The sequence below is a fragment of the Hydra vulgaris genome, chromosome 10 (genome assembly GCF_038396675.1).
Source record: "Hydra vulgaris chromosome 10, alternate assembly HydraT2T_AEP".
In the NCBI taxonomy this organism is placed as follows: Eukaryota; Metazoa; Cnidaria; class Hydrozoa; order Anthoathecata; family Hydridae; genus Hydra; species Hydra vulgaris.
In genome coordinates, this window is record NC_088929.1 from 50868407 (window position 1) to 51012585 (window position 144179).

Consider the following 144179-nt stretch of genomic DNA (forward strand, 5'->3'; position numbering starts at 1 on the left):
CAAATCCAAACATTTTTGGATTGTTGACATTTTTGGATTGTTGACAGATTTATTACAACAATATCCTACTATAACTTAACACTATATTTTCTTACAATTGGAAAATGATCGGTCGTGGTGGCCTCATAGTAATATTTTTTTATTAAAAGTAGAACATAATTTATTGTTTTAGCCAACTCAGTTAATTTTTAAATTAATATCAAATCAAAATATAATATAAATCCAAACATATTAGCAAAATGTTTTAATATATAACTTGTTTTATTATTATGTATATCAATAGAGTGCATATTAGAGAAGTTTTATTATGAGAAAGCTCCAATCCATGCAAGCATGGAAACAGGGATCCTAAACCAATGATGACAATATCACACTATTATAATATGTTAACAGTACATTGGAATCTCTTTAAAATTTTTTTGTAAAAAATGATGGGCAAATCAAGTTGCAGTTGACGACTAATATTAGCTAAATGATTACTTTCCCTTCTTGGCATTTAACTAAAAAGTACCTTAATCAATACTGACTTTTTAAAATATTTAGAAGTAATGACAATATATATTAAAATAATATTTATTTGTAAGTCGTGTAACATTAAAAATGCAAACAATCTCACGTTGTATACAATATTGATCATGTAGTCAAAATGTTTATAAACAAATGTATTACCAATATTTCAATAAGTTCAACAAAACATTTAGAAGCTGCAATCATTGCATCACTAATTTGTATATGCTACAAAAAAAGTTCGTTCAGGAATAATTTACTTTTAAGACTAAAAACTTTAACCAATTTGATACAACAGCCACACAACTACGTATCACGTCGGTTATCTTTGATGTATAAAAAATTTTGCTATTAGCCACCCACAAGGTTGGAATAACATCAATCGTTTCCTTCTTTTTTTCAATCCACACAGCTGCTACAAAGCAATCCATTTGTTCTACAAAGTAAAAGTTTGGATTTTACGAGATTTCATATTTAAAAAAGACTCAATTTTTTTTTAATTATAGAAATAGCTTTGATAAATTTTCAACCAATCTACTAACATTCAATATTCGTGTCAAGTGAAAGCAATGTTGTAAATTTTATATGGTAAGACATATATAATTTTCTAATAGACATGCTGTTCAAAACAAAGCAACGTCGTTTTCGTTGAATTGCAGCAAAGTTGCGACAATACAAAATGTTAAAATCTTTACTTTCTGTAGGCTGTTCAAAAAAGCTTTGTAAACAATTTCCTTTTATTACGTCACAATATTTTATTTGGTTTTCCTTGTTTAACTTCGCACACTTAATCATCAATGATAAAGAATCTGTCCCGTCTTCTGGAAGACAATTGAGGAAAACCATCTTCATCTGGTTTCTTTACAAAAAACAGTCTTTTCTCTATTTTTCTTTATATAAGCAGTTTCATTAAGATTTTCATGTGCATCTCGAATTTTTGAAAGAAAAATAGCTGACTTTAATGAGCATGAGAAATGTTCATAGTCATCTGGTAAATGAATAATTTTGTGGTCATTATATGATATAAATAAATTACCAAATAGAAAAATTGCGTTTCGAACAAATGCTTTTAAAAGATCTCTAGCATAACTTAATAAGTCAATCCTTAATTCACATTCTGAGCATAAAACTGAAATACTTAGAATACGTAGTGCAACAACACCGGTATAAATAAGAAATAATGGAAGGCAACAGAAAAAAGTCTGTTTTCTGTTGCCTTCCATCTGTTCAGTTCAGACAAAGAACAAGTTTTTATGAAAAATTTAGATTGAGTGGAACTTGCATAATTAAGTAATCTATCAGAAAAAGGCTACGTCGTGCAAGACTAATTTTAGCCCTGCCAGACATAATAAGAAAATGTAAAAAGCGTCGTTCAAGTCTTAAATACACTAGATGCATATTAGGGTCGTTCATTTTTCAACAATTTTTTTCTTTTTGATATGTCTGCAAGCTAAAAAGTTGGTCAGTTTAAAGTGATTTCAGGATATAATTTTAATTTTTTGAAAAAATAATTTTTTCACCCTGCGCAAGTAGACGACATTTTTTATAAATTTTAAAATTTTTACAGATTGCCAAATATTTAAAGACCTGAGTGTAATATGCACATGCATATGACATATTTTATATTTGAACATGTATAGATGGTGTCTAGAAAAAATCAAGCTCCAAGCTCTATTGCTTCATATTGCGCCAAACTATTTTTTTAAAGTTACGCGAGAAAACAGTGGTCAATTAATCACTAAAACCATACAGATTTTGGTGCAACATGATACAACAGTCACAGCAACCTAAAATAAGGATATAGATGTTAGATTTAAATTATACATCTGTGTATCTTAGGGCAAATCCGCCCCCCTCCCCATTGGGGGCTTTGCCCCAACTTCACTTTAGTACTAATAGAGCTATCAACTCAATAATAGTCCTATGCACAATTAAAATCCATATTTTTTTGTTACAATTACAATCTTTCATTTTGGGAGGGGGTGGGGATTACACATCCTCTGAACACCTCTCCCCCCCCCCTCTTCCATGTCCACCCAATAATTTATGCATTGTTGGATACTATTCTATTTAAACTTTAGCCGGCTATGATCTAAAAAATTTATCCATAAATGAAGTGTACACAATAACCTTTAAATATCAGAAGTTATAAACATTTGTACTCAACTTTCTAATATTAACATGTTTTATCTAACCAATCAGTTTTGATTTGTTCAATCTTTTTTTATATCTCAATTATTTCGAGTATTAATCATAATTTATAAACCCAATTTGTTTAAGAAATTAAAATTTAAAAATTCTTTTTAGAAATGAAAACCTGAAACAAAGGCGAAATTCCTTTCAAAAATGAAAATGTGAAAATTTTTAAACATTCAAGGAAAAGGAGAAAAAGTAGTAGTACAAAGGGATACTTCTTAAATGGGTAAATCAGTCAAGATGTCATCAGTTAGACTGCCAATAAGCGCTGACGTTATCAAGCACTTCCTCTATCTGATGGAGAAGAATGGTCCAACTTCGGAGACAAAGCGATTTGTTTCCTGTCCTTTAAGTAATCGCTTCAGGTAACTTTTTATAAAAAACCTAACTCAAATATAGTATAATTTTTTAACTTTTTTTTTATAGTAAGCAAATATTGCAAATAGTTTTCTTGATTGCTATTCATTAAAAAATTGTAAAGGCAGTTTTATTTTATTTTTGGAATGCAACTGAGGAAAGATTTATAAAAAATTATTTTTGCTTTAGTATGCAGTGTACCTCTGTGGGTCCTCTTTGCAATGAAAAATGTATTCTAGGCTCAGTATGGTTTCCATGGTTAATATCAGTTTTTCCCATGATTGGACCTGTTACCCTTCGAAGAAATATATTAAAATATATTGACAGATATTTGAACCTAAAGAAGAGCCAGCATAAGACTCAGAGAAGAAGTCAGAGAGAAAAGTCAGAGTTCAATCACGTGTGCAGTTTGTGAGATCATTGAGAGGTTGTTAATCAATCTTTTTTCAAATAATATTTTTTTATTTATTACAAACTATTGTTTTCTAGTTATGTTTAAATATTTCAAAAATCAAAATCTAATTTTCTTGATACGTTTTAAAATGATTTTTTTATGATTTGAACTGTTTTGGTTGAGTGATACAAAGAAAAGTCTGATAAAAGCTATCAAAGCAGGCAAGGATACACTTCCATCTGGCAATTATGAGGATATACTTTTTCTGAAGGGTCAGATGGGAGAGAGGAAAATGACTCTAGCATCTATTGACAAGCGAAAAAAAGAGATCGAATTGAGGAGAATGGAGCGTGCAAAGAAATCAATTGCTGTTATTGGATCTACAGAAGATGAGCCTAGTACCTATTACTTCAGGAGTTGCAAAACATTGATTGTTAGTATTCTCTTCAGAATCAAGTTCTGAATCCAACTCAGAGAATGAATTCACACCTGTTTTGAAAAACAAAAGACAGAATCAGACCATTACTGTTACAAAAGGTTATTGACAAAACCATGAGAACTGCTCTGGGTTTGGATATAAAATGACTGCAACATTAATTAAGCTGATTACAGAAGCAGGAGTAGATCCCAATGAACTTTCACTTTCCCAAAGCTCAGCTTTTTGAAAAAAAAAAATATTAACCAAGATACAGATAATATAAAGATTCTCATACAAAATGAGATTAAATATGATAATCAAAAGGTTCAGTTACACTTTGATGGAAAGCTCATCAAGGTTAATAAATGTGTTACCAAAAAAATAAGCAAATTGAACTAGTATTTTTTAATAACCTACCTTACAATATTTCCAGAAGTTGATAAAGGCTCGCGATGATAAGGCAGTTAACAGAATCTACATTATTTTAAGAGCAGGGGGAGCTGATCATCTGCTTGGTGCTCCAGAAATTTCTTCTGGAACAGGACTAAATCAGCTTATTGCTATCAAGTCGATTCTGACAGAGTTTGATGTTGTTAACTCTAATAAGTCTGTCTCCAATGACATGAAGGAAAAGTTGGTAAGGAAGCAATCGGAGTGCCCTAGAACAAAGGCCTATGACTTTGATAGAAGAAATAGTTCTAAATTTATTAAAAAAAGGAGAAGTTTGTCCAGTTTAGTGAGCCACTTACTCTTGCTGATTATGTAAGTCCTGAATCTTGTCTAGTCTTTGAATCCAACTTCTTGGCTTTCCAAGCTTTTGTCAAAAAACTTGGCACTAGTAAATGATGTTGCAGAGAGAGCTGTAAAGGCAGTTCAGGAGGCAGTTGAATTAACTTACCAGGAGAAGTAGCTCCAGAAAATTCTCTTGTGAAGAGTAAATTTAATAAAGTTAGTATAAATGAGTAAAAGACAAACCCTTTTCCAGAACTAAAGCTGCTTACAAGAAGGCTGCTAAGCAACTGACTCCAGCAAAAAAGCTTAGTCTCATATATGAGGAAAAGGCTTTTAGGAAACAGAAGTTTTCCTTTCCAGCAACAGTGAACTTGACAGCAGTATTAATATTGTAGGAAAGAATAATGTTTTAGAGGCTCTGTGGGCAAAGAATGAGCCCCTAAATAATGCTAAAACCTAATATGTTTTTTTCACTCAATATATTATTTTTAAATAAAAGTTTCATATTTATGCTGAAATTAGATGGAAGGACAAAAGAAGAATATAAAATGCCTCCCCTTTCTGGATAAATAAGAATGGGAAAGTCTACAGCCCCCTTTCTCCTCCTCCAACATCAAAAATTTTGTGAATTTTCCTAAGCATTTAACATTTCATTACTAAATTCCAGTAGGTTAAGTATGTTATCACTACTATTGAGAGTAATTATGGTATAGTAGGTTAAGCACGATATTACTACAGTTAAGAATTATTATTGAGTGGAGGTGTCCAAAACCCCTTAGGGGAAGGGGGGGAGGGGAGGGTCTCAGGGTTAGAAAAATAGTTATCAGATAAGCGTGGCGAACGAACGTATTTATTTTTATTCGTTAAATTATGGCTAATAAAATTACAATCGCGCTTTTCAAAGAAATTAAGGATACACATGAAAACACAATAATGAAAACATTTAACGACAAAATTGATAAAATTGAAATCAAAATTTTAAGTATGCAAGAAGAGAATAAATATTTAAAAAATGTAGTATGTGATCTATAAAAATCTGTTGAATTTGTCAGTGATAAATATGAAAACTTATTATCAGAAATATCAACTACTAAAAAGACATCAACTCATCAACTGATCGAAAACAAAAAAATAGAAAATGAAAACGTTATTCAAGATAAAGTGGCTGAACTTGAAGATAGAAGTCGCAGAAATAACTTACGAATTAATGGATTAGAAGAAAGTGAAAATGAAACCTGGGACGACACTGAAAGTAAGGTAAAAGACTTTTTTATATCTAAACTAGGAGTATTTGACAATATTTAAATCGAGAGAGCTCATAGGGTTTGAGGAAAAGATTTGGGTAAAAAAAAATAAATAAAAACAGAACTATCGTAGTAAAATTTTTAAACTATAAAGACAAAAGTGCGATTTTGGAAAAGTTTAGTAAGGCAAAACTCTGGATTGAAAAATTGTTTGTCAACGAGGATTTCAGTACACGTACAATGGAAATAAGGCGAAAGTTATTTACAGAAGCAAAAGAGCTACGAGGCAAAGGAAACTATGCTAAAGTTGTTTACAATAAACTAATCACACGATTTTTAAGCATATTTTATTTTTATTATTTTCATTTTTTTTTAACTATTAAAATCTGAAAATTTTAATAGTCAAAAAAATGAAAAACCAAATAATTAATTTTGAATCAAGTTCATTTAACTTTTTTCAAACTAATGATTTTATACTTGAAAATAATTCCGATTCTGACTTAAATTATTTTAGCGAAGCAGGTGCTCTTCAAAACTGCTCATATTTTATATAAATGAAATGAAAGATTTTCTCCAGTGGGATTTTTTTAAAGTTATTCATTTTAATATCACAAGCTTGAAAAAAAATTTCGAAAATTTGTATGTTAACATAAGAAAGCATTACATATTAATAGCATTATATGCATCACAGAGACTTGGTGTAGCTCTGAAGATGTAAAAAGTTCAAATCTCCACCTTCCAGGTTTTAATAAAATTTCTTTAGCGCGTAAAACTAAAAAGCAAGGTGGTGGTGTTCTTTTTTACATTATTGAATCCTTGCGGTTCATTAATAGGCCTGATTTGACAGTTTCTGATGACGATAAAGAGGTTTTGACTATTGAAATTATAACCCAAATTCCTAAAAATATAATTTTAAGTTGTTGTTATTGCCCACCATCTGGCGTAATAGAAAATTTTAATGAATTTCTGCAAAATGATATAATTATAAAAGGTATACATGAAATGAAGTTCAACTACATAATTGGTGATTTTAATTTTAATTGCTACGATTACCACGCTAACAACAACATTAAAAAATTTTATAATAATATTTTTGAAAATGGAGCAATACCGTTAATAAACAAACCTATTAGAATTACATCATCATCAGCCTCATTATTAGACATAATTAGTACAGATCTTTTTAACTTATCTTTAAAAAAAGGCATAAACAAAAGTGACGTCTCAGATCACTTTCCAATTTTTTTTTTCTATAAACGTAGAAAACTTAAAACTGCTTCATCAAAATAAACTTCTTATTAAAATACTTTTTACAGAAACAAACTGTATCGCATTCAAGGAACAATTATCTTTACTTCATTGGAGTCACATTAATGATTCTGATGAGGCTAATTTAGTCTATAATTCGTTTTTTAAAACATTTTTTGAAGTATATGATATTAATTTTCCGAAATATGAAATATTAAAAAAAAAGAAAGATATAACGTTGCCATGGATTACGAAAGATTTCAAAAAATGTTCTAAAATCAAGCAAAAATTGTATATCAAATATTAAAAAACAAAATCATTCGAAAATAAAACAATTTACAAGACTTATGTTAAAAAATTTGAAGTCCAAAGAAAAATGTTAGAAAAGAATTATTACATAAATTTATTAGAAAAACATAAACAAAATTCAAAACACACATGGGAACTTTTAAGAGAAATTACAGGCAGTAAGAAATCTAAAACAGACTCTTTACTAAATGCCATCAAAATTAATGATGAAATTTTTTATGATCCGAGAGTGATAGCTGACAAAATGAATACATTTTTTATTTCAGTTGGAAAAAATTTAGCTAAAAATATTTAAACCGAAACAAAAAAAATTAATAATTTTAATTTCCCTTGGTGTCTTGTCTAGATTCTTTGAATTATCTTTACATAAGTTTGATAAAGCATTTAAAATGCTCAAGTCAAACAAAGCAATAAATCATGCTGATATTAGCGGAAACGTGGTTATTAACTCATATGAAATCATAAAAAATGTTTTGTATAAAGTATTTAAATGTTCAATTGGTCAAGGAATATTTCCTGATCAGTTGAAAATAGCGAAAGTTACACCAATATTTAAAGGAGGAGAGCTGTTGAATGTCAATAATTACCGTCTTATCTCTGTTCTCTCTGTTTTTTCTAAAATTTTAGAGAGAATTCTTTATAACAAAATTTTCCAACATCTGTCTCAAAATAATATATTATATAAAAATCAATATGGGTTTAAGAAAAATAACTCAATATATTACAGATTCATAACTGAGCACACTATACTAAAAATAACTCAATATATTACAGATTCATTTGGAAAAAAAAAGAGTCCAAATTTACTTTAGGCATTTTTGTTGACTTATCAAAAGCGTTTGATATGATTGACCATAAAATCCTTTTTAAAAAACTAAAATATTATGGAATCACAGGAAATTTTCTTAAGCTAATAAAAAGTTATTCACAGAATAGAAAACAATTTGTTCATTTTGACCAATTATTGCGATCTCAATTTTTAGAAATAACTTGTGGAGTTTCTCAAGGATCTGCACTAGGACCTCTTCTTTTTCTCATTTACATAAACGACCTCTATGAAGCATCCAATTTGATGAAAGTTATGTTTGCTGATGACAAAAATTCTTTTTAGCTTTTAGCGACATAATGACACTATTTTCTTGTATGGGCAATGAATTAATGAAAGTTTCTCAATGCTTTAATTCAAATAAACTTTCTCTAAATATTGAAAAAAAAAAAGGTCTTTTTTTCATTCTAACTCTAAAAAACGTCTACTTCCAATCGAGCTTCCTACTCTTCTTATTGATGGCGTTCTAATTAAGAGAGCAACATATACAAAATTTTTAGGGGTTTCAACTGATGAAAATCTCACATGGAAAAACATTTCGAAAACATTACCTGCAAAATTTCGAAAAGTATAGCTATATTATATAAAGCAAGAAGCATGTTAAATAAACATATTTTAAGCCAACTATACCACTCATTCATTCATTGCCACATAAACTATGCGAATGCGGTTTGGGGTAGTGTTAATAAAAGTAAATTAGAACCTCTTCATCACCAACAGAAATATGCTGCACGTCTTATTAATTTTAAAGACCGTTTTTCGCATGCTTAGCCTCTTTTTATTGAAATGAATATTTTAAACATATTTCAACTAAATATTTTTAATGTACTGTGTTTTATGTTTAAATGTAAAACCCGTACAGCTCCGGTTTCTTTTCACAATTTATATTCCTTAAAAGAAAAAAATAAATATAATTTAAGAAATGATTTTAAAAAATAAATATAATTTAAGAAATTTCCTTTTCAACCAGTTTTCAAAACCAATTTAGGCAAGTTTTGTATTTCTTTTCGAGGGGCGTTTTTACGGAGCAATATAGTTTTGAAACATTTTGATTTTTCTCACGACTGGAACTTTTTCGCATTTAAAAGGAAACTAAAAAGTTTTGTTAATTTTATTTTTGTGTATCATGTTAATATAATTTACACATTTTATACCTATCAAGTCTTGTATTTTAAGTATTTATATAAAACGTTAATTTTTACTTCAAACTTTCGTTTTATAAACTTTATTTGACTGCCTTATTTATTTTATACACATTATAAAATTGTTTCACCACGTAACGATTGTAAGCGGTTCTTGATGACTTCTGCAAGTCTCCGCGTTCTTATCTTATATGCAACAAAATTTGTAATTTTTTATTTATAAGCATTTTCTTTTATTTATTTTATTGTAATAGTTATTGTGAAGAAATAAAAGAACAAAAAAAATAAAAATAAAGAAAAAATAAATGCGAAGAAAAAAAGAGAGCAGACAACAAAAGAAGTTAAACAAATTTGATTTCAATACACATAAATATGTATTTTTTATTTTTTAGAGTTTTCATTGTATCTTTTCGGTGCAAAGTTAGTTTATACGCTAATTTTAAGATTTTTGGATTAATAGAAATTATCTTTTTAATTATAATTACTACAACTATTATCATTAACTTCTTGTTTGTTTATTTTTTATTATTATCGTCAAAGTATGATTTTTCAATGTTTACTTTGTTCAAGTTCTATGTGTGTATGCTTATTATTAATCGTATTAAAAACTGGTGTCACACCTTTGATCAAAAATCTATTTGTCTATTAAAGAAATACAATTAAAGAGTGCTCAACGTGTATAAACTTGGAGTATAAACTTATACTTGTTGAGCACTCTTTAATTGTATTTTACGTAACCTAAACATGGAAACTAACAATTTTACTTACTCTCTCAAAAATATCCCGATCTCAGACAAAAAAAATTATACTTTTTCTTTAATAGACAAAGTAGAACACTTTATTAAAAGAATTCGTTGGAAAGCCCATTTTTTCTTAGAATCTGAAAAAAATAAAAACCCTTTAATTGAAAAAAAACAGAATGAAAATTATGAATTCAAAACACAAAAACGCCCCACCATTTACTTCTGACCTGGAAAATTTTGAAAATGATTTATTACACTTAATTAAAACTATAAAATTTCAAAACATAAATAATGAATTCCAAAAACAATTAAAACTAGACATTAATAATATAAAATTGAACCCTAATATTTTAGTTTTTGCTGACAAAACAAGCAACATTTACCAAATTACCCCCAGAAACTCACCAAAAAATACTGCGCGATAATATTTCTAATAATTATGTAGAAGCACCAAAAAACTTGAAAAACGCCATTAATTTAGAAGCTCAAAACATTGCCAAAAAAATTAATTTAGATGCGAGAATTGAATCAGTTGCACCAGCGCAAGCGTTTGTTTCATTAAAAGATCTCAAACCAAATTTTCAAAATAAACTCCCTTGTAGGCTGCTTGTACTTTCAAAAAGTGAACTAGGGCACGTTAGTAAAATAAAACTAGACAAAATTAACAACTCTATTCGGAAAAAAATAGGTTTACATCAGTGGAAAAATGCCACTGATTTTTTAGATTGGTTTTCTACAATTTGATATTATTGATTCTTACCCATTAATAACAGCAGAAATTTTAGATAAAACAGTAGAATTTGGAAAATCCCATTTAGAAATTACTGAGGACACTATCCGTATATTTAAGCACTGCAGAAAAACTTTACTCTATTTTAATAAGGAAACATGGAAGAAAAAAACCACGCGCGAATGCTTTGATGTAACAATGGGAAGTTACGACGGAGCAGAAATTTGCGAATTTGTAGGTTTATGTATTTTAAATACCCTAGCTAAAATAATCCAAATTAATCAATTAGGTCTTTATCGCGACGACGGTTTAATAATAATGTATAAAAAATCAGGGCCACAACTCGATAAAATTTGAAAAGATTTTATTAAAGTTTTTAAAAACATTGGCTTCCAAATTGAAATAAACATATATTTAAAAATAGTGAATTTTCTTGATGTCACATTTAACCTCTCAGAAAGTTCCAATAAGCCCTACAAAAAGCCTAATGACGAATTATTGTATATTAATGTGAATTCGAACCATCCCCCTCAAATTCTAAAACAAATTTCAATTTCAATTAACAATAGGCTGAACCAAAACTCTTCTAATGAAAATATGTTTAACTCCTCTAAACGCGTTTATGAAGATGCCCTTAAAAAAAGTGGCTTTCAAAATTTCGAGCTAAAATTTGAAAAGAAAATTGCAAAAAAGCGTAATAGAAATAGAAACATAATTTGGTTCAACAACCAGCAAAAATGTTTCAACAAATATAGGTAAAATTTTTCTAAAATTAGTAAACGAACATTTTACTCCCTCCAATAAATTACATAATATTTTTAACAGAAATACTATTAAAGTAAGTTATAGTTGTACAAAAACTTTAGAAAGAATTATAAGAGGCCACAACTACGCGTTAATTAATAAAAATGAACATATAAAAGAAAAAAACACTGATTATTGTAATTGTAAACAAAAAATAGATTGCCCTCTTAATGGAAAATGCCTTTCGAAAAATGTAATTTACAAGTGCATTGTTTCCTCACTAAATAACCCTGATGAACAATATATTGGCTCAACCGAGGGGAAATGGAAAAAACGTTATGCAACCACAAACAATCGTTTAAACACAAAAAATATTCAAAAGAGACTATGCTGTCAAAATATATTCGGGATTTAAAAGAAAAAAATAAAAATTTTAATTTACATTGCCTATGATAACATTTCTAAAAAATGTATGCTATGTTTGCAAGAAAAATTTGAAATAATTACTCATTTAAATCAGGAATATGTATTAAATAAAAAATCTGAATTAATTTCTAAATGTAGGCACGAAAAAAAATACCTCTTAAAAAATTATAAAAATAAATGACCAAAATAAACTATCCCCATTCCAAAGAAATTTATTTAATAATTACTTTCTGTAACTTCCCGTTAACCAAAAAAATATAGTAATTAAAAAATTTTTTTATAACGATTTATAACTTCCTGTAAAATATTTTTTTCTTTAAATTGAATTTTTTTTTGAGATTTAGTAACTCTTCCTAATGATCCAGCAATGGTGAAACTTCAAGTTGAAGAAAAAAGTTAGATAAGTGTTTTTTACTAATTTATATATATATGTATATATATATATATATATATATATATATATATATATGTATATATATATATATATATATATATATATATATATATATATATATATATATATATATATATATATATATATATATATATATATATATATATATATATATATAAATTTCATTAATTAATTATTTCTACTTACTAGAATCAATAGGATTATGATTTTTTTTTAATTATTATTATATTTATTGCTATTATAACTATTGTATGATTTAAAAAGGAGAATAAATATCTTCTTGTTGTTATTGTTGTTGTTATTGTTGTTGTTGTTGTTGCTGTTGTTGTTGTTGTTGCTGTTCTTGTTGCTGTTGTTTGTTGTTTTCAATAACCGAAGGTGTTTATATGAAAAAGGACTGAGTTATGGTAACTTGAACTAAATGAACACTCAACAGAAGTACTTCTTAATTGGGAAATAATACTTGCACAAAAATATTATTTTTTCGAGTGGGCTCCAGTAAATTTTGGTGCATTCCAAGACTGTTAATTAATGTTAAAAAACAATTAAGACATTTTTTATTTGAGGAAACGTATTTAAGCCATTCAATTTTCGACAAGTTGAAATCTCCAACAATGGCAATATAATAGACAATGAAATAGATTAATCGAGAATTCTAATTATCGATATCATTGATTCAAAATAGATATAATCATCAATAGAATAGGGTGGTGGACGGTAACAAGTAATTAGGCGGAGTTTACTAGACCCAAAAATTAAATCAACACAAATATGTCAAAGTTTGTTGATAAGGAGTCTGCAAATATGTCAAAGTTTGTTGATAAGGAGTCTGCAAAAGAAGCTTTGAGCAATAAAAGTAATAAAAAGGTGCAAATGTTTAAAAAATTTTTTGTACTGATATGTACAAGAGCAACGGATGTGCAAATACAATAATGTAGAATACAAACGGAAGACATGTGTGACGATAGCAGTTGACATTTAGATTACGCAATTTAACTATATAGTCCATTATTAAATGCTAACTTGTGAGCATGTTACTTTTAACATCTATGTGAGCTAACAACACCGGGGAGTTGGGGGAGTGCTTTCCCTTCTTTCCCCCACTTCTTTTCTAAAGGACCTTTTTTTTAAGGAAATTATAGATAGAGAAGACTTTTTTTGAAATTAGACGATTGTGCCTCTCCACTTCGAAATCCGTGTTGTCTGCCCTGCCTATGTCCAAAATTTAGAAAGTTTTTAAATCTAAGAATGAAATCTTATAATATTTGAAGCATTTCATTAAATAAATTTCAATAAATTCATTTATATTACAAGGTTAATTGACTTAATACTGTCAGTTAATTATTTTCCGGGGGTCTATTCTTCTTTTGAATAATCATTGTAAATTGTAAATAATAATTTGATTTTTATGTAATAATTTTTTTATGTTTATACAATAAAATTTTATATATATGTTCTAACTCAATAATTTAAACTTTGTTTTATTTATGGAAAATGTGTTATCTAGTAGTAATTTCTTGAAATGAGCCCCGGTTTAGTAAAAAACGTTGAGCCCTGTATCTCATGAAGAAAAAATTTTTAACAAGTGTTTATTATATGATTTATTACGTCATTTTACGTCATATCATATGACACAAAACAAAAAAATTTCACACCCTTTTCATACAAGGATCTTATTTCAACAAAAAGTTTGCTTGTAACACGCATGTGCACACAAAGGGTTTCTTTTGAAACATAACAACCTGCACTATAAATTTGGATGCAATATCTTAAACAATAAATGTTTTAAATGAGTTATAAAACCTCCTTTAAGACAAAAATTTTTAGTGGTTTCTAGTGACAAAAATATTTTTTGATTCAACTTTTTGAGTTTTATCTTTTGAGATTTGCCGAAAAATGAAAAAAATTTATTGCAGTTTTAGAATATAGTTATATCTAAAAATGTATGTTAGCATTTTGATTTCAGAAATTTTTTTTCAAACAATATTTTTTGTTATTGTTGTTGTTGTAATTCACCTTCCCAAGGCCGAGAAGGCCATTACAGATGAAGTGACTACTTGTGGTTATAACCCTCTCTCAACTCAATAACTCCAAAACACGAACCAAGACGAACAAGGCCGCTGCGCGAAGAAACAAGTTGAGCGCGGTACTACCAGGGACGTGGTGGGAATCGAACTCAGAACCTTTTGCTTATGAAGCGAGCACTCTACCACTACACCACTACCGCATATGGAAAATACTGTTACATAGTAAGGATTTGCTTTGTGTGCCACGACACTTATTCGGCGGTTTCTGTGTTTCACAGTAAATCAAGTATGAAACCGATTAAGCTTTATTGTTTATTTAATAAGTACCGTAGCGTAATTATTAAATAAACAATAAAACTAAAACGGTTTTTTAATTTTTATTGTCTAACTCTGCTATCATTGACTCATAAAGCCGTAGACGTGTACGTTATTCAATTAAAATTTAAGTCAGTTCCAATAACAAAGTAAGTCAATTTAAAAAGTCAATTCCAATTTATGTTAAATTGGAACAGCTGCAGTTGAGTGTGTTAGGCTAGGTGTGCAATCATTTCTTGGAGTCGTGGCATTTTTTTAATCAAAAGAAAAGATTTTCTATATTTGAAACTTGAAAAAAAGCAAAAGCGTTACAAAGCCGAATACTTGAACCCCGTTCTGCCCACGTCTTTCCTGTAACAAATCATTACAAAATTTATAAGCCTTACCCTCCCTTCTCTTCTCCCTTTCTCCTTTAGGCCATCCTTTAGTGACGTATTTTTTTTAAAAACAAGTTTAAAAATGCATTAATTCACATTAGCAAGCATTAGTCAAGTTGTAAAAAAAAATATATATATATATATATATATATATATATATATATATATATATATATATATATATATATATATATATATATAAATGACGGAAGCGTTTATTTAACGGTTAAAGATTAAGGAAAAACGAAAGAAAAAATTTTAAACGAAGGTTAAACTTTATTATGACATTTAATGTAGTTAGTAAATTTTGTATTGAGTCTATTGATGTTGAAAATTAGGTTGTTGTTCCCACATCGAATTATTTATTTATTATAGCACTATTTTACGTCTGATAACAATCTATTTTATTATGATATAATTATTATTCTATTAATATCTAAATACAACAAAAAAATATTAAAAAGAAATAGGCTGCAGTTAATTATGTCTTATTTGAAATAACTTTAAAAAAAAATTTTAATCAAGTTATCTTGATTTCTTAATTTCCCATACAAAAGGTTCGAGTTAACCAAAGTAACTGGAAGGAAACAAAACTCCTGTAATGAGAAGAAAAAATGATCTCTTCACGGTATAAAAAAAAATTATACTATACAGTTGATTGTAATTGATTCAATTAGAAATGAATGTAAAAGTTATAAAAATTATATTGTTATAACGATATATTATAAAAATTATATAGTTATAACATATTAAGGATTTTTGACTCTAAGATATTTAATATAGTAACTAGATTCATTTTTGTTTTACCTAATCTTCTTATTAAGTTTTTGTTTGAAGAGATTTAAATATAATAATTTTAGCTACTTAAGAGTTAAGGGATAATTTATTGGAGCTAACCCATTGAACAAAAGTAGCACCACGTTTCGTTACCGTGCTCGAGAAAAGAGCTGGATTGACTTCTAACTTTTAACTTTGAATCTTAAATCAATCACATTCTACTTTCTTTCCCTCAAAAAAAATATCTGAGTGCAATCTATGGAACATGAAGTCATTCAATTTTTAAAGTGCAAGTAACGTCAGGGTCTCGCATATTTAATAAAATCAAAATTCCATAAAAAAACGAAAAATAAATGCCTTTAATTTCAATTCTTAAAGCTACAAATACGTTTTTTTATTTTTGGAATTGAATTTTCAAACAAATTAGTTATTAACTTTTACCGCAAAGCAGAATTTATAGAAGGAGTAACCAACATAGATATATACATTTTTTTTAGATCAAAAAGTTCAACCGATCAGTTAGAGCAAAGTGATGAGGACCTTTTTCCGAAAGACTTTACTATCTAAGACATGTTAACGACAATGATGTTTTGGTTATGAGAAGAAAAATGATTGATGAAAAAATTCTTTAAGCTATTATTGGGGTAGTTAAGAAAAAATTCCAAGAAAAAGTAAAAAAAAAATTGTGAACTAATAAAGTGTTGACAAAACCAACGGCTAAAGAAATTCGTATGACCTTTCATCACATCGACAAATTTTTGAAAATCACTCATAGCGACGAAGTTGAAAGAGTAATTTACGGTGTATGATACGGTGGGTTCTCTTACTGAATTCCGTTTTAATGGTTTCCTTTACATTCGCTAACATAAATTAAATAGTCTTTTCAGTTTTAAGACTACCTACCAAAACCCACAGTCGATGAATGTACTTACTATACTTGAATGTACTTAAAAACTTACTACACATGAATGTACACTTACTTACTCCCAAAACAGGGGCGAGTCCAGCAGTAATTGATATTTGAACAAACTAACTTTCAGACACAGAACAAACTCCAAACACACACACATATATATATATATATATATATATATATATATATATATATATATATATATATATATATATATATATATATATATATATAAATATATATATATATATATATATATATATATTAGGGATATGACTTTTTAATTTTTTTTCAAATAAAATGTTTCCTGTATCATAAATCGATGAACTTTTACCTAAAATTATGAAAAAAGGCCCAAATAGCTTTCTGCAACAAAAAAAGGTCACCCCCAAAATAAAAATTTGATTTACCATTTTTATACATTCATTTTTGACCGATGTTTTAATCTTAAGCTTAATTCTCAGTTTAATTCTATTTATTTCATTATTTTGTTATGAATTTATAAATATAACGCCACACGTTACCATGGCAACGAAACGGCCGTGTGCCGGCAAATACTTGGAATTATTTTGTGATGACGTCATTGTGTTACCACGGTGATATAGACGACTGTAACAGACTGTAGAAGATTATAGAACTTAGTAGAACATTCTGGAAGCTCTTAATAATTATTTAAGCGAGCTGCTGTCAGAGCTCAGTGTTGATAATGTGAATAGTTCTATGAAGTACTCTGCGTGTAACTGAGCTAATAAGGAACTACTGTAGCGAACTAAAGACGCTGTAAGTGTACGAAGTATAAGTAGTTGTAGCATTATCGTTAGGATACGGACTGGATTATCGAACTGTTATCAACATTGACTGGATTATCGAACTATAATTGGATTACTATACAGTTAAAGTATTTTATTAATTAAACGACTTTATTAAACGGATATTTACGCTCAGCTATCCGTAAAGTCGTAACTATATTATATGATGTCTCACAAGAAAAGTCATACCACAGTAACAAAGAACAAGAAGACTTGGACTAAAAATTTGGTGAGATTTCAAGAGTCACACAGAAGAAGAGGAAGCGTGGCTGTAGAAGAACATTCACTCGATGAAAAATCCAGAATACCACTTCAATTGCAGATCGTAGGAAGATACCAGTTTCTCGGAGCATATGTTAAAGGAAGAAAAGAACGAATAGACCAAATTTCTAAGGAAATTACAAAATTGTGGGACAATAAACTGAATTTTCCACGTGTGTCTGATCAAGTGATAAGAGCAAAGCTTATGAAGGTGCTGAAGGTCTATGATGAATGTGTCAAGCCTGGAAAATATGATGTTCTCAATGCATTATTTGACATCACGAAAGTGAATGGCCAGTGGTTATCCTCGGAAGATAAACGTCTATACCACCTACAAAAAGAAAGTAAAGGACAGGTGGGGTACTCAACAGGACAAGTGGCAAGTAAAGAAACCATTCACCCTTCCAAGAGAAGGAAAGTCCAGTCTGGAACAGCAATACCTTCCACATCACAAGTCCTGTCTACCACAGACAGTGGTACTGAATCTGAAAACTGCAAAAGTAAGAGTGAAGATGATGAAGACGACGACGGTGATAAAGACGATGATGAGGACACTCAGAAAAAAACTAGAAAGCACTACAAAAGTAAATTTGCTGTAAGTATGGTTACATCAAGTGGAGTTTCCACAAAGAAAGCTGCTAAAATATGCAATGTATTATCACAACAAGGTATTGATATTCCAACTCCAAGTCAATCAGCAATTTACAAGTCCATATTCAAAGAGGCAGGTAAATTAAAAAAAGAAATGATACAACAACTTAAAATGGAACAGTGGTCCTTACACTTTGACGGCAAACGAATAGATGATAAGGAATATCAGGTAGTTGTACTTCAGAATGAAAGAACTGACGTGAAACTTGATGCACTGCGTTTAAAAGATGGCAAAGCTGAAACTGTTGCTGAAAAAATTGCCAAACTTATTGATGAATACAATTTGTGGAATTCAATTAAGATGATCATTACTGATACAACAAACGTCAATACTGGGAAGAGAAATGGAGTTGTTGTGAAGTTGCAACGTATGTTTAAATTAAAGGGTGTCACAATACCACAATTTATCGGTTGTCAGCATCACGTACTAGACAGGATTCTCCGTCTGGTGATGGACGAAGAACTTGGGGGTGATACCAAATCTCCAAACATTGAATACCCATTTGTGTCTGAACTGTTGAATAAGTATGATGAACTGAAGGATAAGTTTGTGAATGGAACTGTAGAAATTCTTGATAAATCAGGGTGGAGAGACGATATGAAGTTTTTGTACCATTTAACAAGAGTGTTTAGGTTCTATGAAGAACAAAGAAACTTCCCTCTGATTCACTTTCAGAACATTCCTAATATGAGCAATGCCAGATGGAACTCAAGAGCCATTCTCGCCATTCTGGCGTTGATTCTTATGCCTGAAGCGAGAAAGAATTTGGAGAAGGTTTGCAGGTTCATTTCATATGAGTGGGCAGAACATTGGTTTAGTAGTCAAAAGTACAATGACAATGACTTCAAGAATTTATCTGATGTATTGAAGCCTTACAAAAAGGAATTGCAGTCATTCAAAAATCACTGGAAGAAAGAGCCATCCGTCATCGACGGATGGCTCGTTCTTCCAGTGATTTTTGAACATCCGTCAACCACGAAGTAATCAGATAGCTGAACGTGCAATCAAGGTGATGCAAGACCTGTATGCTTCCTGCAGAAAGAAAGACAAACTGCAACTTCGATTCATTCTAAGTAATAAGCGCTAGACTCTTTATGAGACGTGAGCATCATGTGACCCATGTACTAAACACAGTAGGCCTATAGACACAGACAGTTATGTATATTGTTGTACTAGACGCTTTGATACTGTTAATTTTGTAATACTTGTATAATTATATATCACATAATGTTTTTTGTTATATCACAGTACATGTTGCATAAATAAATAAAATAACAACAGGAGTATGACTCTTACAACATCTTCAGCCTTTAATATTCATTTACTGTACAAAAGTGTACCTATTAAAAATTCGACTTTTTGGTTTTGGGGTGACCTTATTTCAAAATATGTCAAAATGAAACATCTATTCGTTCTTTTTACATAAAAGTTCATTGAATTACGATACAGGCCTAGTAGGTTGCAAAAAAGTCATATCCCTAATATATATATATATATATATATATATATATATATATATATATATATATATATATATATATATATATATATATATATATATATATATATATATATATATATAGATATATATATATATATATATATATAGATATATATATATAGATATATATATATATATATGTTTATACTTGGTCAAATAAGAATGCTTTACAAAAATTGCGATAATTGGAATAAAACATTTTTTTACTACTCTCAATTGAGCAGCCGTGGCGCAGTGGTAGCACGCTTGCCTCAGAAACAAAGGATCCGTGGTTCAAACCCCACCTCTGGGCAAGTTTTCGACATCGGTTTGGAAGGAGGCATGAACTTTCAATAAATGCTTATCCGCGGTGCTCTGTGATAAGACCGTATGGAATTCTTGGGGCACCGAAATAAAAATAAAAAAATAAAAAAAAGATTATACACATCGATAAATTCTAAACTCTATACAATATTCTCTAAGTGTTAAAAAATTATGACCTTAAAAATTTTAGGCGCCTCAAATTGAGGGGGCTTCACTGTATTATAACTAAATAAAGTTTGAAATAAGTTTTTTAAAAATAAATATAAATAAAAAATTTAAAATAAATAATTTTAATTATTCTTTTAGTTATTCTAAATAAGATATAACTTTTGAACGCTACTAGTTTGTTGTATGAAATTAAAATTTTTATGATGAATATAAATTTATTTAAGAATAGTAAAAAAAATGTTTCATCAACCTTTTGCCCTTACGTTTGGAGCAGTTGTGGCCAAAATTTTACAGGTTTTTTGTTCCCAGACTCCAAATACCGTAATTATCTACCAGGCATCCTTATTCGACTCAAGTATAAACAAATAAATGTTTGAAGTTTGCTTTTTATGTCTTGAAGTTAGTTTAAATCACCAAAAAATGCTGGAACCAGTTCCGAAATATTAGTTAGTCGATGCTAGACACTTTGTCAAACACTGCAATATTAGACAGTCGGCAGCGCTTATCACATATATTCCATATCGTCGTTGCGCAGGCAATACCGGCTTTGTGACGATTGTTTCGATACTGAGATATGCACACAGAGTTTTTCGTCTCTAACTGACGCATCTGTTGGTATCATCATAACTTTAAATATAGCCACGAGAGGCGCTGTAATCGAAGTAACTTAGGACCGACTATGTGAAGATTTGCGTGCGACGATGCCTATCTGAGCAGCATGTGTCTTTTCTATTTACTTTATTTTTAAACTGAATAATTGTGTCGCGCTTTAACGAGTTTTGTAATGCTTCATTGACCATATTCTATTGAAATTAATTGTTTTATAGACTTTATCCTAAAGTCGCAAAACAAAGCTGCGTTTAAATTGTAAAAAATATGTTTTTTTTTAAAAAATTTATAAATAATGTGAAACTATTATTTAAGCTGTTTTTATCATTTGTTTTATCATTGATTATCATAGAATTATATAACTTTAAGTAAATCTGATTTTTAGAAGTCTAGTTAACAGATTATTATTCTTAAAAGACTTGTTAGTTTTCCAAAAAACGTTACAACCTATTTTTGCAAGTAAAAACTGAAATAATTTTTCAGCGTATGTACCATAGGGATCATGAAGTATTTACTTATGACTTACTAACTTAGTTTGAAAGTACCTAATGATAGTTTTTCTCTTATGTTGCATGAAATTATCAACATAATTATGCCGGATTCCATTTATGAAAAAAGGAGCAATGCTCAAGCAATGCCTGAAGCTGAAATTGTTTCAACACTCAGTAGTGACAACAACTTTGATACAGTGTTCGATAATAAACTTCAAACTTCTGACAAATCACAGAGTAGTTTAAATTTAAGTGACTTAAGTGTTTGTGAGGTGCTAAATGTAGACCATACATTTTGTTCTGTTCCAATCCCGTACAACTCAAATCAAGAAATTGCGATGAGCACGTCTAACGTAGCCGATGATTCAATTGCAGAGAGTTCAATTGGCAATCCAGACTTGAATTGTGAGTATTAATCCTGATGCTGAGATTATTAACGAGGTGGAAATCCATCAAAATAAAGACCCTAATCAGAATGATAAGGAACAACCTCTAAGAAAGGTAAAACTATCACCATTAGATTGGAAAAGAGAAAGAAAAAAAAAGACTAAGAATGGAGGGCTTGCCATATTAAGGACTCTCGAAACCGAAAGGAGAAAATAATAGGCATCATACACCCCGTGATGGAAGGAAAATAGGAGTGGCTTGCACATCACGAAAGTGTGCTCAGGTGAAAAATTGGGATTGTGAAAATTTTATAGAAGAAGATAGAAAAGAAATATTTTCCAAATTCTGGACTGAAATGAATTGGGATCAACGGAAAGTGTTTGACGCAAACTTGGCACAAAATGTAGATAAGAAAAGAAAAAAGACAAAAGAAGAAGTTTCTAGAAGGAAAGTAAGCAGAGAGTTTCACCTTTTCCTTAGAAACGAAAGGGTCGAATCTGTAGGACTATGTTTTTAAATACTTTAGGAATCAAAGCTTGGACAGTGAGGCAGTGGCTCGCTAATTCAAGTGGAAATGGTATCCACAAATGCAAGGAGGTTCTAAATAAAAGCAGGTGAAAAATCCTCAAAGGAGGAAACCTTCAAAAAACTTGGCACACGAGTTCTTGCAGTCCTTGCTAATTCTCCCCTCTCACTATTACCGAAGTTCATCAACTAAAACGTACTTAGAACAATATCAAACTTCTCATTCTGGACTGTACCAGGTATACAAGGAGTTTAGTGATGAAAAAAATATCAAACCAGTAGAAAGAACACTATTCATAAAAATTTTTCAGGAACTGAACCTTGCTTTGTAACGGGTGATGCGGAAGTTATCGGGCAAATCCTAGTTTCATTATTTGAGCATAATAATTAGTTTTTTGGTTTTATGCGTAGGCATAAACGTTCTATAAAATATAAACTTTATTATTTGAAACACAATTATTTAAAATGAGGTTAAATGCAGCTGAACGAGAATCTTTTCGAAAGCGACTAAAAATGTTTTTTGTAAATAAACCTAATATAAAAAAAAAAAAAATCGTAAATCATTTTGAAAAGGAAGGATTTGCTCGAAGTACAATATATGATAACCTAAAAAGACTTGAAACTGTTCAATCGTTTTCTGATAGAAAGCACCCTGGTCGTCTGACATCCTGGACTAGAGAAAAGAAAGCCGAATTAACGAGACTTGTCAACAATCGAAAAGGGGTCAGTCAGAGAAAAATAGATATTAAATTCGGTGTAAATCAATCGACAATTGGTCGTCAGTTAAAAAAAATGAATATTAAATATAGAAAACGTGAAAAGACTCCAAAATACACTATAGAACAACAAATAAAGGCAAAGAAAAGAAGCAGGAAACTAGTTAACCAACTCCAAAACACAAAATCGCTTCTAGTCATCGATGACGAAAAATACTTTTGTTTTGAAGGGGACAACATGCCTGGAAATTCTGGATACTACACAAACAAAAAAAAGACATGCCCAGAAAGTGTTCGTTTTATAGGAAAAGAGAAATTTCCAAAAAATTATTAATGTGGACAGCCATATCTGGCCGTGGTATGTCCGAGCCATTGTTTCGCACTTCCAAGGCTGTAGCGATCGATTCATCAATCTATATTAATGAATGTTTAGAAAAACGACTTCTTCCATTTATTCACAAGTATCATGGAGACTTTAACTATTTATTTTGGCCAGATTTAGCAAGTTCTTATTATTCTAAAGATTCTCTAAATTGGATGGACCAATATGTCTATTACGTTGATAAAGAATCCAATCCCCCAAATGTGCCTCAAGCACGACCAATTGAAAATTTTTGGGGACATTTGGCACAGAAGGTTTACGATGGAGATTTGCAAGCTTCAACAGAGCAAGTCTTGATTGATCGCATTAAACTAAAACTACAAGAAATTGATTTAAACTTTTTACAGTCGATATGAAAGGCTTCAGAGCAAAATTGAGATCATTTGCAGATGGTGGTGTTTTTTCATATAAAAATAATAATATATTTTTATTAAAAGATAAATGCTTTATTTAAAAAAAATATAATAGTAGTTTGTTTTTTTATTTATAAATAAGTTATTGACGTTTTTATTTTGTCCGATAACTTCCGCATCACCCGTTATGCACCTAAAAAGGACAAATGCGATGTCTGTTGCTCGTTTGAAGTGAATCAAATTGGCAAAGAAATTTAAGACAGCCACATTTTAAAAAGAACCAAGCTATAGAAGAAAAAAATAATGACTTAGACAACAGAAATAAAGATAAGACAGTAAAGGAGGTTAGACATCATGTGTTTACTATGGACTTTCAGCTCTTGCCTCTACGCCAGTGCCCAATACTACAAAACCAAGTTGAACTGCCACAATTTCACTGTTTACAATCTTTTCACTCATGATGGCACTTGTTACTGGTTTAACGAATCAGAAGCTGGTTTGTCTGCTGACACGTTTGCGAGTTGCGCCGGTCACGCCATAAGTGAAGTAACAAAAAAGAAAAAACCTCAAATAATTTTATATGCAGGTGGATGTACGTATCAGAACCGCAACAGCTTTACGTCAAATGCCCTGAATCATTTGAGTATAGAGTTAAATGTTGACATCTACCAAAAATTCTTGGAAAAGGGACACACCCAAATGGAGTGCGATTCAGTGCATAGCCTAATTGAACAGAGGTTAAAAAAGAAAAAATTTTCCGAGCAATTACATTAAATGCACAAGAGATGCCCGAACAAAACTTTCATCATACAATGTATTTGAAGCGGATTACACTTATGTAAAGAAGTATTCTGAAACATCGACAATGGTATCTCATTAATATGTTCTGGACTTTCTGCCGGCGATCCAACGGTGACAAACCTTCGATGTCTATGGTACAAGCCCGATGAAAAAATGTTCTACAAACTGGACTTTAACGACGATTAGAAACTTTTGCCAAGAAGACCAAAGGAAATTAACTTTTTGATCACTTTCAACCTTCTCCATCAAGACAGGCTAAAAAAAGCCGAAGAAATATCAGCATCTTTAAGAGCTCAAAGACGTTCTGCGGTATTTTCCATTCACAAAGCATACATGTCAATAAAACAAATTTGTAATTAATGGTCAAAATTTTTTTTATTGTTTTTGCTCTAAAGAATATAAAAATTAGAAACTAAACCATTGATAAACAAATTGATTTATCTTGTTTTTTCGAAGCATAAATTTAAACGTTATTCAAAACATTTATTTCTTGCAGTCTATTTTACTCCTTTTTTTTTTTTTTTTTTAAACATCTTCGCTTCCAAATTTGTGGCTGCAAGCAACCACAAATTTGGAAGTTACTGGAAAAGAAATGATGAAGATTGTAGAGCAAGATAACGATTGACGGACGACTTAAAGGATTGCAAATTATATGAATCAGGAAAGCAAGATATTCCAAAGAGCTGATGTTCGAGGAAATAAACTAGACGAATAAGCGTTTTTGGAGCACTTAGGAACAGTCGCAGAAAAAGGATGACACCTAATTGAATGATAAGTAAAACGAGAATGAATTTTAGTAGATGGCCCAAGAGACACTAGCTCTTTAGAGCAGTGCCCATTATAGTATTTGTAGAAAAGAGAAAGAGAAGTAACATTACGACGATTTTATAATGATTGGAGGTTGGCTGCAAGAGTAAGTCCAACTATGTTTACAATGCGTTTTTGAACCTTGTCTAAAAGAAAAAGGACATCATTAGAAGATCCCCTCCAGATATGGGAACAGTATTCCATACAAGGCCGGATTATAAATTTATGGAGATAGAGAATAGAATCCGAAGTAAGAAAGTGTCGAGCTCGATAAAGAGATGCAACCTTAGCAGATGCTAATTTTGCAATAAATTTGATACATGGTTTCCAAGAAAGATTGGAAGTAAGAGTTAATCCTAGAAGATAAAGAGTAGATGACTCATCGATTACATCACCATTCATAAATATAGGAAGATATAAATTATTGCGATAACGATTGGATAAAAAAAGTTGAGTCTTATCTGTATTAAAGTTCATCAGCCACTGTGAGCCCCATGCTGTAGCAGAAGTGAGATCCTTTTCAAGCTCAAATGCTCCCTCCAAGCAATCAGAGAGCGTTGGTTTCTTATCACGACAAGATTAAATGGTAGTACCATCAGCAAACATTTCCACCTTATATGTGAGAAAATCTGAAAGATCGTTAATGTAAATTAAAAAGAGTATAGGGCCAAGGATAAAACCTTGAGGAACCACTGAAGTTTCAGAATAAGAAGAAGAGTGCTGTCCATCGAGGACAACTTTTATACTGCGATTGGAAAGGAAGGATTCAATAATCTTAAAGATGTTGCCAGATACACCATAAAAAGAAAGCTTATGGAGAGGACCAGCATGCCAAACTTTATCAAAAGCTTTTGAAATGTCAAGAGCGATGACCTCAACCTCTCTACCTTTATCTAATGCACGATAAAACCTATCAGTTATTGATGTTAGCAAATCAGCTGTAAAACAAGAAGATCTAAATCCATATTGATGGTCAGAAAGTAAGTTATTAGATTCCAGATGAGAAATTTAGTGTTTGTTAATTAAAGATTCAAAAATCTTGCTTATGATACGAAGAAGACTAACGGAATGGTAGTTAGACGAATCAGATCGCTCTCCAGAATTTTTGAAGATAGGGATAACAGATGCCGCTTTCCAGCAGGCTCGAAAACAAGACTCTGATAAGCACTTGTTGAATCGTTTTAAGACAATATACTTATAAATATTACAGTTTTGACAGAAAATAGGCCTACATATCCTTGAAGTTCGTTGGAAATAGTTTGCTTTGTTATTAGTAGTAGCAGTTAATTTATTTTCAAATCTAGAAAAGTAATTTATATAGAAATTTAATCCAAGACAGTAACACCTGTGTGATATAAAAAGAAGGCAGTATCGCCCAAGTGACACAATTTAACAAAAAATTCACTTTCTTAAATTTATTTTGCATAATAGTGTTATAATACATATTTCACATATAAGTAAGCAGCTTATATGCCTTTGGAATGAAAAATGCGTCTGTGATTCAGTTTTTTTTCCTCCTGTAAACTTTGGAATTGATCTCATGGGCGGTATTGCGTGCGCAACGACGATGTCGTTTATCAGAGTTGGCGGATGTGTAGGACACTTAGGGTGGAATGCAAGAAGCGAACTTAAGTCAAGTTCGACTTGAACTTTACTTTGTAACCAATAGCGGCAGAGTATTTTTGTATGGGAAAACCCACACTCTGCCGCTATTGGTTAAAATGTAAAGTTCAAGTCGAACTTGACTCAAGTTCGCTTCTTGCATTCCACCCTTAAAGTTAAATAATTGGATTTACTAATGCGCCTTTCGAAACTGTAATAAACCAGTCAAAAATACTTAATGAATTTTTATGCTTTAGTCAATTTGACTAAAATTGATATGACAACATTATCTTAATACTTCATATTGACCGAACGTAACCATGCTTACTTTAAATGGCGAATAAATAGAAATGATAATAAAAGTTTGTAAAAGTTTTAACGAGAAAAATTTTAATTTCAAAATCTTGCAACGATTTTTCTCGAGGTTTCTTTTAATTTTATTAAAATTGCATCTGTTTTTCAAAATTATTCTTTTTTATTTTAAAGTTATTTAAAAGATTTGAATAGCTTTTTATTACTGCTATTATTATAATTTTTTAAGTTTTAATTTGTTGTCATAAATTTATGTAAAGAATGAATGGCATTTTATGCTTCTCATGATAGTCTATCAGTGTATATCAATATCACTTTATGTCTATCAGATAGGCATATTGTTGCAACTCCAAAAAAATCATCGTGTATTTTTTTTTAAACATGATATAAAAATATGCATAAAAAAAAAAAAAGCATCCATAAAAACACATTTAATTATTTTTTTTAATATTATTGTTACTTTAAACAGTTACAGTGCAGTTAAACCTTCATTAAGTATGTTTTTTTATTAAATAAATGTTCTATGTTATATAATCATGGGCATCTATAAAGTTTTTTGATGTTTCAGATAGGACACTTTCATGCATTGTGCAAACTCCGAACTTAAGTATGTTTATGCCTATGCCAAATTGGAAGGTTTTGCAAAAAATTGAAATGGTGGACACCTTAAAACAAAAAAGCCTCAAAACCCATCCCCTCTCCTGCCCAAATTATCCTTACGCTTGGATACCAAAAAAAAAAAAAAAAGAAATAAACAAAACTTTGTTTAAAAGTTTTTTTAAAAGTAAATGTTCAATTTCTAAATAAATTAGAAGTCAATAACTTCTAATCTATTATACTATTGTATTGATTTTTAAACATAGTTAAATAGGTTTTGAGGATTTAATTTTGTTTGTCTGCATTTGGTGTTTTAGATCATTCAATGATGATGGTAGTGGAGTTGAAAAAGTTTGTAAAACTTTTACAACCCCACTACCATCATTTTAAAAGTTTGTAAAAATTTCAAAAAATTGAAATTTTTATTTTACAAATTTTTTCTTTATAAATTGTTATATAAATTCAAAAAATATTGTTTCAGGAAAGTAATTATTCATTAAAAAATACTAGCAATTTAGCAAAAAATTTAGCAAATAAGAAAAGTATATTTATATTTGCTTTCTTATTTTCATTGGAACAACATTTGTTTATTTGAGTAAAAAAGGAAAAAAATTTAATAATTTTCTAATTACTAAAATTTCTAATAATGCATATAGGTTATCAGCATTTTTTTTTTTTTTGAAATAATTTTGGAATTGGTCTTTTTCCATATACTTTAAATATTGAAACAAACAAACACTTTTCTCTGTTTTAGTATTCTGGAATAAACAGTTATTGATTAAAAAATTGCTAAAATTTACCAAGAGTAAAAAAGTAAGGAATATGTTATCAAATAAAACAAAAAAATGAGGAATATGTTATCAAATAAAGTACAAAAATAAGGAATATGTTATTATTATTATTAATATTACTATTATTATAAAAAAGTAAAAAAATAAGAAATATGTTATCAAACAAAGTAATGGCAATAACTTTAAAATAAAAGTGTATTGTTGAAATCATATATATAAAAGCTTTAAAGATAAATAGCTTAAAGCTTTAAAGATAAATAATTTGTAAAAATTTTATTTTAATTTAAGGTTGGTAGAGGTTGGAAAATTTGAAACACCCAAACAGCGAGCTAAGTATAAAGATGGCCAGGTATATTATTTATTTTGTTTGAATCATACAGATAGAGATTCAGAATTGAATTTTTTTTTTAAACATTCAAATGTAAATATCTTTTTTTATAGTAATATATGTTTTTTTTATAGTAATATATGTCTTTTTTTACCAAAATATATTTTTTTATAGTAATTAATGTTTTTTTTTATAGTAGTATATGTTTTTTTATAATAATATATGTTTTGTTATATTAATTTATGTTTTTTTTTATAGTTTTTAAAGTTATATTATAATTTAAAAATCTTATTATTGTTATTTATGTCTTTGTTTGTTATTTTCATTAAAATACTAATTATTAAGTATTAATTGTTATCCAACTGTTATCACTTATATTTACCTTTATCAGTTACAAAAATTAGTAGTTACATTTTTCCAGGGCTGGGGGGTAGTGCAACTCAGTTCATTTCAATTGAACTCTGTTACAGGCAGTCATTTGAGAGCAGAGTTTCAAATGTGCTTTCACTGAAAAAAATTTTTAAATTAAAAGCAATTAAAGTTTTTTTATATCATATGCAACCAAAAAAAGTATAATGCACTCATCTGCTACCATTTAAATTTATAAATACCATTTGCTATTAAATTATAGACTTTTAATGACAATGAAGTGAAACAAAAATGGAGCAGAGTTTCAGAATAACAATTTCTTGTGTTATCAAATTAATCTAAGATATGTGCAATTTGATTTTAAAATTTTGAAGAAGCTGTATATTTGTTTTATACAAAATGTCTTCAACTAGCTTAGTATATACATATAAAATAGATTAATTATATTGTGCATTTATGTGCTAGTATAGATTTTTCTATCATCTCATTGAAGTAATCTCTCTACAAAGTTAACTTTGAAAAATATAATAGCAAAACAACTGCAATTTTTTATAGTGATAAATTATAATCTTTACATTTGAAATTTCATGTAAAGTAAATTCAGTTTTTTAAAAAATTGTAAATTATATTTTTAACAGTAAGAGTATTTTAATTGTAGTTTTTATCTTCAAAAAAAACTTTTGAAAGTTTTTGATATCCAGGAGAGGAGGACAGTAGTTTTTTTCTTAAGCTTTAAAAGAAAAAACTTTCAAAATTTTTGGTAGTGGACTAGAAGCAGATTAGCAGTACTAATTTTAAAGTTTGATAGGTAGTGGAAGAATAGTAGCAGTTTCTGATTCACAAAGATAAAGAAGGTAGCACTTTCAAATATTTGGTAGCAATGCCTAAATCTGCATTTTTCTTATCAATTCTTCAATTAATATATTTCCAGAGATTTATGGGCAAGTTTTTATGTTATATTATCCATTTATTTAACCCAAAATTTAAAATTACAATTTTTTTTATAGTTTTACAATAATTAGGTTAGGTGTCACTCATAGTTAAAAACTAGTCATTGGAGTGACACCTAAATAAAATAAACAAACAAACAAAAAGTTCATAAATATTAATAAATAATAATATTAAATTCATAAATATTAATTAATATTAATAAAAAAAAAGCAAGTTAAATTAAATTAATTTAAAAAAAAAATGATTAAGTTATAATAAATTAAATAAAAAGACAAAAAAAATATATATAAAAATACCCAATTAATAACAACAGCGAACAACAATAAAAATAATTAGCAACAACAGCTCAAATAATAACAAACATTATGCAAACGAAAAGGCAAGCACAAAAACTACAAAATGAAAACAAAAACTATAATGAAAAGGCAAAGCCAAAAACTTCTACAAAATAAAATAAATTATATTTGTTATTCTTGGCGGAATCAGAAAAGCGTAAAAAAATTTGTTTTTGTTTTAATTAGTTTTTTTTATTATTTTTTGAAACATTTTTCGAACTTCTTTTTTTTAATTTGTTACTTTGCTTCTTATTGATTGTTTTTGTTTTATTTTATTAAATCTCTTTGTTTTCTTTATATTTTTTTTATTTATTTACTTGTTTTATTTTTTCTTTAATGTTTTAGTTCCCTTATACCTTTTAATATTATTGTTATTTTACTTTATTTTTAACCTATGTGTTTTGTTCTTTAAAATATTTCCTTTTGTTTTTCTCTTTTTTCCAATTTCACCGTTAAATAAACGCTTCCGCCATGTTCTGCCAAAGTGAAGAAAAGTAAAAAAAAAAATGTAAAAAAAAATTAAATTAGTTAATATGTTTATATTATATTTTATATATATATATATATATATATATATATATATATATATATATATATATATATATATATATATATATATATATATATTACAGGTAGACGGGCCCCAAAAACTCATGGACCCCAAAAGCCACACGCTCACATTAGTACCTGTAACTCATAGATAAAGCCTTATGAAGCAGCAAAATAGATTTTTTCATTTGACAAGATAGTTTTTTGAAAAGAAACTGTTAAAAATAACCAAATTAGCATAAATTTTTGAAAATTATACTAAAAACAATAAAAAAATTTTTTTTTTCAATTTTATAACATTTTGACATTATAGTCCATAGATACTTGAAATTTTCATTTAAGTTTGCAAAGTAGTATTTTTTGTAAAGATTTAAGTCATACTTCTACAAAAAAAAACAAAAGAAAATAAATGAAAAAGACAGTTGCTAAAATATTTTATCTTAACCAAAGTAGTGTTTCTGTGTGGTCTTTGGGGTCCCTTACTAAAAAATATATATACATGGATCAAAAACTCAATATTAAAATGGAGTTTTACTTTTTTCTATTAACAGATATTTTTCTATTATTAATCAAGTAAATTTACTTTTTTACTAGTTATTTGATTAAAAAAAAATTGAAATGTTGCACTATTAGTCTTTAAGACAATTTAAAAGTGTTTTTATACATCTTTGAAACTATTAACTCTTTAATAAGTTGATCAACTAATTGACTAAGAATAATGGAATTATCTCCTTATCACTGTAAGGTCACTTTCTTGGTGTATCCTTCTAACTTCTAGTATCTTCATCACTTTCACACTCAATAACCTTACGTTTGAGTGAGTTGTTGGTTACTGCAGCAGCTAAAAACTTTATGGCTTTTTTCCATCCACTTTACAAGATAACTTTCCACAGACAGATTTTTGTACATTGTGGCAAGAAGAGCATTGCTGTAGCTTTATGGCATGGCACACACCTTCTCCACAGTTGCATTCATTTTTACACCGTAAAAATGCTTCTTTTATGTTTTTCTTTGTTCTATCTTTTTTCTTCCTTATCTTTTATTTCTTGATTTTCATTATCTTGAATTACCTTCACTAAGTCCTACACATTTTTCCTTTCATTGATCCGTGAACCTGTGTAACCCTTGTAGTAAGTTTGGAAACTTTCGGCCCAACTTTATGTACTGTCAGTAAGCCAGAAATTTCTTCATGTTGAATGCTTTTTTCGCTCAGCTCTTGAATAAGCTCTTGAGAACTCTCAAACTTTTCTTTCCAATACTGAGCTGAATTTTTTCTTTTATCAGGAGATTTAATAGTATATCTTTCAAGAGTTGTTGTACTGGGTGTAACACTTTTTGGAAAATCAATACATAAAGCAGCTCGTGCAAACTTGTCCTGTTGCATGTCATTGACGTTTAATGATGTGGAAGTTACTCCTACACGTCTTGCAGCTTTGATTATAGATTGTCTTGGGACCCAGTTGTTCCAAATACGTCCTAAAATCATCATAAAAGCTTCTTTATTTAGTGAATTGAAATCAGTAAAAATGTTTTCTTTCATACCACGATACTCATGATTAAGGTTTTTGTTGAGTTGGTCTAAAAGCTGTGTCACACCAGTGGTATCTGGTGGAGTTAAGAACATACGTATGTTTTTTGATTGTAAAAACTTTAAGACATCAAAATTAAAGCCTGAACAATGCCTATCAGAAAGCAAAACTACTGGTCGTGCCACTTTTTTTTCAGTAAGATATTCATCAAACTCTTTGTACATATCTTATAACAAATTGTGATTAGATACACCATGGTTGCAAGTTGTTATCAGAAGATGCGGAATATTTACCACAGCTTCCTTTGGAACCATTTGATTAGTTATTCCAACGGTACCAAAGAGTACTTGACAGACACAAAGGTCTCCTACAATTACAAAGAAAGATAATACATATCATCTATTCAATCCATATTATAAATATTTATCAAAAAAGTGATAAGGCAATAACTACCTGAAAATGATACTAGAGGATGTATGGTAACGCATTCACGGTTCTCTCTGATCATTTTACAACATGTTTCCCCTTTTCCAGCAAAAACAAGACCAGCAGGAGTACCATCAACACCAAAATTGATGAACTGTGGTGTTTCGTTGTGATTTACTGTTCAGCATGTATCAATATTTCCAGACCAAACTACTGTCCCCTTTTGTGCTGCGTCAGTCATAATGCCAGTCTCAATCAATTCTTCTGCAAGAGCGTCTAAAGGCAACCATGAAAATCAGTTAGTAACTCAGTTTTGGTAGAACTGTTTTTCATAAATGTACAGTGGCAATACATAAACTAATAAAAAGGTGGAGCTCTGAGTTAAATTTTAAATGAAGCTAGTGTATACTATGAAATATAATAAAAAACTCTATGTTTACTCATACCAAGGTGGAAACATGCCATTTCCCTCGTGCAATTGGGAGCTCTATTTATTGACACATTTCCTTGTTGCTTGAGTGTTAAGCTTGGATTCTTAGCTTTAAAGCGCATCCAAAACGATTTACCTAACCTGTGTTTAAAACAAAAATAAAAAATTAACTAAAAAAGCTTCTTTTACAAAGCTTCAACTCCTGGAACTACAAGCATTCTCTTTATATCTTTATATGTTGACTAACGGGTGATGCGGAAGTTATCGGACAAAATAAAAACGTCAATAACTTATTTATAAATAAAAAAACAAACTACTATTATATTTTTTTTAAATAAAGCATTTATCTTTTAATAAAAATATATTATTATTTTTATATGAAAAAACACCACCATCTGCAAATGATCTCAATTTTGCTCTGAAGCCTTTCATATCGACTGTAAAAAGTTTAAATCAATTTCTTGTAGTTTTAGTTTAATGCGATCAATCAAGACTTGCTCTGTTGAAGCTTGCAAATCTCCATCGTAAACCTTCTGTGCCAAATGTCCCCAAAAATTTTCAATTGGTCGTGCTTGAGGCACATTTGGGGGATTGGATTCTTTATCAACGTAATAGACATATTGGTCCATCCAATTTAGAGAATCTTTAGAATAATAAGAACTTGCTAAATCTGGCCAAAATAAATAGTTAAAGTCTCCATGATACTTGTGAATAAATGGAAGAAGTCGTTTTTCTAAACATTCATTAATATAGATTGATGAATCGATCGCTACAGCCTTGGAAGTGCGAAACAATGGCTCGGACATACCACGGCCAGATATGGCTGTCCACATTAATAATTTTTTGGAAATTTCTCTTTTCCTATAAAACGAACACTTTCTGGGCATGTCTTTTTTTTGTTTGTGTAGTATCCAGAATTTCCAGGCATGTTGTCCCCTTCAAAACAAAAGTATTTTTCGTCATCGATGACTAGAAGCGATTTTGTGTTTTGGAGTTGGTTAACTAGTTTCCTGCTTCTTTTCTTTGCCTTTATTTGTTGTTCTATAGTGTATTTTGGAGTCTTTTCACGTTTTCTATATTTAATATTCATTTTTTTTAACTGACGACCAATTGTCGATTGATTTACACCGAATTTAATATCTATTTTTCTCTGACTGACCCCTTTTCGATTGTTGACAAGTCTCGTTAATTCGGCTTTCTTTTCTCTAGTCCAGGATGTCAGACGACCAGGGTGCTTTCTATCAGAAAACGATTGAACAGTTTCAAGTCTTTTTAGGTTATCATATATTGTACTTCGAGCAAATCCTTCCTTTTCAAAATGATTTACGATTTTTTTTTTTTTTTATATTAGGTTTATTTACAAAAAACATTTTTAGTCGCTTTCGAAAAGATTCTCGTTCAGCTGCATTTAACCTCATTTTAAATAATTGTGTTTCAAATAATAAAGTTTATATTTTATAGAACGTTTATGCCTACGCATAAAACTAAAAAACTAATTATTATGCTCAAATAATGAAACTAGGATTTGTCCGATAACTTCCGCATCACCCGTTATTACTACCTTTAAAAAAAATATATAAGAAACATAAATACTTGTTTTTTGTCAAAGAATTTTTTGCATTTGCAGATAATGCTATGAATTTTCTGCCACCTTTCAATCTTTTATTTGTGTATTGTCTAACTTTCAGAACATCAAGGACAAGTTTTGTTAGTTCTGCTTTGTTTATGCCTTGCATTGCTCGATTTTTATTCTCAATGTATGAAACAATTGACAACTCTTCTTCCTCCAAGAGAATTGCACAGTACTGTCTTTCAAGACCATTGACTATTTTCCCATCAAGTCTGCAGTTTATTGTTTCACGATCTTTAATAAGTGGATGTTGTCTTGTTTTAATTCCAGCATGTCCTCTTACATTTTTTTTTTTACACCATTGAACAGCAGCTTTAAGTTGTTTGTTTTTTTCTAATATAGCTTTTCTTTTAATTAGTGCTTCAGCATTAGGACTTGGATTTAGTGACTTAATTTGCAAGCGAGTTTTGAATTTTTTGTTGCTGTTACTCATGCTTATTTATTTGCTTACAAATAAAATATTATCACAAATTCACATACTGCAAACTGAACTAAAACTATCCTCTAAGCAGGAGCGTAAAATAAAATCTCTATATAAATTCATTATCATCAAAAAGAAAGTTACAACTACTAAAAATCTACTTTAAATCATGAATTTTTGTAATATCACTTATATTTTTGTTAAAAATAATGTAATTAATGTGGTTTTTGGGGTCCCAAGCATGTGGTTTTTGGAGCGCTTTTGGTACTTCCCTAAAATGTAAGTTTGCAATCAAACTACCATATGAAGGGGATTTTAATATAATAAGCTATTCCAAAAAATTGGAAAGTTGCAACTAATTTTATAAAATTTATAAACAATTTAAGCCATGCGGTTTTTTGAGGTCCCCTACTAAAATATAGCGAAACTTTACTGAAAAAAAAAAGCAAACAAAAAATACCAAAATACTTCTAAACCCCTGAGAAGAACTTTTACCATATAAAAGTATATAAAAAAGCAAAATAAAGTTAAATTATTTGTTTTGTACAAAAGATACAGCAAAAGAAAAAATCATGTGGTTTTTGGGGCCTGTCTACCTGTAGTAAAAACACTTATCTAATTTTTTCTTTCTTTTACACAGTGTTTCTCCATCAATAGGTTCATCAGGAAGAATCTTCCTGATTCTTCCTTATGAACTTAATGATGGGGAAACACTGTGTAGAAGAAAGAAAAAATTAGATAAGTGTTTTTACTAATTTATTATTGCTCTGTTCTTTAAGAACAATTAACACTCTGTTTGTAGAATACACTAACATAATTTATATATATATATATATATATATATATATATATATATATATATATATAACCACACACACAGCCCTTGGAATTAAGGTCGGCATTCAGCAATGCCGACCTTAAAATGTTTGAGGTCGGCAAAAAATTGCCAACCTCGTTTCTAGGTTTTATGGTAACCCCTTTGAGTTAACTTTTTTTTGCCTACCTCTAACAGTTTGAGGTCAGCAATTTAATGCCGACCTCATTTTTCCTAATTCCGAGGGTTGTATATATATATATGCATATATATATATATATATATATACATATATATATATATATATATATATATATATATATATATATATATATATATATATATATGTATATGTATATATATATATATGTATATATATATACATATTTATATGTATCCTTACTTTTTTGATCTTTATTAAGAAAGAAGAAAGCTTTCCATCTCATTCTTTTTATTAATGCTTTGGTTTTATCAAGTAATTGTATTCTGTAGTTCTTTATTGATGGAATCGGAATGTTCTTGATTGAATAATTCAAGTTAGTTTTTTTCATTGCGTAGACGACTTGAGAAGAGTGCTCGACGTATGGAGCTAATTGATGTTGTTTTATTGTACCAAGTTATGATTTTTTCATTTAACAACTGGGTTTAAGTTAGCATCTTTTAATTAATTTCCAAAATTCTTTTGATAACCTCTAACCTAACACCGAGTTATCAAAAGAATTTTGGAAATTAAAAGATGCTAACTTAAACCCAGTTGTTAAATGGAAAAATAATTAGGCAATGCAATGCTTACAACCCAACCACGAAGTCCTGCAAACTATGCACAAACAAAAAATATGAAATTCTATTTTCCAAAAATAAAAATCTACTAAACAAAAAAAGTGAAATGCTATCCAAGTGCAGGCATCGAAACAAATTTCTTCTCGCCCTATTCGACACGGGTAATTGATCAATTTTCTAATTAATATTGTTTGTTTGTTTGTTTTGACGTCAGAACTCATTCTATTGCTTTGTTATGTTTTTTCTGTCAATTTCTGTATTTTGTATTTTTTAACGGTTTTTTCTTTATTTAAAGAATAAAATATGGCTGATGATTGCCGAAGGGCATGAAACTTTAAGTTCCATCACGAAGTTGTATTTTTTCAAATAATCAAACTCTTTATATATTAATACTGATCTATTTTGTAAACAATTTACTTAATATTGATCACTCTCCAACGAACAAGAGACTTTGTATCATAACTTGGTACAATAAAACAACATCAATTAGCTCCATACGTTGAGCACTCTTCTCAAGTCGTCTACGCAATGAAAAAAACTAACTTGAATTATTCAATCAAGAACATTCCGATTCCATCAATAAAGAACTACAGAATACAATTACTTGATAAAACCGAAGCATTAATAAAAAGAATGAGATGGAAAGCTTTCTTCTTTCTATATTTATATGTATATATATATATATTTATATGTATGTATATATATATATATATATTTATGTATATATATATGTATGTATATATATGTATATATATATTTATATATATATATATATATATATATATATATATATATATATGCATATGCATTATATTAGTTGTTATACATAAGTATTTATGTAATATGTTATTGATTAGTCATGCCTTTTTTGATTATTGTTTTTCTTTAGGGATTTTTACAATCAAAAAAATTAATTGTGTATTAAAAATAAATACTTAATTTCAACACCTGATAGATTATTTAAAAAAGTTCATTCCAACAAGAATATTAAACCAACTACATTTATATTAACTATATAGTATATATTTATCTATATTAACTATAATATAGTAACCATAATTATACTACTTACAAATTATACTTACTATATTGTAGCTAAAAAATGTAAAATAAACAAATATTATATTTCTAACAGTCGTTTTTGAATCATTGTTGTTTACTAATAAATCTAACTAATCTTCATCATCACACATAATGTTATTGCCAACCTGATATTGTGAAAACTTTTAATGGTTATTTTTATGGCTTTTTTGTTGACATTTTTCTTGAAATCACCATATATAAAAAATTACTAAATACTTTTGATAACTTTTCTTAATTGACATTTCTCTTAAAGTTACTTTCTAATTTCTTTTAAATTGAAGTTACCAAAACCATATTGAGCAAAACTTTATTAGTAGAAATAGTAAAAAAAATAATTTTTCAAGATTCTTTCGATAGTAGCCTGATTTGATGAATGCATGATTTTATATCTTTTTGTAAAATATGTTGTGCACAGTGACAGGCATATAGTACCACCTATATAAATCAAGATAAAAAGTTATGGTTTCAGAACAAAGTTTGTCAAATTCATAATAAATAATATCTTAGCCTAAGAATAATGTTCTTAATAAAATAATGAAGTTTTAAATGAGACTGACGTCTAACCCTGTAAACTCACTACTTATCTCCAGCCTTCTGAAAAACCTGCAAGTTGTGTTCCTATCATTTCAGATGAAAATCTGTATTTTTTGGTGTTAGAGTTGGCTAACTTTCAGGTATGAAGAAAAATTCAAACATTTATACGTTTATACTTACGTCAATTAAAGATGCTCTCAAAAAGTTGCAATCATTAGAGCCTGGGGAAAAAAGCCATAAAATTGCTCTTCCTTTTACCCCAAACGAGAAAGCAACAAGTTTATAAAGTATTTTTTACTTTGCTCAACTGAATTTATGCTTAAGTATGCTCATTAGTGCATTGATAAATTTTAAATTTCATAAAATAATCTTTTAATGTTCTCATGTTATGACCATATAAAGTTTTAATCCTCTTAATTTGAGGGGGTTACAAGATGCGCATAATCTAAAAAAACTTTTTAAAAACTCTAAAAATTCCTTTTAATTTAAAAAATTGTGGACTGATGTGGTGATAAAGTTTACACCATTGTACAGCTAAGAACACCGTTGTGCAGCTAAGAACACCATTGTACAGCTAAGAACACCATTGTACAGCTAAGAACACCGTTGTACATCTTAGGACACCATTGTACAGCTAAGAACACCGTTGTACAGCTAAGAACACCATTGTACAGCTAAGAACACCGTTGTACATCTAAGAACTTTGTCTATATAAGATAAAAAGATTAGCTTGGATACATGTTGATATAAAATCAGTAAATGTTGAAAAATTAAAAACAAATGATTTTACAATAATTTTTTTAACCATATTCTAAAACATATTACTTTTTTTTTTAATAAAGTTAATAATGTTATAAAAAAGAACTTTACCAATTACCACAACAAATCAATTACCACAATAAAATGATTCCTTTCTTAAAATCTTGTTAAATAGTACTACAAGTACTTTATATTTTTAACTAAAATCTTTCAAAAATGAAATTACATTTTAACTTTAAGTGCTTATGACTCATTGCTCTGAAATTTTTTTCAAAATTAACAATTCAAGTTGTTACCTATGCGGGGCTGTAATTGTAAGAATACCATTACTTTGTTAATTTCTTGAACTGGCTTTCATTACAATAGTTGCAATAGTAAAGTTGTTAATAGGTTATCAAAACATTTTATGCCTGAGCCTTTCCAGTAGGATAAATAAAAATGAAACTAGACAACTATTAGCTTTATTTGGTTTTAAATTAATTTGTTTTTGTATGAAGATTAATGTGCAAACACCTATGTATTTATCAAAAAGACTTGAATTAATAAAAAGTAAACTTGTGGAGAAAATAATGAAATCAAATCTTAAAAGCATGAATAAAAAAGTATTGTTAATTGTTTTTAATTAAAATTTTCTCAAATAAATTTTCAGCATTCTGTGTTTTGTATTTAAGCTCATTTACAATATTTTGTTATTTCAGCCACTGCTGCATCTTCAAGTTCTTTTTTTTTTTTTAGTTTAAGTTAACTTTTGGAAAATATACCCACCCTGAGCGCATTAAGATTCATTAAATTCATTTGTTTATTAAATTTCACTTATTACCAAAGGAAACTATCTACTGATAAAAATAAAAACTTAGAGAAGTCAGGCTATAAAATGAAGTTTATATACATTACTGAAATAAAAATGTCAAATTTAAACTAAGTGATCAAAACAAAAACTTTGATTGTTATCAGATCTTAAAAATTCACAAACACTAAACAAGAATTCAAAAAGTTATTGAGAGTGTGTTGAAAACTGAATAACTTGTATTGTTGTTTTTATACATTTTTGAGTTGTTTGTCCGCATTTCAATCCCAAAATCTAAAACTTAGAACATATGTTTCAGCAACAAGTTGCATATTATCCTTTGTTCAGACTGTTTTTGTTTGATCAGTTTTTAAAGCATTACAGATAGAGCCAGTGATATTGAATATGTCATTAATGCTGTAAATGGTTTGCCTCTTTGGGGCTTGAGTACTAGATGTAATAACCCAATTTGTTCAAAATGTTTCTGCCTTTTGAGATTTCCAAAACTGTTTCATCACCCATTTTCATTTATCTGTAATTAAGTTATTTGCCAATATGAGTTTTCTGATATATATAAAAAGAAAATAGATTCAAGATAAATAACTGGAGTGCCTATCTGTAAAACGCGCTGTAAAAAGTCACAAAAATAAAAATTTTGAGTTATTTCTATTTACGCATTTTATATACTAAAATTTATCATCTATTTAAATATTAGAAAATTTGAAAAAGTAAAAATAAATTTTTAAAAAATTTATCTTTATTTAAAAAAAATTTAAATGAAAAATGTATTGAAAAATTTTTAAGAATGGATAAAAATCAATTTCTTTTGATGTGCAACCCAAAGTAGTTTTGATGTGCAATCAAAAGTAGTTTTGATGTGCAATCAAAAGTAGTTTTGATATGCAATCAAAAATAGTTTTTCGCTATAGCTATAGTAGTTTAGTTTTTCTCAAATTTTTCTCAAAACCAATTCACGCAGACTAAGAGCATTTTGCAAATGGGCTCCTTATTTGTTGTTATGAAATTGTCAATAATATAACGCAATTAACATAGTAATAATAAGCACAATTGTAATAATCTGTCTGATGCATAAACAATGCGGTAGTGGTGTAGTGGTAAAGCGCTCGCTTCACAAGCGAGGGGTTACGAGTTCGATCCCCACCACGCCCCTGGTAGTACCGCGCTCAACTTGTTTTTCTGCGCAGCGGCCTTGTTCCTCAAGGTTCGTGTTTCAGAGTTATAGAGTTGAGAGAGGGTTATAACCACTATTAAGTAGCCTCCTCATCTGTAGTGGCCTTCTCGGCCTTGAGGAGGTGAATAACAAAAAAAAAACAACAACATATTGCATATACTGTCCACCTTCTTTTGGACCACCCTGTATATAAATACATATATATATATATATATATATATATATATATATATATATATATATATATATATAAATTATGTCAGTGTATTCTACAAATAGTGGTCAATGTTCATAAAGAACAAAGCAATAATAAATTAGTAAAAACACTTATCTAACTTTTTTTTTTGTGTATATATATATATATATATATATATATATATATATATATATATATATATATATACACCCTGTGGCATATACACCCTGTGGTATATACACCCTGCATATACATTATGTGTACATTGTTATTACACTTAAAACTCCTTTTAAGGCCTTAAATGTAATTTAAAGTCATGTGACTTTATTATATCTGTTTTTATATTATTTTACTATTTTGTCATAAAAAACTTTATAATAAGATTGATAAAACTAAATAGTTTTTTTAGTTGTTCATGCACAAGATATTTGGTTATCGTGGAGTAATACTTTTTCCTTGGGTTGCTAAAGTATATGACCATAATGCATTGCTTTCTGATGATATACCGTATGTATATTTTATAGTTTCTTTATTAAATTTATATTGTATAATGGCAATGTAGTCTTTGTGTATGCAATGTGTCTTATGTGTAGACTCTCTGTTTGTTGTGTTTTTATTTTGTGTACATATAACTTAGCAACTAGTGCTCAATTATTGCCATTGTTAGTTTTAATAAAATAAAGCGAATTCAATAAAATAAACCTAAATTTAAAAATCTGACATATTTTCAAGTCAGACTAATTTGATGCTAAAAATCATAATTTTTTTGGAGTATTTGGATCATTTATAATTATAATTTTGATTATCAACATTTATTGATTATCATCATCATTTTTTAATTTTTTTTTTTTTCACTTTTTAATTATCTTATAATAATCTGAACTCCTTGAGTTTTTTTATGCATTTTTTTTCTGATGCAAAGTTTGAATCAAGAAGTTGTTATTTTTACCTGCTACTCTATGTTTTTTATTAAAATAGAGAAAAAATAAAAAGAAAAAAATCAATCAAAATCTTTTATTCAAGTTTGTTAGATTTATTTATTTTTTAACTTTGTAACAGATTTATTTACTTTTAATTTTTAAGTTTGTAACAGTTGTAGTTTTTTAACAACTGTTACAAAATCCAACTGTTAGTTGGTATTTTATCAGTGTTAGTTTACAATTATTACAAAAACCAACTGTTAATTGGTTTTTGTAATAATTGTAAACTAACACTTGATTTTTTCAAGTTTCATTCATATTAATTATGTTTCTACAAAATTATTTATTAAATATTTACTCATTATTTACTTAAAATATCAAAACTTATTTGTTTTGATATTTTAAGTAAATTCTTAAAATGTTTGACATTTTTATTGTTTACAGTTTAATAAGGAATTTAGCAAAGAGATCTGGAAATGAACAGCATGGGATTGCAACCACATTTTATCAAGTTTTGATTGATCAAAGAGATTGTCCATACATAGTACAAGTTTTTTTTAAGTTTTCAAATATTTTATTTTTTAAATAAGAATAACTTATTACTTTAAAATAATTTTTTTTGTTGCGTAAATATTTCTAAAGTTAAAAATGTTCTGTTTAAAAATTTCTCTTAAGATATCTAAATTTTTTTGTAAAAGTTTAAAATAATTTAATGAAAATAGAAAATAGGTTTTCAAAATTGTTTATATAAACTTCATTTTTTGAACTTTTTATTTTTTATACAAAACAGAAAATAAAATTGAACACACAGCTGCGTTAATAAAATATGTCATTTATTTTTTAAAAGATGCCTTAGCATTAAAATTTTTTTTGAATTAAGCACCCCTGTTTTTATTATTTATATTAAAATGTTGCAATCAGTTATTAATTTAAATTCATATTTCAGTATTGTTTTGTTTTTTGTCCAATGGTTTTTATAAATTTTAAACAAATATTTTAGCTTTTAAAACCCCTTTTAACTTTATTTTATATAAACTTTAATATAATAGTTTTTTTAATGCTTATAGAAACCAGTACATTTTATTACACTATTAAAATTGAGTTATTTTTTGTAACGTTCGTTTTCGTGCTAAAGTTAAAGCCATTAAAAGTCTTTACAAAAGTAATCGTAGAAAAAGTATGAGAAGATTTATCAAAAAATACATATTTATATAAATGTAATTACGTATAATTATCCTTTGATAATTTTAATAAAATTGGTTTATTGTAAACAATAATAGATTTAATTTAAAATAATCAATAGATTTAATTTGTTACTTTATTTAATTAAGCAATAAGTAAACAATTGTTTATATATTTGATATATTTGTAATTTAAAAGCATTTCGCATAGAACAGTAATTTTTAAAAAAACATAATATTAATACATTTTTTTTTTCAAATTTTAGTTTTTTGAACTTAGATTTTTTCTTTTTCTTTAAGATTTTCTTTTTTTAGATTATTTTCAGTGCATTTTTGAAACGTTTTAAGTTGTCAAGACAAACTGCTGTGGTAAAGTTGAAAAAATAAAATACTTTAAGCATGGTCCTGAATGCATTTCTTTAGCTCTTGCAGCCAACCTCCAACCATTATCACATTGTCGTAATGTTGCTTCTCTTTCTCTTTTCTACAAATACTGTAATGGGCACTGCTCTAAATGGCTAGTGTCTCTTGTGCCATCTACTAAAATTCATTCTCGTGTTACTCGTTATTCAATTAAGTCTCATCCTTTTTCTGTGGCTGTTCCTAAGTGCTCCAAAAATGCTTATTCGTCTAGTTTTTTCCTCGAACATCGGCTCTTTGGAATTCGCTTCCTTCATCTTGTTTTCCTGATTCATATAATTTGCAATCCTTTAAGTTGTCCGTCAATCGTTATCTTGCTCTACAATCTTCATCTTTTCTCTTTCAGTAACTTTCAACTTTAATTAGTGGCTGCTTGCAGCCTTGTTGGAAGTGAAGATGTTTAAAAAAAAAAAAAAAGGTTTTATCAGACATGTCTGCCAAACTTGAATATTTATCGAACATGTTGTCTGGAAAAAAAATGTTTGTTATTTCGAGTCATGTGTGTGTGTGTGTATGTATGTATATATATATATATATATATATATATATATATATATATATATATATATATATATATATATATATATATTCACAGCTCTCAGAATTAGGGTCAAAATTGTTGTATGCCAACCTAGCTGCTGACCTAGAAGTGTTTGAGATCATCAAAAAATTGTCAACCTTGTTTCTATGTTTTATGGTAAAACCTTTGTCATATTGATAATAGGTAGCTGCAGAGGCTTCAGTATATACATTAAGATAATTTTTCTTATTTTATTTATCAATTGTTCATCATCACAATAAACAGATCGAATTTAATAAACTAAATGGTAAGTGTCATTTTAACATGGTCTACTCATTCTTTTCTTCACTCTATAAACATACTTTTTATAAGTTTTGAATCCATGTTTTGAAAACAGAATCCAAAATCAAAAAAAATTCTTAATTAGTAAAATAACTTTCTTTTTTCTTTTTCTTTATGTTTTTACTCTTATAACTACACTTTTTTGGTAAAACAAAAAGTTATAAGCATTCAGTGAAGTAAATACCAATGCTATGCAATCAACTTATTATGCCTATTTCTTAGCTTAGATATTTTCCCAATATAAGGAAGTTTAAAAAGCAAGAGTTTTTTGGTCTTCAAACAATAAAAAACAGCTCAGTTATGTTAGTTTATTAAATTATGGATTTATTCTACAAGCCAAAATATTTACAGTTCACACTTTAGAACTTTAAAAAAACTCCCCGATTCTAACAAAGACCAAGATCAGTATTTTTTGAAGGTTTTATCAGTTAAACATTTTGCAAGACTTAGTGTGAAAATAAAGCAAAGCTGTATAATCTATAATGCTGAAAAGGTTTTCTTACGAGAAACTTTTTTAATGATTGAATGGTTTATTTTAAACAAATGTACTCCAAGAATTAGGTTAGATGTCACTTATATAGTTGAAAACTAGTCGTTGGATTGACACCTAAGTAAAATAAACAAACAAAAAAATCAACAGGAATATTGATAAATAAAAGCAAGCATAAATAAATTAATTAAACAAAAAAATAATGACTAAGCTATAATAAATTAAATAAAAAGACAAAGAAGTATGAAAACACTCAATAACAACAGGGAATAACAATAAAAATAATAAACAACAACAGCACAAATAACAAACTTTACGCAAATAAAAAGCCAAACACAAAAACTACCTAACAAAAACAAAATCTACATAAAGAAAAACCTAACACAGAAACTTCTACAAAATAAAATAAAATATATTTGTTATTTTTGGCAAAGTAAATTTAATTAGTTAAACATTTTTTGAACTTTTTTTCTTATAACTTGTTATTTCACTTTAAATTGATTATTTTTGTTTTGTTTTATTAAATCTATTTGTTCATTTTATTTTTTCATTTAAAATCTTGTTTAATTTTTTCTTTAATACCTTTCAATATTTTTGTTATTATACTTTATTTTTTACTAATCTTTTTTATTCTTTAAAATAATTTCTTTTGTTTTTCTGCTTCTCTTTTCACCGTTAAATAAACGCTTCCACCATTTGCGATGTCATTGCAAAGAATTTAAACTCTCGTGGCTTTTGCCTTTCTCCTTTGAATCAAGTTCTTTAAAATACTTTCCATGTTTCTTCAGGTCATCTTCATGGAGGTTTTTCTAGGTTTTGTTATGGCATTATGATATCTTCTATAAATAATCTCATCTGATTTTTGTTTTTTTTATAAGAATATAAGTTTAGGAATATTTTCCTTACTTAAATATGTGGATAAGTTCCTGCACATTTCTTTCAAGATAATTGTGTACAACATAAGTTCTAAAATGATTATGATATGGTTGAGTGTGCCCATAAGAATAAGTATATACCCATAGAATTAAGCATGTGCCCAAAGGAGTATGTGCCCAGAGAAAAGATTAAGTAATGACTAATTACAAATTCTTTCCTCAGTAAAGCCATTTACTGCTAACATAAAGTATTTTTCCTCATTTACAAATACTGCTAAATTTAGTAAATTACTAGCTTTAATTCTGTTCAAGTTGATTTTTTTTAATATTCACACTGCATATTTTCAGTTCTGTATTTATATTAAAGGAGAGCATTTTTTTTGTATAATTAATTTTCCAAATTTTGTTTTGAATGAAACTTAAAGTAAACAAATTGTTTAGCATTCGATCCTTTTACCTAAATTTTAGTTGTTTAAATAGTAACATTGTTACATAGTAACTAAAATATTGTAAGAAAAAAATTGTGCATGGCGGCACCAGGTTTTTTATATTTAAAAGATTTCTGATTTCGATAGATAAATAATAAGTTTTGCTAGTTCTGTTCATTCCTAAATAAGTTTTTTTTGTTTGGTGTTAGCAATATTTAAGTGTTCTAGTTGCTTTTGTTGCATATGTTGCTTCTTTCTTGACTAGAGTCCATGTCTTTAGAGACCAATCAAACCTTAATTTCTTTTTTAGAAATGTATTAAAAATTTGGATTATCATAATTATTTCTTAATCTTTTTTCAAAAAAAGGTCTCATTCTACATTTGACTCATTAGTTAACTTTTTATAAAACTTGACCTCACATAAATTTAATTTTTCAAAAGCTTTGAATAACGTTTTTAAAAAGGAGTGAATGTTTAGAATGACGGTTTTTTAAAAAGTTTATATAACAACACTATATTGAAATGGATTTTTTTGTTTTAAAAATTTCTTCTTACTGAATTACCTTTTTCAACTTCAAAAATGATGATTTACAAAATTTATATTCAAAATTTTTAATATCAAAAATTTAGAAGTCTATAAGTGTTAGCATCAAATCTCTTGTTGTGTCAGTATTTAAAATATCATGTGGGCAGGCTTGAGTTCAAATTCATTTAATCAAGTGCAAAGAGGTTAATTCAGATTCCCAAATACAAGTTCAAATGCAAATGTATTTATTTTTTCTTAAGAATTTAAATAAAAATATTTTTAACTATTTTTATTTTTAAAAAACAAAAATTGACCCAATACAAATTTTGTTTTAAAGTATATAAGTATATATGTTTATTTTATGTTGAACATAAAATAAACATATATACTTATATACTTTAAATTATTATTTAAAAGTCATAGTTTGTTGCACCTAAAGAACCTAATTTTTTTAAAGCAGTTATATGATAGGCTGCATTGAGCAGGGTAAAAAATTTTCCTTTTTCTACTAAACAATCTTTTTAACAGAGGCTGAAGATGCTAAGAAAAAGTAGTACAAACATTACATGCTTGACAGAGTCTTTTAAGCAAGTTTGCTCTAAATATTTATATACTTGGTGCTTTGCTGATTGGTGGTTTAGGTAGATTGGAGTTACATTGGAGAAAGTACTTTCTCCATGAGGGCTAGAGCTTAATCTTTTCTTTGGGTTTGGTTGATTATGAATAGCATTAAAATCTATAGAGCTTTTTATTTTGTACTGGTGATAATTCAGTAGCTTTTTCAATCAGTAATTGATGAAAGTTAACATTAAGTCTTGCCTTGAGAATACCACATCAGCTTGAAGCATGGATCTAAGGCAGCTGCAATTTCATATGCATCAATACCTCCATACTTTATTAGGCATTTGACACTTTTGACAATAGTTAGTGCATACTTATGATAATACTTTTCACATAAAACTGACATTTTGCGCTCAAGCCACAAACTTTGAAGAGTGACTTCATCATCATAAGCTTGCTATTAATTGCCATTTGAAATCTTATTTCACCCTGCAACAAATTTGATGTTATGTTTTAAAACAATTAAATATAAACATTAAAATAATAAAACTTATAAAACGTACGAAACTTGTACAATACTTTAAAATTTCAAAATGCAATTTTATTTCTTTTGAAAAAAGAAATCTTTAATTAGCTAATTCTCATTCACACTTTTAAATAATACATTCCTAATTTTGTTTAAAATTAAAACCGTTGCCGCAACAATTATTTTATTTCTTTGTTTGTGTTTACCTTAGTTTTAGTTTTATCCAAAGATAAAGGATTTAAAATAATGTCTCATTGAAAAAAGCATTTCTTTGAGTACATAAGTTTACCGGTGGATGTAAGCATGTTTTTTTTTAGTTACACTAAGAAAAACTATTTTATGTAAGACTTAAACAAATGCTCAAGTTGTAAGTAGGCTCAAGCTGCAAATACGCTATTTGAAAATTGTTAAAACTATTTTAAACTTTAGTAATTTAGTTTAATTTTGTAATTTTATTTTTAGTAGTTATTAAATGTTTTAAATACTTTAAATAATTTTAAACAAATATTTACAAATTACTATATTGTTATTAAGACTAAAATTTTTAATTTTGTTTATTTATTATCAGAAGCACTTAATTCTTAGTTGCCATAGTAATTCTTAGTTGCCAACAAATTGAAGTTATTTTTACTTTAATGGATATTTTAAAATCGTTCTTTTGAAAAAGCAAATTTCTCATACATTCCATTGTCTTTAAATTTTGTAAAAAGTTTTTAAATTGAGTTTTGTAACAACATTCATTTTTTAAAATCTAAAGTTCAGTTAGTAAACAAATGACCGTTTCAAACATTAAACAAGTTATGTAGGTATTTTACTTTTTAATCCATTTTATAATCATGAACAAAAAATTAAGTAGCTAAAATAAACAGAAAATTATTTACTACTGCATTAGAAACTAAAATTCTTTTTCCTAATTTTAATAGCCCTAACCCTGACTATTTAATAACCCTGCCATGTTGCGCATAGATGTAGTCCCTGTTAATGCTTTTGGTGCGCATTTTCAAACCGCCCTCATCATTTAACTGTTTTAATATATCTTTTACAAATATTTATGGTCTGTTAAGCAATCTTCTGTTAGTTGAATCTTGCGAAATTCACCGGAATTGTTTGCTCTTAGTGAGACTGATTTAAATTCCACTGTTCCTTCTTTAGATCTCAGTGTTGATGGGTACTTTGATTTGCAAAGACTCCAATAGTCACATGCTTGGTTTAAGGGTTACGGCTTAAAATCAGTTCAAAAAGTAAATTTTTAAAACAAATTTGTTATTTTATAATCAGTTATTTTTTATCTTTTGTGTAAAATTAATTTTAGAGAGCACAACCAGAGTCAGTCACATTCTTAGGAAGCAAAAATGACATATCATTGTATGCAATACCTGGTATTTTAGTTTTAAAAATTTATATAGTTTATAACAGTTTTAAAAAATTTTTTAAACTATAATCAGTTATAATGTTTTATAAATTAGATACTATTTGATATATTGTTAGTTTTAATTAGCTGTAGGTTGCTGTGAGAAAAATGTTTGGCTCCAGCTTCAGCCCTAGTTTTTTTGAACTTATGGCTATGGCTATGACTGCAGAGTTTTTGCTCCACCTCTGGCTCCAGCGATGTTAAATATGTTTAACATTTAAAAAAATGCAAAAAAAATAGATTTCATTCTTATGTAAAAACTAACAATCTACCCTATTGTTTGATCTATGTAAGTTTGTCCTCTCCTTTTTCCTTAATTCAATTTGATGTTGTAAGTTATTTTAAAAGTAGGGTATATTTAAAGAAAAGATAAAAACCAAATGATAGAGGAGGTACAGAAATTATTAAAAATATATTAACACTATGCAAACCAAAATACACAGCAGACTATTACTATGCACTTAAATACAATATTATAACCGAAGGTGAGGAGATGGAGCCAGAAACATGTGGTTTAGAGAATTAAGGAAAAAAGAAAGGACAGGCTTGCATGCATCAACCAAATGGCTAGATTGTGGCAATTAGTCTTTACATATGAAAGAAATCTTTTTTTTTATTTTTTTATTTTAGTCAATCACTGTATTTTTTAAATAAATATTTGCATTTAAGTGCCATAATTCAAAATTTAGGACAAGAAATATTAGTTACATGTTGGTGAAGATTTTTATGTGTAAATTTTTAATATTAATACATATTTTATTATACAATAGATAAAATTAAAAATTTTTTATTTTTCAATATTTTTATATTATCATGACTTTTTTTCTTTCTTTTTTGATATTTTGATTTTTAAATTTTTTTAGGTTTAGATTATGTGCATCATGACGAGATTTTGCCATATATTTCTAGTGATAGCCAACCAATTCAACATGAGCTTTTTGAAAAGTTTTTAAAACCAACTAATGGAGGTATTTATAAAAATATTTTTAATATTTTAAAAAGTAATAACTTTTTTTTAGAAAAGATAAATATTTTTACTTAAAATTTATTGACAAAAAAAATTATGTGAAAAAATGCTAAAGACTTTTAAAAAAATTTTAACAAAATGTTTCTCAGCAATAATACAAAAAGTACTTATTTTTATTACAAACAAATACCATTTTTAAAATCTCAATGAAAATACGCTTCTTTTGAGACCCAGGTTGACATACTTTTGAATAACTTTTTTTTCGACAATATTAGGGACTTTACCTTAAATACTAAAGGTTTGAACCCAAATATCTTTACAACTTGATGTGATGGTGAAAAATGGTTTGCATATTTAAAATCAGCATATTTAATTTGTTTTAAAAAACCACCTTGTTAACAAGATTTGCACAATAAAATTTTATTTGTTTATCAGTGCTATTAAACAATGGACTAATATCTGAACCACAAAACTTTATGTGTTATGGTTCAGATATTAAATTAAAATTTAAATATCTCTAATTAAAATATTTCTAAAAAATTTTTAGAGACGATAAAGATGATTTTTTAGATTTTATGAGATCGAAGACTTTTGTTTTCAACTTTATTACTTTTAGTATTCAAGTCTAGATTTGCGGTAGTGGTAAGAGCGCTCGCTTTGTAAGCGAGAGGTTCGGAATTCGACTCCCACCATGTCCCTGGAAGTACTGCGCTCAACTTAATTTCTCCGCGCAGCGGCTTTGCTTGGCAAGGTTCGTGTTTCGGAGTTAAAGAGTTGAGAGAGGGTTGCACCACAAATAACAACTAAAAAAAAAAATAAAAAACACAAAAAAATGAGTAGCCTCCTCGACTGTAGTGCCCCCCCTCCCTTCCTCTGGGGGGGCACTACAGTCTAGGAGGCTACTTCCTACTTTTGTTTTCAAACTTAATACCTTTAGTATTCAAGTCTAAATTTTAGGAAAAAAAAATCTTTACTGGAATTGATCCATCATGATATTGTTCAATGGATGTTCTACATAAACAACAGTAAAGTGTTTCTTTACATCTGTTGTTTTGGTTAGTAACACCCATTCGGAGGGTAATACAACTCTCTCTTTTTTCCTTCTTTTCATCAGTGAAAGTGTTTATTTAGTGCAGCTTATGTTGAGTCTGGAGTTTGTTAATACTGTAGGTATAATTAATGGATTTGGCTGTCTTAATTTGAGCATAATGTCTTTTACAAGTATTATGTCACTCCTGGGAAACTTGGTATTAAATTTATAGTTGAAGATTAAGGTATAAACTGTATTTGCAAGGTTTTTTTAATCCTGGATTTTCAATTATAAATAGTTTATACATTGCAGCAACATTCAATAAGACATCAAGATAATTGTTATGCTTTTTGTCTTTTCTGCTGTAGTGACTCTCATGAGCTAGAATATTTTTAATGTGTTCACAAACACAATTTTTAGTACTAACATCAAATTTTAGAGTAAAGTTTAGAATCTTTTTTTTTCAGTCTTAAAACTTTAATTTCATGCAATGGCAATGCCTGACATATAGGAATAATTTTTTCTTTTTATCTAACAGAATAAGGAAAGCTGCTACTTTTTTTTACATTATTACATAGGCATTTGGCAAATGTAGTTGTCATATTTAACAGAAACCCAGCCACACAAATAATCATTTTGAGCCTTGTGATCTTTTAAACCAAAAAAAGAAACAAAAATACTTTTTTTTGCTCTTCTGTTAATATCACTAAACATTTACATTGACAATCCAAAATAAAAACTTCTCTGACATGCTGTTTTTTTCTACCATAGGGTTTGTGTGCTTCTCCTGAGGAAAATATTTTGTTACTAATATATAGGCCATTAAATTTTAAAAAAAGAAAATAATCCCAATAGTGATCCAAATAATAAGCAGTGAATAAGCCTACAATTAACAAACTGTGGACTATAATTTTTTAAAATTAAACACACCAAATAATATCAATATATACATCTAATTTTAATATATACATTTAATGTATCATTCGGATCATGCTAAATATAAGTCAGTATTAATATGCAACTTTTTATTGCTGCAAAAACTAATGGAAATAATCAAATTACTATTAATTCCATTTATCTGGTATTTATCTGGTATTGATTTTCTTTTTTAGCTTTAGTAGCAGACTTTGAATTATTTGCATTCATTTGTTCTGCCATTTTTTTATTTTTTACTATTTTCAGAAAACAAAAACAAAATTTTGATTGGACATTAGGAATTAAAATAAAATTTATGATGTGATGACTTTTAAAAACCAGTTGTAAGAAAAGGGTTATTTTTTATGCAATTATATTTACACAGTACATACAAAACAAAGCAAATAACACTGTTTAGTCTCATTTTGATAAACATGTGACTTTTGTACTTTTCAATCTTTCAATTATATTTTTATTACTGACTTTTAGTTCATATTACACCACATATTAAATACCCTAATTTTTATTCTTATTTACTCCCAACAAGGCTGCAAGCAACCACTATTAAATTGGGAGTTAATAATAGAGTTATAGCGCAAGGAAAGGGTTGGCAGAAGACTTAAAAAGTTAAAGGTTGTATGAGTGAGGAAAACATGAAGATGGGAGAGTTCTAAAGCATTAAAGTGCAGCAAAAAAAACTAGATAAATAGAAGTTTTTAGAGCGTGCAGGGTGAGACTTGACTTAATGATGAGTCAATCGAGATTGAGTTTTAGTTGATGGAAATAGATATGATAGGTCCTTTAAGCAGCTACCATGATAGTATTTGTAGAAAAGAGAAAGAGATGCAACTTTATGACGGTGGGAAAGAGGCTCAAGCCTCTGTCCCACTGTCATAAACCAGCCCAAGTATGACATTAGTAAGAACCAGCCCAAGTATGACAAAAGTATTCCATACAGGGGCGAATAAGAGATTTGTAGGTAGAGAATAGAATTAAGAGAGAGAAAATGGCGAGCACAATAAAGAGGATCAACCTTTGCCAGATGTTAATTTAGCAATCAATTGTATATATCTTTATCTTTATAGTTTATAGTTTGCCATAGAGTCAGTTTTTTTATAGCACATATGATATTAGTACACACTACCATGTACAAAAATTCTATATATATATATATATATATATATATATATATATATATATATATATATATATATATATATATATATATATATATATATATATATATATATATATATATATATATATATATATATATATAGACGGAAAAAAACACAAAATAACTTACAGTTCTATTTGTGTTAATAAGTCCCTGTGTAATAAGGTTAATATATATACTAAGGAGGTAATCCACTGTTATTTAGGGTGGTAACCCTCCTACAAAAGACATCAAAAGGTAATCCGCTGTTAGTCAGCGTGGTAGCCCTCTCATATATTTATAAAAAATATATATATATAAAAACAAACATGGAGTTCGACTATGAATGCTTAGAAGAGCCAAATTAGCCAACAGTTCCTAGTGCATCTGCTGAAGTTACCAAAAATATGCATAAGTGGTGTGGCAAAATATCATATATCGTTTCTGACCTTTTAAAGCGACTTAGATTTCTTGAAGATGAAAAGATAAAGGTCTCAATAGCAACATCAAATAAACCAACAACAATATTCACATATGCACAAGCAACATCAATTCAGCAAAATCAATCAAAACCAAAAGAAACTGAAGTGGTAATGATGGCAAAAATTACAAATGAGTTTAATAAGAAAAAAAAAGAATTGAAAACAACATCATTATAAGTGGGGTAGCTGATCATACTACTTTAGACAAACAAATTAATAAAGAAAATTATAAAAACATCATTAAAACATTACTAAAAGCAATAAAACCAGATTTTTCAATAACAAATATAAAAAGAATAATTTGACTAACTAAAAATACTAAAAGACCAAAAGGACCATCTAACCTCATCTTAGTTGAATTGGAGAACAAAGAAACTCAAAAGTTTTTAATTAAAAATTCCAAAAAGTTAAATGATAATATCAACTTCAAAAATATCTTTATTAACAAAGACAAAACTGCAAACGAGAGATTGTTCGACAGTGAGCTCAGAAAAGTTAGAAATACTAGAAACGCAGCACTTGCTCATGAAGTTGAGGGAACAAATGGGAGGCAACGATACAATGTGGACAATGGAAAAAAATATTATTGGGGTACACTATCAGGTGAACTCAAATGGATTGAAATCAAATCAGCATAATTTACATATAAAAATTAAAAGATCCTCTACATTAAACTTGGGTATACAAAATGTTCAATCTGCTATAAAAAAATCTGCTATCATTTATGATATAGTGCATAATCATTCTCTAGATATTTTTATACTCACTGAAACTTGGATAAAGTCAGACGACCCTACTGCAATTCAAGAAGATAATGCGGTAGTGGTGTAGTGGTAGAGCGCTCGCTTCATAAGCGAGAGGTTCCGAGTTCGATCCCCACCACGTCCCTGGTAGTACCGCGCTCAACTTGTTTCTCTGCGCAGCAGCCTTGTTCGTCAAGGTTCGTGTTTCGGAGTTATAGAGTTGAGAGAGGGTTATAACCACAATTAAGTAGCCTCCTTATCTGTAGTGGCCTTCTGGGCCTTGGGGAGGTGAAATAACAAAAAAAAAAAAAAAAAAAAAAATATATGCCCCCAACAGGCTTTAAAACAATTCAGTACTGTCAATCAGATTATCGTGGAGGAGGCGTTGCAATAATATACTGGGACAACTTAAATATCAAACCACTCTTGTTATTGTCTACCTTTCTGTCTTATGAACGTACATCTGCCAAACTAAATTTGGCAAATAATATCTACAATATTATTGCTATTTACCGATCAAATCCAATCATTCCAACAAGTATTTTCTTTTTCGAATTATCTGATCTCCTAGAAGAACTTCAAACATTATCTGGAGAAATACTTCTGTGTAGTGACTTTAACTGTCCAGGTACTACTCCAACAACCTGCAATCCAAGACTTGCTGAGATTCTAGAGATCTACAACATAATACAAAGGGTTCAATCTCCAACCCACATATCATCTACTACCGGTATAGCCAACTTGCTTGATCTAGTAATAAATCGACATGATGACATTTCACTTAACAATATTCAATTAACTGATGAGGGTATTTCAGATCACTATATGATTCAGGTTGCACTTTATCATCAACCTTCAAATAGTAAAACTGTTTGGTTTTCAAAACGAAACTTTAGAAAACGAAACTTGTCATGCTTTATAAAAGAATTGCAAGTAATGCCATGTTGCTTATCACCTGAAAACAATGTGGATGATTATGCTGAACAAATAAGAGCAAATATAACAACTGTTCTCGATCATTTAGCACCCATTCAGAAATATTCAATGCGACCTGTTAAACATGATGATAAATGGTTATCTTCAGATGCTAAGAATAAAAAAATCAGACATAGTAAACTGGAGCGTTGTTATAAAAAAACTGGAAACTTATCAGATAAAAAACTATATCGAATTGCATGCTGTGAGTCATCAGCAGCAATTCATAAATCCAGATGTAATCACTATAAGGCAAAACTAAATTCAGCATATGGTAATCAGAAAGAAACATGGAATATTGCCAAGAAATTACTACATTCAAATAGTTAAACTAAAAACACAATACCAGAAGCAAAATGCAATATAATAAGTCAATATTTCATACACAAACTTGAAAGTATAAAAAATACTATCCAGGAAAGGCTTGCAAAAAACACAAAATCTAAATTCATCTCAGAGTTACATCCCCCGGTAAATATTTTAACAACATTTGGTACAGTCACACCTACAGATGTGTCAAAAATAATCAAAGCTCTCAAACCTAAGACATCGCCACTTGATATTATTCCAACATACATCCTTAAATCTTGTTCAAAGTTTTTCAGTCCAATTATAGCTCACCTTGCTAACCTCTCATTCAAATCTAGAATTTTCCCAGCCTCATATAAAGTTGCTCAAGTAACACCAATTCCCAAAAAATCAGGACTAGCAGAATTTGACTTATCAAATCTATGCCCAATATCAAATCTCAATACAATTTCCAAAATTCTTGAAAAGCTTGCATTATCTCGTCTTCTTCCACACGTAACTTCATCTATTAACTTCAATCCTTTACAATCTGGTTTTATCGAATCACTCAACTGAAACAGCGCTTTTAAAGATATGCAATGACATCCTGCTAAACATTGATGATGCTTTGAACACTATTCTCCTATTTCTTGACATATCTTCAGCATTTGATACAATTGATCACAGCCTGCTGATTTCCCATTTTAAAGATGAATTTGGTATCACAGATATTGCACTAAAATGGCTGACATCATACTTGCACGAAAATCTTTTGTTTCTATTGGATCAACAAAATCTAGACTAATATCAAATTCATCAGGAGTACCACAGGGTAGTGTATTAGGCCCATTTCTATTTTCCATGTTTGTTTCACCTATATATCATATTATAGCTAAACTCGGTACCAATCATCATCAATATACTGATGATACCCAACTTTATACTGTCATCAACCCAGGCATAGATAGCATTAATGAAATCAATGTGTGTGCTGATGCAGTAACAAAGTGGTTTCTAGAAAATGGACTTCTGCTCAACCCAAATAAAATAGAAGCTGTTTTATTTCGATCTAGAAAACAAATTACCAAGCATAAAAATGATTCTAAAATTGTTATTTCTGGAACAACACTAACTACGATAAATTTACCCTAGATTCATCGCTCTCTATGGACAAGCACATAAACAACACTATTAAATCTTGCAATTACCATATTCATGCACTTCGCCACATTCGTCCATGTCTGACTAAAGAAGCTGCAAATACAATTGCATGTGGCATTGTTAACACTCAGCTTGACTGTTGTAACAGTCTTTTATCTGGTACTTATCAAAAAAATATTAAAAAAAACTCCAACAAATTCAAAATAGCTTATCTCAAATCGTTTTCCATTCTCCTATTCATTTAAATTCAGAAATATTGCTGAAATCTTTTCATTGTTTACCAATAAATCAAAGAATAATCTATAAGATATCAGTTATCACATATAAAATTTTATTAACTAAATCTCCTGCATATTTATTTGAACTCCTAGAAGTCCGAACTTCAAAATAAAATACTAGATCATTATACAGTTGTTAACTTAATCGTCGTCAACAAAAAACTTCTCTGGGCTCAAATTCTTTTTGTATGACTGCACCTCGAATTTGGAATGGTTTATCTATGAACACGCGAAACTCAACCTCTTTAGAAACATTTAAAAAGACTAAAATATAAACTTTTTATAAACGCTTTTTCAACCTCATAGCCAACTTGTTTTAGTGCTTCTGAATTACTTCATCACTATTGTGGTTGTTGTAAATAATGGCACTTTAATCTCTAATTATTATTATTAATATTATATATATATATATATATATATATATATATATATATATATATATATATATATATATATATATATATATATATATATATATAATTTATAATTTTACATATATATATATATATAGAATTATAAATAAAATATATATGTATATATTTTATTTATAATTCTATATATGTATATATATATATAAATCACAAGCGCAAATGATAACTGAAAAACATGTTTACTAGTATAGTTATCTTTGTTTAGACTGTTGTTGTAGTGGCTATTTTTGTCATCATTTACACTATATCTTGAAATCAAACATAACCACCTTAGCAGTGCCTTAATATTTTTATTGTTAAAGTTAGTATGGCACTGCTGACACAAGCTATACATGTCACATTGTTTCTACTATTATTAATAACTAGCTGATCTGACCAGTAAAAATACAGGTCATTGTAAGTCTATTTCACACTGAACCTTTCTATACTTTTTCCTTATATATATCCCAGCTTTCCGGACCCATAAAAAATAGGTCTTTACCAAATCTACCATTTCTATATTTATCTATTCCACAACGATCATTTCTATACCTATTATTTGTTTATTTCAATATTTTTACGTAAAATAATTCATTAAAAAAAAATTGCTTTAGGAGCAAAAAAATTTAAATGCTAACCCTTTCAGCATACCTAGAGCTTATAAGAGATTTATAATTAGGTTTGTTTTTCTCCTAAATGCATATCATTGATAGCTCAGTGGTTTAGTGCGCTGTCGCCAGTGTCGTTTCGGGAGATATCTCCTAATAAATTTTGAAAATTTTTCAATCTTGCTGTATTTATAGCAATATTTATAGCAAAAATTTTGTAATAGCTTCGCAGTTTATTATTATTTTATATTAGCATCATTATTTTATAAAAGTATAGCAGAACTAAGATAATCTTAGACCATTAAAACTATAGACTATAAAATGCTAAGGGATTGCCCATAAATTACGCAATGCTAAGTTTATTTTTAAAAAAGAAAAAGGAGATCTTCAGTTCTTTAGGGTGGCAATTTTCAGTAAACTTAATGGGCTATTTTGATTTTTTATTTAGCATACGACTCTGTGAGGGAAAATATTGATCTTTTTTGTTTTGTAAAGCCAAAAAATATTGGAGTATAGTACTATTTTGATGGTTATAATACTATTTTAATCGTTGTTGTGCACTTAGTTTAGAATGTTCAACGGGGGCACGGTAAAATGGCTGTAAAACTCTAAATTCCTCATTGTATTAATATTAAATAACTATAACTTTTAATTATTTTTAAAAGTAATAATTTAATAAAATGGTTTAATTTATGTGTAAAATTAGAACTTTCAATTAGTTGTTACAATAAAAAAATGTTCTTATGTAAAACATCCTTTTTAAACCCCCTTACTGTTTTGAAAAAGTTAAAGTCACCTAGTAGCAAGTTTTTTTTTTATGTTTTTAGAATTTTTAGCTTTTTTAAAAATCTTTCTGTTTTCAAAGTGTGTAATATTGTTAGATATGTTTGTATATAAGCTTTATAAAACTTCACAAGTATTTTGTATTTTTAAAAATTTTGGTTGCCGGTGGTTGGACTTGAACCTTGGGTTTTTTATTCAGAAGCTTAGCGCGCTAACCACTCGGCCATGCTGGCATGTTGGCTATCAAAATTTTAAAACTATTTAAAAATCTTATTTAATGGAAATAAATGCTGTAGATCAAAAATTAATGAGAGGTTGATGCAATGCAATTTTTAAGTAAAGGTCAAACTGTAAAACTTGATTTATGTTTAAGTATGTTTTAACATTACATAACTTGAAGTTGCGTGCGTTAGATATTTGCATACACTTTCGTTCAGATTTTCTCATAAAACAAAGTGCTGCCACTCTTTCTCGCTATTACCTCAGTTGTAATAGCTGCCAAGAGTTCTGTGTCAAACATGCTCAAAAGGGCACTACTAACACTACTACTATTAAATTCAGCAATATTATATAGATGACATTTATCCAACTATTCATTTTATGCTAGTATTTAATCTTTAATTTTATTTATATATACATTATAGTCCCTGCATTTGAAGGAAGCTCAACATTACAAATGTGGCATGAAAAAAACCATAAGTGGCTTGAAATTTCAGATGTTCATCGTGAGACAACCGAAGATATTCGGGTCACTGTAGCACCATTTTATATGGGATCAAGAGTATGTCGGGTTTTTTTAATACAGTTTTTAATTATAGTTATTTTGTATACCGTAATTTTTTTCTCATTTTAGCCTGTTGTATGAAATGAGGAGTTTTGAGTATGAAAAGTTTTTTTATTTTTATTTTTTAGGTTGTCCAGCAGAGTACAGGTTATTGGGTAAGATATAAATTTGTTTATCAGTGACATATGTTTATATAATCTTGTTTATCAGAGACACATGTTTATATAAACTTGTTTATCAAAGATACATACAACCCTTGGAATTAGGAAAAAGGAGGTCGGCAATAATTTGACGATCTCAATCTTTTAGAGGTCGGCATCAGGTCAGCAAAAATTACTTAATTCAAAGGTCTGACCATAAAAATAGAAACAAGGTCAGCAATTTTTTGCTGACCTCAAGCGCTCTTCGGAAAGCGGTTAGGTTGGCATTGCCAAATCCCGACACTAATTCCGAGGGTTGTACATGTACATATAAATTTGTGTCATATATGTTTATATAAAATAAATGTTATTTATTATAACAATAAACTATTCATATATTTTTTTATATGAATATGCTGTTTATATATATTTTTTAATTAAATTAATTCAAATGACTTATATTAGAATTTTTATTTATGATTTTCAAATTATGAGAAACAATTATTTGTTACAACTTAAGGCAGCTTTCAAAAATCTTTGTTGATAAAATAGTACTGATATGCTGAAGTGTCTCAATTTTTTTACTTTTTTTTTGATTATTATAAAAATATTAAACATTTAGTAATAAAGATAAAAAAATCTTTTGATAATGTAACTCTGAAATTTTATTTTATTTAGTGGCGTTACACAATTCGTCTAGAGAATCTTGGTAACGAATCAGTTCAGCTGCGTGAGCGTCACTGGCGTATATTTAGCTTCTCTGGTACTCTTGAAACTGTTCGTGGAAGAGGAGTTGTTGGACAAGAACCTTTACTGTCACCTGCTAATCCAGCATTTCAATACAGTAGTCATGTTTCTCTACAGTCTCCTAGTGGTCAGATGTGGTAAGGTGTTATATAATATTGTTGGATTTAGGGGATTACAAATTTACCTTAAAAAGTTATTTAAATAGTAAACAAACATTGTGATTAAATTTACACATGAAAGGTATAATATTGATTCCTCATGCATTAAAGATAAGTGTGAAATATAAGTTCACCTCCTCAAGGCCGAGAAAGCTGCTACAGACAAGGAGGCTACTTATTTGTGGTATAACCCTCTCTCAACTCTATAACTTCGAAACACGAACCTTGACAAACAAGGACACTGCATGGAGAAATGAGTTGAGCGCAGTACTACCAGGGACATGGTGGGGATCGAACTTGGAATCTCGCTTATGAAGCAAGCGCTCTACCACTACACCACTACCTCATAAGTAAAGGGTTTAGTGAAAGATGATAAATGCTTTTTAGTTAAAGGTTAAGTTCTAAGACCTCAAGATACTTGTTAACTGCAGGCTACTTTAGATCAACTGTAGCTACTTTAAGAAGGAATTTAATATTTTATTTATTCAAAGCTTAGTGCAAGGCTTCGTTCCAAAAAAAGTTTAGGATGCGGATTCTCATAGCTGAAAATATAATAATTTTTATCATCTAACGGACATCCATTTATCCTTTTTTTCTGGAATTTTAAGCATTAGATTTAATTGATAAAATTATTAGATAACAATAAAAACTAAAAGAGCTGTAAAAAACACAAATTATAAATAAAAATATAAAACTTGAATACGTATAAATAAGGGAACGTATAAATAAGGGAACATAAAGCATGATGACGAACGCTTTGGAAAATACCTTATCTTAGTCAATAACCCAAAAAAAAAAATTGATTAAGAAGTGATAAAAAATCATGTGTCACTTTTATATTAAATAACCATTATACAAGTAGAAAATAGCTTAGGAAAAACTCCAATATTAACTCAAATCATCATCTTGACCTGTATACAGTGACTTTAAAAAAAAAAACTCTAAGAAACGCTAAAACCATGATCACAAATTCGAGTATAAAAAAAAAGTAGTAAAAATTTTGCTGTAGTTTTTAAAACTAGTAAATTATATATTTATATAGTAGGATAAATTTAAAAAGGGCTTAAGGTTACCCAATGTGGAGAAAATTACAAAGAAAAAAAGTGTAGCATTCTTGGCATTCTTTGGAATGACAAAATAAAATTCACCATATAGTACAAACATCAAAAAAGATAAGTAAAGATATCTACCTACTTATCATTAATACAAGTAAATAAACTTAGAAAGTTAAATTAACTATTGCCTAGCAAATCTAAAGTTGTTTTATACAATGCTTTATCTAAAAACCATTTAATGTATGGTGTTGAAATTTCGGGAAACAGTAAATCAAAAAAAACTATACAACTCAAATGTTTACAAAAGGAAGCTCTACAGATTATTGGTCCCAACAAGGTACACACTAGACCAATCCTAAAAAAAGGAATCTATTATCGTAAGATCAAGAGTATCAAGTGGCTATAAGAATCCAAGCATAGAAGATATGTGTTGGATTAGCACTATCATCTTTAATTAATGATTTTAGCTGGGTTAGCATTGATAAATCTTTGAGAGTTAACAGAAGAATAGCCCTTCCTAAGCTTATAATATAGCTTCGAAATGTCACTATATTGGTTGTGCTGAATGTCAATTGTAAAATTTTGTTTCAATTTTTCAAGACAATATATCAACTGTAAAAATTTGGTAATGTGGAAGATACCTTTTATTAGGTATTATTCCCAAACAGTTTTCAAGTTAAATTTACCTTTTTATTGTAAATTTTTATAATACTGAAGAAATAAATGATGAAAAAATTTGAACAATTGAACATATTAACAATTAAGCAACATTTTAATGTCGTTTAAAAGTTAAAACAATTAAAATAATTTTGCAACACATGAAGTCTTAGCATTTTTAGAAAAACCACAATAGTAATGACTGGAAAGTTTTTTTAATTAATAGTGTTTTTGTTTTTTTATAATTTTATAATATTTTCAAAATGTGTGATGAGTGTTGCGACATTGACTGACAAATAAGTAAAACCTGTGAGGATTGTTGCTTTTTTACTGTGAAACATACTGGTATCATGTAACCCAGTACTACCTGATCTATGCCCTGCTGCCTTGTAAGGTGTGCCTTTTTAGGCAAAGGCTTGGAGAAACCAACTCCAACCTAAAAATCCCCTGCCTTGGGGCTCTTGGTTGAGTAAAGGCTATAGATTGTGTCTTGATTAAAATGCTAATCTTAAGAAGATGTTACCTGCATCTAGCTAAAATTCCCTTGCCCCTGGGGCATTGTTTGAGTAAAGGCTAGAGATGGTGTCTCAATAAAAATACTAATCTTAGGCAAATGTTACATGCATCCAGCTAAAATTCTCCTCCCTTGGGGCTCTTGGTTGATTTAAGGCTAGAGATGATGTCTCGATAAGAGTACTCATCTTAGCAGATATTAACTGCATCCAGCTTCTGTCTTGTAGGAGGCTTCTTATGCAAAGACTTTAGGGTTAAGCAGAATAATTCTGCGTACCAACCTCAAACCCCTTCTTCTTCTATTAGGTTATCACAGTTGTAAACCTGTGTTACATTGTTTCCTGCCGAAGATGATGAATGCTTGATCTTCTAGACTCTACTCATAGGTTTTTTCTTGTGCTTCCTTGATAGTGCAACTCTTTTTGTTATCTCCTAATGAGGTTACACCTCCAAACTTCAGTTTCATGGTGCTCAGGCTGGCTGGTAGTAAGGTTCCCCAAACTCTGTGGTAGCTCTCATAAAGGCTGATTCCATCAACAGCTGCAAAATATCAGATTATTAACCAGTGCCATGTTGCTCATGTATGGTGTCCCTGTTATTGCTTTAATGTTGTAGCTTAGGGCTCTCATAAAGAGCCCTAAGCTACAACATTAAGTTAGCTAACAGGACTGAGACAACTGTATAGCTCATGGCTTAGGAAGCCGTGCTCTATCTATAAATGATTCATGTTCTCTTTAAACTTAAATCATGCCAAAAGTAATCCAAAATGTATAAACATTCCCACCACTTTACTGTTTTGATATATCTTTTACAAATATTCATGGTCTGCGAAGCAACCTTCCATCAGTTGAATCTTACCTCATGTAAAATTCTCCAGACTTTTTTGCTCTTAGTGAGACTACTTTAAATTCTGCTATTCTTTCTTCAGATCTTAGTCTTGATGGGTACAATCCTTTGATTTGCAAAAACTCCAATAGTCACATGCATGGCTTGGGTGTATACATACAGATCAATTAACCAATTTGTCGTGAAATCAGGTTTGAATTCTTTGACCATTCTTTTAAGTGCTTCCGCTTAGCACCTCTTCACTCTATCACCTTTCTGTTTATTTTTTAAATTAGATGTAACTTCACCACACTGAATGGCTTGGCTCTAATGCCACTGACCCTGCTGGCACTAAGGCCTATAACTTCTACATTTCTCGATCTCTTACTTAGATAGTTAACTTTGTGACTCGTTTTCCTGACAACCCTTATCATTTACCTTCACTCCTTGATTTAAGTCTTGTCTCTGATCCTAGCTTGTGTTCAGTTTCTTTTTTCTCTCCCTAAGGTAGTTCTGACCATTTAATGATCTCTTTAAATCTTGCATCTCGTACTTCCTTTTCAGACTCACCCTATCATTGCACAACTTACTACTACGCGATTTTTTTCATAACAGTCCTTGGGCTAATGTCTTTTCTCTCAGCTGATAAATGCACCTACTACGTAACCTCGTGAATTCAGGCAGGAATGAAAGCTTTTATTCCTTCTTATCAGTTCCAAGTTGAGCCTCATTCTACTTCATGGATTTCATCTTTTTGTGCCGCTGTGTTATCTTATTATAATAGTTTTTTTCATCTTTTTCAAATGAACCACTCTCTTGAGAACAAATAGCTATTTATTATTGCAAGAAATCAATTTAAAAAGGTGCTGTAAAATGTTAAACTATTCTTAGTTCACTAAATCTCGTATCTTATCTCAGAAGTTAGGCTCTAGAGACTTTTGGAAAATTTTCACAGCGTCATTAACAAGGGTAGGTCTAACATTCCATATCTGATTCATAGGACTAATCTTATTATCTTTCCCAAGGACAAGGCAGAACTATTTGTAAAGAACTTTTTTCTAATTCGACTCTTGAATCTTCTGGCCATTCTCTTCCTTCCATTCCAAGTAAACAGGTTAACCCATTGTTAGACATTTAAATCACTCTAGCTTTTTTTGCTAAAGTCATATCTCAGTTAAACTCTTCTATGGTTTGTGGTCCAGACAACATTCCTGTCCTAGCCTATGAGTATAAGTTTATCTTACAAATTTGTTCTCTAGAACTTTCTTAAATTTCTACTAAACTGTTTAATAAGTGCTTGACTGAGTCTAGTTTTTCTGCATGCTGGAAAAATGGCATCAGTTGTTCCAATTTTTAAAAATTTAGTTGAACATTCTTACCCCTCCATTTATCGTTCGGTCAGTCTTCTTTCAGTTATTAGCTAGGTCTTTGATTCTTAGATCAACAAATTTCTCATATCCCATCACAAGTCAAATGGCTTACTGTCATTCAATCAATATGGTTTTCAATCCTCTTGTGCTATGGCTGACTTGCTAATTGCTGTGACTAACAGATTTCATCATGCATTAGATGGTGGAGAGGTTAGGGCTATTGCTCTTGACATATCTAAAGCTTTTCGACAGAGTTTAGCACACTGGTCTTCTCCAAAAGCTTTTTTCATATCTCCGACAACCTTACATCCAAAGTAGCTCTTTTTGCAGATGACTCAATTTAATACTCCTGACGTGACAAGTCTTCTCTTTTCAATTGCCAAGAACAGGCAGCCGATCTCCAATATGATCTCACTTTTGTAACTGATTGGGACTCGCAGTGGCTTGTAAATTTTAACTCTAACAAAACTCAGTTATTTACTGCAAACAACTATCGCAATACTGTCAATATTTCTATATTAATGAGTGGCAACCCTTTCACTGAGTCCTCTTTCCTACGCCTTCTTGGATTATCATTTACTACTTTATCTACTATCTATATTTTTATTGTACAAATATTTTACACATATTTGCATAAATAAAAATATTTGTAACATTTTTAAACTTAGTTAACTTGTAAACAACTTTAATTACTCTATTATTTTAAGTTATTTTTTATTCAACTGTGTCTATTTTTAAAAGATTGCAACTGTGTATTCAACAAAGTTTAAGTTAAACAAAACAAGAAGCAACATTTATGCCTTTCATATTTTGGTTACTTTAGCTTGAACCATTCATATCTCAGAACATAAAGTTTTTTAAATTTCTGAATAAGAACAGGTAGTTTGACAGATCTTTTAATCTCATAAGTTTGACCACATACATTCTATTATAAATTTGACATCCCGATAACACATCGTAATAACATAATACATTATTACAAATTCAACACCCCAATAACACATAGTAATAACATATTCGTGCAGTCCATTGGTGCAAATTTGATGCTAATAAAGGTAAAAGCATAAAACTTGGTGGACATTGTAATAGGGTTGAAACATTCATTTTGAGACTTAGACCCACTTTTAAAATGACAACTAATGGTCTCTTTGGAAACTAGCACCTGTCCCTAGCAAGAAAAGTTTAGTTTTTAAAAATTTAAAAATTTATATAACCAATTAAAAGCTCAATAAAAACGAAGCAAAAAATACAAAAACGCTATATGAAAAATAAATTACTTGATAACAAGATTCAGGGCTTCAAACATTACTAATCCAGGGAGTAAAAGTTAAAATTATTTTTTAAAGAAAAATAGAAATGTTAAAAACTTTATAAATGTTTTATTTATTTATATTATAAAATTACTTTGTTTTTTTTTCTTTATAAATAAAACTTCAATAAGACAATTAAGTCCAAAGAACTTGCTGCCTGAAAATCATACAAAACTGAATAATTCCATAATTTAAAAAATTTGAAAACCTGGGCAAGTCACCGATTAAAATATTATTTGATATATAGATATCAAATATTATTGTAAATATTTGCATGACACATGTAGAATATTATTGTAAATATTTGCATGACACATGTAGAATATTATTGTAAATATTTGCATGACACGTAGAATATTATTGTAAATATTTGCATGACACATGTAGAATATTATTGTAAATATTTGCATGACACATGTTTGCATGACACATGTAGAAAATATTTGCATGACACATGTTTGCATGACACATGTAGAAAATATTTGCATGACACATGTTTGCATGACACATGTAGAAAATATTTGCATGACACATGTTTGCATGACACATGTAGAAAATATTTGCATGACACATGTTTGCATGACACATGTTTGCATGACACATGTAGAAAATCGAAGGGAGTATAGTTATAAGAAATTTTTCTACTTTACATTTGAAGAAAATTTTGGATTTGTTTTAATGAATTATTATGAAGAAGAATCTTTTGTATTGTTAGCTAAGATCTTGTGGCAAAATATTCTTGCTTATCAAAGTTATGACTTAAATGATTATTTTTTACAAGATTGTCAAAGAGAATTCGTTCCTGCTTCTTTCATTTGTTGACATAAATTTACAAAAGAATACAAGTAATGAATGCAGTCGAAGTTTAGAAAAAGCAACTTTAACAATTAATCAATTGATAATTCACTATAGTAACCAGTTTGTCAAAATCAATAAAGAAACCAAGATTCAAAAAAGTTCAATCTTGAGAAAGTTCCATATCTATTCATGTAGGCAAGTTCCATAGCAATTCATGTAAGCAAAATGATTCATTCAAAAACTTGCAAAAGGACACTTTTTTATAAAACTTTATAAACTTATATCAATGTTTTACAACTGGGTTATGGAATTATTATCACAAATCAGTAATAGAGTTTTGAATTACTTCACAATAAGAAAAAAAAAATGGATTGCCCACTGCGCTTGAATCTGAATGTTTTCACAACTGCTGCTTTAAATATTATAGACCACAATCCAAGTTCCACAACAGTTGAAGCCTCTTTTCGCAAAACAGACATATTATTTCAGCATCAATTATCATAGAAAGTTGGATCAGATTTTTAAAAATTTCTACTTTAAATTTTTCTACAGTCTTTGCGCAGTCCACTTTAAGATAAACCCATAGTTGAATGTTTCATTATTGATGGAGTTTTTGTATAGCAGTTGTAGATTTCTATTGCAGATGATGAATGTGCACTGATTACATTTTCTAATTTTAGGTTTAGAACTTTTTCATAAGCTATAGTTTTACAGAAGATATGGTTATAGTTCAGTTCTGGCATGATCTTGTAAAATGTCTCGTCCAAAACAGCAATTTTTACTTGTGATTGTCAAATTTCATTTTTTGCTGGGAAAAAAAAAGCTTTCCCGGAAATCTTAAGAAAAGATCTCTTTAACGTGTTGCAATCGATTTCTAATTGTCCCTCAAAGGATGATATCATCAGTATTTTCCACTTAATTGAAAGATTTGTTGTGTTACTATATGACCCCACAAGTTTTTACAGTAGTGTAAATAAATGCAGAAAAACCCTATTTTTAAAAAAAGGAACATTTACCAGATGCCATACCCCCTACAAAAGGTGTTATAGAACAGCATATCTCCAGAGTTGTTTACCAGGCTTTTATTGCTGGGCCAATCATTGTATAAAAATCCATCATTGCCTAAAACATGTGAGTGGGATTGGATTATGGAAGACAATATTTACGAAATTGTTTGGACGACGTTTCCGGAAGCTTCAAAATGTGCAGTGAATTTATACTATGTGGTTGCAAAATAGAGAAAGGCTGTAGAGGTCTTTCTAAATGCGTAAAAGCATTACTTTTATATACCGCACTTTGCAATTGTTGTAGTGATTGTGAGCGTTGAATTCGTAAATTACCAAAAGTTTTAAATAACGGGTTTTAAAAGTATATGTAAACTTTTAGGGCGTAACTTTTGATATGTAACGTTGTGTTTTTAATATTTATTAAAAATTAAATTAAATATTTTAGTATTGTTCTAAATAATATTTCTTATTACATGTTCTTATGACACTATTTGTGTCATAAGAACATGTAAGTATAATTCAAAGACACAATTTGGTATATAATGCTTTAACTCCCTTTTGAACTTAAATGTTTTTAAAGCCCTACTACTCGTTACCAATTTGTTTCTAACATTTAGTGCTTTAATATTTTTTGCCGTATTTTTGATTGATGCGTAAGTGTCAAATTTTTTTTAAGAAAAATAAATTTCTTGATCCAGTTACCATGGAGATAGGCGGAACCATTTTGGAAGTGAGTCTGAGTCTTAAAAGGAGTATTTCAATATTATCTACGTGCCAAGTTTCATGCTTTTACCCAAAATAACTCGAAAATTTAAATTTGTCACCAAATATCGCAGTATTACTAATTTAACATCCTAATAACACATCGTAGTAACAAATTTAGCATCAAAAATTAAGAAAACAAATTTTGTAATATTATTTTATAATAGAATTACGAAACTAAATCTTTTGATAAATAAAAAACAATTTTAAAAAAAGTTTTTTTTTAATTAACAACTTTGATAAAAAAAATTTGTTAAAAAACAAAAATTTAATTAGATGATCTTAAACATAATGTTAAATTTTATATAATTATTCTCATTGTTCGCTTATTTAAAGTTTTAATAGAAAGCACGATTTTGAGTTTTATTTGCAAACAAATTTGGGGTCTTCCATAAAGTACGTACGTAGGTATGGGGGAGAAGGGCGTTATCCAGAAAAGTACAAATGCGTTCAAGAGGGAAGGGGGTTAAGACAGCGAGTACATATGCGATTTGACTATCTTTTGTTCTCTATTTCTCCTTAATCTTGGTTATTCAAAAGCATTGAATTTTACGAGTTTAAAAAATTATCATGTTATGTAACATATGTCGAATTACAAAATTAAAAAATTATCATGTTATGTAACATATGTCGAATTACAAAATTAAAAAATTATCATGTTATAAAAAATATGTCGAATTACAAGTCAAGAAACTAAAAGTTCTTTTTTTTTTTTTTTTTTTTTTTAATTTATGCGTTGGGGAAGGAAAGAAGGGAGTTGATTTAGTAATAAATAATGCGTATATACGCAGAGAGTGGAAGGGTTGTTGAATGCTGACGAGTGAGTACAAGGAGGGAGGAGGTCCTAAATTAGTGGTTTTACTGCCTACGTACTTTATGGAATACCATACACTTTAACGTGGTGCATTAAATATTTTTAGATTTGCTTTAAATACATAAAAGTCAAATTTTTCATAAGCAACATTTCTCCACATTCCTTCTTATCATTTTTTTTTATCGATTAGTGATGCGTTGCGATTAAGTGACCGAAATTATATAGTATTTTAAAATTTCACTGGATTTCAAGAGAAAGAGTACTAAATATTTGAAAATCAAAAAATAAATTTTCTGGTTACTATTAATCCTTGTGCTAACTTTGATCATATTATTCAATACTTATTTTAAATTTTAATAGTATGCATATTTAAATCTCTTGTTTTGTAAAAGAAATATTTCAGCAGAATCCAAATTAACATTTTCATTTTTTTATGATTCTTATGCACGCTGTGACAAATAATATTGGAGAAATTTTGTAAATATTAAAATACGCACTCTGAGTTTGGTCACCAAAATGGTCTGACCGAATTTTGGCTATTATACGGTATTTTTTAGAAGAATAAAAAGTTTTTTATATATTTATCAAAGACTTATATAAATTACATTCTTTATGCATTTTCCAAAGCGGGGGTTGAGGGGACTATAGTTTTTTTTTGTTTTTGTTTTTTTTAATTGTTATTCTCCTCTCTAAACCCTTTAACATCGTAACACCGTGATAAGCGAGTCTGCTGCGCAGAATTACAAGTTGAATGCGATTCTTTTAGGTAGTTCATAGATATAAACGCCGCGTGTCTTGCTTTCTATTTATTTTTTTTAATTTCGAGTTTTTTCTTTTAGGGGAACTTATCGAATGGTAAAATCAGACGGTACAATTTTTGAAGTTCGTATACCTCCATTTGCATTGGAGAGTAAAGAAGATGAAAATAATTAAAATGAAGAACTTATTTGATTTTATCCTTGAAAAAACCTAATTTTTTTTCAAGGTGTATTTTTACTATATATATATATATATATATATATATATATATATATATATATATATATATATATATATATATATATATATATATATATATACACACACATATATATATATATATATATATATATATATATATATATATACACACATATATATATATATTTTTACCTGTTATCTCAGGTAAATCAGTGTTATAATGTCTTAAAGCTTATAAGTTTTATAAATAGTTAAAAAAAAAAAAAAAAACGTCAGCAGTTATATCAATTTATTTTTGCGCGAATATGTTTAAAAAAAGAATCCAAAATTAAATTTTAACAAACAGTCCATTATTAGGATTATTCCCCTTTAATAAGGAATATTATTTCTCTGTATTTTAATTCGCAGCTTTGCATTTGATTAAAAGATTTACGAAACTTTTGATCAAATTTTGTCTCTAGTTCCCACACTTACACTTTCATTGTATGACAATATATTGAGACGAAGTATTTTAGAATTGATTTTCAAAGTTTGGACAGTACATACTACAAATAAATAAATTTTTTAATTATTTATTTTTTAGTAAATAAATATTTGAACATTAATTATCTAGTAAACATTAATTATCTAGTAATTTTTTTTTAAGAAATGTTGCATTTTTACCAAAATTGCATTTTCTATAGCTTTTATAAAAATAGCACTACTATATTGAATTAATCTAGTCCAATGATTTATTTGTTTTTTTCCGAATATTTTATTTGATTATTGTTAGTAGATAATAAAAAAATCAATTCTGACGTTTGAAGTTTTGTGTAAATTGATGACCGTAATATAACAAAATAAGTGTTTGCCTTGATTTTTAAACACTTTTTGACACAAACTATTTTTTTAACTTATCGCCTGCTGAAACGGAAATCCTTTATCAATGTATGTACCCTGTATATTCTACCTATTTAGTCAGTCGATGTATGTCCACTCCCTGCCGGTTCTATAAGTTGAATTAAGTCTATGTGTGCACACTTCCTTATTTTTATAATAAAGTTTTATAAACAATATGACTTTTTATTAACAATCATAGGCATTATGCATAAAAGTAGTACTAAATACTTTAAATATAACATGAAAGTACACACGAAAACATGCGCTCAAGAGGAATCGATCCCACGTCGCCGGGTGACAAGGCAAAATTATTAACCACAAAATCTAACTATATATACCAAGTGTGTAGTGAGTTATAATATATACTTGTTTTTTACGCTACGGATTTATTTAAAACAATTAATTATTAACGGGTCATCAATTTACACAAAACTTCATTTGTCGGGATAGGTTTTTGGTTCTATCGTTGTTGTTTGTCCGGATTTTCCAAAAAGTTTTCGGTAAATTAAATATTTGCTTTTGCAATATTTATTCTTTAACTTTTTCATTCATTACCCATACAAAAAATTTTAAAAAACATTTAGAAATCCATCTGAACTAAATTAAGAGCTAATTAAGGATAATAAATGCCAGATTTTTTCAATATTTTGTTTTGCAAAATGTCTTCTGAGTTTTCAAAATAAAATCTTGCCGCTGTTATTATTCACATTTTTAGGATTTGCAAATGTTATTATTTAATAGAATTTGAGAAAGTGAGTTTTCAAAGCCTTAAAAAAGACAAACGATTTTTTTTTACTTCCTGATTATCAACAAAAAAGTTTTAAATTTCTTAAAAAATAATTCTCGCGTAGTTGAATTTGATATCCCCCAAACCTCCTGCTCCTCCTCCTCAAAAAAAATAAAAGCAAAAGGTTAGTTTAAATAGTAAATGATCTGCTCACTAGCAAATTAGAGTTAAGCTATCCGAATGAAAATTTATATAATGCAACGGTTTTTACGTTGGTTCCGCCCTACAAAAATTTATGTAACTCAAAATATGATCTTTTATTATTTTAAAATGAGGAAACCTCTTTTGATAAAAGTTAATATATAAAAAAAAAAATTTCAATAAATAATATTGGTAAGGAAGTCAAATACTCCTCCGCGGTACTCTGTGATATAACCGACAGGTCTTCTTGGAGCACCTTAATAATTTTTAAAAATAAGGAAGTATAAAATTGTTACGGTTGTAAAAATTAGTGCGCGGGATAAGTTAAATATCGAACTTACCAAAATGAAAAAGATTTTATATTTGTTCTACTACACTCTCTGTAATATTAATAAAATAACTAAAAGTTTCAAACTGAAAAAAGTAGGTTTTGATTATAAACATTTTAAAAATTTAAAAAAAATCTCACAAGTAAAAAAATTTTACTTGCAAGATTTGTAACAATGTAAATTTGTAACTATGTATAGTTTAAACTCTACTTGTTAAGACTTTTTTTATCGCGCTGTTGTGCGTTAAAATTGAAATAGAATCTTTGCAAAATGTGCAGCTATTTTTAAAAACTTCAGCAAGTCCATATTTCTTTATTGTATGCAAGGTTTACTGAAATTTCCACAATTCTTTTTTATATAGTAATATTTTTGGGCTGTGATTCAAAATTAAATGAATTTAAATAAATCATTGCAATTTTGAGTCAGTCAACCCCTGTTTAGACATATCCACCTAAGACTTCAATGAATGCGCTTTAATGTCTTCGAAACTACAAATAATATCCTAAATGATTTTAGTGACGTGACAACCAAATTGCTTGGACAAATAATTCAATTTCCTTTATTTCAAAACAGAAACTTTTAAAACTGAATTTCAAACAAATTTATTGCAATCAAATGCTTAATTAGGGTGAAAGGAGGTAGGCGTAAGGGTGTCTACCCTCTTAAAAAAATTTTATTCAAAAATTAGTAGGAAAATTAACTTAGAAACTTTAGTCGCCAAATTTAGACTTTTCAGATCTTATTTTTTTAGGCCTTAGCCAGCAAAAACAAAATTTCTGCCCATAGTCGGCAAATCCACTTTTTTTCACACCCCTCTTTCACCTGCTTTAAAATTTCTTCGAAACGGCCCTGATGGCAATACGTATAAATATAAAAAGTATGAACAAAATTTAGCCAAAGCATTTCTTAATTGATTTCAATTATTATTCCATATGATTTGCCTGACAGAAACTTGGTGCTCTGAAGAATCGATTCAAATAACTCAAACTTTCAAATTCCAGACAATAAATTTTTATCTTTTGAAAAGAAAGCAAACAAAAAGGAGGAGGAGAAATTGCGAGATATTTGGAAAGATTAAATAAAACGATATGACACAATTGAAGCAAAACTATTCAGTTTTTGATTTCAATAATGAGTCTCTAAGTCTTCAACAATAAGTCTCTAAAATAGAAATCATTAACACCAAAATAAAAAATATTTTAGTTTCCACCTGTTATAGACTCTATTACGGCGATATTTGTTTGTTTTGTTTTGTTTTGTTTAATTCAAAGTTAACAAAATTTACATAATGTTGAAAAAAAGTGGCACACCAGGCCACTCTGTGATGAAAACAGTTTTACAATTATATCTTAAGTTAAGATGCTGGAGCAAGAAAGTTCATATTTAAAAGTCCACTGTTTTTTGGCTTAAGGCATTCCATGGTTTAATTACACGATCGGTGATGAAGTTGTTTCTTTCAAAGGAATTTCTAACAAATTGTATCTTTAATTGTTTTATCTGTCCACGCGGACGAAGGCTGTACTTTGAGATCTCGATGTTTGGTTGAAATTGAGGGACCTGGAAGTTAACTTTGTCAATTTTGTTCGTAATTTTGTATTGCTCAATTAGGCCTCCTCTTTTCACATCGTTCGGTTAATGTTGTTAGGTTAAGGTTTGCTAGTCTCTGAGTATACGGCAGGTGTTTTAAAGTGGCAGTATGGTTTGTGGCTCGGCATTGAACTTGCTCGAGCTTGGCTATGTCTTGCGCTAGAAATGGTGACCAGGCTTGTACTGCAAGTTCAAAGTGTGGACGCACGTATGAAGTGTACAGTACAAGTGCACCATAATGCTGAACCTCGACCTCTAAAAGCCTTCTTGAGCCTGCCAAGCATTCGATTGCCAGGTGATGCAGCCGTGTAGACTTGCTTTTTAACATTCAAATTGTTAGTCATAACAACGCCTAGGCTTCGTTCAGATGATGTACATGATAGCTGGTGCGGTTGGCCTACTAGGTTGTTCATTGTATAAGTTGCAGTTGATATTTTGTTTTTGCTGCGCCCAGTGTGCATGACTTTGCACTTGTCAACATTAAAAGACATGAGCCAGGTGTGCGACCACTTTGCAGCTTCGTTGATGTCGGCTTGGAGTTTTATGATGTCATGATTCGATTCGATAACTCCGATTATTTTACAGTCATCTGCATACATTTTTTAAGTAGTGTTGCATTTTTTCTGGCAGATCGTTAATGTAGATAAGGAAAAGGAGTGGTCCAAGAATAGATCCTGGTGGCACACCGCTAGTGACTGTTTTCCAATCGGATTTATTGTTTCCAATGGTTACGCGTTGTTGGCGTATAAAAAAAATTTTTAAACTGTTTGAAAGATATCTTTCTTAAAATCAATAAAACCAAAAAAATTATTACTAAATCTAAACACAGATTATTTAAAATACAAAAAGAAAAACTACGAAGTTCTAAAAGAAGTTAAATTTTTCAGAACTTCGATGGAGAAATATTTTTGACAATGTGTTTCTCCGTTGTATTTTTTCAATCATTAACAAACATTAGCGCATTTCTAGATTTTTAAAAACTGGTTTTGTTAAAAGCGATGTTTTAAATCACTTCCCACATTACTTTTCAACAAATCAAAATACAAGAATAAATAACAATAACAACAAAAAAATTATAAAACTTCAAAAACTTATAGACACACGATCAAAAGTAGATGAGAACCTTTTGGACACGAACTCCGCATTTAAATCATAAAAATCTTTTCCCGATGAAAGAAAAAATAATTAAGATATTTGAACTGTATGTGAATTATTAGATATTTCCATGTCTGTTTTTCTCTTTAAACAATATAAAGTAGATTAGGGTAATATGAGCACCTTAAGCGAAAATCAGAATATTTTTAAAAATAATTATGCTGGATCCAAAGTTTTTGCGAATAAACAATTTTTAGGGATATACAAAGTTTTTCTAATCGCTATTCTTCAGCTAAAAATAATTGATAATTCTTTCTCATTGAAAATAAATGTAATATTTTATTTGAAAGTAATTTGAAGTTAATCATAAGTAATTTAATAACTATATGAACTCAACAAATTTGTGAAATTTGTAGAGTTCATGTAGTTTCCGTGCGCAAATTTCCGTGCGTAACCATACATGAACTCCATATAAACGATTGCAGCGATTTTTTTTATTTTTTTTATTTTTTATTTACTTATTTCGTCATTAAAAAAAGAATACAATGCTGTTTTATATAAATAAAATTTACATGACCGGGGCTTTTTTGTGTGGATTTTTTTGTGTTTTTTGTTTTTTTAGTTTGGTGTTTTAGTTTCTTATTATGGTGTTTACTTAAAATTAGTACTTGTACTATATGTAAATATTCCATGAAATGTAAAATCTATTTCAGAATACATTTAATTTGAATTTGAATTTAAAAGAAGACAATAGTTGCTTTATCACTACGCCTCGGAGTGATTTCATCAACAAGTGAGTACCATCATTAAAATGTAAATATAAAATTACTTTGTAAAAAATAAATACAAATTTTACAAGTATTTTATGATCAGTAATTAATCAATAATCAAAATAATCAAAAGAAAATCGTAAAAAAAATTTAAAAAAATATTAATAATAGTAATTAAACCTAAAAATTAAAAATAAGTTAATAGGAGAATTTAAGGAAAATTTAAATTAAAGACGAATTAATAAGAAAGTTAAAAAAAAAAAAAAGAAGGCGAAAAAAGAATCTCAAAAAGAATTTAATTAACATCGTTAAGAATTTTTGTTTTTGTTTTCGTTTGAATAGAGAAAGTGAAGAACAATTTTTCAGCTGGTGATTTAATAAAGGGCTCCATAACTTAGAACCTCTGATGGCAATAGAAAATATAGTAACCAAATAGTGCATTTTAGGTTGCTCATAATTGTAATTTGAAAATCTTGTAGAGTACTCGAAAAAAACGACCTGCACCTGAAATAATTCTGACAGCGTGTTTTTGTCTACTAAGCAATTTTTTAACTTTATTTACATTAGAGCTGCACCATGCAATATTTGCATAGTTTATATAACAATGTATGAGGGAGAAATATAAGATTTTTAAACAGCTTTGGTTTAATAATTGCTTAGCTTGGTATAGAATGCCAATATTTTTCTCAATGTCAAGTTTTCGTCAAGTATCACTCCTAAAAACTTTAATGATAACTCTCTAATTATTTTAGAGTTACCAATATAAAGATTAGGAAGTTTTTATGGAATATTTTCTTTATCGTGAATTCTATAAAAAAAAGTATACTTAGTTTTATTTAAGTTTAAGGACAATTTGTTTGCCTTAAACCATTCCGCTAGATTTAAATATTTTTCTCAATGTCAAGTTTTCGTCAAGTATCACTCCTAAAAACTTTAATGATAACTCTCTAATTATTTTAGAGTTACCAATATAAAGATTAGGAAGTTTTTATGGAATATTTTCTTTATCGTGAATTCTATAAAAAAAAGTATACTTAGTTTTATTTAAGTTTAAGGACAATTTGTTTGCCTTAAACCATTCCGCTAGATTTAAAAATTCCTTGCTTACTATGTTAAATAAAAGGTTGACATCTCCATTAGAAATAAATAATTTAAAATGATTAAAAACTTATGGAAGTTGTTTACATAAATAAAGAATAACAGTAGACCCAGAATTGAGCCTTGGGAAACACCGCAAGTTATAGTCAAGTAATCAGTTTTTCCTTCTTCGTGTGCTATGTATTGTTTTCTATTGCTTAGATAACTTTTGAGCCATTCTAAATATGTGCTTTTAATACCATAACTTTCGAGTTTTTTATAAGAATGCTTTGGTCTACCGTATCAAAGGCTTTTCTAAGATCTATAAAAACTCCGAGGGTAAACTTACTTTCGTCAAATGCTTTAAATATATCGTGAACAATATTAATAATGGCATGGTCAGTTGAATACCCTGGCTGAAATCCAAACTGTTCATTATATAGAATATTATTTATATTTAGAAAAGTTAAAATTCGGTTATACACAATTCGTTCTAATATTTTCGAGAAACGAGGAAGAATTAAAATTGGTCTGTTATTTTCAAGATTAGAAATGTCTCCTGATTTAAAAAAAGGTATGACCCTCGCAATTTTAAGTTTCTCCGGATAAATACTTAGTTTTAAAGATAGATTAAAAATATGTAAAAGAGGGATTATTAAGTATTTTATCCATTTTTTGATTAAATTACTACTAATATTATCAACCCCACACTTTTGATTAGTTTTAAAAGATATACTGCATTTAAGAGTTCCTTTTCCGTAATTTCATAATTATCCATCTTAGAGGTCTTATTAGGAGTAAAATATGACTCAAAGTTTACTTCAGTAGTTTCTATTTTCGACGCTAAAGTGGAACCTACACTGACAAAATATTTATTAAGTGTTTCAGCAATTAAAGATTTATTTGTAATAGTTTTATTTTCAATGTTTAGATTTATAGGAAGACTATTTCCTGTAAGTTTGTTTCGTGCCAATTACTTCCTTAATTATGTTCTTTTTTTGATGTTTGAGCTAAGCAACTTTGAAACTTGAAGAAAACTCCATATTTAAGTATGTTCATATATATAAGGAATGAGGATGCTACGCAAAAATTGCGGTGATTGAAGACTGGGAACAACAAAAACCTCAAAACGTTAGCCCCCCCTCCCCCCAGCCCCAAATAGGAGGGCAATGAGTCAAATTTGTTATTTTTTTTTTAGTTTCAAACTTTATTTATATTCATCCACAAATTTCAAATTTGATTCAATAATCTTTTGGTGTTCGGCTTTTATGACCTTATAAAGTTTACACCTCCTCAATTTGAGGGGATGTAAACTTTATGAAGTTTAGGGGATGTAAACTTTATGAACTTTATCAAAGCCGATCAAAAAGAGATTATGTCGATGAATATAAATAAAGTTTAAAATTAAAAAAAATAATAACAAATTTGACCCATTGCCCTTTTATTTGGGACTGGTGGGGGGGCTAACGTTTTGGGGTTTTTATTGTTCCCAGTGTCCAATCACCGCAATTTTTTGCGTAGCATCCTCATTCCTTATAAATATGAACATACTTAAATCTGGAGTTTTTCTTAATGTTTCAAAGTTGCTAAGTTCAAACATCAAAAATGTTGTTTACGGCCTTGATTAGACGTTTTTGTGAAGTTCCATCATTCTGTTTGAAATTCTATAACTCTCAAACGGGGATTTTGAAAGGTATATAACCTTAACCTTTTTTAAACCCGGAGTATTCACCTTTTATTTGGTACCAAAAATAGTTGATACTTTTTATTACTATAAAGAATGCGGGTCTTGTAAAGCCAAAAATAAGGTAATAACCCCAAATTCCGTATCTCTAAATATTTTTTAAAATGTTTTATAAGTGGAGAAATATAGATCTGATCAGTTGCAATCAATTGCTGATAATCACATTTGTAACTATTAAATATGTGTTGTGGGAAAAGCTTTTTTTTTTTTTTTTTTTTTTTTTTTAATTTTTTTTTTTTTTTTTTAAGTAATTTACAATTTGACGTAAATTACATTTTTTTTTTTCAAATACAAACAAGGCTTCTAAAAGAAGATCAAATGATCTTATCGTCAGAAGCCTTTTACAAAACAGAGTACGTAAAGTATTATAAAAACGCCTTTTTACAATAAGAGAACGTAAAAAATTAACATAAAAATATTAAAATAGTACTTAGATAAATAGAAACAAATTGTCAACAAGTATAAAACAAAGATTGAACATACATTTCAAAATTATTATATATCATAAGACAAATTAAAAATATTCTAAGATATTTTCAATAGAGAGAATGAGATCTTTTAATTTAATTTTAAAAACAGAATAAGTTAGGGGTAAGCCGAAGTTAGGCAAAATAATTTTGTTCCAGAGATGAGCTGCACGATAAGTGATACAGAATTGATTGAACTTTGTTCGATAGAGTGATTTATTTAAATAGTTATTATTCCTCATGTTAAACTTGCTTAAAGGTTTCAAAATAAAAAGGTCTTTAAAAATTAAAGGAGATAAATCATACTTCCACATATAAACAAAAGATAAATTTTTATATACGTTTAGTTTATAAACATCGAGGATTTTATTTGATTGAAAAATATTGAGGAATTTGAGAACCGATCCGCAAAATTAATTACACGGATCGCATGTTTCTGACGGCGATGGAGACATTGTAACTTGCTTTGATCAGTACTACCCCAGGCAATAATTCCATAACTTATACTCCATAACTATGGAATAAAAGAATATTAAAGTTTAGTTAAATTATTTTTATCTAAATGAGTACGCGCCTTATATAGAATAGTAAATACTATTTGAAACTTTCGAGCAGACATAGTTAGTATGATGTTTCCATGTGATGTTCTCGTCAATGAAAACCCCCAGGTATTTAGTTACAGAATCTCTTTTTATTTCATTATGGTCAATAAAAAGTTTTGGTAAATTTTGGGGTAGAGAACGTTTTTTGGAGAGCAGGTGGAAAAAAATCGATTTATTTTTGTTTACATTTAATGTTAATTTGTTAGTTTTAAACCATTCAGATATGTTTTGAAGTTCTTTGTTCATAACGGAGAATAGTAGGTAGATGTCACTGTTAGATAGAAATAAGTTAATGTCATCAGCAAACATAATACTTAGAAGATTTGATGCTTTATGCAAGTCGTTGATATATATTAATAACAAAAGAGGGCCTAAGATGGAACCTTGCGGAACACCACAGGAAACATTTAAAAACTGTGTATGATTAAGTTCATTACAAGAAACAAATTGTTTTCTGTTGGATAAATAACTTTGAAACCATTTACTAACTCTTTCATTTATTCCGTAATAATTAAGTTTATAAAGTAAAATATCATAATCCACAGTATCAAATACTTTTGAAAGGTCGATAAAAATTCCTAATGTAAATTGAGATTTTTCAAAAGAATTGGAAATCTCACGTACCAACTGAATAATTGCATGCTCGGTTGAGTTATTCTTCTTAAAGCCAAACTGATTGTTGCATAATAAATTATTTAAACTAAAATAATTAAATACTCAATTGAACATGATTCTTTCTAGTATTTTTGAAAATATAGATAAGATAGAGATAGGCCGGTAATTACTAATGTCAGATTTGTCACCACCTTTAAATAGTGGAATAACTTTAGCAATTTTCAATTGATCAGGAAAGACTCCTTGTTCAATTAATGATTTAAAGACTTTAAAAAGAATATATTTTAATTGTTCAAAGCAATCTAAAATTATGTTATCATTGATTTCGTCCGGTCCAACTACGTTATTTTTTTTTAGTGTTTTAAAGGCTTTTTCGAACTCATCAAATAGTAACTCTTTAGATAACTCATCCGAGTGAATGCAATTATCCATCGGTACTAGAAAATCTTTAAATGATGTTTCAGTGTTAGGAATTAATTTAGATAGTTTAGGGCAAATTTCAACAAAGAATTTGTTAAATTCGTGAGCTATTGTTTGAGAATTAATTATATTATTGTTATCAACTTTGATCATGTGTGGCAGGGAACCTGAGCACGGTTTTAATTTACAGATAATTTCTTTTATTATTTCCCAGGAGAGTTTACAAGTATTTTTGGCTTTATTGAGAATTTTAGAATAGTAATGTTTTTTTAAGTTTTTTCGAACTTTTTCAAAAAGATTTTTGTAGTCTTTGTATATTTTCTCATTGGCGAATGATTTGTTTTTTAGATATTTTATGTATAATTTCTGCTTAACTTTTGATGATTTTTTTAAACCTTTGGTAATCCAGGGAGAATTAAGGTTTTTTTGATTTAATGTTTTTTCATGTAAAGGAAAATTGGCATCATAAACTGAGTAAAATGTATTAAAAAATCATCGTAAATTTTCGTAAAGCTTCTACTTGTTTGCACAAATTTTTTGCAAGAAATATCAGAAATTTTCATTTTTTTTTTAATTAATAAGTATCAATTTCGATAACCTACAATATCAATACTTTGAGAGATATTTTCAAAGTTCGTTTAGCTACAAATTTCTTTAATCCCTAGTTAATAAAAAATCATATCTAAATTGAATATTAAAAAATTGTGATTTTTGATTTTTGTGATGAATTTTTATTATTTTATCCCATAGTGATATGGTGGACAAAATTATTATTATTTTTTTTTTACTAAAATCCTTTATATGTCCAAAGAATCACTTTTTATTAAGATATATTTTCTTTTATTATAAATTTTAGTTAAATAGTTGCCAATACTAAAAATTATTTAACAAACTTTATATAACATTAAAAACGCGGATTTAAATTTTTTAAATTTTAAATCATATAACTTCTTAAAATCGTGGAACTGAATAACAAACTCTTCTGGTGGAACAAACTTAAAATAAAAATTGATGCAACAAACTTAAAAAATAAAAATGCGCACTTAATTCGGAAAAAGTCTGATTTTTTAGTTTAAGTTTAAAGACTTTTTTTTAAAAAAGGCAGCAAGTAAGTGTATTGTTTTGGTTTATATATCAGCTAAAAAAATGTTCCACCGAGTTCCAAAAATATATATTTTTTTTCTAGTTAATTAGCATTTCTACTTTTAAAATATAAAGGGATTACTGCGGTCTCCTGCGGTATTAGAAGTTATTAAAGAAATACAAATGTTGTTAAACACTTAAAGACCTTGTTTTTTGCCATTTTTGAAAGTATTTTGTTATAATCAAAACAAATGAAAATGGCGGGAAACTTAAATTTTAATTTTTAGTTATATTACTTGCTCGATATAGTTTTTAAATCATAAATATTAAATATAGTTTTAAAAAACGTGCTTTTGTCATCATCTACTATTTAAAAGTTTGTTAAAATATTTTTTGACAATTTTAAAAAACGATTTATTATTCGATAAGTACAACATGTTTGAAAAAGCTTAACTAAACAACTTTATTATTTCCTGTAATATAAAGTTGACTTAGTAATATAGCGTTTTTACAGGATGTAACAATGTGACAATTGTTAAAGCCATAACAAAATAAAATTTTAAACAGTGTAAAGTTAAAAAATATATAATGTAATTTAAAATGTTTCTGATATATTAGTTTTATTATATTGATGGTTCTTAAAAACAATAACAATGAAAAGATTAGATCTTATCCCATATATACGTGAATTAGGAGTGGATAAACTAAGATTATGGAAGGATTTACTTAATGAAATAAAAAATACTGAAGATATTCGCAAAGAAAACTTTAATAAAGTAAAGGTTGCTTTAGTTATATTTATTTCAAAGGTGAAGAAAAAACTAAAACAATGTGGACGAAATTATGATACATTTATACAAAAAGAAAATCGTTGGCTTCAAAGAAAACTTATAAACAATAAAAATAGCCATTTTGGTTCTGGAAGGCCCCATAAACAATGAAGTGTTCTTGGAGAGCAAAGCAAAATAAAAAAAAAATAAATAAACAAGCCACTAAACATCATGAAGCTCTATTTTTAGCTTCTGCAAAAAGTGCAAATTCTGCTGGAGAAAAAAAAAAGCTTTTATTTTAAAAAACAATATTTCTAATGTTTTAGAGATAGAAAAAGCTGATGAAACTTTGGATAAAACCTTTCCCATTAGTATGAGTGTAGTGGAAGCTCTTGCGTTAAAAATGAAAACTGATCTCAGTAATAAACAATATCAAACGGTCAAAAACTCAACTCTGGTACACAATGTACATATTTATCCTACCTTGCACGATATTTTCGAACAAAAATTGAAATGCTGAGAATATACACTTTTCTGAAATTTCTGCAAAGTGTACTCTTCAAAGCATGTTAGATCACACTGTGAATAGAATAAATGAAATGATTGATACGCCTAATTATGGTCAAGGTAACGAAATATTTAGAGTTTTATATGGAAAGATTGGTTTTGATGGAGCATCAAGCCAAAGTATTTATAAACAGAAATACGAGACAAGCAACACCAGTATAGAACTTAAAAGTGAAGAAAATCTTTTTAGTACAGCTTTTGTGTCTCTATTCCTCAAAGTAGAAGATGGCAAAATTTGGAAAAATGGAAATCCTTCAAGTTGTCACTTTTGTAGACCTCTTCATCTACAATATAAAAAAAAGAGTCCAATTTTATCCAGACAAGAAGAATCAGATCTAAAAAAGCAAATAAGTACCTTAAAGAAGATTTGCAAAATTTTTGATATTGCAGGAAGAAAGGTGACCTTTAATATCAGCTATAGAGTTGATCTTACAACGTTTGATAATAAAGTTGTTAACGCACTTTATTATCACAGAGACAAAATCCACTCGATCCTGCAATGTGTGCAATGCTAAATCCAACGAAATGAACAATATTGATTTATTAAAAGTAAAAACTGAGAATGAGTCAGCTTTGGGGCTCGGAATTTCAGCTTTGCATTGCTGGATAAAATGCTTGGAATTTATTCTTCATTTGAGTTATAAAATTGAAATTAAAAAGTATAAAACAATTGAGGAAAAATTAACTGTGGACTTAAAAAAAGAGAGATTCAGGTACTCTTCAGTGAACGGTTAAACCTATATGTTGACATGTCTAAAACTGGGTCTGGAAATACCAATAACAGCAATACTGTCAGGAGAGCATTTAAAAATAGTGAAGATTTTTCTGAAATTACTAAAGTTGATTGTGATATAATTAAAAGATTGCATAATATTCTCATGACCATATCTTGTGGATATTCCATTAATATCAATGACTTAGATTTATACTGCACTGAAACAGCTAAACGTGTAGTGAGTTTGTACGACTAGTATGTTATGCCTCCTACTGTACATAAACTGCTACTGCATAGTTCCTCTATATCACATAAAGTACCTTTGCTAATCGGAGTATATTCGGAAGCTGCATTAAAGAGTTTAAATAAACAGATAAGAAATTCTAGGCTTAAGCACACGGCAAAAATATCAAGGTTAAACACAATGATGAATCAGATGCACTACCTTCTAGTAAGATCAGATCCAAAAGTATCAAGCATATCCTTTAAAAAACATAAGACCTATCAAGAAAAACCGTTACCAGACGAAATTATTAAATTAATTCTAATGTAAATAATAAAATAAATGTAACAAAATATAGTTTTTTTTCTCTATGTATCAACATCCTTTAAAAACCATTTTTTTTTATATCAAGTAGAGTAATATATCAAGATAATGTGTTTGTCTTGAAGATTCTAAAACTTAAAAAAATTTTTTTTTGTACGCGTGTAGTCACCTTTAACGCGCACATACACGCATTATACGCGTCGAAGCTGCGCATAAAAAAAAATTTATCAACAAATTTGAAATCTTTGACCCAAAAAATATTATTTTGATATATAACATTACTTATTTATAATTTATGTCAAATTTAATTTAATTTTTGCCGTTTTTTGATCGCCCTAAGTCACAGTGCGACGTTTTGAATAAGTCTGTAGAATATTTATCATCTGCATATATAATAATGTATTATTTTTATTTTTAATATATTGGCCGGTGATTCTGGGGGAATAATGTTAAAAAATGCGATATTTGTACTGACTAGCCATATATTTAAATGTTCTTGGGATAGCATTTAGCTTTTGAAGATCTTATACCATTATATAAAGGATATGTGGCAGCCTTTTTTTTCAGCACCATTTCTTAGAGGCTGGTATGTTGATTTTGATATATCCCTATTAATAGTTAATGATTAAGTTTCATCAGGTGAAATTATCTTAGCAGGTTTAATGGAGTTTTTATATCAAATTTCAGAAATTTTTGTGCCAGTTTTGTACTTAAACTCACTTCTTAGTTTTAATTTTATTGCATGAAGTAATTTATGTTTAAATAAAATATTACTAACATTCTTAGGCTTATTCTTTTCGTTCTGTTACAAGCTTTTCAAAAGAGCCACATGGTTTCCCAACTTCATTAACTGATGATGTAGCATTTAATGTACCGTAGGTGTATTGAAAATCTTGAGCAAGCCAATTTTCATTACTTCTCTCAAAATGAGTATTATCACTGTTTGCAGCTATTCACTTTTAATTATATATTATATTTTACATTATAATTTGCATTAAATTACATTATACATTATAACTTTATGAAGTTTTTCACTCAGAATCCTTTAGTTTAATATCTGCAGAAAGCATAACAGTTAATTTCAATGAAAAGAATGGTATATCATTAGGAACTAGTTTAATTTGTTGTAAAAGTCCGTAAATGTCACTAATTTTTATTTTATTACTAAACAAAAAACAAAAAAATTGTTAAGTAAACAGTGCAATTTGTATTGATTTTAAATAACAAACAAAATAATATGTACTTTTATTTACAAGAAATAAAAGTTGATTTCAAGCAAATAACATAAGTTACAAGTCATTGTTTTAAAATGTTAAAGAAACCCAAAAGGGGAAGTTAGGGGCAATGTACTAGTTCAAGTATTTAATATAGGTTCTCGTAGGTTCCATAAATTATATGACACTTTTTGTACAAAATAAAAGTATTAAATGTTAAAAATTCACCAGAATATAAAGACTGATCTTTACTTTAGATTTTTTTTCGAAAAGCTTTACTGTTCAATATTTTAAATATAAAAACTAATTCCGCAAGCTTCTTTTTTTTTTTTTTTAACATCTTCACTTCCAACAAAGCTGCAAGCAGCCACTAATTAAAGTTAGAAGTTACTAAAAGAGAAAAGATGAAGATTGTAGAGCAAGAAAACGATTGACTGACGACTTAAAGGATTGCAAATTATATGAATCAGGAAAGCATGATGAAGGAAGCGAATTCCAAAGAACTGATGTTCGAGGAAAAAAACTAGACGAATAAGCGTTTTTGGAACACTTAGGAACAGTCACAGAAAAAGGATGAGACTTAATTGAATGACGAATAACACGAGAATAAATTTTAGTAGATGGCACAAGAGACGCTAGCTTTTTAGAGCAGTGCCCATTATAGTCTTTGTAAAAAAGAAAAAGAGAAGCAACATTACGACGATGTGATAATGGTTGGAGATTGGCTGCAAGAGCAGGTCCAACTATGTTTACAATGCGTTTTTGCACCTTGTCTAAAAGAGAAAGGGCATCGTTAGAAGATCCGCCCCAGATATGGCAATAGTATTCCATGCAAGGCCGGATTTGAGATTTATAGAGATAGAGAATAGAATCCGAAGTAAGAAAGTGGCGAGCTCGATAAAGAGATGCAACCTTAGCAGATGCTAATTTTGCAACTGATTTGATATATGGTTTCCAAGAAAGATTGGAAGTAAGAGTTAATCCTAGAAGATGAAGAGTAGGTGACTCATCGAGTACATCACCGTTCATAAACATAGGAAGATCTAAATTATTGCGATAATAATTGGCTGAAAAAAATTGAGTTTTATCTGAATTAAAGTTCACCAGCCACTGTGAGCCCCATGCTGTAGCAGAAGTAAGATCCTTTTCAAGCTCAAATGCCCCCTCCAAGCAATCAGAGGGTGATGGTTTCTTATCACACCAAGAATAAATGGTAGTATCATCAGCAAACAATGCCACCTTAGATGTGAGAATATCTGGAAGATCGTAAATGTAAATTAAAAAGAGTATAGGGCCAAGGATAAAACCTTGAGGAACCCCTGAAGTTACAGAATAAGAAGAAGAGTGTTGTCCATCGAGGACAACTTTTATGCTACGATTGGAAAGGAAGAATTCAATGATCTTTAAGATGTTGCCGGATACACCATAAGAAGAAAACTCATGGAGAGGACCAGCATGCCAAACTTTATCAAAAGCTTTTGAAATGTCAAGAGCGATAGCCTTAACCTCTCCACCTTTATCTAATGCACGATAAAACCTGTCAGTTATTACTGTTAGCAAATCAGCTGTAGAACGAGAAGATCGAAATCCATATTGATGGTCAGAAAGTAAGTTATTAGATTCAAGATAAGAAATTAGGTGTTTGTTAACTAAAGATTTAAAAACCTTGCTTATGATAGGAAGAAGACTTATGGGACGGTAGTTAGACGAATCAGATTGCTCTCCAGAATTTCTGAAGATAGGAATAACAGATGCTGCTTTCCAGCAGGCTAGAAAACAAAGACTCTGATTAGGACTTGTTGAATAGTTTTGAAAGTATAGACGACAGCTCCGGAGAACACTTCTGCAAGACAATAACAGGTGTGTTGTCCGGACCACAAGCTGTAGAAGAGTCTAGGCAGGAAATCACTTTAGATACAGATGCTGAAGTGATATGAATGTCAAGCAATGGATCAACCTGTTTGTTGGCAATATCAGGTAGAACGCAACTAGTGGAATCAAGAGATGATATTGATGAAAAGTTTTTAGCAACATTTCGGCTTTGTCTTTAGGTGAGGTGACAGTCTGAACCATGCAAGAGAGGTGGAACTATTGATTTGCCCTTATTATTGGTATTATTAAAGATTCTTATAAATTTTAAAAGTTACTGTTTATTATAACTTTGTATAAAATAAAAAAAATTTCACGCTTTTAAAAAAAAAAAGTTTCTCATTATACATGAAACCGCAACTAATTTTTGTGGCTTTAAAAGATACTATTATACTCAAAACAATTTTTAGTATACATTCTATTTACATAAAAACTTTAAGCAAAAAAAAATTTTCAATTTCAAAATTTTTAACTTCATTACCTTTCAAAATATGATATTATGTCAGCATAAGAACTTTTGCTATGCTACTATGTAATTTTTTGGTTTATTCTATTTGTTGCATTTTAGTCTCTATACATAGTATAATTATTGTTTGTATATATATTTGCCTACTTTTTATTTTTAGTAAATGAAAATAAAATAACTAATAATAAGCAACACATTGTATCATAGCAACATTTCATACTCACAGTAAAATTGACAACTTAACATTTGGACAAGGTTCTAAATTTCCGACTGCATTGATTCCTACAAAATTAGATGTTGTAAAATATTGCTATTATGTTCATAGAAATGAAGATGCTAAAGGCAAAGGATCAAGTTCTGCTCATGAATGTTACAGATTAGTTACCACTGAAATTGAAAATATTTGGCATAAATTCAGTTTTCCAACAATCGAAACAGAGGGAGTATTCTCAAAAGTATGTAGATTAATGGAAAAAGCATCCAATTTAAATTAAACTTGAAGACTTAAAAGAAACGCTAATTTTTATGACAAATTGAAAGCTTTTGACAACATGTTTGACATATGTTCATGCAACTGTTATGATTTAGGAGTAGAAAGAGAGAAATGCAGATGTACTTTTAAAGTCCGAATAAAAGAATGGGATACGTTTGTTGGGCAAAAGAAACGCACAAATCAACTTGGACTACTTGATCGTGCCTACACATATACTTTAAAGAAAACTGAAAAAAGAAAAAAAAAGCAGTTAAATACACATACAAATGTTGAGAAAGACACTGATAGACAAATTACCGATGATAATTTTTATGAATCTGAGGATAATATCATATTAGATGAATCTAATAAGGAATATGACAAGCTATACGAATCTAATGTCTTAAAAAAATGTAATCAAAATAGGTTTCATTACAATGAACTAGCAATCATATCAGATACCACTAATTAGAGTTGGAAGTTACTGGAAGGAAAAGATTAAGTTTGTAGAGCAAGATAACGATTAACAGACAACTTATAAGATTGCAAATTATATGAATAAGGAAACTAAGATAAAGTAAGCGAATTTCAAACAACTGATGTTCGAAGAAAAAAACTAGAGGAATAAGAGTTTTTGGAGCATTTAGGAACATTCACAAAAAAAGGATGAGGCTTAATTGAATGACGAATAACACAAGAATGAATTTCAGTAAATGGCACAAGAGACGCTAGCTCTTAAGAGCAGTTATTCCCATTATAGTATTTGTAGAAAAGAGAAAGAGAAGCAACATTACGACGATACGATAATGGTTGGAGGTTGGCTGCAAGGTCCAACTACGTTTGCAATGCGTTTTTGCACCTTGTCTAAAGGAGAAAGGGGATCTTTAGAAGATCCGCCTCAGATACGGCAACAGTATTCCATACAAGGCCGGATTTGAGATTTATAAATATAGAGAGTAGAACCCGGATCTTTAGAAAAAGAGTGTGAGCGGGGAGGAGGGAGAGGTGGAAAGGGGGGAGATGCGTTCACCCAGGCGTTGTCGGCCCAATATATACATATACATATATATATATATATATATATATATATATATATATATATATATATATATATATATATATATATATATATATATATATATAATATATATATATATTGGAATAGTATATAATATATATATTGGAATAGAATAAGAAAAGACTACAGGCTATATTTTTTGTTATTAATAAAAGAACCACCAATCACTTGTTAAGAATTATCTATGCTAACACTTTTAGTATGATTTGTGGCTATGAAAATAGCCGTTTAAAAAATAACTAAGATAAAATGTGAGCTTTATTGTAAACAATACTTTCTCCAAGGATTGCTAGAGCAGCGCATACAGTTACTATTTTGTCACAATTAGAAAGACTAAGTGACGTAGCTTCTTCAGAAATGTTTTTAAATGTTCGCAACAGCAGAGTATTTTAAGGAATTGTATAGCAATTTTTTAATAGTCCAATAACTCTTTTAATATGTATTCTAATCGATGGTATATTACGAGATTTTTCTACATCTGAAGCAGAAACTTTATCTCTCGTAAAATCTGGGTTTATCAATAAAAAGCAGCTTCCAATAGCAAAATCATCTTGCAATGTAAAATTTATAGCTCCAAGAGGTGTACATGAGGTGTACAGATGTACAGGTGGTGTACATGAGGTGTACAGGTGTACAGAGGTGTAAAAGAAGCTTCTAAAAATGCGTGGTGAACGGACGTGCTTTATTACAAATAAGAAGTTTATTAAAAGTTCGGGTAAAAATATCTTAATAAAAATATTAATTGCGAACATGGGTAATGTCCAATCAACCGAGTTTAATCTATATAAAGCTGATCAAGATAAATTAATAAAATCACTAATCAAAACAATCGACGGGTTGAAACATTGCAATTTACTGTTAACCGAGAGAGTAAATGTTCTAGAAAAAGCTAAAGTTGAACCTTCCACGTCTACATCGTGGGCTAGTGTAACGTTGCCATCGTGGGCTACAAGTAACGTTGTAGTATTTGGTATCGAAGCCTCTAAAAAAGCAGATTTATCAAGTGCTAGAGAAGAAGATAAAAATTCTATTCTCCACATGATAAACTCTATTAATGCAAAGATCGAAATTAAACAAATAATAAAATAAGGATCAAAATCTGACAAAGAATCACCTTTTGTTACTGTTCTTAACAACCGAAATGATAGAAATTTTATTCTAAAAGCTGCAAATAGTTTAAAAAATTCAACTGAGTTTGATAAAGTGTTTATCAATCCCGATTTAACTGTGGCTGAGCGATACAAGGCAAAGTTATTACGCGAGGAGTGTAAACAAAAAAATTCAGAAAATTCGGAACCCCTAATATTTTATTATGGCATACAAAACGAAAAAGTTATAAAAATTAACAAATAGCAATCATTTTATAATTACAAAAACCAAAAAGATTTTAGTCACGGCTTATTAACTTATTTAGTAATTCCGAAGTCATTGCAAAAAAATCATGTCTCAAGCATTAGTAAACAACGCATTATTACTGTAAACAACAAAAGCATTAAAAAGGTTTTCAGTTCAAAACGTAGCGACTTTATAAACTCAAGTAATCACTTAACCACAAATTCGTTTAACAATTTTACAGTTTATCTTTTTAACGCAAGAAATCTTGCCAACAAACTTAACGATTTTTTCTTATACGTTGAGTCAAACAAACCTGCCTTAACTTGTGTTTGTGAAACTTTTTTCAATGATAAACTCCCGAACTCCATGGTCTGTCCAAAAAATTATTCCATTTATCGTAAGGACCGGATACAAATTGGCGGTGGTGTAGCTATATACTGCAGAAATGACGTTATATCTGCCATAGTCAGTATTACTCAAACTGACGTAGATATTGACATCATTTGTGTTGATTTAATTTTTGGGTCTAGTAAACTCCGCTTAATTACTTGTTACCGTCCACCGTCCTATTATCTTAATGATTATATCTATCATGAATCAATGATTTCGATAATTAGCAATCTCTGCGAATCTGTTCCTCAATTTGGTCATTATTGGAGATTTCAACTTACCAAAAATTGATTGGGTTAGCTACGCTTCGCCAAACGAGAAATGTCTTAATCTTTTTTTAACTTTTGTAAATAGTCTTGGTGTGCACCAATATGTACTGGAGCCTACTCGAGAAAATAATATTCTTGATCTTGTTCTTTCAAATATCATTTCCCAATTAAGTATTATTTCTGTTGAGCGTCCATTTAGTACAAGCGATCATAACTCAGTCCTTTTTCATATAAACACCTTTGATTATTATCAGCCCAAAACAAATTCTGAATCTTTTTACGATTTCAATAATACAGATTTGGTTTTATATCTCATTTATAAAAAATAAATTTGGACATCGATTTTTCTTTTGTTTTTACAACTGAAGATTATTGGAACATCTTTTCTGATCATCTTCGTAAAGGTATTGATCGCTTTGTTCCAATCAGAACAATATACCATAAGAAAAAAAGTCATTCTTATCCAAAATATATTTATAAAATGCTAATTTGCAAATCATTTTTATGGAAAAGATGGTCAAATTGTAAGACCATCTTGCACAAAAAGGCATTTATCCAATATGCATCAAAATGTAAAAAAGCCATATACAAACACCATAAAAATGTGGAACTAAGACTGGTCAAAGAAAATAACTCAAATAAGTTTTTTAGTTACGTAAATAAAAATCTAAACAACCCCGAAAATATATATCCTCTAAAAACCATAAGCAACTTTACTACTAGCAATGTTGAAATTGCGGAAGTGTTTAACAAACACTTTGGAAGTGTTTTTACGGTAGATGACGGAAATTTGCCTAAAATAAATACTTTTGTTAGTGAACATATTAAGATGGATTGCGTAGATTCTTCAGCAAAGATAGTTCATCAAAAACTAAAAAATCTAAAACCTAGAACATCATTTGGACCTGACGGTATACCAAATATACTTTTAAAACAATTAGCACATATAATATGTATTCCGCTTTCATATATATTCGAATCAAGTTTTACGCCAAGCTCGTTACCAAAACAGTGGCTTCAAGCTTTGGTTTCGCCTATTTTTAAAAAAGGATCTACTTCAGATGCTAACAATTATAATCCCATATCCCTCACATGTACTAGCTGCCGAGTAATGGAAAGAATCGTAAGTTCATGCATCGCTGATTATCTTAATATAAATAATCTAATAACCCCTAATCAACACGGCTTTTTATCTAAAAGATCAACGTGCACAAATCTTCTAGAGTCAACTAATGACTGAAATAAAGCTTTAGACAATTATTTAATTACTGACCCACGTGTTATCGTAAAAGCCTACACTACCTATATAAGACCGATCTTAGAATATTGCTCTCCGGTTTGGTCGCCATACCGCACTGAAATGAACAAAATAGCGGAAAGAGTACAAAAACGTTTTACCAAGAGAATTGCTAACCTAAATAACTTTTCATATTTTAATACACTTAGAATTCTTGGTTTGGAGCTACTAGAAATTCGTCGCCTTAGTCAAGATATGATTACATGTTACAAAATTCTGAACAATTTAATTTGCTTAAATAAATCAAGTTTCTTTTTAATTAACAACTATATTTACACTTGAGGACATAATTTCAAATTACGCAAACTAAAATGTAAACTCGATGTCCGTAAATATTCTTTCTCACTCAGCGTTGTTAATACGTGGAATAACTTGCCATCTGACGTCGTGAACGCCAAAAATATCAAGAGTTTCAAAATTAAAATTAATTCTATCGACTTTGAAAAATACTATTCCGGCTAACTAGATTTTGTTTTATAATTGTTGTCTTATATATAATTGTAATATATATGTATATTTTGTAAAATATCCTTCATATTTTATGGACCTGCGTGTCCTTTAGAACATGTATCACTGTTCCTATAAATTTTAATCTAATCTAATCTAATCTACATGATATGAGACATTTTAATGTGCAATGCTTTTTATATTGGCTGAAAAATTGCGCTCTGCCATAAGGGATGACGGCGATTCCACAAAAACCTCAAAACAATCAATATTCGATGTTTATCTTAAAAATTTGTTCTTGAAAACTCGAGGAGTTGTGTTATAAATATGATCCCTATCATGCATTTTTATTAAATACTTTAATTTAACATACATAATATCAATCCATTTCCAAAAATTATCTAATTCAGTAGTTTTGTTAAAACCAAACATAAACGATAACATATCAATGTTGTTGTCTTAACTTTACTAAGCAGATTACTATTTGATCTGCTAAATCCAATATTTTATTCAAATTTCCATCAGTTCCTTTGCACAGGAAACACAGTAGCTTTTCTAATACTTGTAGACTAAAACCTGTTACCGTAGTTGCAATTATAAAATTTTAAGGATATAACCTTTGATATGAATAAATCCCTTTCTAGGCAAAGATTATTTATTTCACTGTAGAGTTGTTGTCTCTTAGATTTAGTTACAGGGCCTACGCCATCAATATCTGCATACAAATTGAAAAGACTTTCAGTGGAATTTTGCTTCAACTGACAATCGGTGTCAATAATAACACTTGTCTTTAAAAAATAGAAGAAAAAATAATTTGTATTTATTTTTTAGAAATATTTTATAAAAAAGACTAAGACATAATTGAAGCTAAGATAAATACTTTTTACGTAACTCTCATTAGAATCTTCAGCACTTTAAAACATTGTATTTATAAGGAATTTCCAAAAAAAAGAAAAAGATTATATGAATTGGTCATTTGAGAAACACCCTTATATCCAAAATGAAATTTTTCAGAAATCAAAAAAAAACTCAGCTGATCAATAATCATATATTTTTTGATTTTTTTTTGTATGTTTTTACAGGGGTGACTACGTGGAGATGATTTGTTTATGCATATTGGATGTGTCTAGCCTTCAAAAACAATTTAATGTCTAAATTAATTTTGGCCAAAAATTAACATAAGGCGTTTCTCAAAAGACTGATTCATATATGTTTAAAAAAAAATAAATCAATACTTTGTCTAAAGATATCACTAGAGCATACTTATCTTCATTAGGCTAAAATAATGGACGGTTTATGAATAATGCTACTAAGTTAAACGATGTGTTGCATTTATCAACAGTAAAGTATATATCTATCAACAAAAGCAAAGTAAAGCCAGAAGCTGAGAGGAATTAAAAAATGATTCTTGGATAAATAAGCAGAAATAAAACTACTTCTTTTTTATGAATATGGAACATTTTATTTGTAATTTTATTATTGTTTTTCCATTATCTCCATGAAAGATTATCTCCATATTAGATTTTCTCCATATTAGATTATCTCCATATTAGATTTATAGCAAATCTGACGTAATTAAAAAAAGGATTTCTCCAGATACGTTTAGTTTTTTTCTTTGAAGTTTTCCCAGTTTCAAAGTACATTTTCCCCGTTCAAAATACATTGGAAGAGGGCTAGTAGCGGAATAAATATTTTTGCTTGATTATAAGTTTTGATTTTTGTCATCACCCAACAAGACTTACCCGGTAAAACTAGAAACTATTTTGGTAATGTCTATAACTTTGGAAATATACCAGTAAAATAGATAAAACTCCTAGGGTACCTAAGTTAACATATAAATAGCTAAAATACCAAAGGACATTAAAGAACGTTTGCTTTCTTAGGAATTCTTTTTTTAAACAACATGCTAAAACAGAAGAAATGTTGAATAAATTAGGTAAATTTTTACAATTATATTTTCTTTTAATGTTAATTTAAAGTAAAATACAACATAAGTAGACTAATTTGAAAAATGAAAACTAATCATTAAAGAAATTCATTTGAACTGGGGTTGACCACCTTAATTTCTTTACTAAAATCAAATTTTGGACGTCTCTTTAGTAGTTCATCGTATGTAAAATCTTAGCCAAAATCTATTGTTTTGCGATAACCTGGAAGTGAAATAAGTTATAATAATTAATACATGAAAAAATACCCCAACATTGTTTCTTTCTATGATTTATCTTTATTTTAAGTTTAGTTTTTAATCTTTAAGTTTTAAGTATTTGATTTTATTTATAAAAAAACATTCTTTAAGACGTCCTTTAACACATACACCCTGAAATATAAAAGGTTTATTGGTGATACTTAAAGTGTCGCTAAGAGTTAAATGTTAAAAGTGTAATTTGAAAATGTCACTTATGAAGTAAAGAATATTAGCGCTACTCAACTTTCTCTCCTGAGAGGAAAGTTGGGTTGCGCCAAGGGGGAGAAAGCGTAAAGGGGGAGAAAGTCAATGAGTGCAAGGGAAAAAAATAGGGGAGCATAAAGTGGGAGAAAGTCGGAAAGGGGGAGAAAGTTGTAGCAAAAGTCAAGCGTAAATTAAGGTGAGTAATTCAAAAGTAAGTCAAAAAAACTAAGGGGAGAAAGTTGTAGTAAAAGTAAAGCCAAGCGTAAAGGGGGAGGAAATCGAGGAGTGTAAAGGGGGAGAAAGTCGGGTAGCGCCAAAAAAATATTTTTAACTTCGTGAGTCGAGGGTTGTATGATTGATTATAATATAATAGATTATACTAATATAGAATTATATAAAAACACAGTTCTAAAAACTTGAGGAAAGTACTCTAACTTGATTTTAAAGTATTAAAAATAGTTTTTTTACAAGTTTATTACTGTACTCTCCTCCGTAAAAGCTTGACATCTCAAAACCCTATGCTGGAGCAATCAATAGTCACACTAAAGGTTTGTTCTTTTGCATTTTAAATCTGAAAGCTACATAGAAGATGACCATATTTATGATTTATAACCAGAAGAAAGGGGATATTCAATACCGGACATCTGGTTATGTATTCTTCTGTTTATCCCAACCGTCTTAGGCTTAATTTATTTATTTATGCCTCGTGCAATATGCAATCAGGAGTCATCTGTCGATAATTAAAGAGGTATCATACTTTATAAACTTTTACTTACCATGCAACAAAAGTTGTTGGAGCATATTGAAATGATTGTTCCATTGGCTTTTAAAAAAAAAGTTAAGAGGTACGTGCAGAACATGTTAGGTGGTATAAGTAAATGGTTTGGATACTTTTCAAGAACTTTGTGGTGGTTTCTACAAAAATGATTTCAGAAGTTCAATTTTTTCGTGACACTTATTAAAAGTACTCCATCATATCTTTTATGTTTTTTATTATACCTTTTAGTGACTTTTATGGAACAGACTTACTCAATCCCCTTGCTTTACCTTGTGATATCCATTTTGATATTACTGAGTTGTTAAAAGTGATAAATTTTATTGCTTGTGAAAACATTAAGAATTTACTTTCTACCTTTTTTATTAACTTCATGTAAGTGGGAGTGCACATATTCTTCACTTTAGTGCATGAAAAATTATATGCGAAGCACATTGGTAAAGGACCGCCATTCAAAGAGTTGAGCTTCGACGAATATTTTTACAGAGTTGGTTATAGATATAAAAAAAACTCATTGATAAGTTTGCAACTGGTAATCGTAATTAAGTTGTTTAAACTTTTTAACAAAGTTAAAATAAATATAAAATATGAAAAAACTTTTTAAATTTGATATATAAAATATAAATAACGTAATACAAAAAAGTCAGCTTTTTTTGTGACTAGTAAAAAAAACCCAGCTATTATTATAGCCACGTATCCTTATAAAACATTATTTAGCATGAAGCAAGTATTAAAATTCATAGTTTTTTTAAGTTGGGTTTAGATATATCGTTTTTTGTGACACCTACAACACCAACTTGGTGTTATCATTTTTTATATTAAAATGCTATGTTTTTTTTTAAGATTTAATGTATTTATTAGAAAGATTGAATAAAATGAAGATTTTAAAACTTACTTATTCTTAACAAAATGGGGCAGTAAAAATGCGTCTCTAAATACCTCTTTATATAATATAAAATTGCATATTATATTATTACATAAAAATATTACTTTATAATTGTGTTAATTTATAATATATTTGTTACAATACAAATATAAAACTTTTCTTTGTAAGTTTAATTTAATAATGGTAATGTGTAAATATAATTTGAATTGAAATCTCTGAAAAGGTATGCCTTTATGTCGTACTATCTCTGGAAGGGGCTTACAATGCAAACTTGGGTGATGATAGATATCATGGGCGGATCCAGGAAATTGTTTGGGTACATCTGATATATTACGAGCGACCTTTACTTATGCTATTTAATATCACTTACACAATGTTTTATATTGTAATAAAATATTTTCTATATAAAATATTTTATACAAATATAAAATATTGTGTAGCAGATTATAAAATTTTTAGAAAGTTCCTTTAAAAAACACTTTTTTTAGTATTTTGTTGAGTTTTTTAACTATAAGTAGTAACTGTAATAATTTATTTTCAAAGTTTTCTAAAATTGTTTTATATTGTTATTTACTAAGCATATTGATGTTCATTGCCGTAGTAAGCTTTGTTGAGGTTGGACAACTACACTGCACAATGGCTGAACATAACTTGCACCCCTATATTTAAAGGGGATGGGAATTTTTTCAATGTCTACAAAAAACTGAAGCTGTAAAATTATATTTAAAAAGACTAAATTGTATATTTACAGCATTTTACAATTTTTTCTTGATTGAAAGACATTATTGAATAATGTAAGGCAAAAAGTAAAGAAAAATTTGTAGCTGAATTTTAACTATTTAAAAATATAGTTTGCAATAAAAATAAAGAACTAATAATTTCAAGGTCATAAACTCCGCCGCTATAATTAAAGTAGAGCTTCTAAGACTTGCATCTCACTTGTTACAACCTAGCTAAGTCACTTTTGGCTTTATAAATCAATAAATTAAAGAGTTAAGCTATTCTTTAAAATGGTTTAAATGTATATCGTATTTTTCAACCAATACTGCCAAGTGGGTGATTTGTGTGTATGTGTCTGTGCTTTATAAGTATCATGCAAAATAATTCATCACTGTTTTACTGAATATTTAGATCACATGTATTTTCTAATGTCTTTTTTAAATTATTATCATAATCTAACTCAGCATTTATAACATGTACCTTTTATAAAGATGTTTTAAATGTTAATTTTAAATCGTTGAACTTAATCTTTAAAATTTTTGTTTATATATCTATAATATATATCTATATATATATATATATATATGTATATATATATATATATATATATATATATATATATATATATATATATATATATATATTCATATAATATTATTAAATTTTTGTTTATATATCTATAATATTATTTATCTAACAATGAATAAACATGACGAGTATATTTCTATTGCAATGATGCGTGAGCTAATGAATATTCAAAAAGAAATGATCATAAGCTTCTTTCAAGAACGGTAACCAACTTTAGCCTACAGATTCAATTGTTTCAAAAAAAATGTTCAAGATTTAAGAAATAAACATTCAAGGAATAAACGAGATGAATATGATATAGAAGATCGGAACAGAAGAAGCAATTTACGAATTTATGGTCTCGTTAAAAGTGGTGATGAGAAATATTGGGAAGTCACCAAAACTAAAGAAAAAAATTGCTGGCTGAAAAGCTTGAAATTTTTTTTAAACATCTTCCCTTTCAACAAGGCTGCAAGCAGCCACTAATTAAAGCTGAAAGTTACTGAAAGAGAAAAGATGAAGATTGTAGAGCAAGATAACGATTGACGGACAACTTAAAGGATTGCAAATTATACGAATCAGGAAACCAAGATGAAAGAAGCAAATTCCAAAGAACTGATGTTCGAGAAAAAAAACTAGACGAATAAGCGTTTTTGGAGTACTTAGGAACAGTCATAGAAATAGGATGAGACTTAATTGAATGAAGAGTAAAACGAGAATGAATTTTAGTAGATGGCACAGGAGACGCTAGCTTTTTAGAGCAGTGCCCATTATAGTATTTGTAGAAAAGAAAAAGAGAAGCAACATTACGACGATGTGATAATGGTTGGAGATTGGCTGCAAGAGCAGGTCCAACTATGTTTACAATGCGTTTTTGCACTTCGTCTAAAAGAGAAAGGGCCTTGTTAGAAGATCCGCCCCAGAAATAGCAATAGTATTCCATGCAAGGCCGGATTTGAAATTTATAGAGATAGAGAATAGAATCCGAAGTAAGAAAGTGTAGAGCTCGATGCAACCTCAGCAGATGCTAATTTTGCAACTGATTTGATATATGGTTTCCAAGAAAGATTGGAAGTAAGAGTTAATCCTAGAAGATGAAGAGTAGATGACTCATCGAGTACATCACCGTTCATAAATATAGGATGATCTAAATTATTGCGATAACAATTGGCTGAAAAAATTGAGTTTTATCTGCATTGAAGTTCACCAGCCACTGTAAGCCCCATGCTGTAGCAGAAATGAGATCCTTTTCAAGCTCAAATGCCCTCTCCAAGCAATCAAAGGGTGTTGGTTTATTATCATGACAAGAATAAATGGTAGTATCATCAGCAAACAATGCCACCTTAGATGTGAGAATATCTGGAAGATCGTTGATGTAAATTAGAAAGAGTATAGGGCCAAGGATAAAACCTTGAGGAACCCCTAAAGTTACAGAATAAGAAGAAGAGTGCTGTTCATCGAGGACAACTTTTATACTACGATTGGAAAGGAAGGATTCAATAATCTTAAAGATGTTGCCAGATACACCTTAAGCAGAAAGCTTATGGAGAGGACCAGCATGCCAAACTTTATCAAAAGTTTTTGAAATGTCAAGAGCAATAACCTTAACCTCTCCACCTTTATCTAATGCACGATAAAACCTGTCAGTTATTACTGTTAGCAAATCAGCTGTAGAACGAGAAGATCGAAATCCATATTGATGGTCAGAAAGTAAGTTATTAGATTCGAGATAAGAAATTAAGTGTTGGTTAATTAAAGATTCAAAAACCTTGCTTATGATAGGAAGAAGACTTATGGGACTGTAGTTAGACGAATCAGATCTCTCTCCAGAATTTCTGAAGATAGGGGTAACAGATGCTGCTTTCCAGCAGGGTGGAAAACAAGACTCTGATAAGCACTTGTTGAATAGTTTTGAGAGTATAGACGACAGCTCCGGAGAACACTTCTGCAAGACAATAACAGGTGTGTTGACCGGGCCACAAGCTGTAGAAGAGTCTAGGCAGGAAATTACTTTAGATACAGATGCTGGAGTGATATGAATGTCAAGCAATGGATCAACCTGTTTGTTGGCAATATCAGGTAGAACGCAACTAGTGGAATCAAGAGATGATATTGATGAAAAGTTTTTAGCAAACAATTTGGCTTTGTCTTTAGGTGAGTGACAAAGTCTGAACCATACAAGAGAGGTGGAACTATAGATTTGCCCTTATTATTGATATTATTAAAGATTCTTATACAATTTTAAAAGTTACTGTTTATTATAGCTTTGTATAAAATAAAAAAAATTTCACGCTTTTAAAAAAAAAAGTTTTTCATTATACATGACACCGCAACTAATTTTTGTGGCTTTAAAAGATACTATTATACTCAAAACAATTTTTAAAATTTTAAATTGGAGTATTACAAACATGTTTTAGTATATGGTTTTGAATATTTATGTTAGTCAACTAACAGAAACTATTAAAAAAGAGTCAACCAACATAAACTATTAAAAACGAGTCAACTAACAGAAACTATTAAAAACGAGTCAACTAACAGAAACTATTAAAAAAGAGTCACAGCACATATAACATGTGGTAGTAGATTAATGGTCGAAATTTTAGCTCATAATTAAGAGGTTAAAAGTTCAAATCAACCCTACACGTTTGAAAGTACCGCACTTAACCTGTTTCTTTGCACAGATCTCTGGTTGCCAATGTTATATAACAAAGTGTCGGGTTGAGTGAGTTTCAAATAAAGTTTAAAAAAAAATGAATGACCTCTTTATCTGTAGTGGCCATCTCTGGCAACCAGAGACACACAATATTTGAGCATTATTTTATGACACAAAAACTTTTTTATAGCTCTTTTCAAATCTGCTAGTGTGGTTTTGAAAATTTAATTTTTAGATTTTGTCCACCACCTGGCCCACTGTGCTCTGTTTTAAACGAAAAAGAAAGTGCAAGTCAAAAAAAAATCGCAACATAATGCTGATTTTCATATTGTAGAAAAAAAACCTGAAGGATATATTACAGAGAATAATATCATATAATTATAAACTTTAAAGTTTTAAAGACCATCTTTAATGATTGTAAATATTGTTCATTAAACCCATCAAGCCGGAATTGCGTGACTATATTGCGACGACAAAAGTAACCATGTCGGGGGAAAACAAACTATTATTTTATACGAGAAGTTAAGAAAACGTTACTATTTAAAAAATTGCTATTGATAAACTCACGACGTCACGTCATTTTTGATAAACTTATGACGTCACGCTCATTTTTATATTGAGTGAAACAGCCGTGTTGGACAGTAGGGCGTGTTTTCTGGAGAATTGTTTTGCTTATAAATATGGAAGTAACGGTTTCGATTGGCAATCGCAGCAGCACAGTGTAAGGAAAACTATGGAGGAGAATGAAGCTTGACCTGGATTCGTCGAGAGGGAACAAAAGATTCCATGCCAGCCCGAATCCACAAAGTAAAGTAAGATGCGCATTGTCGACAGGAAGACAAAAGATTTCCACCCAAGGGCCATCACGAAGAAATTCACGGAAAGAATCCCAGTCAGCTTTACTATAGTTGTAAGAGATTCGATAGTAGGGGTATTCAGGTGATGAAGAAGAATGAGATATTAGTTTTAAAGAGATCAAACTGTGATCAGAAGCACCTAAGGGTGAATGTGGAGAAACTGAGCACTGACTAGGATCAGAAACAAGACATAAGTTGAGTAGAGAAGGTAAATGATTTGGGATGTCAGGAAAGCGAGTTGGAAAATTGACTATTTGAGTTAGGGATTGTGAAAGGCAAATATTGTGGGCTTTTAAGTCTGCAGAGTCACTGACACTAGAGCCAAGCCATTCAGAGTGGTGAGCAAGTCATCGCAGCAATTATATTAGCTGATGGATAAAAAGAGAGGGCTTGGTCAATATAATCAGAAATAACATCAAAAAGAGTGCAGTCTTGAGATGAAGGAGAGCGATATAGAACAAAGAGAAAGGCAATAGAGTGAAGTGGTGCTAAACGAAAGCACATGAAAGAAAAGCCTGTGGATTCAAATCTAGTTTCACGACAAAAGGGTGAATTCTTACGAATGTAAATGCCCAGGCCAAGCATGTGACTATTGGAGTCTTTACGAATTAAAGGAAGATAACCATCAATACTAAGATCGCAAGATGAGACAGCTGAATTTAAATAAGTCTCACAAAGAGCAACTAGGTCTGGTGAACTTTGCAAGAGATAAGACTCAGCAGATGAAAAGTTACTTCAAAGACCACGAATATTAATGAATGATAGGTTTAGAGAACTTGGTGATGATGATGGTTTTTTGTGTTTTATAGTTTTTGGTACTTTATTCATTTTAACGTTAGATTGAAGAACTTGACTCAAAGCATAGGTAGTACTCAGAACACCGTTTAATAGCCCAAGCAATTGCCTCATTACTACTAATAAATCCTAAGCCGTAACAAAGGACTCCAAATGTGGCCTCCGCTATGCACACCAAAAGTACATACAGAGACACCATCCCTGCGCAATGTGGCACTGTTAATACTTTGCTATTATTCAACTGTTGATGGAATCAGCCTCTCTGAGAGCTACCACAGAGTTCGGGAAACCTGACTACCAGCCGGCTTCAGAACCATTAAACTGAGTTTTAGAGCTGTACCCTCATTAAGAGATAATAGAATGAGTTGCCTAGTCATAAAAACAGAGACACAAGCAAAACCCATGCATTGAGTCAAGAAGATCCAGCATTCAACATCTTAAACTGGAAACAATGTATTAAAAATACATCTGCGCTAGCCTAATAGATGAAGAAGGGGTGCGAAGCTGGTCAACAGATAGAATCTGTTTACTCCTTAAGTCTTTGCCTAGAAGGCCTTCTACAAGACAGTAGCCGGATGCATTTAATGTCTGCCCAAAATGAGTATTTTTATCGAGACACCATCTCTAGCCTTTACTCAACCAAGAGCCCCATGTCAGGTGGCGTTTTAAGTCGGAGTTGGCATCTCGTAGTCTTTGCCAAAAAAGGCCTATCCTACAAGGCAGCAGGACATGAAGCAAATTGTACTGGGTTACATGTTACCAGTAGCAGGATAACCTTTTTGATCGAGAATTGATCGAGAAATAAAAATTGAACGTGCGCATAGAGTTGGCAAAGTTAATTCTGGTCGAGAGAGAACTCTTGTTTTAAAACTCCGTGATTTTGAAGATAAAATGATAATAATGGAAAAAGTCTCCAAACTAAAAGGTACGAATATTTATAACAAACAAGACAAATCGAATGGAAGTGAAAATTTGCATATTACATATAAAAAAAAAGTTATATTTGTTTATTTTTATTGAAAATTTTTTTCCTATATAAGTTTTATCTTTTATTTATGAAAAATGGCGAAAAGATGTCTTTGAGAAAGTTGATTTTGAAAATTTAATTTCTGATCCTTTTGAGGAATCTTTTTCATAATCCTTCAAAAGTGAATATAAATATTTTTCAAGTAACTTAAATAAGTTAAATAAAAACATCGTATTTTGATCTCTATGAATTTAAAACTAAATAAGATATAAAAGTCTTTTTCTATATTACACTTAAACATAAGAAGCATGCGTCAAAATATTGAGAAATTTGAAGAACTTTTAGCTATTGAAAATCACACGTTCGAAGTCATATCTCTGTCAGAGACTTGGCATGAATAAGAAAGTCCGTTGGAATCGAATTCTAAATACAGCTTGTTAAATTACAAACTAATTAGCCAACCACGAGGAAATAAAAAAAGGCGGGGAAATAAGTATTTATATACTTGAAAAGTATTCTTTTAAAATAAAAAGGCAATTATGTGTTGCAAATAGAAACTATGAAAGCCTTTTTATCGAAGTAATTATTCAAAAAAATAAAAAAACATTGTAATTGGATGTATATAACGACCATGTAGTGGTAAAATTAGACCATTTCAAGATTTTATCGAAAATAATATTTTAAAAATAAAGAAAGAAAAAAATTATATATCCTTGGTGATCCAAATTTAAACGCACTAACGTATCACAAATTTCCTAAAACAAAGTGTTTTTTTGACATGTCATTTAAATACAATGTTTTGCCTTTAATCAATAAATCGACTCGGGTAAATAGAACTTCTGCCACTGCTATCGATAATATTTTTATTAACAATTACTTAGAAACGTCATTTGAGGTAGATATATTCAAAATTGATATCAGTGATCATTTTCCGAGATATATTAACATAAAAAATGTTACAGCTATTTCGGAGGATCAACCGGAGATTTTAAGCTTAAAAAACGTAACCTTTCAACTATTAACTATATATCTCACAAATTATATAGAGAAAATTGGAGCGATGTTTATAAAAGTCAAAATGCAAATAAAGCGTGTAACTTATTTTTAAACAAATTTCAAGAGATTTTCAATGAAGTGTGTCCTAATGAAGTATTAAAAATAAAAACAAAAACACTTGTTATCCATGGACGGATAAAACACTTAAAAATGCTCTAGAACCAAAGAAAAACTAAACAATAAATTTCTAAAAAATAAAAACACAGCTAATGAAAAAAATTATAAATCATACAAATACTTTTATGTCAATCTTCTTGAAAAAACTAAAAAAATATATTACAGCAAAAAAATTAATAAATGTAAATTAGATACTAAAAAAACATGGTCACACACACACATTCACACACATTCACACACAGACACACACTCACACTCACAGTAATCAATGACTTAATACAGAAAATAAAAATAAACCTTCTTTGCTACAAAAAAATCAATATCAAAAGTACTGATATATTATGGCCTAAACAAATATCTGAGGAGTTTAATAAACATTTTACAAATGTTGGAGTTGATCTTGCTAACAAAATTACACCAATTTCGTCACCAACCTACAATTTTTTTTGAAAACTATTTAAAAACATCAGATCACACAACGTTGCATGATTTTTAATAAACATTAAAAGAATTTGAAACGGCTTTTTCCCCTTCAAAAAATAATAAATCACCGGGATTTGATGATATACACAGAAATATACTTATTGCAATTAAAAAAAGTATTAGTAAACCGTTGTTTTATATATTAAAACTTTCTTTAGATCAAGGGGTATTTCCTGATGTACTAAAATTAGCGAAAATATTCCCAATTTACAAAAATGATGATCGTCCTAACATTTACAACTACAGGCCTATATCAGTGCTTTCTGTATTTTCAAAAATATTCGAACGCGTAATTTACAATAGAATCTTTGATCATTTTACTAAAAACAATTACTTTTATTCAAAACAATTTGGATTTCAGAAAAATCATTCAACTGAACATGCTTATTAAATTAGTTGATCAAATAAATAATGGCTTTAACGAAAGCAAATTTATTTTATGTATATTTATCGATCTCTCAAAAGCTTTTGACACTGTTGATCATTGTATTTTGTTGGAAAAATTGAAGTAACTAATAAGATACTATTGAATTAAAAATTACCTCACTGATAAAAAAACAATATGTTCTAAATCAATAATACGGAATACTTAAAATTCCGTGTGGAATACCGCAAAAATCGATGCACGGTCCTCTCCTTTTCTTAGCTTATTTAAACGACTTAAATAATGCATCAGTAAAGTTAAACCCAATTATGGTATCAGATGATACAAACCTATTTTTTTCGAACAATAGTATCAAACAACTTTATGCAGACATGAATTTTGAATAATTAAGTTAAATGACTGGTTTATGGCGAATAAGCTATCATTGAACGTTGAAAAACAAATTATACATTATTTCATATAAAAATGAAAAAAGAAAATCTTCCCCTTAAATTATTTGAGCTATTTTTAAATAACATACAAATAAAAAAGCAAGCTATATTAAGTTTTTAGAAAGTTGACTATAATTTATCTTGCATCACCATATTAAATATTAACAATCAAAAGTTAGTAAAACCATTGGTCTGATGTACCCAGTTTGTCCATATTTAAATATAGCTTGTCTATAGTTAATATAATTTTTTTTAATTAATTGTTTCATTAACTGTGCTAATATTACATGGGGTAGTACACAACCAAAAAAACTTAAAAAAATACTTAGTTTGCAAAAACATGCGTGTAGAATTATTTACGGGAAAAAAAGAAGGGAGCATACTAAACCCTTAATGGGAAATACTTAAATGATGAATGTATAAAAATAAATTTTTATTAGCACCTATTTTTCATGTATAATTATATTAATAACCTAACTTCAGCTAATTTTATTTGTAAGTTTGAGAAAAATGTAAATGAAAAATATTTCTTAAGAAGATATAAACCAAATTCCTTCAAACTGCCAAGGAAATTAAATAAATATACAAAGTATTCAATAGCATATCGAGGACCCAAGTTATGGAATTTTTTTCAAAAAATAAATTCAAATATGGCAAAATTATTAAACTCTTTTAAGTTTCAAGCAAAAAAACACACAATTAATGCATGGATTTTGGATAGAACTAGTGGCTTTAAAGTGGTGAGGAATATATTTTTTGTAAGCTTTTTCGTAAATTTTAAAAAAGTGTAACATTGATTTGTAAACACTTTATTGAAGGTTTTAACTCAATTTTTTTTAATAAAAGTAACATTCATTTCCTTGTTTTTTCCTTTTCAAAAATAAAATCTCTAACTGTTGAACTTTTTGTTACATGTATTGAAAAGTTTTCCCCTTTAAGATGTAATGACTTTTAGAAATTTGACCAAATGGAGCATGATATTCAATGTTGATTACTAAAAAAATATTATTTTATTATTACCCTTCTTCTGTATAATATAGAAAGAAATATAAAAAGAAATATAGAAAGAAATATAGAAAGAAATATAGAAAGAAATATAGAAAGAAATATAGAAAGAAATATAGAAAGAAATACAGAAAGAAATATAGAAAGAATACTTTTTTATATGTGTATATACAAGAATGAGATAAGTAAATTGAGCATACGAGAATTCAATACATCCAAGAATACCTTTGTTTTTGATAAAATTATTGTAATTGGAGGAATGCATTAAAATAGCAGTAGTTGTTATTGATTTTAAAGTTAGTTTATGAAATTTAAAGAAATTTTTGTAATTTTTACAAGGAAAGGAAGTATAAATTCAATTAAAATATTATTATATTAGACTTGGTGTTTACAGCCTCTTCTTTTCGTATATCAAGCTTGGTGCATATGGATCCCTTCGGAAAAATAAAACGAGGTCATCATGTTTTACATTTTAATTTTAACTATCAAGCACGTAACAATTGCAAAAATAAAAATATCACTAACAAACGATTGTTCGTGAAAAGAAACTATGATGGATTTTCAAAATATTTAAATGGATTTAACTGGAGTAATGAGTTTACTAAACTTGATGTTGATCAGTGTTACAAAAGATTTCTTCAAATTTATGAAAATTGATGCAATGATTTTATACCCTCATTTATTCAAAAAACAACTAAAATCAGAAGATCTCTATGGATGAATAAAGAATTGAAACACGAAATTCGACTTAAGCGTAGTCTTTGGTATCGATACAAAGCTTCTCATTTCAAAAATTTAGATCTAAAATAAAAATGTAAACTAAAAAATAAGTCAGTCAAAGAACTTGTAAAAATGACAACCAAAAAATATGAAAAAATTGCAACAGAATCAAAAAAAAATCCAAAACAAGTTTATGCTTATATTAACAGTAAACTAAAAGTTTAAGACCATATAAGAGCAATTTCAACTGCAAATAACGAAATATTAATTGACAGTTAAGTTATTGCTAATCAATTAAATAAATTATTTAATTCTGTATTTATAAACGAAAACCTAACTAATATGCCTACATGTGAAAGTATAACAGAAAAAATTTGCCCAACCCCATTGTTTAAAAAGAAGATATAAAAAAACGATTATTAAATTTAAATGTGCACAAGTCTCCAGGTATTGATAAAATTCATCCAATGTTTTTAAGTAAATGTGCTGACAGTTTAGATAGACGACTTTGTATGATATTTAACTGCTCATTTTTAAGTGGAAGATTGCCTATAAGCTAATTAAAAGCAAATATTACACCAATTTTTAAAAACGGGGATAGGCTGCATGAAGGAAACTACAGTCCAATTTCATTGACCTCTGATGTTTGTAAACTAATGGAAAGTATTGTAAAGGACACAATAATGAGTCATTTAATTAAAAATAAATTAATAATACTAAAACAACTACCAGAATCAAAAATTGGTTATGCTAAAACACGCAATTCTCTATCCAGATGAAACGTCAACGAAATTGTTATATACGTCACTCGTTCGGCTGCACTTGGAATATGCTTTTCAAGTATGGAATCCATATTTTGTAAGGGACATAGACTTAATCAAAACGGTTCAACGAAAAGCTACAAAAATTGGCTACAAAAGAAAGGGAGGCAGTTACGAGCAAAGGTTAAAGAAAATGGACTTACAAAATCTATCGAATAGAAGAGAAAACGGTGATCTTGTCTAAATGTATAAAGTCCTAAACAAACATGATACTTTCAATTGGCATCGTGAACCAGAAGTATTGGTTAGGCTAACCAGAGGGCACAATCAAAGGTTGAGAAAGCAGTATGTTCCAAACTTCTTGCCAAGAAGCCCAAGTTAACACCTGCAATAAAAACAAAGCATCTGACGTGGGCCAAACAGTTCCGTGAATAAGATCTGGACTTCTGGAGATCGGTAAGTTGTTACAATTTCTTTACAATTTCTTCACAAATAATGCACTTAACCTTTTTCTATGATGACGGAAGACCAGCACAAATGTTTAGTGTTTTTTGTTGCTATTTTTGACAGGTCTGGTTCAGTGATGAAAGCACAATTGAAATTTTGCAGAACAAAGCTTAGTTTGTGCGTTGTCGTCACGGAGAAAAATTTCATTCTGACTGTGTTGTTCAGACTGTGAAGCACCCTACAAAAGAGATGATTTGCTCAGTCATCAGCAGCAAAGGCACTGGACGTCTGTACATGGTAAGTGGTATGATGAAGCAAGACCAATACAAAAATGTCTTGCAAAATCGGTTGACTCCGCAGCTCCAAGAATGGTTTCCAAATGGGGAACCATTCACCTTTATGCAAGATGGAGCTCCCTGCCATACAGCTCAATCTGTCAAAGCTTTTTTGGCAGAGCAAAATATTGCGCTGTTAGATTGGCCGGGTAATAGCCCGGATCTGAACCCTATAGAAAACGTTTGGGAGTTGATGAAAAGAGAAGTGGCTAAAGATGTCATTACAAAAAAACCTTAACTCATAGAAAGAATAATTTACGTCCGGAATCATCATGCTTAAATGCAGGAGACGGTACAGTCCTGCATTGACAGCATGCCGCGCAGAATTAAAGCTCTTCTAGCGGCTAAAGGTGGCTCAACAAAATATTGACAATTAAGTATATTTACGTCCGTTTTCTTAAGAGAGTCAATAAATACATATTGTTCTTTCATAATAATGTTTTATTTGCAATATATACAAATATATATATATATATATATATATATATATATATATATATATATCTACGTATATATATATATATATATATATATATATATATATATATAATATATATATATATATATATATATATATATATATATATATATACACATATATATATATATTATATATATATATATATATACATATATATATATATATATATATATATATATATATATATATATATATATATATATATATATATATACACATATATATATATATTTATATTTATATATATATATACATATATATATATATATATATATACATTAGGGATATGACTTTTTAATTTTTTTTCAAATAAAATGTTTCCTGTATCATAAATCGATGAACTTTTACCTAAAATCATGAAAAAAGGCCCAAATAGCTTTCTGCAACAAAAAAAGGTCACCCCCAAAATAAAAATTTGATTTACCATTTTTATACATTCATTTTTGACCGATGTTTTAATCTTAAGCTTAATTCTCAGCTTAATTCTATTTATTTCATTATTTTGTTATGAATTTATAAATAAAACGCCACACGTTACTATGGCAATGATACGGCCGTGTGCCGGCAAATACTTGGAATTGTTATGTGATGACGTCATTGTGTTACCACGGTGATATAGACGACTGTAACAGACTGTAGAAGATTATAGAACTTAGTAGAACATTCTGGAAGCTCTAAATAATTATATAAGCGAGCTGCTGCCAGAGCTCAGTGTTGATAATGTGAATAGTTCTATGAAGTACTCTGCGTGTAACTGAGCTAATAAGGAACTACTGTAGCGAACTAAAGACGCTGTAAGTGTACGAAGTATAAGTAGTTGTAGCATTATCGTTAGGATATGGACTGGAATATCGAACTGTTATCAACATTGACTGGATTATCGAACTATAATTGGATTACTAGACAGTTAAAGTTTTTTATTAATTAAACGACTTTATTAAACGGATATTTACGCTCAGCTATCCGTAAAGTCGTAACAATATTATATGATGTCTCACAAGAAAAGTCATACCACAGTAACAAAGAACAAGAAGACTTGGACTAAAAATTTGGTGAGATTTCAAGAGTCACACAGAAGAAGAGGAAGCGTGGCTGTAGAAGAACATTCACTCGATGAAAAATCCAGATTACCACTTCAATTGCAGATCGTAGGAAGATACCAGTTTCTCGGAGCATATGTTAAAGGAAGAAAAGAACGAATAGACCAAATTTCTAAGGAAATTACAAAATTGTGGGACAATAAACTGAATTTTCCACGTGTGTCTGATCAAGTGATAAGAGCAAAGCTTATGAAGGTGCTGAAGGTCTATGATGAATGTGTCAAGCGTGGAAAATATGATGTTCTCAATGCATTATTTGACATCACGAAAGTGAATGGCCAGTGGTTATCCTCGGAAGATAAACGTCTATACCACCTACAAAAAGAAAGTAAAGGACAGGTGGGGTACTCAACAGGACAAGTGGCAAGTAAAGAAACCATTCACCCTTCCAAGAGAAGGAAAGTCCAGTCTGGAACAGCAATACCTTCCACATCACAAGTCCTGTCTACCACAGACAGTGGTACTGAATCTGAAAACTGCAAAAGTAAGAGTGAAGATGATGAAGACGACGACGGTGATAAAGACGATGATGAGGACACTCAGAAAAAAACTAGAAAGCACTACAAAAGTAAATTTGCTGTAAGTATGGTTACATCAAGTGGAGTTTCCACAAAGAAAGCTGCTAAAATATGCAATGTATTATCACAACAAGGTATTGATATTCCAACTCCAAGTCAATCAGCAATTTACAAGTCCATATTCAAAGAGGCAGGTAAATTAAAAAAAGAAATGATACAACAACTTAAAATGGAACAGTGGTCCTTACACTTTGACGGCAAACGAATAGATGATAAGGAATATCAGGTAGTTGTACTTCAGAATGAAAGAACTGACGTGAAACTTGATGCACTGCGTTTAAAAGATGGCAAAGCTGAAACTGTTGCTGAAAAAATTGCCAAACTTATTGATGAATACAATTTGTGGAATTCAATTAAGATGATCATTACTGATACAACAAACGTCAATACTGGGAAGAGAAATGGAGTTGTTGTGAAGTTGCAACGTATGTTTAAATTAAAGGGTGTCACAATACCACAATTTATCGGTTGTCAGCATCACGTACTAGACAGGATTCTCCGTCTGGTGATGGACGAAGAACTTGGGGGTGATACCAAATCTCCAAACATTGAATACCCATTTGTGTCTGAACTGTTGAATAAGTATGATGAACTGAAGGATAAGTTTGTGAATGGAACTGTAGAAATTCTTGATAAATCAGGGTGGAGAGACGATATGAAGTTTTTGTACCATTTAACAAGAGTGTTTAGGTTCTATGAAGAACAAAGAAACTTCCTTCTGATTCACTTTCAGAACATTCCTAATATGAGCAATGCCAGATGGAACTCAAGTGCCATTCTCGCCATTCTGGCGTTCATTCTTATGCCTGAAGCGAGAAAGAATTTGGAAAAGGTTTGCAGGTTCATTTCATATGAGTGGGCAGAACATTGGTTTAGTAGTCAAAAGTACAATGACAATGACTTCAAGAATTTATCTGATGTATTGAAGCCTTACAAAAAGGCATTGCAGTCATTCAAAAATCACTGGAAGAAAGAGCCATCCGTCATCGTCATACCACGAAGTAATCAGATAGCTGAACGTGCAATCAAGGTGATGCAAGACCTGTATGCTTCCTGCAGAAAGAAAGACAAACTGCAACTTCGATTCATTCTAAGTAATAAGCGCTAGACTCTTTATGAGACGTGAGCATCATGTGACCCATGTACTAAACACAGTAAGCCTATAGACACAGACAGTTATGTATATTGTTGTACTAGACGCTTTGATACTGTTAATTTTGTAATACTTGTATAATTATATATCACATAATGTTTTTTGATATATCACAGTACATGTTGCATAAATAAATAAAATAACAACAGGAGTATGACTCTTACAACATCTTCAGCCTTTAATATTCATTTACTGTACAAAAGTGTACCTATTGAAAATTCGATTTTTTGGTTTTGGGGTGACCTTTTTTCAAAATATGTCAAAATGAAACATCTATTCGTTCTTTTTACATAAAAGTTCATTGAATTACGATACAGGCCTAGTAGGTTGCAAAAAAGTCATATCCCTAATATACATATATATATATATATATATATATATATATATATATATATATATATATATATATATATATATATATATATATCAGGGGCGAATGCAGGATTTTTTGTGGGTGTTGACTGCTTTTTTTGAGTTGCTAAAATATAGTCGGCGATAATTTTTTGTAAACCCCTTCCTCGGGTTAGTGAGGAAGGTGGGCGTGGGGGGGTTGAAGAAGTTACAAAAAAATATTGCCGATTATATTTTGGCAATTCGTCATCAAAGCAGCATCAGAACTTTATTATTACTTACTTGGCATTGTTCTCAATTACTCATATAAAACAAAACTAATAAACATGTTGCCTCGGCTATTCTGTTCATAAATTAAACATTTTTTTACTTGTCTAACCTATTTAACGAAGTGCACCAACGAGAACGTAAGCCATAGGACTTTGCACTCTATCCGTAAACTGTTATGTGGCCTAAGGTTAGCAATCCATTTCTGGATTCTTTCCTTTTCTTGATAGGCAGTTAGGCCAAATTTTTTATAGTTTTTTTTTTAAACTTTTATGTTGATTTTTCACAAAATATAAGATAAACTTAAATTTAATATAAAATAAAATACACGAATATAGTCAATAAATAAAAAAGGAATTAATAAATTAATATTAGGTAAAAACCAACTCTGAGCGTCATTCCCCTAAAACAGAAAAAAATATTTAAAACTTTTTCTAGATCAGGAATTATTTCTTGATTAATAGATATTGGATTAATAGCATTAACATCGGATTATTATAATCGGATTAATAGACATCGGAATAATAGCATTTCTGTTATAAGCAGACTGAAAACTTATATGCGGCTTCGCCTATAAGTTTTCAGTGTGCCTATAACAGAAATGCTCCTTTCGCATTCACAAGTAGTAATTAGAATTGTTCCCATTATTAAAAAACCTAATGCTTGAAAAACCCCTCATATCAATAGACTTTAAAGTCTTTGTAATAGTGGATGGGATCGCAGATTGATTGTTCTAATATGTTTCCCACAAATCTAACTTAGCATGAATCGATGTAGGATGAGATATATCTGATTTATAAAAATGTAAAAATTCCATAAAATCTAACTTCCAAAAACATTTTTTTTTACAACAGTTGCAGGAATACCAGATAAACCTTTGTAAACAACCATCATCAAATCACCTTCATCAAATCTATCTTCCATAAAATTCTATAAAATCTAACTTCCAAAAACATTTTTTTTTACAACAGTTGCAGGAATACCAGATAAACCTTTGTAAATAACCATCATCAAATCACCTTCATCAAATCTATCTTCTAACTTATTAATTAAATGATCTAGAAGAGAAGATGCGATGGAATATTTGAAATAATCTGAAACTGTGTCAGAGGGATAATTATCTCTATAAATTTGTTTGCCACAGAGTCTTGGTTTAACTTCTGAAACATCAAGAGTCTTAGCTAGATCAAGAGCAATTAAGTACCACTCGTTATGATAGACATCAATATTTTTTTTAAATAATTTGTTTCATTACAATGTTGTGATATATCAAACACTTTAGTTTGGAGAACAACAGTGATGGCATAGAAATAGTGCATTATTTTGTTAAAACTAGACTTACAATAAAAGAAAAATTTGTCATTCTAAAAAACATGAAGTTTTTGAAGAAGTATCAGTTTTATAACTATTACCTTCATTGTATGCCATTTATTCCATTAAATAAAAAACGGATATGTAGTTATCAAAAAAAGATCCAGACTTTTAAGTTTCTGAACCCATCTAGTTATATATGTATCAATTAGTTTTACTTGACCAGGAAAGATGAATTTATTGAGACAGCTGGCACGTTTAGGTAATAAGTTAAAAAAATAATATATATCATGATTTACTAACAACTAAATTAAGTTTATAACATGCACAGTGAACAAAAATAGCCTTTGAATTGATAAATTTAATTCTAGAAGAAATACCTTTTAATTTACCAGAAATTGCTCCAGCACCGTCATATCCTTCACCTCTACATTTTTGGATATCAAGAACAAGATCGTCAATTACAGAAGTTATGTTTTGCGCAAGACTAAGACCAGTTGTACCAGATTTACATTCAATAAACCGTAGAAAATCTTCCCAAATGACATTATCATAGTCAACGTATCTTTTAACTAGAGATAGTTGCTCAACATTAGAACAATTAGAGGCTCTATCACACAAGACAGAAAAAAAACCTGACTTTTTAATATTCTTAATTAGAACTTGTTCGATTGTTTTTCCACAGCATTCAATAAGTTTAAATGATCATTACTTTTTTTCACCAGAAACAGAAAAAACAAGTTAGGAATAAATATTTTATTAAATAGATCTAATAACATTGAATCATCTTTGCCAGCAGATAGATGTCTACCGCGCTCATAGTAAGTAGAAACATCATAAAAAGAAAGGCTTGAAGACTGATCTGATGTACAAGGAATACAATTAAGCAAGATTGGATTAGGAGTAATATCAATCTTTGCATCTATAATTTTAGTTTCATTATTTATGCAAAACTTTATGTGTACTTTATGTGTAAATTAGTATAGTTCATAGCAAAATTCCCAATTTTGCCATCCAATGTAATTCCAGGGCCGTCCAGAAGAAATCTTGCAATGGGAGTAAGGTGGTAGCAAACCTGTGTTTTGCCAACTAAAGATAAAAACATAGTAGAAAAAAGAAGTTTTAAAATTGCTAACTCAATTGTTAAATGTAAAAATGTGCCAATCAGAGCTAAATTTCCCTTAATGCCACTTCCTTCGTATTAAAAACACGAGAGTGCTTCTAAAAAATTAATTATTGTTAGTAATCAGTTTTACTTGCAATAAATGGTGATCGAAAACTTTTGACCGGTAGAATATGTGTATATAAATATAATTAATTTAAAGGTTTGTCTGTTTGTCTGTCTGTCTGTCTGTATGTATGTATATACTGTTTCGAGATTTCACGAAACTTCAGAAAATTACTTTTTAAGCGTTTAAGTTCTTGTTCAAGAATTTCTTTTTTTTGCTTCGAGATAAATAGAAGAAAAATACTTCTTCGAAAGAAACACAGTTTTGCTAGGTAAACGTTTACAAAGTTAATATCAAAATAAACTTGGACATGTCCTACTTTGACTGCTTTGAAAACCCGAGTAGAACTTTCCACCGTGTTTGGCTTTCATAAAGAAGTAACCATGTGCAGTTATGTGCCCAAAAAAAACAAAGCAGTGATTATGCTATCATCAATGCATCAGGTAGCAAAGATCGGTGATGATGCAAAGAAAAAACCAGAAATTGTTGAATTTTACAACTGGTCAAAAGCTGGTGTTGACACAATGAATAAAATGCTTGGCAGATATACTACTAAAAGATTAACTCAAAGGTGGCCTCTAGCATTTTTCTATAATATTCTCGATATTACCTGCAATGCAGCACATTTATTCTCTATTACGAGAATAATAAAGTGCTTCTACAAAAATCATATGAGCGACGATTGTTTTATCGGCAACTAGGCAGAGAGCTGTGTACTCCGTTTTTTGAAAAACGTTCGCATAATCCACAAATCATGGAGCAGTTTACTACTAAAGTGGCAATTGAAAGTTTGTTTGGTTGAGCTATAAATCCATATGTGCAACCAACAGCATCTAAATCTTCTAAACCCCAGGTACAACTTGATTCATCCGGAAGGAAAAAATTTATTTGGGTATGCCATGTTTGTCTCACCAGCGAATTTAAAAAACGTTGCAAAACTCGAAAATCATGTTCGATATGTGAGTTCCCCATTTGTGGTGAGCATTGTGTTTCAACCACAACATGTGAGGAGTGTGTGAAATAATTACTTCTTTGTTATTTTTTATGGCAATATATTTAAATAAAAAAAATACTTTAATAAACAGTTTTATTGTTGTTTATAAACCCGGCTTTCATATATAATAACCTAAGTGAGCACCGGGGTACCCGATTATTGAACAAAGGAGGTATTGGGTTTAATAGCTAATAACTAATATTGAGCGATAAATTCCAAAAAATTTTGACGAAAAGGCGGTATCAAACTACTTTAACTTTGGGGATCCGAGCAGTAATAAAAATATTTTAAAGGGACATTATCAAATTCTATTTTGGAAACTGGAATGGATACCCGGGTACCCGGTTATTGACCAGACGGTTAAAAAAATCAGACTTAAAACATTATTGTGATCTTGATGACACTTGATTTTATTGGCTATTGAATAATTTTTTGAATCATTTTTCAAGTTGGAAAGAATGTATCAAGAATCGTAATGGAAACTTTACAGGCAATGCTCGTGATCGCATGTTTATTTTCTGGAATACATACGAGGGCTTACTTATAACGGTTCGCTCTTTTTTAGAATTACCATGTTTTTTGTTGAGTAAAGAAATGTCATTTGTATTGTCAGAGTGCTTCAACCAAGATGTGTAAGAAGAGTATTTTGAATGACCGTGTAGCATTGGAAGGCAAAATGATATCTAACTTTGATTTAGTGGGGCTATTAATTTAACATCTTGCGTATACAGCGTTCTTTTGCACCAGTTACAGGGAATACAAAAGGAAATTTTAAGCAAAAACGCAGAGTTTTCTAAAGACTTGCTGATAATTCTCCTTTAAAAAAAGATTTAAAAAGAAGTAATTTACGATCTTTTGTGTTTTTACTCGCAATTAGGGTAGTGGTATGTATATTGTGTTCTGTTTGTACTTCTAGCACAGTGTTGTATCAAGTAGTTTTATGAATATTTTTGGTTTTTTAAGACTTTTGTCGCGGTGTTCACCCGTAAGTCGCTTTTGTATATTCGTGCTCTGTGTAGACCTCTGGCATCGTGTTGGCTCACCCGTAAGACATTTTATATTTGCGATGTTATTGTTGTGTGTTATAATTGTCATGTCATTGTTATGATTTTTGTGTTTTGTTTGAGCCTCTGGCGCAGTGTTGCTTCACCCGTAAATCAATTTATGAATGTTTGTATTCTGTTTTGACCTCTGGCACTGTTGTGGATTATCGTGAATTATTATATGTATATTTGCTGTGTTATTATTGTGTATAATTATTGTTATATTATTGTTGTGACATTTCGTGTTGATAGACAACTTGGCTACCTTCACGTTCGTGTCTTTTGTTAAAAATGATTATTAGGTAGTTTCATTACTGAAGCTGACTGCTTCTAATTATTCACTAAAAGCCAAGAAATATGTTTGAGTGATAAAAACGCAGTTTGTTAAGTTATTGTCATTTTTCATTTTTAGCGTTGTTAATACTTCACAAAAACATCATCGCAAATTAGTTTTATTGTTTATCATTCATTTAGTCAGGTGTTTTTCAATTTTCCACATTTGTTAAACCAACGTATTAATGTTGCAATCATGGTTTTCAACAACAATTTTATTCTATTTTTTAGGAAGAATTTCTATTATAACTGATTTTGGAGAGTACCTTCATAACAAAAGTTAAGAAATCTAATACTTTAGGCATTTTTAAAAGCCAACTCGGAATATCGTTAATGCTCATTCCGCTTATAAATATTGTTACAATTATATAATCCAAATTTTTATTATTAGCAATTTTGATAATTTTATTTTTATACTGTTCTCTGTTTTATTATACTATTTTATACTTACAACATATATTATTTAATCAACCGTAAAGTGGTTATGTAAAGTAAAGTGGTTGTGTGAAGTGAAGTGGTAATAATAGTAAATAATTTTGGCCTGCAGTAAAATTTTATTTCTGAGATCATTTTTCTCGGAACAGTAATTTTACTTTAAAAAATATTCTCGGGAAAAACCACTTTTCTTAAAATTCAGAAATAAAGCCCTTAAAATATTACTTAGGGTCCCTGAACCCTCGGGGTCTGGGACAATATTATCCACTTGCCTTTCATCCCTTTTTGTGGAGCGGCTTTGAAATTTATTATGAAGAACAATTTTCTTTACATATTTTTATTTAACTCTCTCTAAACTCTAACCTCCGAAATAAAAACCAAGCAAGGTCACTGCGAGAAAAATCAAGTTACTAACTTTAAAAAAACACGGGTTTTAACTAAAAAATAAAATGTATTTTTAAAACCGTTTTGACATTAACTTTTTTGATGTTTTTCTTAAGACGTCTTTGCGATTTTTTATAAAGTTTCTCTTCTTTTGATTTTTCAACCAAGTTTTTTTTTAATTTAGTTACCTGTCATATAATGGTGTTTCTTGAGGCACCTCTAAAAAATTTGTTTGAAAAAAAGTTTTTTAAACTCTGTAGTTTTATTATGTACAACACATTTATTATGTAAAACACATTAAATAAATAATTACACGCACACACACACATACACACGCAAACACACTCAAACATTTAACGCCCGTATTTTCAGACTTGTGCGGTTTGAACGGTTTTCCATGTTATTATTTTACTAATGAAAATTATATTATAAAAAGAAAGTGTTTTGTTGGTACTATTTAAAAAAATCTAAACTATGTCATCCCGTTTTTTTTCTCTTTTTTTATTTTGTTGGATTATGAGTGGAGAGCAACTTATTACTATTGGTCTTTGCGAAGAAAACTATTGTATGTAATAAAATTTCTATAGAAAAAAATTTCAAGACGCTTTTTGCATAAAGAAAACTCATTTTTATCGGACGAATTTGTTAATTTCACAAAAAAATCACCTCATTGTTGATTTATTATTGAATAATTATACTTATAAAATACACTTCAAACTACAAAAATAAAATTATTAAAGTAAATAACTATAAAAATTTGGATTACAAAATTGTTAAAAGATTTATATTGCTTTTAGTAAATGGTATGAACATTTATGACATTCAGTGTTGGCTTTTAGGGTTGAAATATAAGATTTCCTAACTTCTGTTATAAACTCTCCAAAATCAGTTATAACAACAAAAGCTGCAGTTATAACAACCGAAAAAAATGAAATAAAATACTAAAAATGGAATAAACTACTAAAAACAATCGTTACTCATTAATATGTTGTGCTAATTAATGTAAACAACTAAATAAAAATCTGACAAAATTAATAATAAACCTAGCTAGTGATATTATCAACACTTAGTTGTGTTTCTCAACATTGAATCGAGAGTTTCAGACCAAAATATTTTTTCTGTTTGAACGAATGTTTGCTGACACTCTTTTGTGAGTGTGGTCAGTTCACCTCTGTTTAGAAAACCAATAACTCTTTGTCCATGCGGTATGTATTTTTCAAAAATGCAGTGTTTTTAAATAGAAATATTTACTTGGTTTTAATCAGGTTGATAATGTTTATTGGTTTTAGCCTTTTATAAAAATTTTTGACGAAACGTAGCCAGCCAAGTATTCCAGACAATCTAATTATATATGGGTTTCAGTTTAATTAATTTCTCTGAAAAAGATGTTTTGCAATAATACAGAATTTTATCTGTTAACACTGTTCATATAAGTGTACTGCAAGGTTTTTCAAGATCATTAAAATATTCATCAGACTTTACTACAAGAGAAGAATATGTTTCCATGTAAAAGTTTTCAGTATTTCGTGTCTTCATTAACTTTTTATCAATTTTTTTTCATTGTTGCTATAAAAGATTGTTTATTACATTGTTATATTGAGATATTTTATTTAATACCCAAATAGCACAAGTTCTTTGGGTCATTATTAGGCATTTAGTGGCTAATATATCGGGCCGAAATATATTTTAGTATGTTTCATGTATTAACCTAATTTTTAAACAAACACGTATTTTGCAAATAACGGTGTTGTTTTAATTACTTATGAATAATATATGTTTCATTACATCGATTTGGTTGATACAAAAACTGAAGGAAAAAAGTGTTCAAAACGTTAAAATATTGAGAAAAATAAATAAAATGTTGAATTTAAGTAAAAATGTTAGACTACTGGCAAAGTCTAAACTTAGAATCTTAGTTTAAATTGATAAAGCAAAAATAAATTCAGAATCTCGGAATAACTCGATTCTAATGAAAAATGTATGCCCAATAGGCACACGGACGTCCATATTACGTCCAAAGACGTTCGAAATGGTCCGTTCGGACGTCCAAAATGAAACGACTTTCGTCCGTCCATTTTGGACCTCAATTAAATAATAATATAGACAATATGAATACAAGCAAAAATTAATTTTTAGTTCGTTTTAATATGTCGCATATGGAGCACTCAATGTTGCTTGCATCATAACCAATTTTATTACCAACAATAGTATCTAAAGAAATAATAATTATCACAAAATTATCTGTCAGTTATAGAGCATGTTTTAAAAAATCAAAAATAAACAATTAAATTCAAAAGCAGAGTAAAGAAACATTGCCTTTGAATATAAATGATGAAAAGTCAACAAACTAAAGGTCATCCACAATAAAAATTTAAATGAAAATATTAGTTATTAGTTTTGCAAAGTCATGCATAAAAAAACTAAGTTAAAATAAAAAAACAAACGCAAATACATTTGTAAACAATGATTAAGAGAAAATGAGCAATACTACTGTTTCACATTCTGGTATTTACTGTTAACAAAAAAATAATAGTCTAGTACAAGATGCAATAGCTACAAACTCGCATTTAATGCTCACATTTTATGCATATATAATAAGCAATTAAATCAAATTTTTCAATACCACTTATAACAAGCAAATTAATACTCAAATTACTTTTTCCTTCATTTCCATCCTCGCTAAATAATACCTGTATATCATAATAGCATTCAAAACACTTTAAACTGTTTTCCGTGGAGTCGCTCCTCTTACTTCTCTCATTTTAGTAACCTTAAAAATTAATACAGTGTTATTAAAACCAAGATTAAATATTGAAGGAAATTTAAATACCATACAGAGTCACAGTAAATTGTGAGCAAATAAGTCACCTCATTTTACCAGTTTTTATAAGTATTAATATATATATATATATATATATATATATATATATATATATATATATATATATATATATATATATATATATATATATATATATATATATATATTAATATATATATATATTAATATATATATATATATATTTATATATATATATACTATTATATATATATATATATATATACATATATATAAACTAACATATATATATTTATATATATGTATACAAATATATATATATATATAAATATATATATATATATATATATATATGTATATATATATAAATAAACACACACACACATACATATATATATATATATATATTAACATATATATATATTAATTTAACTATATATTATTATATATATATATATATATATATATATATATATATATATGTATAAATATGTTAATTTATATATATATACATATGTTAATTTACGTATCAACCAACATATATATATATATATATATATATATATATATATATATATATATATATATATATATCTATATATATATATATATATATATATATATATATATATATATATATATATATATATATGTATATATATATATATATATATATATATATATATATATATATATCTATATATATCTGTATATATATATAAATATAAATATATCTATATATATCTATATATATATATATATATATATATATATATATATATATATATATATATATATATATATATATATATATATAAATATAAATATATCTTTATATATATCTATATATATATATATATACATATATATATATATATATATATATATATATAAGTATATATATATATATATATATATATATATATCTATATATATATATATATATATATATAAATATATTTATATATATATATATATCTATATATATATATATATATATATATATATATATATATATATATATATATATATATATATATATATATATATATATATATAAATATATATATATATATATATATATAAATATATAAATATATATATATATATATATATATACAGTATTGGACAAAACATCGAACAATGCTAAAAAGTGTTCCTAATTTTACATGTCTTAAAAACGAAACGAACTATACTTCCACAGCAAACAGTTTAGGAGTCTGGAGTCATAGCATGCCATGACATGAGCAAACAGCTGACAGGTGACAGCTGCAACTTTTTAGGTTTGTTTCATTTTCTTAAGTCTGGTCCGTTTCAACGACACGGAAGTTTTTTAATAATTAAAGGAAGTATCCAGAAGTTTCCAGAAGCATGCAGAAGCTTCCAGAAGTTTCCAGAAGAAGCATCTGGAAGCATCCAGTAGCATCCAGAAGTATCCAGAAACATTCAGAAGCATCCAGAAGCTTCCATAAGCATCGAAAAGAAGCATCAAGAATCTTCCAGAACAGGTTCACACAGGTTCATTTTACTATATAAGAGACATGTAAATCGACATGTAATTCAGTCAGTATATGGAAGTCAATCAGTCAGTATTATCAAGACAGTTTATCGAAGTGAGTTTTATCAAAGTGTTTTATCGAAGAACATCAATACAAGAAGTGAAATACAACAAGTGTTTCATTACATCAATACAGTCCACATCCAACCAAGACGTTGTGTTCCACAGAGCATTATTCTATCATCACAAGGTAAATGTAACACGATAAGCCTTGAGAAGCGTGATTACTTATTTTTATTATTTTTATGACTTCAAGTGCAAAAATGGCTCCCGACAGTCTTGGATTGGAACTAAGAAAGAAAATTATTGGCGATTACGTAAGTGGAATGTCACAAAAAAGTATTTGTAATAAATATCGCGTGAAAAAATGGACCGTATCAAGACTATGTTCCAAATATCGTTGTACGGGGAAGTTGGCACCAGATAACAAAGGTGGAACACCGCGTTCCACCACTTCTAGAGAGGATTCTATGAACGTCAGATCCGTCAAGAAGGATCCCTGGATATCATCAGTCGAGATACAAAAGCAAATAGAGCTGCCTGTATCGGACCGAACAATCAGACGACGTGCTGTTAAAGCCGGATTTTCTCGACGCCCTGCAAAGAAACCGCTGATTTCACTAAAAAACCAGAAGAAAAGACTCCTGTTTGCTACATCTCATATTGACTGGAGTGTACAGAAATAGCGAACTGTCCTGTTCAGTGATGAGTCGAAGTTCAACATCATTGGGAGCGATGGCATTTGCCGTGTACGTCGACCGGCCGGTAAAACGCCTCGATTTACGTTACTGCCATAAGACCGTGAAGCATGGTGAAGGCAATGTAATGGTCTGGGGGTATTTTTCTGCTAACGGCCATGGTCCAATACATCGAAACGATGGAATAATGGACCGTTTCATGTATAAAAATATCCTGAAAGTTGTTATGTTACCTCATGCCGTATAAAATATGCCAATAAAATGGGTTTTTCAGCAAGACAACGATCCGAAACACACTGCAAATGTAGTCAAGCAGTGGTTACAAGACAACCACCTATCGGTGATGGATTGGCCGCCTCAATCTCCGGATCTCAACCCTATCGAGAACCTGTGGGAGATCGTCAACCGCAGAATTAATCGTGAAGGTGTTCGTAATAAGGATCAACTGTTTGAACAAATCCAAATGGCCTGGGCAGCGATTCCACAAAGTTTCATTGATCACCTGATCGAATCTATGCCTCGAAGATGCAAGGCTGTGATCGACAACGAAGGATTCGCCACAAAATATTGATAGCGAAATACAGCTTGGTCAACATTTTGTCAAGTTGCACTTGTTTTGTCCAGAAGGAAATCAACTTTTTTTAATACTTTTGATTAATTTATTAATTTTCTTGTACAAATAATGAACTTTGTGATGAATAAAACTTGAAGAACTTTGTCTCTAAACAGTTACATAGTTATTTCTCTAAATTGAAAAAATGCAGCACTTTTATATAAAGAAACTAAATTAGCATTATTTGGTTGCACTCGTTTTGTCCAATACTGTATGTATATTTATATATATATATATATATATATATATATATATATATATATATATATATATATATATTATATATATATATATATATATATATATATATATATGTATATATATATATACATATTAGGGGTAGTCATTTTGAGGGAATTTTCGAAAACGAAGTACATACCCAGCTAAAATTGGAGCAAATATGCTAAAACTTAGTCAAAAAATTTTTTAGGTCAATCGGGTGACTTTTAAGTCCCCCTCAAGACTAAAGTTGCGTAGAAATTGTACTTCAAAAAAGGAAAAATAGGGTGTGTTCAGGGTGTTTGAGGGGGACTTAAATGAAAAAATTATCTCCATTTTTTTTTTTTTTTTTGTTACTTGTCATCTATATTTTCATTTTAAAAGGGTATGTCATCATGTTTTTTACATATTCTTGGTTAAAACGATATATACGAAAGGAAAATATGAAAATTTTATGTTACGCACGGTTATGAAAATCGGCAACAATAAAAAAATTCTAATAAAATAATGCAGAAGAAAATGTGCTGAAGATCCTGCACTGTTTTAAGTCACTAAGCGTTTTTATAAACAAATTGTACGTGAAATTGTGTTACATTATTTTATTTTTGTAAATAACTTTCGTATTTACTTGATTGTTATTAATTGAATTACAATATAAAGTAAAATTGTATTGAAGTTTTTAACTAATTACAAACCATTAAATCTATTTAGATTGAATACAAAAATGGAAAAAAAAATTGTAAAAGATATTGGGAAGAGAAGGTTTCTCAGATCAAGCAAAAGCAAACTTTTTATCATAAATGAGGCTAAACCAGCTATTACATGTAAATATCTAATTTAAAAAAATTGTTTTGAATTTTAAACTTTTTGTTAAAAATTAGAATATTGATTTTTTTTTTCTTAAGGTCTTCAACTCCCTACTGGAATGGATATTCTTCAACACATTGCCTACAGAAGATCACTACTTCCTCATAATGTTAAGAAGTCAACAATTTTATCATGCCCTCCTAACAAGATTCAGGGTTACAAGAGATGTGAAGTAGATGATTGTGAATGCATTTTAGGCTTAATTAAAAGACCATGGCTCAAAGCGGGATTTCAAGTAATGTCAGATAAAAATATTATCAAGAACCTAATGAAGATGGACAAGAAGTTTTCAGATTTGAGTAGAAATAAATACAGAGGATCAGCTAGAGACAAGGTCAAGGGGAGTTTATTTCATTTTTGAAAAAGCTGTTTTGGATTGGTTCTACAGATTTAAAGAACCAAATTAGGAAGGATAAAAAACGCTCAGATAAAGATAAGCACGATGATTTAACTTTTTTGGAAGACCAGGAAGGACCGAGACATTTTAGTTTGGGATCAGAAGATAGAAAATTTAGCAAAAAGGTTTTATGTTGTTTTTAGTGGGTTAATTTGACCTTTTTATTAAAATTTGCTAATTTAACATACATCATTTGTTAATACAGATATACCATGTTAAAGTAAATTTTAGGTTTCTGAAGGTGTCAGGAAGAGGACAAGGCTAGAAGACGAATCTCCTAAGATTGACACTACCTCAGAATTAGACTTGAGTTTCACTGACACTAGCGCTGATTCTGATTCAGAATTCGAACCCGAAGTTTGGCATCATAGAAGAGCAGATGATTGTAACATTACTGCCAAAGTCCCTATGAATATTTTTGATGGAAATGTATCTATCATAGCTACAGCAAATGATATCTCCCCGAATGTCTTACAAAAAGTAACTGGAGCAATTCTTCAAGATTGTGGAGTTGATATCGCAAAATGCAAAGCCAGTGCTTCAACTGCATTAAGGAAGATGAAAAAAACTGCTAAGGATACTACAGAAATTGCTAAATTAGATATAAAGAAGGCCGTGGAAAAAAGCCGTTATCCCTGTATAATTCATTTTGACGGAAAGACTTTGTTTGAAATGAATCAGGGAAAAAGACTGAAGAATGAAAGATTAGCTGTGCTCGTTAATATTGAGGGGGTGTCGCATCTTCTTGGAGTACCTGCCTTGCCGTCTTCTTCAGGTGAAGATATGTATATAGGAATCATGAAAATACAAGAAGAATATGACCTCATTTCAAAAGTATGCGGAGTATGCTTTGATACAACTTCAAGTAATACTGGTTCTAAGAAAGGATCACTTATTAGGATTGCAAAAGAGGTAGACAAATACCTTCTTCTACTAGCATGTAGGCATCATATCATTGAGCTTAGAATGGTTCATTTCTGTGAAGCAGTGATAAAAGAGAGTAGCGTAGGGCCTGAAAATCCCTTATTCGTAAAGTTCAAACATATGTTTGAGAACCCTAAATTCAAATACGACAAAAATAACCTGACCTCTTTTGATTGGAAAACCGTTGAAGGAACAGTTTTGAATGAAGCTGCAAGGAAAACTTTAGATTACTGTGAGACCTATATTACTAAAAAACACAATATAAGGAATGACCGAAGAGAGTTGGCTGAACTAACCATGCAGTATTTATCCCCTTCTGCACATTTCAAGTTAAAGAAAACTGGAGCTGTTCATCATGCTAGGTTTTTAGGCAAGAGTTTATACTATCTTAAACTTCAGCTTTTGTGCAAGCAACTGACATTTGTGCAAGAAAATGATAATCTACGCGAAGATTTAAAACTCATCTGCGAGTTCATAGTATGTTTTTACACAAGGTGGTACCTTCAAGCACATAAAGCGATTCAATCTCCTGCGTCTGATCTTAATGCAATCTTTCAGATGAATGAGTATAAGAAAGTCTGCTCCAATCCGGAGGCAGTAGACGCTGTGTTAGCATCTCTTTATAAGCACACATAGTATCTTGATTCAACAATTATTCCCTTGGCTCTTTTGGATAAAAATATTTCTATGGATAAAAAAACAGCCATGGCAGATGCTTTGCTTTCCTTTCAAATGCCGGATCCAGATTTTTTTAAACATAGAAGCAAAGAACGAATAGACGAGATTAATATCATAAATAATATAAAGGTACCATCTCTCTCTTTTGGTTAATGAGTTTTCATATTTAATTTTTTCAATGATAGGGTTGGATAATCAGAGAGTGAGAGACTGGTTGTCACTTCCACCCCAATATTGGCACACCCAGTCTTCGTTTAAGAATTTTGAAAACTTTGCCAAAATGTTAATTGTTGTCAATGATCATTCTGAACGAGCAATCGGAATGATGCAGCAGTTTGTGCAAAGATACGAAAATGAAGATGACAAGCAGAACAGACTTTTAACCGTCGACAAAGTAAGGTCAACTTTCAAAGTTTTTGGTGTGGGAAAAAGTAATATTACAAAAAAAAACTATCAGAAAGCCTGATGTCACTCTCTAAACTAAAGAAGAGGAAATTTAGACTTAGGAAATTGTTGTTCATTTTAAAATACTTATTTCAATTAATGCATAATTTTTGTCATGATAGTATTTGTAAAGATTTTTATTAAATGGTAAATTACTTGTTTAGTTCAAAATAGTTTGTTTTTTTGGTTGATAACATAATTTGCTGATTTCATAACCACTTGCGTAACTTAAACTTTTCATTTTTTGATTTCTTAAATATCGTTTTAACCGAGAATATGTAAAAAAAAATGATGACATACCCTTTTAAAATGAAAATATAGATAACAAATAACAAACAAACAAAAAAAAAATGGAAATAATTTTTTCATTTAAATCCCCCTCAAACACCCTAAACACACCCTATTTTTCCTTTTTTGAAGAACAATTTCTTAACAACCTTAGTCTTGAGGGGAACTTAAAAGTCACCCGATTGACCTAAAAAAATTTTTGAATAAGTTTTAGCATATTTGCTCCAACTTTAGCTGGGTATGTACTTGTTTTCAAAAATTCCCTCAAAATGACTACCCCTAATATATATATATATATATATATATATTTATATATATATATGTATATATATATATATTTATATATATATATATATAAATATATATATATATAAATATATATATAAATATATATATATATAAAGATATATATATATATATATATATATATATATATATATAAAATTTGAAACTCACTATGGAAAAAGAACAAGATAACCAGATTGTTTTTTTAGGTGCACTTATTAAAAAGTACAATTCGTTTTTGACTTCAGTTTATCACAAAAAAACGCATACATTTTACAAAATTTTTTGAGTTCTATTCTCTCTTGCTACAAATTTGGACTTGTTCGTTGTTTGATTGATCAAACATATAAAATTAATGATACTTGGGTTGGTTTCAGTATCATTAGTTTTACAAAATAATAACTTTCGACAAAAAATTATTGAATTTGAAATTAAATCCTATATTGTTTAGAAAATGATCCCATCTGTTTCTAACATTGTTAAAAGCTCAAGATACTTTTAAGCTTCCATAGATTGGAATGTACTCTAAATATGCTAAAATTGAAACTTTCAAAAATTGTTCATAAATATTGCAAGGATGATCTAATAAAATTAATTTTCACTACTAGAAAATTCAAGATTGTTTTTGCTTAAAAGAGTCACTTCCTAAACTGCCTCAATCTCATGTTGTCTATAAATTTTCTAGCACTGGCTGTAATGCCAGTTATATTAGAGAAATCGCCAGACATTTGGCAACTAGAATAAATGAGCACCTTAAAAGTGATGAACAATCTCATAAATTTAAATACATAAATTTAAATACTTAAATTTATCTACTAATCGCAAAATTTTGGCTAACTGAGATTCTTTTTAGATTTGGATAATGTCCCAACCAAATGCAAATTAAAGATAAAAGAAGCCCTTCACATTAAATAGGAAAGTCCCTCACTAAATAAACAAACTTTACATTATGCTATAAACTTTCCTTTTTAGTTTTACTGTTTACTTTTTTTTTGACAGTCTGTTATTTGATTGGTTTTTTACCGAGTTATTTTGTAATAAATATATTGGTTTATTATGTATATATGTATATATATATGTTTATATATACATATTAGTTTATAAATATATATGTATATATATATATATATATATATATATATATATATATATATATATATATATATATATATATATATATATATATATACATAAATATTTATAAACTTTTAGCTTTAAACACTAACCCTGACAAACAAGGCCGCTTTGGTTAGATATAAGTTGAGAAAGGTACTTTGAGGGATGTAGTGGGTATCACACTTGGATTTTCTCGTTTAAAAAGCAAGTGCGCATGCTTTTAAGCTTATCAAGGATTTGGGCTTCCCATTCTTGAATTCGCTGAAAATTTTTCTGCAAATTTAGAAGGAAAGTGAATTATAAATTCTAAACAAAAAATTAAATCAAAAACCAGATCCACGGATACATTCATGTATCAACAAGATACATGAACGTATCCAAGATACACGAATATAACAGCATTAAAAAATCTTTTAATTTATAGTAACATATTTTCAGCAGTTCTATAATCATAGTTCCATAGTTGCGTGGCTTAAGCAGACTTACTGCTTAAACCACACAAATAATGATAGCCTTGCTGTTTTATCTCTTAAGGAAAACGATATTGAAAAAAGTTAAAAACAATTTTTTTTTTCATGCAAATAAAAAATTAAAAAAAAATCACGTTAGGGTAAGGGTTGAATGAATGTGAGTGTGCATATGTATATATATAATATATATATATATATATATATATATATATATATATATATATATATATATATATATATATATATATATATATATATATGTATATATATATATATATGTATATATATATATATATGTATATATATATGTATATATATATATATATATATATATATATATATATATATATTTATATTTATTCATATATCTTACGTACGAATAAAGCATAAGTAATATAAATCTCGGCGGAATCATTAATTACATAGTAGACAAAGTGAACTATAAAAAACTTACTTGGTATGCCATCCTCTCCATCCTTTACAAGTTTGGATTGTCAACTTTTAAATTCTCTTTATTTAACATTCAATTGTGGTCTTCTTATATGAAAGGAGATTGTAATGCAATTTAAAAAATACAACACTGAGTAACTAAAATTGTTTCATCAACTAGCAGTCTCAAATATGAAGATCGTTATGTTGTTTAGGCTTAACAACTCTAACTGAGAGAAGAAAATGGGGAGATTTGATAGTATTATACAAACTTATGCACGATATTGACAAGACAAACATAGAAAAATGTTTTAAATTTGTTAAAAATTGTTTAGGAGGGCATTGCTTGAAATACACCAAAAAGAATTCGCAAAGCATACTTCGATGGAACATTTTTAACTGAATCGAAAATACATGGAACTTACTTTTGATTGAAGTTGTAACAGCAATGTCGGTTAAGGTTTTAAAAAAGCTCTTGATTGTTGGCCAGGGGCGGATCTAGGGGACGTCTGGTACTTCTGTGGACGTACCAAAAAATATCAGAAATATAATTTTGGTCTGAGAAAAAAAAGGGTAATACTCAAATAATAAGTTACTAATAAAATATACTGCATTTCAAATTATATATTCTTTTATATTATAAATAATATTGCAGTTTTGTTGAATCGGGTTAAAATTATAATCAGTTAAATTTATAGCGTAACGGGTTCTTGTTTAAAGCGAGTTGTTTAAGCGAGATTTAAAGTTTACATAAAAATAGTTATGAACCGGAAGTCAAAACAATTTTTGATAAATAATATTTGTTGAAAAACATTAATTGACGCTACCAATTTTATTTCACTATAAAATGAAAATTGTTGTTAATTTTGGATTTAATTTGTTAAAAAAATTATTAATAGAACTATTTACTTAAAATAAATTTTGGACGTCCCTTTCGACATACACCTAAGTTAAATATTTATTAAAATCTTTTGTTGTACGGTTATCAGGAGGAGAAAAAAATTATAATAACAAATACACAGTACAATACACCAATGGTCGTCCCCAATCTTATATGATTATATAGTGTATATCTTTTTTTTAATTTTTGTCTTCGCAATTTATCTTTTATATATATGATTTATTTGATAAAAAAAAAATTGTCGGATGTCCCCTTTGACATACGCCATGAAATATATAAAATTTACAAAATTAATAAATGGAATCATAAACTCATAAAATTATCAAATTACTAAATATTCAAAATGTCGCTCGAAATTGAAATCACGAAGCTTAATAACGAAGTCAAAACAGCTATGCTGCAAAATGACAAAATAAAATTATTCTCCTAGAAAAAAAAGTTGGAAACAAATATCAGTTCTTTTAAAGATGCCAATATTGTTGACTCTTTTAAAGATGCGACACTTAAAAGTTATGAAACCTTTACTCCAAAGATTTTCAAAGAAAAACATAATGGCAATTTTCTTGTTTTAAGGTACTGATATTTTTATTATATTGTTTTGTTATTGATACAATGTATTGATTTTTTTAAGTAATAAATATAAAACTAATAAATATAAAACTTAAAAATACACATATTAAATTTAATGAAAATTATTTAATTGTTATATTTTACGTATATCTTAGGTCTCAAACAACTGGAAACTGTCTATACAGTTCTATCTCCTTATGTCTATCTGGGAATAACTGTATAGTTAATGATTTAAGATTATTGACCTCAATTGAACTTTTCTTAAACGCTGATTTTTATTATAACCACCCAACTTTTCAATATGTTTTTAATAATAATCCAAGCTTTTTTTTATGTTTTGATAACATTCTTCCTTTGTCAGTCTCCCTAAGTTCTTTGGATACAGGAAAAAAATGTGAAGAATTGGTACAAGAGGAAGCTGTTAATAATTGTAATGGTCTCCTTTCCTTTGTATTCTTGCATTGTCAAGTGTTTGCAGCAATTAAATAGAATGTTTATACCCAGATTTTGGTCTGCCAAAGTATAAAAATTTATTTAAAATGTATTTAGAAGGTATTTAAAATTTTTTTTCTCCTTTTCAACACAACCATTATACTCCTTTATTAATAAGAAAGAATTTAAAACGCAAAATTTGCGATGGAATGGGCAAAAAGTTACAGACTAAAATAAATTTCTATGTTGAATCTAAACATCAAGATTGTAATCTTTTGCAAGAAAAAATAAAAAATAAATCTATGCTAGTTTCTAGTCATTCATCTAAAAACTAGCATAGATTTATTTTTTATTCAATTTTAGTAAAATTACTTTTTGTGAACCATTTTCTTTACCCTCCAATAATTACGATAATGGTTATTTGGTTTCTAACTATACTAGTTATTTAAATGTTGCAAAAACCTTAAATAATTCTGAACTTCAAAATTTAGTTCAATCTGTTTTTGTTCCTAGTAAGAAATTTATTTTTCTTAAAAATAAAAATAGACGAAGTTTTCAATTTATAGGGATAGAAAAATTTCCATGGCTTACATACTCAAATATATTTGATGGAGCTTTCTGTTTACCATGTGTACTTTTTGGGCACAATTTTCCATCTGAATGTAGTTTAGCTGAAAGATTATTTAGTAAGCCTTATGATCGCTGGAATGATGCTTCTCGTTACTTTCAAAAACATGTATTTGGCAAAAAAAATAAGTCTGTTTGCAGAAATAAAGGTTTACGTGATAAAATTCTTGAAGATCATCACAAGTATCATCAACAAAATGCTTTTTTCATATCTAAGACATCACAAAATCAACTAATAAAGTGTTGTGGAGAAGTTGTTACTGACGCAATAATTGGAGAAATTAAAAACTCTAAGTATCTTTCTATTATAGCTGATGAAGCCTCAGACAGTAATAATAAAGAACAACTATCATTTATAATATGATTTGTTGATTCCAAGTTCAATATAAGAAAAGAATTTATTATTTTCTTACATTGCACTAACGGTGGTACTGGTCAAGGATTATTTAGTGTTTTGTTAAAAAGTATTTCAGATTTTTCGTTGGATATCATGAATTGTAGAGGACAGACATATGATGGTGCTGGGGCAATGTCTGGACACACCAAAGGGTTATCATCTCGTGTTTTAAATCTTAATAAAAAAGCTACATATGATCATTGTTACAGTCATAGACTTAATTTAGCTATTTGTGCATCATGCAATGTTCAATATGTTAAAAATCTTCTGGCGCATGTTATAGATGTATCATACTTTTTTAATCTTTCACCTACAAGGCAACAAAATTTAGAGGATCACATTGAAAGAACTGCTCCAGTTGCTGGTAAAAAAAAACTGAAAGATGTTTGCAGAACACGTTGGGTAGAAAAAGTTAAAGGTTTGGATACTTTTCAAGAACTTTTTATTCCTTTGGTTTCTTGTATTGAAGAAATGTCTTTAAATGTTAATAAGAGTTTTAATCACTCAACGTCTTCCAGTGCATCCTCGCTTCTGAAGTTAATAACAGGTTTTGACTTTATTGTTGCTTTATGTATAACAAGAAATGTGTTTGACATTACTCTTCCAGTAACACGAATGTTGCAGTCAAAGAGTAATGATATTTATGATGGTTTAAATCTTATTCGGGCATTAAAAGATGTTATATCTTCGCTTAGAAGTATAGCTGATCAACACCATCAAATGTGCTATGAACAAGCTCTAAAAATAGCCCATGAGCTAAATGTTACTGAAGCTAAGCCAAGAACTTCATTTATTTCAAAAAACAGAAATAATGATTCTTCGGAATGTGTTTTTGATTATTTTAAAATAGCAATCACAATTCCTTTGTTAGACCATCTGAGTACTGAACTAGGCACAAGGTTTGACAACACTACCATAAAATTTTATACAGCGCTTGTCCTAGCTCCTACTAAAATGATTTCAGAAGTTCGAAGTTCTCGTGACACTAGTTAGAAAGAATGTATAGTAACTTTTAGTGAATTTTACAGGGTAGATTTACCATATCCACTAGCTTTACCTGGTGAGCTTGACCTATGGGAAGCTTATTGGTTAAATTTTGAAGGTAATGTCCCCCTGAGACTTTAAAAACAATAAATTTTCCTGGCTTTGAGAACATACAAATTATTCTACAGTTACTTGCTACCTTTCCTTGAACGTCATGTTAATGTGAGCGTACATTTTCTTCGCTTCGGCGACTTAAATATTATACGCGAAGCACAATGGTAGAGGAACACTTAAATGGTTTAGCTTTGATGAATATTTATAGAGTCAGTAATAGATATCGAAAAAGTTATTGATAAATTTACAATTAATAATCGTAGATTAAGTTTTAAATAAATATTAAAAAAAAAATAGAAAATTAATATATAAATAATAAAGAATAAAAAAAGGAAAAAAATTAAAAAAAAAAAAATTCATTACCGCTAGGTAAAAAGGTTATTTTCATAGCCACACATTTTTATAAAACATAATTTGGCATAAACTAATTATTGGCATACAATGTTTTTTGCTGTTACCTTCAGGTGTATCATTTGCTGTTTATTCAGGTGTATATTTGTTGCGGTTCATTCTTTTAAAGTTTTGTGTTATGATTACAAATGTTATGATATTATTTTTTTTAGATTTGTTTATCAGCAAGGTTGAAAAGAATGAAGATGGGTTTACAATTTTTTTTTAAGCTAACTGGAATACTAGAATGTGACACTAAATATATTTTTTATAACTTCATATTGATTGGTTTTTTGTTTTGTTTTTAGGTGCCCTTAGTTGTAACAGTCTTATCACAGAGAGTAGCTGAAGAGGATTTACTAGGAAATTCGTGCCTCCTTCTTTACCAAAGCTTTCTTTGAACCAGGAATAACTTGCTTCTGAAACATGCAGCTATTACATCACGGCTGTTCATTATAATATTATAATACCTGATGTAAAGAATTTTTTAAATAACAAATATATAAATTTGAAACAGTAATGTGTAATCGTTTAACTTTATAATAGGGTATCGGCCAGGATCCATGGGGGATGGGCCCCCTACACCATAATCTTAAAGTCCTAAATGTTCTTAGAATTCAGAACATTAGAGGAACTTTTTTTTTTTTTTTTGGACGTACCCAAAAAATTTTCTGCACCCGCCCCTGGTTGGCTGAGTAGCAATCAAACATAACTACTGTCATATCACACTCACTGGATTTGTCCAGCACAGCAGTAACTACTATTACTACTATTATATACATACATATATATACACATGTATATATATATTTATAAATATATATATACATATATATAAATATACATATACAAATACATATACAAATACATATACATATATATATATATATATATATATATATATATATATATATGTATATATATATATATGTGTGTGTGTATATTTATTTATACATATATACGATAACTACGACTAAGTTTCTTGACTACTTATAAACTATTTTTATTTAACCTTTTTAATAATATTTTATATTCAAGCATGCGTATAAGTAGTACACGGAGAAGAGAATAAACCTCCTTTGGATGCGGACGTCTAATGGACGTCGGCATCCAAAGGAGGTTTATTAAGGTATTAACTATAATAATAATAATAATAATAATAATAATAATAGGTATTAATAATAATAATAATAATAATAACCCTAACCCTAATAATAATAGCATAACTAAAAATAAAAATACATACTATTCTTATGTCACCAATGTTGATATAATTTAATATAAGAAGTATAACTTTTTTTTTCTTTTTAGTTTTGATACCATCATTATATTCTAATAAAAATATATGGTGTAAATTTATTTTAAACTAAATTAATATATGTTCAATTTTTTAATATGGAATTATAATTGTAATTTCAGTTTTATTATTACAATTGCAAAGTAATTAAAGTTATGCTGCAACTATAAATCCATGTAAATAGATTTAATATATATAAATTTTTTATATACTATTTTTATATTTATTTATTTTGATATTATATTTACTATTTTGGTAATTAATTTTTTCTTGATTGTTTATAACATATATATTGGAATTATAATTACGTTACATTAGCGTCATTAAATCTACGATTTATTGAAATATAATAAATTTGGATAAATTTATTATATTTACATAAATAAATATATTATAGTTTTAATGTAGCTAATGTTGTAATTATAATTCCAATATATATGTTACTATTAATCAAAGGAAATTTGAATAATAAAATAGTAAATACAAAATAGTAAATACAAAATAGTAAATACAAAATAGTAAATATAAAAATGAATAAATATAAAAATAGTACATAAAAAAGTTTATATATTTGTAATCGATTTATATGGAATTGTATTTGCAGCATAATATTATTTTATAAATAATCTAAGTTTCATTTGATAAAAAAATAAATTTAGCATAAAGATACAAAGAATATATTTCTTATAGAAATGTCACAGTGTAATATCAAAGTTCGCGTTCGGGGTGATATTAATGTGTGATCTCAACTTAATATAATCATCATATCATGAACTTCTCACAGTATGATATCAAATTCTGAGTACAGGATGAGATAAATTTTTGATATCATAAAGACCTCATGTTATGATATCATATTTGACCTCAAGTTGAGATAATTGTGTGACTTCATTTTGATATCATACTGATCTCATTAGCGTAACATGTGATGACATCTTATCAGAAGATCTATTCAAAGACCATTTATAACTTCAAATATGATTAACAATTGTTATTGCAATATTTATAAAACTAAATTGGTTTACTTAAGTATAAGGTCGTTATTAAGTTATAACTATGTATGATAATGATAATGAATAAACCATCAATATAAAATGAATGGATATTATTATAACGATAGAAAAATTAACCATTAAATGTTATTTAAATATTTTAGCTTTAATTTAATTATAACAATAATAATAGTAAAGAATAAATAATAATACATAGACTGTAAAAAACCTTGTGTCAAAAACCAACACTTAATCATGTATTGCTTTCATTAAACGCAAATTAATGCTAAATTTTATAAACATCGTTCTAAGGCACAAGTTTTAAAAGCAATGATATATTAGGATTAACTAGATGTCTAACTTCCGCGTATTTTTTTTAAAAACAAAATTGACAATTACGGGGAGCAAATTTAAAATATAGTAAGTCACAATTGTTTAGATCAAATATTATGTAATTTATAACATTCAAATTTTATAAATCATGGTTAATTCTTAAGCTGTCTCAGGTTGCACAAATAGTGCAATGAAAAACGACAACAAAGCATTTTATAAATTTCCAATTAATAAAAGCGACCTAAAAAAAGTGGATCGTTGCTATAAAACGTGAAAAATTTATTTCTAACAACCACAGTCGCATATTTAGTGATTACTTTTTACCATTCAAAGTCAAAAAAAAAGTTTAGTTCTATATTGCCAAAAATAAATAATTCGCATATTTTTAGACAGCGATTTTATTACGATATGACACTAGCTACATATCGCATTTGTTCAGCTGGCTACTATATAGCGATATATCTATAGCTAGTCGATAGCTACATAATGCGGTTTTTGTAGACAGCAGCTTTTTACGATCTGACGCTTGCTACATCTTATCTTTTTAGCTAGCTACAACAAAACAAAATATCTATAGTTATTTTATGGCTTTATATCTCAGCTTTATAGCTATCGATTTTGTTACGATATGTTGCTAGGTAAAAAATTCGATTTTCAGTTTTAATGCTAATTTATTGACAATCATAATTAAACTTTAAACGTTGCGATTTTATTACGACAGCTATATATCGCAGCTCTTTAGCTATCGATTTGAATGCGAAATGTCGATAGCTATATATAGTAGCGTTTTAGCTAGCTAAAAGATAACAAAAAGTTGATGGCTATTTTATTGCTACATATCGCAGCTCTTTAGCTATCTATATTTTAAAACGTAATGTCGATAGTTTTTTATACAGCTGTAGTTTAGGCGCACTGTTACAGACATGTGGAAATAAGATGATGGTAAGATGGTATATGAGCGTGGTCAGTTAATTATAAATAATAAAATTTATATATAATGTAATAATTATTATGCATAATATAATATATATATATATATATATATATATATATATATATATATATATATATATATATATATATTTGTAAAGATGTATATATATAATTGTTAAAGATGATGACAAAAGTTATCGTACACTTGGCGTACACTAATATTTATTTAACTCCAAACCGTTATGCCAACATTTTTCAAACATTTTTAAAAATAAAGTAAACTATAAACACTTTAAGATTATTTTCAATTGTTTTAAATGAATTTTTTGGTTAAAAAAAAGTAAAATGAGCTCGAAACGGGTTAAGACCACTGTAGAAATTCGTAAGCTTATAATTAAGCATTGGAATGAAGGAAAATCGTTAAATTGTATTGCAAAAATTGTTTATTCTAAAAAATCCACAGTTTCTTTAATTATTAACAAGTTCAAAAAAACAGGAAAATTAGATGATTTGCCCCGAAGTGGTCGTCCAAAAAAACTGAATAAGCGTGCTGAACGAAGCTTAGCTTCCACAATCAAGAAAAATCGTTTTGTAAGTGCCAAAACTTTAGCTTGCAAAATAGAAAACGATTTGGGGGTTAAAATTAGTCCAAAAACAGTCATTAGAAGTCTTAAAAGACAAGGAATAGTGAGTCGCGTTTCAAGAAAGGTTCCTTGTATTAGTGATAAAAATTGTAAGCTTCGATTAAACTATGCTAAAACGTACATTGATATGCCAGACTCATTCTGGAATAAAGTCTTATGGACAGATGAGTCTAAATTTAGTATATTTTGAAGGAAATATGGATAAACATTACTATAAACGTATTATTAAAGAAAATGTTGAACAATCAGCACGTAATCTTGGTATTGGTGATGACTTCGTTTTTCTTCAAGATAACGATCCCAAACATAAGGCCAAAGATGTGATGGAATTTATGGAAAAAAAAGGTTGGGACATACAAAATCATCCATCTCAAAGCCCTGATTTGAATGTAATAGAACATTTATGGGATGAAATCGATAGACGAATAGATAGAACAGGTGTAAACACCATTGAACAATTAAAAGTCCAAATTGTAAAGACGTGGGAATCAATCAATCCGTCTATTACAAAAAAACTCGTTGAATCGATGCCAAGACGTCTTGCTGCTGTTGTAAAAGCTAAAGGACAAAATACACAATACTAAAATATAAGTTTAGTTCCCATAAAATTATCAAAGTGTACTATTTTGAAAGCGTACAATAACTTTTGTCACCTTCTTTTTGTTACTTTTCTTGCTTTTTTATCAAGATATTAAAATAAAATTTTTTTCTTGTTCTGTTTTTTCAATTTTTGTTTAAATAATTATAAATCAAATAGTTTTTATTAAGTTTTTAACTTGTTCCTTGCCTTTCTTTTATTCTAAATTAAGAGTTAGTAATTTTTTTAAAGTGTACGATAACTTTTGTCACACAGTGTATATATATATATATATATATATATATATATATATATACATATACATATAGCGTTATCAAATATGAAACTTAATTTTTTAGTTCGACAGCCCGTTAAGAACAGCTCGTCAAAAAGTTTTGAAAATGCAAAAGTATCTTTATTAAAAATACTAGCATTAAGTCATTGGAAAATAAAATACTTGATAGTTATAAATGTAATGCAAGTTGTAATAATGATATTTCAATTGAGTTTAGCGATGTAATTGGTTCAGATGAGTCATCTGATATGGTCGATGACATTTGCATGACATCAAAGTGCTACGACATAAATCGAAAGCTTTTGGACATTTATTTAAGATATAATCTGACTAGAAATGCTATGAAAGCTCTTTTAAAGTTATCAAACATCTAAGTTACGTCAGAAACCTACAACTAGTTTCAAAATTAGGTAAAATGAATTAAAAAAAAAAGTTTGATATCATATTGGTGTGAAAGACAATTGTATTGTATGGACCATCGTTATTTACAGTTAAAGTTAGAAAATAAAGATGGCAACAGTGCGTTGGTGAAAAAATGGGCAAACCACCTAGATTAAAAAACGGCTGTTTTTTAATCGAGGTGGTTAGCCCGTTTTTAAATCATCTTAAGTTTCTTTTTGGCCACTTCTAATGTCATTTAGGGATTACAATATTATTGGTACACTTCCTTTAGCCTTGTACTGTGGTGTAGAAAAACCAAATTTGAATTTTTATTTTAAACAGCTGATTAATGAATTGCAAACTTTGGGTGTTGACCTTTTGATTTAATAGGACTGCGAATGGTTATTTCTGATGTTGATTTTATTTGCAATGCACCTCCACGTTCATTTGCTCTAAATATTTTTAATCACAATGCAGACTACGGGAGTGGGTACTGTAATATCAAAAGTAAGTATTGTAAGAATCGTATTATTTTCACAGATCAGAAATGACACCTCGTTCTAATGAAAGTTACAAAAATATATCAGAAAATATTCAGCGTGGTCCTTTCCTTTACCTCTTTGGATATTCCTCAATTAAGTGGACTGAAATTGTCATGTCCTCCAGAATATACGCATCAGGTACTCCAAGGTGTGGTGAAAAAGTTACACACATTATATTTTACTAAAGTACCTTTTCTGCATTTAATTTGTAGACATTCAGAACATTTACTTATTATATTATCCGCTGAAACCAATGATATAAGGAAGTATTATCATCAGAATTTCATCAGTATTTACCATCAGATCGGTATTATTACCATTTTATTAGGTTGCACTTCAGCTTGTATGTTTTGGCTTCTGATGAATGTTTTGCTTCTCATATTATTGCATCTAAAGTTCTTAAAAAAATTCGTAGAATTTATGCATAAATTATTTAGCCAAAGATCTATGGTCTATAATGTGCATGTGTTACTTCATCTAGCTTCGTTTGAAACAAAGTATGGTACTTTAAACTCATTTTCTGCATTTAAGTTCAAAAATATGTTGGTTTATTAAAAAGATGAATTAAAACAGGTAGAAATATTTTGTTTACTTAAATGATCTACGATCAGTAACTACTAATCATTTGAACTCTGTAAAAAGTTTTACTGATCTGCCGGATTGCGCTTTTGTTATTGCTAATGGTTCCATTGTTTAATGCACTAGCATAAGCCTTAAATGTTTACACGTTTACTTAATTGTTTATTTGTTCTGTGACAGTGAAGTTCTGGAAATAAAAAACTGTGACACAATAATTTCAGAAAAGATAAAAAATTGGCCTATGGATGATTCTAGTTCAGGAGGTCAAACATTAACGGAATATGACCTTTAAATAAAGACAATGCATAAGGATTGTGTAAGTGCGGCATGTATGTTAAAGATAAGTATTTTATGCCCCTGTTGGAATTAAAAAATAAGAAATGTTTCAGTAGTGACATGTATTTTCTTTTATACGTTTCAGTTAGCATTGATACAAAATCGCCTATTCA

At 29.0% G+C, this 144179-nt stretch overlaps 4 protein-coding genes across 4 annotated transcripts; all 4 read left to right on the forward strand.

Moving 5' to 3' along the window:
• Nucleotides 1-23595: 23595 nt before the first annotated feature.
• Nucleotides 23596-24000, forward strand: LOC136086439 (uncharacterized). The gene has a single exon (XM_065808736.1). The coding sequence runs from the start codon at nt 23596-23598 to the stop codon at nt 23998-24000; it is 405 nt and encodes a 134-aa protein (XP_065664808.1).
• Nucleotides 24001-27372: 3372 nt separating this feature from the next.
• On the forward strand, nt 27373-71940 carry LOC100211012 (polymerase delta-interacting protein 2). Its single transcript, XM_065808268.1, has 10 exons — nt 27373-27631; nt 29196-29256; nt 42430-42527; nt 43385-43484; nt 50122-50188; nt 51084-51188; nt 60661-60797; nt 60929-60955; nt 61619-61824; nt 71796-71940. The coding sequence occupies exons 1-10, from the start codon at nt 27558-27560 to the stop codon at nt 71887-71889; spliced, it is 969 nt and encodes a 322-aa protein (XP_065664340.1). The 5' UTR covers nt 27373-27557; the 3' UTR covers nt 71890-71940.
• A 22093-nt stretch (nt 71941-94033) lies between these two features.
• LOC136086440 (uncharacterized) lies at nt 94034-94444 on the forward strand. The gene has a single exon (XM_065808737.1). The coding sequence runs from the start codon at nt 94034-94036 to the stop codon at nt 94442-94444; it is 411 nt and encodes a 136-aa protein (XP_065664809.1).
• Nucleotides 94445-135762: 41318 nt separating this feature from the next.
• Nucleotides 135763-138527, forward strand: LOC136086442 (zinc finger MYM-type protein 1-like). The gene is made up of 3 exons (XM_065808738.1): nt 135763-136568; nt 136698-136771; nt 138469-138527. Exons 1-3 carry the CDS (start codon nt 135763-135765, stop codon nt 138525-138527), a joined length of 939 nt encoding a protein of 312 aa, XP_065664810.1.
• Nucleotides 138528-144179: the final 5652 nt, after the last annotated feature.

What these genes read in the sequence shown, in the direction of transcription:
- LOC136086439 (XM_065808736.1), top strand. Translation starts at nt 23,596, where the DNA reads ATGTGGACAGCCATATCTGGCCGTGGTATGTCCGAGCCATTGTTTCGC.
- LOC100211012 (XM_065808268.1), top strand. Translation starts at nt 27,558, where the DNA reads ATGATAATAAAAGTTTGTAAAAGTTTTAACGAGAAAAATTTTAATTTC. An exon ending in TTGCTTTCTGATGATATACC is followed by an intron (nt 42,528 to 43,384) that starts GTATGTATATTT and finishes TATTGTTTACAG; the next exon opens with TTTAATAAGGAATTTAGCAA. An exon ending in TTTAAAACCAACTAATGGAG is followed by an intron (nt 51,189 to 60,660) that starts GTATTTATAAAA and finishes TATACATTATAG; the next exon opens with TCCCTGCATTTGAAGGAAGC.
- LOC136086440 (XM_065808737.1), top strand. Translation starts at nt 94,034, where the DNA reads ATGGATTGCGTAGATTCTTCAGCAAAGATAGTTCATCAAAAACTAAAA.
- LOC136086442 (XM_065808738.1), top strand. Translation starts at nt 135,763, where the DNA reads ATGAATTGTAGAGGACAGACATATGATGGTGCTGGGGCAATGTCTGGA. An exon ending in AGTACTGAACTAGGCACAAG is followed by an intron (nt 136,569 to 136,697) that starts GTTTGACAACAC and finishes TGAATTTTACAG; the next exon opens with GGTAGATTTACCATATCCAC. An exon ending in TTATTGGTTAAATTTTGAAG is followed by an intron (nt 136,772 to 138,468) that starts GTAATGTCCCCC and finishes TTTTCTTTTTAG; the next exon opens with TTTTGATACCATCATTATAT.